General features: G+C 45.9%; 5 protein-coding genes across 10 annotated transcripts in view; 2 read left to right on the top strand and 3 right to left on the bottom strand.

Annotated features, from left to right (window-relative positions):
• Positions 1 to 51829: 51829 nt before the first annotated feature.
• On the bottom strand, positions 51830 to 80470 carry MMP15 (matrix metallopeptidase 15). Its single transcript, XM_074285887.1, has 10 exons — positions 79469 to 80470; positions 64034 to 64182; positions 63052 to 63174; positions 61975 to 62282; positions 61399 to 61560; positions 60529 to 60782; positions 59304 to 59442; positions 56997 to 57147; positions 56299 to 56414; positions 51830 to 56158 (listed from the first exon to the last, which is right to left on the bottom strand). The coding sequence occupies exons 1-10, from the start codon at positions 79622 to 79624 to the stop codon at positions 55677 to 55679; spliced, it is 2040 nt and encodes a 679-aa protein (XP_074141988.1). The 5' UTR covers positions 79625 to 80470; the 3' UTR covers positions 51830 to 55676.
• A 3385-nt stretch (positions 80471 to 83855) lies between these two features.
• USB1 (U6 snRNA biogenesis phosphodiesterase 1) lies at positions 83856 to 91714 on the bottom strand. The gene is made up of 7 exons (XM_074285886.1): positions 91552 to 91714; positions 90877 to 91037; positions 90470 to 90653; positions 88758 to 88805; positions 88035 to 88146; positions 86873 to 86956; positions 83856 to 86678 (listed from the first exon to the last, which is right to left on the bottom strand). The coding sequence occupies exons 1-7, from the start codon at positions 91656 to 91658 to the stop codon at positions 86574 to 86576; spliced, it is 801 nt and encodes a 266-aa protein (XP_074141987.1). The 5' UTR covers positions 91659 to 91714; the 3' UTR covers positions 83856 to 86573.
• An 8347-nt stretch (positions 91715 to 100061) lies between these two features.
• On the top strand, positions 100062 to 116990 carry ZNF319 (zinc finger protein 319). Its single transcript, XM_074285885.1, has 2 exons — positions 100062 to 100456; positions 103116 to 116990. Exon 2 carries the CDS (start codon positions 103412 to 103414, stop codon positions 105113 to 105115), a length of 1704 nt encoding a protein of 567 aa, XP_074141986.1. The 5' UTR covers positions 100062 to 100456; positions 103116 to 103411; the 3' UTR covers positions 105116 to 116990.
• A 304-nt stretch (positions 116991 to 117294) lies between these two features.
• On the bottom strand, positions 117295 to 126984 carry SPMIP8 (sperm microtubule inner protein 8). Of its 6 annotated transcripts, none has more exons than XM_074285880.1 (8): positions 126688 to 126984; positions 123504 to 123737; positions 122804 to 122865; positions 121836 to 122010; positions 119956 to 120017; positions 118780 to 118844; positions 118663 to 118695; positions 117295 to 117489 (listed from the first exon to the last, which is right to left on the bottom strand). In XM_074285880.1, the coding sequence occupies exons 2-8, from the start codon at positions 123724 to 123726 to the stop codon at positions 117459 to 117461; spliced, it is 651 nt and encodes a 216-aa protein (XP_074141981.1). In that variant the 5' UTR covers positions 123727 to 123737; positions 126688 to 126984; the 3' UTR covers positions 117295 to 117458. The 6 variants fall into 6 exon arrangements, with proteins under 6 accessions (XP_074141981.1, XP_074141982.1, XP_074141980.1 ...); XM_074285881.1 differs by having other exon boundaries at positions 126697 to 126935; XM_074285879.1 differs by lacking the exon at positions 126688 to 126984 and adding an exon at positions 125054 to 125275.
• A 7586-nt stretch (positions 126985 to 134570) lies between these two features.
• CNGB1 (cyclic nucleotide gated channel subunit beta 1) overlaps positions 134571 to 141967 on the top strand; it is a 105420-nt gene continuing 98023 nt past the window's right edge. The window contains exons 1-8 of the mRNA XM_074285878.1: positions 134571 to 134683; positions 137590 to 137750; positions 138289 to 138346; positions 138582 to 138645; positions 140016 to 140133; positions 140258 to 140300; positions 141203 to 141242; positions 141795 to 141876. Coding sequence (XP_074141979.1) covers positions 137598 to 137750; positions 138289 to 138346; positions 138582 to 138645; positions 140016 to 140133; positions 140258 to 140300; positions 141203 to 141242; positions 141795 to 141876 — 558 coding nt within the window. The 5' untranslated portion in view covers positions 134571 to 134683; positions 137590 to 137597. The remainder of the gene's footprint in view (positions 134684 to 137589; positions 137751 to 138288; positions 138347 to 138581; positions 138646 to 140015; positions 140134 to 140257; positions 140301 to 141202; positions 141243 to 141794; positions 141877 to 141967) is intronic.

Here is a 141967-nt window from a genome sequence, read left to right as displayed (position 1 = left end):
TTAACAAAGAGTTACCCCTATGAGAAAAATAAAAATAAGGGAGGGAAAAAGAACAGTTTAGTAAGCAATACAACTACCACATCTGGCTGTATATGTGACACTCCATAGCCACGTCCCCCACCTCTGCAAAGAAGGATGTTAAACATTTATTTATTAAGTGTGTTTTTTTTTTTTGGTGTGCCAGGGATTGTGCTAGAAGTTGGGGATACAAATACAAAACATGAAAAAATCGCTGCATTTATTAAGTGTTTTCTGTGCTGAGAACTGGAGGAAGTACACAGAAAGTAAAAACTATGGTCCCTGCTCTCTAGAAACTCAGAGGATAGTAAGGGAGACAATAGCTGCCAATTTGGGACATATAGGATAAAAACAATATAAGTGAGAGATATCAGTAGAGGTAATCCTTACTTGCCCAGACCAGTGCAGTCCCTATAACTCACAAGACTATTGAAGGTCAAGGACGTTTCACTCCTTGCCAGCATCTCTCTGTTGCTCTCAGTTGCAGTTCTTGCTTAATTCATCACTTCTTTACTAAGGTTTATGGCCCTCTAGGCTTAGTCTAAAAATTCTCAGATAATCCTTACCTTCCATTATCCCTGGGATGATACTGGTTCTTAAGAGGGACCATTTGGCTCCGGGAAGCCCATGCTGAACAGATCTCTCTGTGTGTCCATAGAGATGCTTTTCTCCCTTTTCATCTCCTTGTCTCTTCTATCCCTTTTAAAAGCCAAGTTCAAGGGTGTTTGTCCAGGTGTGTCATGAATCAATTAACCATCTCAATGAACACATCTACTGGGGCAATGCAGGGCAAGACAAATAATTCACATCTTTGCAACGAAGCATTACCAAGGGCTGAACAAGGGCAATCATTGCAGGACTTCCTACTTTGTATTCACAACAGTCACCATTCTTAGAACCAAGTCTTTACACTACCAGCAAAGAAAAAGCTGAGAAGTTTACAGGGATCATAAAAAGAACTCACATATCTAAGGGAGTGACAATCATAGTACTTAATAAATATTTGTTTCTTAAAGTATTTTTAAATCTCTCTTTTTTTTAGGTTAAACACATACAATGCTTTTAAACATATTTCTACATTCATCAGGCTGCATGAGAAAAATCAGATCAAAAAGAAAAAAATGAGAGGGGGAAAAAAGCAAGCAAGCAAACAACAACAAAATGAAAATATTGTGTTGTCCTTATACCAAAATAACATTTAAATGGGTTCATGATATAGACATAAAAAGTAATATGATAAGCAAATTAGGAGATGACGGATAGTCTCACTCTCAGATCTGTGGAGAAGAAAGGAATTTATGGCCAAAGAAGAATTAAAGAACATTATGAAATATAAAATGGATATTTTTGATTATATTGAATTAAAAAGTTTTTGTACAAACAAAACCAATGCAGCCAAGATTAGAAGTTTAGGAAGAAAACTTTTATATCCAAGGGTTCTGATAAAAGCCTCAATTCTAAGATATAGAATTGACTCAAAATTATAAGAATATAAGCCATTCTTCAATTAATAAATGGTCAGAGGATATGAACAATTTTCAGATGAAAAAATTAAAACCTAGTCATATAAAAAGTAATAAATCATTATTGATTAGAGTAATACAAACTAAAATACCTCTCAGATTGGCTAAGAGGACAGGAAAAGATAATGACGAATGTTGGAGGGAATATGGGAAAGCTGGGACACTAATACATTGTTGGTGGAGTTGTGAACTGATCCAATTATTCTGGAGAGCAATTTGGAACTATGTCCAAAGGGCTATCAAAATGTGCATACTCTTTGATCCAGTAGTGTTTCTACTGGTTATATCCCAAAGAGATCATAAAAAAGGGGGAAGGACCCACATGTGTAAAAATGTTTGTGCAGCTCTTTGTGTAGTGGCAAGAAACTGGAAACTGAGTGGATGCTCTTCACTTGTAGAATGGCTGAATAAGTAATGGTCTATGAATGTTATAGAATATTATTGTTCTGTAAGAAACGGCCAACAGGATGATTTCAGAGAGGTCTGGAGAGACTGACAGGAACTGATGCTGAGTGAGATGAGTAGAACTAGGAGAACATTGTCCACAGCAACAACATTGACCAACTCTGATGGAATTGGCTCTCTTCAACAATGAGACAATTCTGGCCATTTCATTAGAGTTGTGATGGGGAGAGCCGTCTGCATCCAGAGAGAGGATTGTAGGGGACTGAATGAAGATTACAACACCGTATTTTCATCTTTTTGTTATTGTTTACTTGCTTTTTTTCTCCATTTTTCCCCCTTTTTGATCTTATTTTTCTTCTGCAGAATGATAAATGTCGATAGAAGAATTGCACAAATTTAACATATATTGGATTACTTGTTGTCTAGGGAAAAAGGAGGGGAGGGAGAAAAACTTGGAACACAAGGTTTTGCAAGGGTGAATGTTGAAAACTATCTTTGCATGTAATTTGGAAAGTAAAAAGCTATTATTAAAAAAAGAAATAGTCCTCTCTCTGGATGTAGATGGCTCTCTCCATCACAAGTACATTGGAACTGGCCTGAATTACCTCATTATTGAAAAGAGCCCCGAACATCACAGAAAATCTCTCTCTCTTTCTCTGTCTGTCTCTCTCATCACAAATTCAACTATCATCAAAACCACAAATATTTTAAGACCTGAAAAATAGGGAAGGAGACTGAACAATAATAACAGTAACAATAATAGCTAGCATTTATTTAGTGACTTAAGGTGCAAAATGCTTTAAATATGCTGCCTCATTTGATCCTCATAACTCTGAGGAAGGTAAAGATTATTATCCTCCTTTTACAGATGAGGAAACTGAGGCACAGAGTGCTTAGATGACTTGACCAAGGTCACCCAGCTAGTAAAGGTTTAAAGTAGGATTTGAATTCAGATCTTCCTGATGCCGGATCTCATATAGCCATTGCTACACCCAGCTGCCTCTGCAAGATTTTTTACCAAGTGCAGCATTTTATTTTTGAAGTAAACATTTGTTCAACAGATTTATAGATGTAAATATGATTTAAGAAGTACAGGTGTGGGCTTTTTTGTTGTTGTTATTGTTTGTTTTTCTCATTTTTTTCTCTTTTGTTCAGTTTTTTCTTATGCAGCATGGTGAATATGGAAATATATTTAGAAGAATTACAAATGTTTAACTCAGATTGCTTGGGGAGGGAGGGAGGAAAAGCAGGAGAAAAATTTGGAATACAAAATTTTGCAAAAGTGAATGTTGAAAACTATTTGCAAGTATTTGGAAAAATAAAATACTCTTTTTAAAAATAAGTACAGGTGAGAAGGATGAAGAAGGGAGGCAGCTAGGTGATTCTATGGATAAAACACTGACTCTGGACACACCTGAGTTTAAATTCAGCCTCAAATACCCTGGACACTAACTGTGTGTTCTTAGACAAGTCATTTAACCTGGACTGCCTTGCCAAAAAAAAATTTCTGTGGGAATCAAAGTAGCAGCATATTGGAGCTTGAAGAGACCTTTTCTCTTAGACCACTCTGTTTTAAAACTTTCCGTATACTTTGTAATATTGCCTATTATAGGTATCTATTTTTGTGCCTTACCCTCTTCCACCATAGTAAGTGGGTCAAGAAGCATTTATTTAGGAGCTGCTATAAATTTGGCACTGTGCTAGGGATCTGAGGAAATGCAAAAGGCAGTTCCTGCCTTCAGGGAGTTTATAGTCTGACCTATGTTTCCTCTCAGGCAATTTATTAACTAATATTAGTATTAATATTAAATTTTATAATTATATAAATTTATGCACTTTACAATTGTGTAATTGTATATGCTTTGTAATTATATAAATCAAATAAAATAAGTAATTAACTAATGATGTTATTGTTGATGATAAATATTTTTAAGGCTGGCAAACATATCTCCTAGTAGCCCAGTCCATTTTACAAAAGAGCAAACAATCCCCCCCCCCCTCTTTCCCAGAGTGGAAGAGGCTGACTCAAGGCTACACAGTCAATTTTTGGCAGAGCAGGAGCAGATTTATAGAACTGAGGCTGAAAGGCTTTGGGTGGCAGCCATCTGGTCCATCCCCCTCACTTTATAAATAACTTGCATAAGTTTTGAGAAGCCCTAACCCAACTCTTGCTGTCATAGAAGAATCAGGGCCCCAGAGCCTGGCTACATCTGATTGTGGACAAACAATATTGGGCTGGAGTCCTGTTGGAGAGTCTGTTGTTAAATTTTGTATGTGATCATTTATACCTTGGAAATCGGCAAATTCTACAGATCAGGGCTTGATTTGTAGTTTTGTTGATTTGTGAAATTAATGTAAAACATTTAAATAATGAAAAATAAACTTTAAAAGTGTATCCTATACCCATCCCCCTTTAAAAAAAAAAAAAAAGCTGATTGTTAAACATTTACCAGCATTCTCCTGGAAACTTGGTTCAGAGAGTATAAGTGACTTCTATACAGCAAAAGTAAGGAGCCGAGTTGGTTTTGAACCCAGGACTTTTAGCTATTATTAGTTATAATTTTCTATCCTCCCTACTCTTAGTTATTATTAAATTTATTATTATTAAATATTTACCATATTTAACATATATTCCAAATCAAGCAATCGCTCCCCTGAACCAAGAGTCTTTTGCCCAGATTGGGATGATTTTCCTTCTGGGAAAATACACCTGGAACAGGTAGGGAGCAATTGCCCAGGTACCTGACGGCCTGATGGTGTCGCTCTGAACTAAGTCAATCCCGAGGCACCTATGGAGGGGTGGGGGTGGGCGGGGGAAGAGGGAAAGGGCCAACAAACAGCTTGAACCGAAACACAAACAATCCCAAGAGAGGGATCGAAACTCCCAGGTTGCTACAAACTAGTTTATCGGGTTTATTTCCTTTTCCCCTGGGTCGGGAGGGGGAGGGGAGTTGGGGCATTCTTGTTCTGGATTACCTTGGTCTGACCCGGCTGCTGGGTAACTCCAGCCTCTATCAGGTCTCCAGATCAATGAAAGAAAGGCCAGAGCCACTGAGAAAAACAGCTTCCTCTGGCCTGGCTACCGGGGAATGTCTCCACTGCTCAACTAGAGCCCCAAAAGCTTTTTTTGAGGGGGAGAAGAAGGCACATTTCTCCATCTTCTTGGGGAAGAAAGGAACAAGGGGAAATACTCCCCTCAGGGGGTGTCTAGCTCCCCAGGCTTAAAGGCCAGGCCCTGGCTATTTCTTCCCATCACCATTCCCTTCCCTTACCAAGCCTAACTCCAATTTGCTCCAATTGATGGAGTTCTTCCCTACAGAAAGCCTTGCTCCTGATCTGCCTCCCCCCACCATGAATTTTTAGCCTGGACTTTGTAAAACTTGGATTTTTTACATATATTTTTGAAAAAATTTCCATTCAGTGGGTTTCCAATTGGGACACTAATGCATTGTTGGTTGAGCTATGAACTGGCCCAACCATTCTGGCAAGCAATTTGGAATTGCCCAAACGGAGTCTGTATCCCAAAGAGATCACAGAAAAAGGGAAAGGAGCTTTTACAAAAATCGCCTTGTGTAAAAATATTTCTAGCAGCTTTTGTGGTGGCAAAGAATTGGAAATTGAGATGATGCTCATCAATTGGAGAATGACTCACAAGTTTGGGGATGTGACTGGGATGGAATACTATTGTGCTATAAGAAATGATGAGCAGAGTGTTTTCAGAAAAACGTGGGAAAACTTACTTGAACGGATGCAAAGTGAAGTGAACAGAAAGAACCAGGAGAATACACGGCAACAGCAATATTGTTCAATGAGCAACTGTGAATGACTTAGCAATCCTCTGTAATACAATGATCTAAGATAATTCCAAAGCCTGTATGATGAAAAATGCCATCCATCTCCAGGGAAAGAACTGATGGCGTTTGAATGCAGATCATTTTACTTGATTTTTCTTGGATATTTTGCTTGTTTGGGTCGTTTGGTCTGTATTTTCTTTTGCAACATGGTTACGTTTTGTGTGACTGCACATGTACAGTCTGTGTCAGATTGCCTTCTCAGGAAAAGAGGAAGGGAGGGAGAAAATTTTGAATTTAATTTTTTTTAAAAAAAGGAATGTTAATGAGATGATTCAGGCCAGTTCCAATAATCTTGTGATGTTGAGAACCATCCACACCTAGAGAGAGGATTGTAGGAACTGAGTGTTGATCACAACATAGCATTTTCACTTCTTTTGTTGTTCTTTGCTTGAATTGTATTTTCTTTCTCATTTTTTTCCTTTTTGATCTGATTTTTTTTGTGCAGCAAGATGATTGTATAAATACACATTCCTATATTGGATTTACATATATTTTTATCATGTTTAACATATATTGAATTACTTGCCATCTAGGAGAGGGGGAATCGAAAGGGTCAAAGGTGAAAAATTATCCTTGCATATGTTTTGAAAATAAAAAGCTTTAATTTAAAAAAAAAGGAATGTTAAATTTGGAACACAAGGTTTTACAAGAGTTAATGTTGGAGATTATGTATGTATTTTGAAAATAAAAAAAACTTTAATTAAAAAAATTAAAAATAAAAGTTAATGGGACACAAAAAAGGAATGTTAAAACTTATTTTACACAATTAGAAATATATCATATATGTATGCATAATATACATATATACATATATAATTTTTTTTAAATTCAATTCATTAAATTTCCTTTGCAGTCCTATGTATTTTATGCATATAAACAGCATGATTTTGAGAAGGGGTTCATGGTAGTCAGCAGCCTACTCAGGGTTCCAGATTAAAAATCCTTGTCTCTAGTTTACAGAGCAAGATTCCAAGGAGGCTTGGATATAAGCGTAAGCTCCATGTGTGTAGAACACATAGATAAGGCAAAGCAGCAATGCTTTGGATGACCAAATAGATCTAGGCAGTCTCAAATGCCTGTTTTAATGTAATGTCTAATAAAACTTGGAGCCAAGAAGACCTGGATCCAAATCATCTCTGACATAGTTACTGACTGGCTGACGTGGTCAAGTCCTTTACTCAGTTTCCTCAACTGTAAGAAGGAAACCAGACACCTATCAGTAAGATAGTGCATTTCTAGTACAATATTGAGTAATGGTGGTGAGAATGGTCAGCCTTGTTTCATCCCTGATCTTACTGGGAAAGCTTCTAAATTATCCCCAAATACATATAATGCTTGCTGATGGTTTTAGATAGATGGTACTTACCATTTTAAGGATAACTCTATTTATCCCTATGCTCTTTATAATTGTTAATAGGAATGGGTGCTGTATTTTGTCAAATGTGAATCAGCCACTTCACAGGGCTACTGTGAATGAAGTGACATCATGAAGAACTCTGCAAGTTTTAGGAAGCAATATAAGCATCAGATATTATTGTTATTTATATTTTTAAATAGAGATCAATGAAAAGCAATATGGGGTCTGAATTATCTTCACTAATACAGGATAGAGAAGGACTGTCTAGACAGCTGCTCACCTGAAGAAGATCTAAGGGTTTCATCTAGCTGTAAATGCAATGTGAGTTAACAAAGGGATGTCGGCTTAAAACATGAATTTGATTTTATGTTTAAAGAAGCTTAATAGAGACAGTTAGGTGGCACAGTGCAGGGAGTGCTTGCCCTGGAATCAAGAGAAGTCATCCATGATGAGTTCAAATCCAGCTTCAGATATTTCCTTGCTGTGTGACCTTAGACAAGACATTTAATCCTCTGTGACTATCCCCTATCATCCTTTTCTCTACCTCCTGGCTCCTCCATTCTGCTTGAAGTTCACCTGAAATCTCGTTTTCTTCCAGAAGTCCTTCCCTACCTGTTTTCATTCTAATGTCTTCCTTCTGTTGACTATTTCCAATTTTTCTTATCTATATCTTCTCCATATTAGTTATTTATTTGATGCCTTCTCCATCATTGGCAGTGAGCTCCTCCAAAGCAAGAGCAAGGATTGTCTTTTGCTCTTCTGTTTGCCCCCAGGACTCATCGCGGCACCTGGGACATAGTGTTATTGACTGACCGGACCAGCTGATTGATGACTCCAATGCAATGTCTTTCCCGGGAACCTTATCTAAAGGACTGTGTTTAGGTTTCTGCATTGCAAAGACAAAAGTAAACTGGGGAGTCACTGGAGAAAGATGTCCAGAATGATAAAGGACAATTAGTACATTTTTTAAGGAATTGAGAACATTTCGTTTGAAGCAGAATTACTGTCTTCAAGAATTTGAAAGACTTTCTAATAAATAAGGATTTGTCCTTCTACTTGGCCTGAGAACAGAACTAAAAGTTATAGATAAAAGTTCAAAAGAGGCATTTTTAGGCTTGATATCTAGGAGAAAACAACTCCCTACAACGAAAGCTATTCCAAAGTGACTGCCTCAAACAGCGGTGGATTCTCTTACATGGTTATTCTTGTCCAGTCATTTTTTTCAGTCATGTCCCAACTCTCCGTGACCCCTCTGGGGCTTTTTTGGCAGAGATACTGCAGTGCTTTGCCATTTCCTTCTCTGGCTCATATGACAGATGAGGAAACTGAGGCAGACTGGGAACTATCTAGTTCTTACATTGGAGGCCTTCAAATCAAACGTTGACAAATAAGAAGCCCATAGTTGGCTCAAGGACTCTTGCCAAACAAACAGAAAATAAGGGCAAGAGTATCAATAAAACAAGGACCGTTTCAAATCCTACTTTTTTTGTTCTTCCAGTACTGAACATTCATGTTGTCTTTTATTAATCTCACACAGTTTTTCATAAATATATATCACATTCATACACTTTTTCATACATAAAAGTCTTGTTTCCCCAAGTAAACTGGAAGCTTCCCCAGAGCTGCTCCCCTCCTCCCTTCTCTCCCCATTGCTTAGCAGAGAGCGCAGAAGGGGGGAAGCACAACATGATTGGATTTGAGGTTAGATGACCTGGATTTTGACTCCTGCTCTGCCATTTACTAGCTATGTGATCCTGGGCCGATCTGAGCCTCAGTTTCTCTATCTGTAAAGTGAAAGATTTAGCCTAGGAGCTTCAACTGCCTTTTCCAGATCTAGCCCTGGGATTAAATACTGGCTGAATCAAAATGCTTTGGCTAGTTCTGATCCTCAGGAGGAGAATCTGCTCGTTTGCTCCCTCTTTCCCATGGAACAAAGCTTCTTCTCTGGGGCTCATTCTTCTGGAGAGATAAAGTCGGAGCTGGGCCTGGTGGGCTGGGAGAAAAGGGCTGGGGAGGGGGGGGAGACACTGAGGTCCTTGTTCATTTTGTCTGGACTATCTCTCCAGTAATTGCTGATGAGTAAGAGGATGTGGGGGGAGCTCTGGAGGGGCTGGGGGAGAGCAGGGCATCCCCCTTTGCAGCTGGGTGTGAGCTTAAGTCTCCCTTCCCAATGGGGTCAGTGCCACCACATGCCCAAGACACTGGCCTCCCTGCCACTTCTAGGGAGGCTCCAGCCACTTTCTCCAGCCCTCTGCTAAGTCAGAGGACAAGAAGCTCAATTTTGGCCCCAATCTGTAGGTCCTCCTCAAGGCTTTGCCCTAGGTCCCCCTCCTCTCTGTCTCAATCTCTGTTTTCTCCTCTCTCCCTTCTTCTTCTCCTACTCTCTCTCCACCCACCCCTCTCTTTCATCTCCATTTCTCTCTATCTCTATCTCTGTCTCTGTTTCTCTGTCCCTCTCTCCCCCTTTCTCTCTCTCTGTCTCTCTCTCTTTCTAATCACTCTCGCCCAGATCTAGTTATCATGCTTTCATCTTGGTCTGTGACTCCCAGATCTATACATCCAGTCCCAGTCTCTCCCCTAACTTTGAATCCTGCCTTATCAGTTGGCTGCCTTGGACATCTCAAACTGGATGTCCCAGAGAGATCTCAAATCCCACCGGCCCCAACTGAACTCGTGCTGCTCCACTGCCCTTCCCTATTCCCAACAAGCCTACCTCTTTCCCAAAGCTTCCTATTTCTGCCCAGACCCTTCCTGGGTTTGGAATCACAGCTCCATTTCTCAGCACATTTTGCCTCCACCACATTTTCTCCTCTAAACTCTTCTCTCTACTTCCAGAGCCGCCCCTCTGAGCCCTAGCGCCATTTTGCTGAGAGGCCTTTTCCATGGGCTCCCTCCATCACCCCAAGGGGATTTTCCTCCAACCTGGGTCTAGGGATGCTTCTCTCTTATTAACAAAAGTCCTTGGTTCACAGTCTTTCCAGCTTTATTGTCCATCACTCATACTCACCTCTGCCTTTTCCAATTTGCACATTTGCATGTCTCTTTCCAGTTCTTCAGGACATTTTTCAGACTGGCCCTGCTGCCTCATTAAAAGTTAAACTTCTGGGCAGCTGGGTGGGGCAGTGGATGGAGCACCATCCCTGAAGTCGGGAAGACCTGAGTTCAAATCTGACCTCAGACACTTAACTTCCTAGCTGTGTGACCCTGGGCAAGTCACTCAACCCCAATTGCCTCAGAACAAACAGAAAAAAGCAAACTTAAACTTCTCTTTGAGAGGAGAATGTTTCATTCTTTATCTTTTGCATCCTAGCATAATGCTGAACCCACAATTGGTGCTTAATAAATGAATATATTAGCTATATATATAAATAATAAAATTTATATAATAATACATATTATTTAGAATAATAAATTACTCTACATAAATTAATAAATTCTCCCTCTGTCAGTATAAACCTTCTTGCTCCTTAGGGACGCTCTATCCTTGCTCACAGAGCAGGCTCACGGACTTGGGGCACAGGAAGAAGGATGTTAGTCTCAGAGGATTTCCTGAAACTTCATTCTGCCAAGGCCAGTGGGATCCTTCCCCCTCTGCTCCCCCCCCTGCCCCCAATCTTCCTGAAGCAACCTTTGACCTCTTTCTTTGAGACAGCAGCAGAGGGGAGGTGACTTGTCCACCCTCACAGTTCATTAAGGAGATGGATGAGGAGTTGGAAATAAAGTTCTGGTCAGAGCCGCCAGCCCCACTGAGTCTTCTGGACACTGTTTCCTAAGCCTCCATCTGGTGAGATAAAGGAAGCCCTCCCCCAAGCCAGAATCCTAGTAGAGAAACAGTGTTGATAAAAAGCTCAGTTTCTCCCCCTTGGGAGCCAAACTTTCTCCTTCCATCAGGGGAACCATGAGCCAAGAGACCATTGATTTTTCCCATCAGAAACTGCCATCTCTCTGCCCTGCTGCAAGTTCTGGGCGGGCGGCACATATTTATTTTAAAACAGACAAATGGAAGCCCATTTAATTAACATCATGGGATAGAGGTGCACTCGATAGGACTTGGAGTCAGGACTCATCTTCCTGAGTTCAAATCCAGCCTCAGAGGCTCCCTAGCTGTGTGACCCTGGGCAAGTCACTTACCCTTGTTTGTCTCAGTTTCCTCATCTGTCAAGTGAGCCGGAGAAGGAAATGGCCAACCCTTCCAGGAGGTCCACCAAGGAAACCCCAGATAGGGTCATGAGAGTCGGAAGGACTGAACAATAACAACAATAAATAGAGCAGAGGAAACAACACTGGGACTGGGCGGCAGAGGACCCAGATTCAAGGTCACTTACTCTCTTTTTCTTAAGAAAACAACTTAATCTCTTGATGTCAGTTTTCAGACTACTAGGTGACTTCAGTCTACAATAATAATAATAAGATCAATGATAGCTCCCATTTCTACAGCGGTTTATAGAATTATTCCCTTTCAAGGCAGTAATCCAGGATGGTTCTTTCCATGGGGGTGATTCCCAGGGCCCAGCTGGAAACTTTAAAGCCAGCCTCCTCTCTGTGCAGGGTTCTAGGTGCTGCTCTACGGGAAAAGTCCAAAGCCAGACCCTGCTCTCAGGGAGCTTCTAGTTTAGTAGAGAACATACTGTTAAACAACCAGCTCAGAGCACAGGGGCAAGACAGCTCTGAATTAAGGGCTAAGTGAGATGTTAAACGCCACCAGGGCTACAGGAATCCAAAGAAGGGGGAAATGAGTGTGGGCAGGAGCTTCCTGAAAAGAGTGGGCCTTGAAGGACAGTTGGTTTTATTTTGATTTTTTTCCCAGGATATAATTATAGAGTTGGGTAGCAGAAAGTGGGATGCATTTAAAGTCAGAGAACCCGGATTCAAATCTCTACTGAACTTACAGACAAATTATGTGGGTAGATCATACAAGCTTTCTGTATAAGGAGGAGATTGGATGAGCAGTTCTCTGCCTTGGATTCTTGTGGGAGTGCTTGAGATCAAAATTTAGATTTAATTCCTAGTGTGGTCGTTATTGATAGTGATGACCATATAACAAAAGTCCTTTAGGATTTTCTGTAAGACCAGAAAGTTTGACATCTCTGGATGAAATGATCCGAAATGTAGTGTTGTGGATTAGTTAGTAATGGAGCTGGAGTCAGGATCCATCTGAGTTCCGATCCTACCTTAGGAACTTACCAGCTCTGTAAGGCAAGTCATTTAAGCTCTACTTGCCTCAGCAAAATGGGGATCAGAATAGCACCTACTTCCCATGAATCAAACGAAATAATATTAGTAAAATGCTGGCACATTTTTTGTACCTTCTCTCTGTCTGTTCTGGATTTATATTTTTGGAGGGGAGGGGAGAGGAGGTAAAATTATTTTAAAAAGTTTTGCTGCTGCTTTTGTTTTTAGATCATTGTCATTTCTAAATCCTCCTTTTCTCCAGATTTCCTTGTAATAAAGTAGAACAATTAAGCCCAGACTCTGGAGGCTGTGAACTGAAACGTATATAGATGACTGACTCAGCCAGGGTCACCCAGCTGGTCAAAGCCAGAAGGGGAATTTGAACCCAAATTTTCCGGAGTCCAAATCCAGCTTTGAATCTTCCATGTCACATAGTCTACTGGATGACAAAAGCCTACCATGAATTCAGGAGTGCCTTGGCTGGAATTTGCATCTTATTTATCCCAACAGCATTTGTTCCATTAACCCCATTCCCTCCCATCCCCATCTGCAGCCCTCAAGTTAGAAGCAATTACACCGGGAGAGAGCAGGCTATGTGGAGGGACCTGCCTCTGCCACTCACTAGCATTGGAGATATGGGCAAGATCTTGGAGGTCTCCCAGCCTTAGCTTCCATAGCTGCAAAATGGGAGTGATAATAATACTTGAAATGATTATTTCACAGAAGTAGGCTTTCTAAGGTGCCTTAGGCCCTTAGAAGCACAATCAATAAACCTCTTTCACTCTATAGCAATAGTATTAATAACTTATTTATAGAAATAATATATAATATTATGATAAACATATTTAGACATTATGTAATAATATAATTTATATAAGTATAATAACAAATATGTAATACTATAAATAATTTTATTTAAAGCACTTTCCATAAATATTCTAATTTTCGCCTCACAACAGTAAGGAAGAGGCTACATTTTTCATTATTATTGTCATCCACCTTATGATTGAGGAAATAACTTCTGAGAAGCTGAGATCTGCCTAGATTCATACAGCAAGTAATAAATAAAGCTGGGATTTGAACTCAAGTCCTTGATCATGGATCCATAACTCTCTCCCTTTATATATCACTTTATGGCCTATTAAATGCTTTGTGAGGATTATTTTACTTAATCCTCATGTAGGCCCCAAGAGGACTGTAGTTATTGTAAGAGTACCCTGGTGTTGTAACTTTTGAACACATCCTCAAAATATGTCAAGTTGTTGTGAAAATAAACAAAAAAAAATTAAAATCTGAAAAAAAAAGCCCCATTAAAATCACACACCTCCTCCTCCTCGTTTCAGTCACTTCTCCTGGAATAATTTTGCTTCTACCCTTTGCTTTTCAAAATCCTATTCATCCTTTAAGGAAGCATATCTCCTTCCCTATGGTCAGGAGTCAGGAAACTGTTAGGATGATGTTCTGTAGGAAATACTGGGGAAATCAATAAATAGTGACTGATTGATTGACTTTAAAACCATGAATATCAATCAATTAAAAAACATATTTACATCAGATTTTAAATACTTTGCAAGGCAGCTCACATAAGTTATGTGATTGGAGCTTCACAGTAACTCTGTAGGAAATGCTGCAGATATAATACCCATTCTACAGATGGGGAATGGAACAACTTGCTCCCAATACACAAAGTTAGCAAGTGCAAGAGCAGAACTCTGGATACAGCACTCTTAATCATCATACCACACTATTTTCTTAAATTGAGGGTGGCTCAGGATCAAATCCCTCTCTTGGGGAGGGGGATTCAGTCAGTCATTCAGTTAATAAGCCAGGCAGTGTGCTAAATTCTGGGTGGTTGGAGAGAGTACAAATGTCATTTTGGGGGTTTCTTGGCCCAGCATTAGGGCTAATGGGGATCACACTTAATCGGGACAATTGCCATAAGTTCCTAAGCCTGTGTATAATGAAAAGCTTCCCACTTTGGGGGCAATGGCTCATAATACTAGATACTCACAGGAGCGAAAAGGTTGGGAGAATTCCTTGAAATTCGCTTCCACGAGGTCTGTCCTATTCCAGAAATGATGGCCCATGGCTGACTTTCTGTGAGCTGAAGACAAGCATCTTGCATTAACCCCATGCCCTCTCCCATCCCCCCTTGTGTTTCCATGAGTAAGAAAGCGTGCTTCCAATAGACATACATATATACATACCTATATATATGTGTATGTGTGTGTGTGTATGTGTATTATCGTTTTTCTTCGATGACTGGAAGGGACCCTAATAACTCCTAAGTGTTTTGGGTGTTATAGCTTCTGGCTCCAGGACAACCAAGGGAAGGGGGAGAGAGAGCCCAGAAGATGATAGACAGTCAAGGTCTCTGAGAGCGAGCCAGGGAGCGCCATTAAGAGTCGAGCTTTGCTGATCTAAGCACTTTCCTCCTTCGAGCTTTCCAGACACTATTTCATCCAGGCCCCCAGGGAGCTAGAGGCTAATAGATCAATTTTCTCTTTTAATGTGAGAGAACCTGAGGTACACAAGAAGGGGTGAGGGGATGGCCAAAGATAGGTACACCTGAAGTCCGGCCTGGTGAGATATGGCCCCTATCTCCAAGAAGAAAATTGGAATTTCAGATGTTCTGGACTCCTTCCCAATCAATCCCTTGGAGGAAGGGGAGGGGGAGATGACAGGGAACTCATTACTCTCTAACCCTTCTCCCCCTCAGTCCAGCTCAGTATCTCAGTCTGAGCTGGAGAGAGAGAATCACTCAGAGGATGCTGACCTTTGGAAAGTACCTCTCAAAGAAGGGACAGATTTCAGGGCAAAGCAGGAGCTGTTAAGGAAATGATTTCTTTACATTTTCTAATGGTCCCCAGGGGAGAGGAGATTAAGCAACATAGGAGAGGCTAGAGGAGGACCAGCCATGAAAATTATATCTGTTCTCTGAGCACAGTGGGGGCCTTGAGACGGACTGGGGAGCCTTCTGTCAAACCGAGCTTGCCAGCACTGGAGGGCACTTTTGTGATTTTCTGGGGCCCCTTTTTATATTAGGGACCCCTGGCAGTCTGATGAGATATAGACCTCCCCTTCCCAGAAACATGATTTTAAATTCATAAGATGAAAGGCATCCAAGGGTAAGTGAAAATAAAAACGTAATTATTTTTTCTCTGTCCGATTTATCTTCAAACCCCTGTTTAGGGGATCCTTGTCTAATCCAGCCTGTGTATTTTACAAAGAAGGAAACTCAAGTCCCGAAAGGGGAAATCAGGACAGAAAAAGAGCTTGAGAGGCTAGAAAAAAATGAATTTAACAAAAATGAAGGAAAAAATTATATTATAAATATAACATATAAAATATATAAACAAATAAATAATATATAAAATATATTCTTTCAGTTGGATATTAAAAATCAACTTCACAAATTTAAGATGGAGAAGACATGGCTAAATAACAGCTCATTTGAAGAAAATCTGGACATTTTAATGGTTCGCAAGCTTTACATGAATCAAGATTTAGTGACAGAGAAAAAAATCTGAAGACTCGAGGCTGGTAGGCTTGGCTTCAATTACTGGAAAAAAATTAGAATGGATTGTTTAAAGGAATTATAAGTGAACATAGTTCTAAACCTGCGGTCCTGACTTTGGTTTTTCAATATTTTGATAATTATGTTTTACTTGAATTGTTTTGTTTTATAGTCCTCTGTATTTTATTTTACACATTTAAAAATATAATTCTGATTTTTATCAGCCTGCCAAAGGGGCCCTTGAAACAAATAAACAAACAAAAAGTGGTTGAGAACTCATTTAGAAATCCCAATAGACTTTGGACAGAAAATGCCATCTGCAACCAGAGAAAGAACTAAGGAAATTGAATGTAAATCTGTTAACACATGCTATGTTCACTTCTTTTTTTCAATTATTTTTTTCTCTCTCCCATGGTTTTTCCCATTTGTCCTGATTTTTCTCTCCCAAGATAATTCATAAAACAATGTGTATTAAAAATAAGTAAACTTTTTAAAAAAAAGATAGAAAAAAAGAGCTCATTTGGATAGGAAATTTTCATCATGCTAGGCTAACCTTATTTCCCTTTTGGACAGGGTTACTAGACTGGTTGATCATGACAACACTGTAATTTACTTAGATTTAATTAACCAGCTTTTCTTTCTCCTGCAGAGCCTAATAATGGAATGAATTGACTTCAGTATGGGTCAAACAGACAAATCCAAGTAGGAGTCACTAATGATTTAATGCTATCTTAGAAGGGGGAATGGAGGGTGCTAGGGATCTGTGCTTTATCCTGTATTATTTACCATAAAGCCAAATCTGCCAAAGTCACAAAGCTGAGAGGAATGGATACATATCACTTTTTTTTTAATTAAAGCTTTTTATTTTCAAAATATGTGCATGGATAATTTTTCAACATTAACCCTTGCAAAATGTTGCTCCAATTTTCCCTCCCTTTCTCCACCCCCTCCCCAGATGGTAAATAGTTCAATATATGTTAAGCATTGTAGAAATACATGTTAAATCTAATGTATGCAAACATATTTATACAGTTACCTTACTGCACAAGAAAAATCAAATCAAACAGGAAAAAAAATGAGAAAGAAAATAAAACACAAGCAAACAACAACAAAAAGAACGAAAATGCTATGTTGTGATCCACACTCAGTTCCCACAGTCCTCTCTCTGGGGTGGCTCTCATCATCACAAGATCATTGGAACTGGTCTGAAGAGCCACGTCCATCACATCACACTTGATCATCTTTAATTTTGCTGATCGTTTCAATGAGTAAGAACGCAATGTTGTGTTCCACAGTCAGTTCCCACTATGCTCTCTCTGGGTGTAGATGGCTGTCTTCATTATTGAACAATTGGAACTGGTTTTAATTGTCTCATTGTTGAAGAGAACCTCATCCATCAGAATTGATCATCATGTAGTCTTTTTGTTGCCATGTACAATGATCTCCTGGTTCTGCTCATTTCACTCAGCATCAGTTCCCGTAAGTCTCTCCAGGCCTCTCTGAAATCATCCTGTTGTTCATTTCTTATAGAAAGATAATATTCCATAATGTTCATATGCCACAATTTATTCAGCCATTCCCCAATTGATAGGCATTTATTCAGTTTCCAGTTTCTTGCCACTACAAAAAGGGCTGCCACAAACATTTTTGCACATGTGGGTCCCTTGGATACCACTTTTGATGATTGAATTAAGATACAAAAAGGTCTTGACAGGCTAGAAAGCTGGAAAACCTAGAAAAATTTTAACAAAGATGAAGGTAAAGTCTTTTAGTTATATATTAAAAATTAACTTCACAAGTACAAGATGGAGGAGGCAAGGGCAGATATCAGCTCATTTGAAAAAGAGCTGGATGTTTTAGTGGTCCTCACACTCTATGTGAATCTACAAGAGTCTGTGGTAACCCAAAATTTCAATCTATATTAAGAGGCATAGCGAAGCAACCACAAGATTATATGATGATCAATTCTGATAGATGTAGCCTTTTTTCAGCATCGAGGTGATTAAGATCAGTTCTAATGATCTTGTGATGAAGAGAGCCATCTGCACCCAGGGAGAGCACTGTGGGGACTGAGTGTGGATCACAGCATAATATTTTCACTTTTTTATCGCTGTATGCTTGCATTTTGTTTTCTTTCTCATTTTTTCTTTTAATCTATTTTTTCTTATTCAATGTGAGAATTGTGGAAATGTGTACAGAGGAATTGCACATGTTTAACATATATTAGATTACTTGCTGTCTAAGGGAGGGGGTGGGGGAAAAGGAGGGAAAAAATTGGAACACGAGGTTTTGCAAGGGTAAATGGTGAAAATTATGCATATGTTTTGAAAATAAAAAGCTTTCAAAAAATAAAAAAACAAAATAAAAAAGAGTCATAGTGACAGGACTAAGAGGAGGAAAGCTCTTCTTTACTCAGCTTTAATTAGATTAATACATCTGGAGTCTTGTTTACTTCTCAAGACCACATTTTAGAGAGCAAGAGAAACTCCAAAGGAGGGCCATGAAAGTAAGGATCCATTGAAAGAGCTGGAGATGTTTAGCCTGGAGCAAAGAAGAAGTGGGGATGTGAGAACCTGTCTTCAAAAATCTGAAAGGCTGACAAGTTGGTCATGGGGAAGATGAATTAGGTTTGCCCCAAAGGGAAAAACCAGGAACAATGAGGGGCAGTTGACAAGAGACAAATCTAGTCTTGATGTTGGTGAAAACTTTCTATTAGAACCATCCAAAAGTAGAATGGACTGCTGTAGAAAGAAAAAGGATTTCCCTTTACTGGAGGGCTAAAAGGACTCATTTTGATGGACTCATTGTAGAAGGGAAACAAGCATTTATCATGCCCCTACTCTATGCCAAGCACTTTACAAATGTTACCTACATCCTTTGCTCTTTATAACAACCCAAGGATAAGTGCTATTATTATACTTATTTTTCAGATGAAAAAATAGAGGCAGGCAGCTGTAGTGTCTAGGGTTGGATTATAAGATTCCCGAGAGAGAGAGAGAGAGAGAGAGAGAGAGAGAGAGAGAGAGAGAGAGAGAGAGAGAGAGAGAGAGAGTTGGGAACAGGGGAGCCATGGGAATTTTGAAGAGATTTGGAAGAGCCATTGTGGAGAATGGGACAGTGAGTTGATAAGGGAGGCACAGCAGGATTGCCGAGCAGCTGTGAGGGGCTCATTTGAGGTTGTATAACCTAAATTTTTAATGGGCCCAGTCAGAATGGACTCATAATTTTCTCTACCTTCAGTAGACATGTTAGAACTCAACCCAGGTCTCATTACCTTTACCCCTAAACCCTCCCTTTCTCCTTGTCTTCCCTATTACTGTAGAAAACAACAGCATCCTCCCAGTCTCCCAGGTCCACGAGGTAGGAGTCATCCTGTCACTATCTCATCACCGTCCAAATCCAAGTTGTGGCAGGTTCTGTGATGTCTCTCAAATAGCTCCTTTTCTCTGCTCTGACACTGGTCCAATCCCCTATCACCTCATTCTTGGACTATTGCAATAGCTGCTGATAGGTAACCTGCCTCCAATCTGCCCCCAATCTATTCCATTCCTCCATTTGGCCATTAAAGTTATTTTCCTAGAGCACAGTTCCTTCCCCTTTTCAATAAACTTCAGTGGCTCCCTATTGCCTCCAAGAACAACTATTGTTCAAAGCCCTTCATCACCCAGCCCCCTCCTACCTTTCCATTCTTCATATATCTTACTCCACTACATATGCCCTTCACTCCAATGATTTTGGACTCCAGGCTGTTCCACAAATCAGATCCTCCATGTCTTGGCTCTGGGCACTTTTTCTGCCTGTCTTCCTACCTGGAATCTCTCTCCTCCACTCCAACTATTGACCTCTCTGACTTCAAGTCCCACTAAAATCCCGCCTTATACAGGAAGCCTTCCCTAACGCCTCTTATTTGTAATGCTTTCCTTATTTTAATTATTTCCTACTTGTTTTACATACACTTTTGTTTATTATCTCTCCCTTTAGATTGTAAACCCCTAAAGGACAGAGATAGTTTTTTGCTTCTTTTTGTATTCCTATGTGCCTCGTATATGGTAGGTACTTAATAGATGCTCATTGACCATTAGACCTTAGATCATTGTCTAAGGAACTGGGCTAAAAGGTCTCTGAAATTCCCTTCTAGTACTAAAATTCTGTGACTGCTGCTGGCAGAGAGTACAGCCTCCTGATTCCAGGCCTATCCAACACACCATTCTGCTTCTTTCTCAATCCATTAGCAAACATCTTTTGGTAAAGACTTACCAATTCATTGAAGTCACATTTCTCCCCATCCCCTTTGAACACAATTGGGAGAACCCATGGGGAGGAGCACTGAATGTCAGTTCTAGGAGGGCCCTTAAATATAGAAAGACATAGATTTAGAAATAGAAATATATAGATATATAATATCTATATTATATATAGATATAGAAAAATGCTAGAAAGGTCGTCAGAACTGTTCTGGGTCACCTCTTCTCTTTACAACAAGGAATTGGAGACCTTGTTTGGAAGCTGCTGACTTCATGGAAAGGAGAAGAAAGAGGAAGAAATAGAGCAGAAAAAGTGACTTTGTCCCAAATTGGAGGGCAAATCATGAAGACCCATGCATGGCCCTTCACTTTATCCTGGAGGCCATGGGCAGTCTTTGGAGTTCCTTTGAGCAAAGGCAGAGTAGGAGGAAATGGTGCTTTAAGCAGATCCTTTTGGCAGGGTTGTAAATTGGCTCAGAGGACAGAAGCGGAGGCCGTTGAGGATGACAACATTAGAGACAGAGAGGAAGGAGAAGAGGCTGGAAGCTTCCTGAAGGAAGGATTGACAGGGCAGGATCAAGGGGAACACTTCAAAGAAGCCATCAAAATTTGCGTTCTGGGTGAGGAAGATTGTTGGTAGTATGACAAAAATAGTTAAGTAGGGAATGGAGCATGGAGGCCAATATGTTCAGGGTAAGAGGAGATCTGTTTTAATGTTTGGGTTTGAGCTGATAGCAGTGAAATGAGAAAGGTCAGACTCAAGACATAGATTGGAGAATTCTCACCACAGAGATGCTCCTCAAAGGCATGAGACAAGACCGGTTCACCAAGGGGAAGATTATGAACATCCTTAGGAAAGATTGAATCATCAATTTATCTGCCATGTAAAAAAAAAAAAATGAATTCTCCCTTCTTCGTCATGGCGCCATGAGTCAGCCTTGATGCTTCCTCTTAGTCTACACCACGGTCTTGTTGGGTGTTGGAATTGGATTCCTGGGCTCTTCTGGGATAAGTCCCTCATTCAGGAATCTCAGGCTTGGGACACTATTGTTTCTGGTTAGCCTACATCTGAAGGATGGGGCGTGTGTGTATGTGGGTGGGAAGGGATGGACTCTTCTCCTTGGTGAGCTTAAGAGCCAGAAGATGGGTTGTTCCAACAGGATACAGAAACGCCGCAAACCTTCTGCCCACGTGTTATCTACCAGACTTTGGGGATGGGAAGTGCCTTGAATGTTTTTTCCATGTGTCAACTGGTAGAAAGTAGCTTCCAGCTTTCTGAGTTGGTTTTAGCTCACATATCTAGCACACCACATTAAGAATTCTCAATTACACGGCGCTTTAAAGTTTGAAGAGTGCTTTCATAACTGTCACTTAATAAATATGTGCCTGGAACTCAGTGCTCATTCAATTGATTAATTGAGGGAGAGACCCCATTTTTGCCTTTCCTTGTATTCCCTAGGGCTAAGCACAGCATCTCACACACAGTAAGGCTTAGTGAAGGCTTAATGAAGGAAAATGCTGAGTTAGGGAAGGCAAGGAGATAATTAACCCCCTTTTTCTCCCGGTTCCACAAAAATCCAACCAGAGAAGTCTTGGTCTTTTACAGATAGGATTTAATGGCAAGCACAAGGCAGGGAAATTATTTGTCCAAGGGAGTGGGAAACAGGGAGGGGAATCTGTGTCTTGGTCCCTTCATCCACTAATACATTAACCCAGCTCATGAATCAACAAGCCTGTTCCTGCATCTGTCTTCATGCTGAGATCCAGATCTGTCACCTCTAAAGGGATATGCAACAGGGATTACAATAGCACTTATCTCCCAGTGAGATCAAATGAGAATCAAATGAGGTTTTTGTAAAGTGCTTAGCACAGTGTCTGGCACACAGTAGGTGCTTAATAAATGCTTATTCTCCCTACATCCCCAAGGAGATAGAGGCAGGCAAGGGAGGAGGAAAAGAAAGTACAGCTCTACAAGTGAGACTGAGTGGTACTGCCTGGTAGTCAATAAGTATCTTTTTTTTCCTGAGGCTGGGGTTAAGTGACTTGCCCAGCATCACACAGCTAGGAAGTGTTAAGTGTCTGAGACCAGATTTGAACTCGGGGCCTCCTGAATTCAGGGCTGGTGCCCTATCCACTGTGCTACCTAGTTGCCCCTCAATAAGTATTTTTAAAGTACTTACCATGTGTCAGATTCCATGTTGAGAACTAGGGATAAAAAGAGAGAAATAAGGGAGAGGAGGGAGTAGGTAGAATGTTCCAGGTGTGGTAGAGAGATAATTCATGCTTAGAGGCTCAAAATAAATTTCTATCCATTCTTTCTTCAAGTTATAAGTCAAACAGGTTTCATTTTATAGAATCCTAGATGGAGATCCAGAAGGAATACTAAAGCTTATTTAATTCAGCTGTACAGATAAGAAAACTGAGGCCTGAGAAGGAAAGTGATTTCATGTAAAGTAGCCTCCCACCTCGACATTCTAGGGATAAAGTTCAGATGGAGGAAGCTGGAGAGGTAGATTGATATAGGTTCCCATCCCCCTAGGCAGAGGGAGTTTTTGCCACAGGCTCTGGGCAGCCTGAGCTCTGCCCTTCCTAGATGTCAGCATCACTTAAGGGGTCTGGTTTCCTGTTGCCCTGGCGCTTTCTTAGAAGACAACCAGTGTCTGTGATGCTTCTGTCTGTTTGAACCCAGAGTACAGTAGTATGATAATCATCTTCTCTTTGGATGGCAGCCATATGGGGCCTGGGGGAGGCCCAGAGCTCAGGAAAGGCCTTGAGAGGCAAAGCTGAGGGCGGGAGAGCATATGAAGGCCAAGGACAGAGCCCACTATTATGCCTGGGGAAGGATTCCTGGTATTAGCCCAAGTGGGCAGAAGACAGAAGATCCTTTTTGTTATGACTTGTTGGGGGAAGCTGGGATTGGGGGAGGAGGGAGGCAGGGAGCTGGTGATTTAACAGGCTTCTAGGGAGAAAGAGTTGGCTCTTTGAGAGACCATCTGCTAATTATCTTTGTCAGCATGTTTGGGGAGAGAGGTAATGGGAAGAGTCTCCCTACATATGTCTAACTTGGTGGATTATCGCCAAATCTGTCTCATTCACAATGACATCTCTAGTGACAAATCTGGGTCTATCAGTCCCTTGATGAGGGCTCCCAAGTTACTATCTTGAGGTAGGTCATGTAGTCCAATCCTTTCTTTTCATTCACTCATTTGTCTATTTCTTCATTTCTTTCTCTATTTCTCCATTTATTTATTTTTTCAGAAAAGGATACTGCGTTCCAGAGGTAATTGGAGGCCAAGATCTCACTCATAATTGTGACAGACCCAGGATTGGAACCCAAATCCTCAGATACCAGATTGAGTGCCACTGAAAGCCATACTGGACTTGTAGTCGATCAGTGTAGCCAGTATACCTGAGCAATTTGTTTTATTTCTCTGAGGTTCACTTTCCTATCTGTAAAGCACTACAAAATTAGGGTTGTTTGTTGTGAGAAAGTACTCTGTCAGTCCTAAAGTGATACACAAATGTAGCAGAAATGGATTACTAGTATTATTACGTCACATCTCTAATTAATTTAGCATGTTGTTAAGGAGACAAAGATTTGATCTAACACACAAAGATCACAAAGAGAGAAACAAAGATCCCCCAGCAACTACGACTCGCTAGTGAGACTAGAATTCAGGAGAGAGATGAGGCTATCTGTCTTAGGATGGTAATTGAACCCCTGCACAAATGCTGATGAGGTCCCTTGAGAAGATGTAGAGAGAGACAAGAGAAAGAGCCTTGTATATCCATGCAAAAAAAAATGGGTGATGATTCAGCAAAGGTGAATGAAGAGTGACCAGATAGGCTGAGGGAGAATCAAGAGAAAGCAGAATCATGAAAGAGAATGGTGAGGGGGAGATGCTGCAGAGAAGTCAGGAAAGATGAGATCTGAGAAGAAACTATCGCATCCGATAACTAAGGGATCATTGGTCATTTTGTAGACAGCAATTTCAGGTGAATGGTCAGGTAGGAAGCCAGATCACAAGAGGGTGAATAGTAAGAGAGAAGCAGATAACTTATAGAAATACAATTTATTCTTGGAGTTGGCTGTGAAAGGGAAAAATGATATGAAGCCACAGTATGAGGGGATGGCGGGGTCAAATCAAGGTGTTATCGTATAAGACGTCAATCTAAACCTATTTTCCCAAGGCTGTATCCCAGTTTTCTCAACATTTCGGAAAGAATAGAAAATGCCTTCTTTTAAAGTTTATAGTTTGGGATTTATCAAGTGTAGGATTCCCTGTATGCATTTGTCACTTAGTATGCTTATCTAGTCTATTCCCTGATGTAATTTTATTTTTGATACAGTAGCAGATAACTACAGTTTGAAATTGGGTTGCACCAACTCCTTCTACTTTTTGAAACTGTATCCCTTGATATTTTTCCTCCAAACTAATTTTGTTTTTATTTTTCCTAGCTCTATAAAATATCCTTTGGGAAATTTGATCCGTAAAGCAAGCGCCAGATCTGGGGAATAATTTCAGCTGTTTTGGCATTTTTATTATATCAGTATGGTCTAATCATACACATTGAATAGCTTTCCAAGTATTCCAATGACCTTTTTTATTTTTGCAAATTTTTTTGTATTTATCTTTCTTACAAGATTAACATTCAGATATATTTTACTATTTCTTTTTTTTATTTTACAATTATAAATTTTTTGACAGTATATATGCATGAGTAACTTTTTTATAATATTATCCCTTGTAATCATTTTTCCAAATTATCCCCTCCCTCTCTCTACTCCCTCCTCTAGATGACAGGCAATCCCATACATTTTACATGTGTTACAGTATAACTTAGATACAATATGTATCTATAAATCCAATTTTCTTGTTGCACATTAAGTATTGGATTCCGAAGGTATAAGTAACCTGGGTAGATAGACAGTAGTGCTAACAATTTACATTCGCTTCCCAGCGTTCCTTCTCTGGGTGTAGTTATTTCTGCCCATCATTGATCAACTGGAAGTGAGTTGGATCTTCTTTATGTTGAAGATATCCACTTCCATCAGAATATATCCTCATACAGTATCATTGTTGAAGTGTATAATGATCTTCTGGTTCTGCTCATTTCACTCAGCATCAGTTGATGTAAGTCTCTCCAAGCCTCTCTGTATTCCTCCTGCTGGTCATTTCTTACAGAGCAATAATATTCCATAACATTCATATACCATAATTTACCCAACCATTCTCCAATTGATGGACATCCATATATCTTCCAGTTTCTAACCACTACACAAAGAGCTGCCACAAACATTTTGGCACATACAGGTCCCTTTCCCCTCCTCAGTATTTCTTTGGGATATAAGCCCAATAGCAGCACTACTGAGTCAAAGGGTATGCACAGTTTGATAACTTTTTGGGCATAGTTCCAAATTGCTCTCCAGAATGGCTGGATTCTTTCACAACTCCACCAACAATGTATCAGTGTCCCAGTTTTCCCACATCCCCTCCAACATTCATCATTATTTGGTCCTGTCATCTTAGCCAATCTGACAGGTGTGTAGTGGTATCTCAGAGTTGTCTTAATTTGCATTTCTCTGACAGTAGTGATTTGGAACATTCTTTCATATGAGTGGAAATAGTTTCAATTTCATCATCTGAGAATTGTCTGTTCATATCCTTTGACCGTTTATCAATTGGAGAATGGTTTGATTTCTTATAAATTAGGATCAATTCTCTGTATATTTTGGAAATGAGACCTTTATCAGAACCTTTAACTGTAAAAATATTTTCCCAGTTTGTTACTTCCCTTCTAATCTTGTTTGCATTAGTATTGTTTGTACAGAAACTTTTTAGTTTGATGTAATCAAAATCTTCTATTTTGTGATCAATAATGATCTCTAGTTCTCCTCTGGTCATAAATTCCTTCCTCCTCCACAGGACTGAGAGGTAGACTATCCTCTGTTCCTCTAATCTATTTATGGTCTCATTCTTTATGCCTAAATCATGGACCCATTTTGATCTTATCTTGGTATATGGTGTTAAGTGTGGATCCATATCTAATTTCTGCTATTTTACTATTTCTTAAGGAGAATTGATCTTTCTATTTCTTCCTCTTGGATTTTGCTAATAATATACAGAAAGATTTTTATGTACTAATTTTGCATTTTGCTACTTTTATGAAGTATCACAATTTGTGGTTCATTTTAAAGTAATTTTTTTCTCTAAATAAATCATTATATTGGCTACAAAGAGAGATAATCTTGCTTCCTTTTTGCCCATGCTTAATCTCTTGATTTCTTTTTCTTCTCTTCTAGGTATGGCTAGCATTTCTAGAACTATTTAAAATAATAATGGTGATAGTGAGCATATTTGTTTAACTGTCCTAATATTATTGGGAATTCTCTAATATTATTGAAAAATTAGATATTCTAATATTGCTGGGGAAATTTTTTAGCGTACTCATTCAATGCTAGTGCTCCATTCACGGCACTAACTAGCTGCCCTCAGTGTAATCATTTATAATGAAGCTAGCTCCTGATTTTAGATAGATCATCTTCATTTTATATTTTAATCCCAATGATTTCTTGTGCTTCAGTATAAATGAGTGCTGCATTTTGTCTAAGTTTTTTTTTCCATGTGCTTTTGGATTTAATTTGGAATTGATCTTGACCTTTGCTCTCATGGTGTTCTGACTGCTTACGGAAAGCTAATTCTGCAATTACTCTGGTAACAAATTACAGTGGTATCTGTCCCTTAAGATAGATTCTGTTTCACTTTTTGTGGTGTTACCCATCATTTGCTATGTCTAAAGCTTTCTCTGACTCTTCTTTTGGAACAAATTCAACATATACAAATGTAAGTTCTCTGGGTATTCTAAACTCCCCTGCCTTCTTTCACTACTTAGTCCTGAGCATTGTTTTTCAGCACATGTTGGAGGATCCTGTCCTATGCTTTGGAGAGAGCAGTTTCAGTTACATGCTGAGATGGGAAGCCAGACTAGAAGAGATTGAGAAACGACTGGAAGAAAATTAGAAACAACAAGCTTAGACAATTTTTGCTAAACATTTTTCAGGGTACAAAAAGATAGCCTGGGGGATAGTGGAATTGTCCATGTGGAATATATTTTGGCTTAAAGTATAAAATACTAATCTAAAAGCATTTTCTCAAGTCTTTTTTCTTGTTTTCTCTTCAATCCTTGTTGAAGAGAAAGGCTCTTCCCTTGAGGTTGGTGTTCACCTTTTCAGTGAAGTTACCACGAGCAACAAGTAATGTCGACTTAGTTTGGCACCTATTGCCATAGAATGGCTTCAGATATGGTTTACACATCTTCATTTTTGTAGCAGATTTTTTTGCATAGACTGCAATTATCTTTATGGTGATCTCTTTGCTTCTGTTCTTTATGAGTAGTGCAAGGTGAAATAGCCAAGCATTGCATGAAGTATTGTTCCTACTTATGTTTAAATGGGTGATGAGACCAAATTCTCTGGCTGCTTTTATTTCCTTTCCATGGAAAATCAGGAAGCCATCCTTCAACTCAGCTGCAAGTTCATTATTGATTAGTTTCATTACTAGAATGTGTACTGTTCCTCCCTGGGGAAGATCGATTGCTGGACAAAGGTCGCACGTTAATGCTAACAATAGTTAAATTTCCTCCAACCTTGATCTTTGCCTTCTTTTTTTTTGTCCATGTCTTCTCTTCGGGTACTTCCCTAATGTTGGTGTAAATTGCATCATATTTATAGGATGTTTCTTTCCTTTCTTTGAGAAAAACATGTCTTTACTTATCATTAGCAATGGTGTAGCAGGAAGAGAACTAAGGGGGAGTTGGAAACCTGGATTTAAATCCCAATCTGAATACTTTGAGCCTCAGTTTGTGAAGGGGGTATGATATACTAGTCCCAAAAAATAGTCGTGGGGACCAAATGGATAATGTGTGGAGTAACATGTAATCCTTAAAGTACTGCATAATGAAATCTAATAAATATTCCTTAAGGACCATTTGTATGTAAATGTAAGCTATTACTATCACTGCTATCAATTCATATTTAGAGTGGAAGGAGTAAGTAGTTGTTAACTGCCAATGTGTTAAACATTTTACAGATATTCTCTTATTTGAGCTTCACAACAATCCTAAGAAGTAGGTGGTATATAGTTTAAGAAACTGAGGCTGACAGAAACTTGTTTAGAGTCACATAGTTAATAAGTGACTGAATCTAGATTTGAACTCAGCTTCCTTATTCCAAGCCCAGCACTTGATCCTATTTTCCTCTCTATAGATCAACCATGTTATGCCCTGGAAGATGTTACCTTAGTCTATTATGCTCTGGTCCAATCCAAAATGAGGTTGTCTTTCAAAACCTTCTTCTTTAAAAAAATATTTTCCCCAAAATTACATGTAAAAACTATTTTTAACAATGTTTTTAATCTTTTAAGTTTTGCGTTTCAAATTCGATTTCTCCTTCCCCCCTGCCCCTTTCTCTGAGATGGTAAGCAATCTGATATGTTATACACGTGTAGTCATGTAAAGCACTTCCATATTAATTATTTTATTGTTAGAAGACTCAAAAGCAAGAAAGAAAAGAAGGAAGGAAAGAAGGAAGGAAGGAAGGAAGGGAGGGAGAGAAGGAAGGAAGAAAGGAAGGAAGAAGAAAAAAAGGTATGATTTAGTTTTAGAACCTTCTTGCAAGTCACTGCATTTAGTAGACGTTGACAATTTGTTTTTGTGTATGTATATGTAGGTGTACTTGGATGTGTATTAGAGTGAAGCAGACGTTTATTTACCTATAATGGATTTCCAGGAAAAAGTGGCCTATGGTTATAAATTTCTCTCAGTACTGGGAATCATTCTGAAACTCTTTCATTAGGTGTTCCAATCTTTTTTCTGTTCTTCATCTTAATGGGAATGGCAGAAGGGCTAAGTAAAAAGAGAAACAGAGTAATTAGTTCCCTGGAGTAATTAGAAGGAGATGGCAGAGGAGCAGTAGAACTGTGTGTTTTAGCCACATGGCAACGATGTAAGAGAAAGGTACTTAATCTTTGGTGAAGAGGAAAGAACATTGGATTTAGGAGACACTTTGGGTACAAATCCTGTGGTGATTTGTGAATTAACTGAAACAAAGTAAAATAAGTATGTGCATTGACATATAATAAACCTTACATTTTTGAAACCTAAAAATCCACTTTTACTATGCAACGTGTTCTTTAGTTTCAATGAGTTTTACCCAATTTAAAACTCTATATTGGCATATTCTATAATTCTTCATCATGATTGACTATTAAGTGTACGCTTACCAGTTTATTTTTCTATTTTAAAAATTTCTTATATATTCCCACTATATATATATACATATATTTCCAAGATATATTGTATATCATATTGTAGCCCATATTTTCCTTTTTGTCTTTTAAAAGCTTTTTATGAACAAAAATCCATTTTTTCTCACCTCCTTAAATAAAAAATAAATAAAACTAAAACCCTGTTGTAAAATATGGATAGACAAGCAAAATAAATTCCTTCATTTAACCCATAGTGTTTCAAAAGGTTGAAAATCAGATAAGTTCCCAGGTCACTGAATCATATTTATTTCCATCTCTTAGGTAAATTTCTTAATATTTCATGATGTCATGGCATGGTACAAGATTATATTGCAGTATTCTATCTCTATTTGGGTTTAGCAAAGAACAGCCAGTACTGAGAATACTGGGGCTAGAGACAATTACCATTCCCTTTTCCAGGATCTAATCATTGTTGTTCCTAGATCTAACCTGCCCTCTAATGATAAGGATTAAGTTCCTCATTATCACTTTGATTAACTTGCAAACAAATCCCCATACTGGCATCCTGCAGACAATTTATTTTTGGCCCAAATCGATGGTCTCGACAAAAAGGAAGGGGGGGCAATAGGAAAAGAAATACTTAATGTTCAGCATGAACATTAAGATACGAGACAAGTCATTTATTCATATAAAGAAAGAAATGCTAAACATAAAAGAATCTCGATGTCTCTAACAGAATGATTAGAACAGAATTCTGTAACAATCTACTTGTAATGAGGGACTAGCCCATGGGGACTATGCCTCAGGAGCCACTTGCATAGGACCCATCTATATATTTGGTGAGCCTACTGTCAGAAAGCTCATTACCTTCATGATAATATAAAATAAAGGGGTCCAACTCTCCATTTCAGAGCATGCATAAGTATTCTCTGATTATTCCTGTCTATTTATGAGGGATCAAGAAAAGGCAACAGTATCTGAACTGAGAACCAAAGACTAAAGACTGAGACACAGTGAAAAAAGGGAAATTTAAGGGATTAGAAGGAGCCTGGCATAAAACTACAACATTTTCAATAGTACTTTTTATTTTCCAAATACATGTAAAGATAATTTTCAACATTAGTATTTTAAGATTTTGTGTTCCAAATTTTCTCCTTCTTTCCCTTCCCTTCCCTCTCCCCAAGACAGAAAGTAATCTGATATATGTTAAATATATGCAATTCTTTTAGATATATTTTCATGTTTATAATGTTGTGCAAGAAAAATCAGACCAAAAGGGGAAAAAACCATGAGAAAGAAAAAAAGCAAACAAAAAGTGAAAATACTATGCTTCTATCCATGTTCAGTCTCTATAAACTACAATATTCTTTTTTTTATTCATTTTTCCAAATTATCCCCTCCCTCCCTCCAATCCCTCCCCCCGATGGCAGGTAATCCCATACATTTTACATGTGTTACAATATAACCTAGATACAATATATGTGTGTAAATCCCATTTTCTTGTTGCACGTTAAGTACTAGATTCCGAAGGTATAAGTAACCTGGGTAGATAGACAGTAGTGCTAACAATTTACATTCGCTTCCCAGTGTTCCTTCTCTGGATATAGTTATTTCTGTCCATCATTGATCAACTGGAAGTGAGTTGGATCTTCTTTATGTTGAAGATATCCACTTCCATCAGAATACATCCTCATACAGTATTGTTGTTGAAGTATACAGTGATCTTCTAGTTCTGCTCATTTCACTCAGCATCAGTTGATGTAAGTCTCTCCATGCCTCTCTGTATTCCTCCTGCTGGTCGTTTCTTACAGAGCAATAATATTCCATAACCTTCATATACCACAATTTACCCAACCATTCTCCAACTGATGGACATCCATTCAACTTCCAGTTTCTAGCTACAACAAAAAGAGCTTCCACAAACATTTTGGCACCTACAGGTCCCTTTCCACTCTTTAGTATTTCTTTGGGATATAAGCCCAATAACAGCACTGCTGGGTCAAAGGGTATGCACAGTTTGACAACTTTTTGGGCATAGTTCCAAATTGCTCTCCAGAATGTCTGGATTCTTTCACAACTCCACCAACAATGTATCAGTGTCCCAGTTTTCCCACATCCCCTCCAACTACAATATTCTTAACAGGAATTTCATAAGTATCCCCCAAAGAGGAGAAAAAGAACTTCTAGTAACTAAGAACCAGGAATTATCCCTTTGCCCTGTGTTCTCCAAGTGTGAGCCTACCTTCTCCTATACTCAAGTAGAAATCAGTGAGAGATTTTGTCACATATTTTGGGGGGATGTTTTAGATTAATTGCTCTTATTGTGCTCCCTTGATAAATGCCCCTTTCTATAAAGTCACTTATCTGGATGACTAATTGATGTCAGCTGATAATCATGGTAGGAAGCATACTTCTATGTAGGGGCTTATAAATTAACATCAGAAAGACAGTCCTTAGGACTAAATAAGTTATGGCTTATGACTGTAATGAAATATTATTGTTCTATAAGAAATGATGGGCAGGCTGATTTCAGAAAAGCCTGGAAAGACTTACATGAACTGATGCTGAGTGAAGGGAGAAGAACCAGGAGAACATCATATATGGTAACAACAAGATTATGTTATGATCGACTGTGATGGACTTGGCTCTTCTCAATCATGTGGTGGTTCAAGGCAATTCCAATTAGAATGGAAAATGTCCTCTGCATCCAGAGAGAACTATGGGGACTAAATGTGGATTGAAGTATAGTATCTTCACTTTTTGTTTGTTTTCTTTCTCAGGTTTTTTCCCCCTTTTGGTCTGATTTTTCTCGCATAATTTATAAATATGGAAATATGCTTAAAAGAATTGCACATATTTGATTTATATCAGATTATTTGCTGTCTTGGGGAGGGGGAGATAAGAGAAGATAAGAAAAAATTTTGGATCACAAAATCCTGCAAAAATGAATGTTGAAAACTATATAAGTATTTGGAAAGTGAAATGCTAAAGAAAAAAACTTTAAAAATTAAATTAAAGGGAAAAAACCCAGTCCCTAACTCTTCAGGTCTTGCTCCTAGAATCCTAAAAGAACCTGGACATCTATTAAAGAGTTAGCCTTCCAGTGTGAGAGGGGATTTGGAAGAGAAGCTCCAGATGATCTATTAATTTGCCTGGGGAGAGCTCACCCCCCCAAAAAAAAAAAAACAACACAGTTGAACCTAATCTTCACAGGGAAAAAAAAACCTATGTATTTTTTTTCCCAAAGGGAGAGGAAATCTTGTTGTATTAGATAAAGTACTGAATCTAGAGTTAATCTTGACACAGGAGCAGAAACTGCCTTGTGCACCTCCCCCACCTAAGAGATTGAAGGCAAACAACTTAATCTCTTTGAACCTGAGTTTCATTATCTACAACAGGAGCTGGCAAACTATATCTGTAAAGGGCCAGATAGTAAAAATTATAGGCTTTGTGGGCCAAGGGACAAATTCAAGGATATTATGTGGGTACTTATATAATGAGAAGAAGCAAACTTCCATAATAATTTTATTTATGAAATTCAAAATATAATGATAATGATTAGGTACTTTTTTTTTTTGTAATACAGATCTACTAATTTAAAAAGTGGAATTTGTTTGGGGGTAGGTCACATTCTGTTTAATAGAGGTTCAAAATTATCATCAAATTTAATTGCAAATGTACTTTGTTAATGCTAATCTGTAATCAGATTTTACACAGTTCATCTTTGAAAATGTCTTTTCACACAGAGAGGTACAGCCAATACTGATTTCAGGTTATAAGTAAGTGATTTTAATTGAGCAGATTCATTGTTTGAAAGGCCTTCATAGAGTTCTATTAGAATCTTCTCTTGAAATTTGCCTTTTAATATGCTATCCCACCAATCAATCACTTCCAATTGAAAGTTAAGTGGAAGCTCCTCGATTGAATAGTCAAGTGGATTTTGACATAGGGAATTTCTTTTTCATTTGAATTAAGGTTGGTAAGTTAGTGGGGTGTGTACCCCAAGCATTTGAGGACTTCCCCCTGACAGAATGGGAGGATGACTTAGTTTGTTCTAATGGCCATGAGGGCAGCTGAAGCAGGCCATGTGGAACTCTTTAGAATTTGGTCAGACATAGAAGATATCAAGATCAAATTCTGATGGACGTGGCTCTCTTCAACAAGGAGAGGATCCAAATCAGTTCCAATTGATCAGTAACGAATAGAACCAGCTACACCCATCGAGAGAACACTGGGAAATGAGTGTGGACCACAACATAGCATTTACACTATTTCTGTTATTGCTTACATTTTGGTTTTTCTCCTCAGGTTATTTTTATCTTCTTTTTAAATCTGATTTTTCTTGTGCAGCAAGATAACTGTGTGTATATATAATATATATATTGTATATAACATATACTTTAACATATTTAACATGTATGGGACTACCTGACATCTAGGGGAGGGGGTGGAGGGAAGGAGGGGAAAAGTTGGAACAGAAGGTTTTGAAAGGGCCAGTGCTGAAAAATTACCCATACAAATGTTTTGTCAAGAAAAATCTATAACAAACAAAGAAATGTAAATGAAAATAGCAAGAAAAATATTTTTTAAAAAAAGAAGAAGATATGGCTTGCCAGGCCATGTACAATTTCTCTGGACTTTTGTATTGCTACTGGATTTTGATGACTCTGGACTTGATATTGAGGCTGGAAACTTTGTGCAGCTATTGTTTACTTAAATCCAATTCACACACAATTCAAGACATCATTCCTTGATGTTATTGGTACTCTTCAAAAATAAAGGACCACCCCCTCCAACAAACACCAAGGTATGAAAAATGCTGCTATAACTGTAGCATTTACAAAATCTACTGCAAATTTGTGTGGGAATGCTCAGTTAGCTTCTTCTTTTAACTTTTTATTGGATGGCAAATGTATAAAATTGCTTGATATCCCTTGTGATTCAAACAACATTCGCTGTCATTGAATTGACTTGATCATGGAATTAAGTTTCATGTATTAGAGTTGTTTTGCCTTGTAATTTTAGATTGAATTCATTAAGTTTGCAGTACCTACGACTTTCACAAAACCTTTCAGTCTTCAGTAGTAATGGGTGGTAGTGGCTCAGAAAAATTTCCATCTCATTTCTGACCTCAAAAGATCATCATAAAACCTTTTTCTTTGCTTATTTTGACATGATCAGTATTCGTTGGTAATAAAAATTAAATGTCACAGTAGGTAGTATGAGTGGCACTTGAAATGGTGCAGTTGTAATTGAGTCACTGCAATTTGTAGGGGACTGAGCAGCAGAGAGGCAGAATGAGAATATCATATACAGTCAGGGTCACAACCAGTCAAATCTGCTATTACAGCTCAAAACAAACCATCAACATCACAACGAAAAAGGATTAATGAGACCATACGTCAAGAAAACTTTATTTATGGACAGGGAAATTTGAATTTCACATAATTTCCATGTGTCATGAAATTTCATTTTTCTTTTGATCTTTTTTAAGCCATTTAAACATGTAAAAACCATTCTTGGCTTTGTGGACCCTACAAAAACAGGTGACAGGCCTGATTTGGCCTGAAGGTCATAGTTTGTTGACCTCTAACCTACAAAATTGGTGTAGAATCTTTCTTAGAGTTCTTACTGAGGCAAATTATTCCTCTTGAGCTCATAGTCAGTAAGCTTCTGTTCATACGAATCATTAGGACCCAAGATATCACAATGAGTTACACATGTCCAAAAGGTCAAAACATATATCCTGCAGAAAGGGGACAGAGAAATGGGAAATGTCCCAAGGGTATGCTGGTAAAAGTTTAATAATGGGCTTTCTAAGGAAAAAATGCACCACATGCTTTTAAGTTCAATCTGATTTATTAATATTTTCACCTTCTTTTTCTACTAGATTTTTTTAAGTCTAGACAGTCAACAAGACAGTACATTAAGCCCTGATTTGTACCATTTACCAATTTCCAAAGTATAAATGCTGGTGCTGAAAATTGAATAATTAGCCCTTAATAGCTAATATCAATCGACTCTGTCACACTCTTGGAAATACTGTTCTACAAACCATTATTATTATCACAGGAAATCATAGATTCTCTTTATAAAGTGTGGGTGGATTTTTATTTCTCCAGAATCATTAGTTATTTTACACATTCTTTAAGAAAAAATTTTGAATTCCAAATTTTTTTTCTCCTTCTAGCTTTTCCATCACCCATTGAGAAGGCAAATATTTATCAAATGTACATGTGAAATCATGCAAAACATTTTCATGTTAGCCATGTCATCAAAAAGCGAGAAAGATTAAAAAAGTGAAAAAATTATATATCAATTGCACAGAATCTCTTAGCTTCTTTTCCAAGTAGTATTTTTCATCACACTTTGGAATTCTGTTGGATCACAGTATGTAGCTAGTGGATTGTTGTTCAAATATTGCTGTATACTGATTGTTTCGTTCTTCTTATGTTTTTACATTTAATTTTAATCTTTCTCGATTACATGTAAACAAAAGTTTTTAGCTTTCTTTTATTTTTAAATTTTGAGTTTCTTATTCCTTCCTTTTCTCCCTCCCTCCTTAAAAAGGCAAGCAATTTGATACATATTATTTATGTGCAATCATGCAAAACATTTTCATATTAGCCACATTGCAAAAGAAAATGAGAACAAAAAATTGCTTCTATCAAGAAAAATTTTTTTAAAATTTAAAGTATGCTTCAATCTGCATTCAGACGCCATTTGTTCTTTTTTTGGAGGTAGACAGCATTTTTTCATTAGAAGTCATTCAGAATCATCTTGGATCATCGTATTGTTGAGAATAGCTAAGTTATTCAGAATAAATCATCATACAGTATTGCTGTTGACAGTGTACAATGTTATCCTGCTTCTTCTCATTTCAATCTATATCAGTTCAAATAAGTCTTTTAAGTCAAATAAGTCAGGATTTTCTGAAGCTATCCCGTTCATCATCTCTAATAAAACAATAGCCTCCATCATGATCACATATTTACAATTTGTTCAGCCAATTCCTAATCAATGATCATCCCTTCAGATTTGACTTCTTTGCCATCACAAACATCTGCAATAAGTCTTTTTGATCATATATGTACAAAGAAGTTTGATCTCTTTGAGAGATAGACCTAGCAGAGGTATTGATAGGTTAAAGGGTACACGCAGTTTTATTCCCCTTGGGTATAATTTCAAATAGGTCTCCAGAATGGTTAGACCAGTTTACAACTCCACCAATAGTGTATTGGTATCCCTATTTTTCCCAAATCCCCTCCAGCATTTGTCATTTTCCTTTCCTGTCATGATAGCCAATCTGATAGGTGTGAGGTGGTATCTCAGGATTGTTTTAATTTGCATTTCTCTATCCAGCAGTGATTTAGAGCATTTTTTTCATGTGACTATTGATAGCTTTGATTACTTTGCCTGAAAATTTCCTGTTCATCTGTTTTAGCCATTTGTCAGTTGGGGAATGACTTTTATTTTTATAAAGTTAGTTCAATGTTCCATATATTTGATAAAGAAACTTTATCAGAGAAACTTGTCATAATTTTTAAATATTCCTTCATTGTTTATTGCACCTTTTAGCAAAATGGAGCTTCCTTAAGGGATCCACAAGTACAAAAATGTTTGTGGTAGCCCTTTTTGTATGGCAAGAAACTGGAAACTGAGTGGATGTCCATCTGTTGGAGATTGGCTGAATAAATTATGGTATATGAATATTATGGAATATTATTGTTCTGTGAGAAACAATCAGCAGGATGATTTCAGAAAGGCCTGGAGAGACTTACATGAACTGATGCTGAGTGAAATGATGAGCAGAACTGAGATATCATTGTACACAGCAACCACAAGATCATATGATGATCAATTCTGATGGATATAGCTCTTCTCAACAATGAGATGACAGATAATAGTTCCAATGATCTTGTGATAGAGAGCCATCTACACCCAGAGAGAGGCCTGTGGGAACTGAGTGTGGATCCCAACATAGTATTTTCACTCTTGTTGTTGTTTTTGTTTTATTGTTATTTTTATTTTATTGTTATTTGCCTGCATTGTGTTTTCTCTCTCATTTTTTCCCTTTTTGATCTTATTTTTTTCTTGTGCAGCACAATCACTGTAGAAATATGTATAAAATTACCGATGCATATGTACTGTCAAAGAAAATGTTATAATTATAAAAATTAATAAAAAACAAAATTAAAAAAAAGAAATATGTATAAAAGAACTGCACGTGTTTAACATATATTGGATCACTTTCTGTTTAGGGAAAGAGATGGGGAAAGGGAGGAAAAAATTAGAACACCAGATTTTGTAAGGGTGAATATTAAAAATTATCCATGTACATAATTTGAAAATATAAAGCTTTAATTAAAAAAAAACACTAGAGAACATTAAAAATGTAGTTTCCTTGCTCCTTTTAATGAGCTCTGCTTTTGTTTTTTGCTTTGTCTGAGATTATGATTGCCACTCCTGCTTTTTGTTTGTTTGCTTGTTTAACCTCAGCTAAATCATAATAGATTCTGTTCCACACAGAGCTGGAGTTTAGATAATTTTCTAGCCCTCTATGTCCTGGCACCTCAGACTCCCTGTTTCCTACGCCTCCCTGCTCAAAGCTGCAAACTGGAGGTAGAGAGAAAGATCTGTCATCTTTCACGTAGAAATAATTTGTCAGCCCTTGGCTTCATTTTTCATTTTTGATCTCCTTTCCTTTGCTTTGCTCTTAATCATGACTAATCCTGTTTAATTATGGGCTTCAGTGATCCCTGAAATGCTTGACTTCCCCACACCAACCACCACTGAAATGCGTCCAGCAGTCACTGAAATAAGCTCTCCAAGAGCTATAATGTTTGCATATTTCTTTGGAGTAATTTTGTGGTTGTTCAGTCATGTCTGACTCTTAATGACCCCATTTGTGATTTTCTTGGCAAAGATACCAGAGTGGTTTGCTATACTCTTCTCCAACTCATTGGATAGATAAAGAAACAGGGTTTAAATGACCTGTCCAGAGTCACACAACTCTTTGTGTCTGAAGACAGATGTGAACTTAAAGATAAGTCTTCCTGATTCCAAGTTCTCTTCTCTACCTATTGCACCACCTTTGGCATAATATGCATTCTTTAAAAAAAACATAGAATTAAAAACACAACAGATGAGCTCGGCAAAGCATGTATAGGGCACAAAATCCAGCAATGAATTAATTAAAGGAAGGGAAATCAGCTCAATCCAGTTTTCTCAGATCAGAGTCAGATGTTCTGCCACAAAATAAAACCGTATCAAAATCACTGTCTGTGTCAATTAATTCGCACACTTAACCTTCCTGAGCTCAGTTTCCTTATCTACAAAATGAGAATGTTCCTCTCAATCTACATTAAAGAATTCTTGTGGGATCTCAATAAGATAATATATGCAGAATGTTTTCAGCTATTAATTGATTATTATTTAATTCTTATCATCCATGTTGCTTGTTCGTGTGTGTTTTGATTAGAATTGTAATTTCATAGGTAGAGGAAATTCACAGTGAGGAAATTCTATCTACCAGCATAGCTGGACACCTGCTTGGTGATATTCCTGGGTTCACTGAGTGGTTGTTTGCGTGTGTGTGTGTGTGTGTGTGTGTATATATATATATATATATATATATATATATATATATATATATATATATATACATATATATATATATGCTGGAACTCTATCTTTCCAGAAATCAGCAAGAGTCAGGATCACTAAACGTCTTTATTCTAGATCTTTACCGTCGCCTCCAACGCCAGGTCACGAGTGCAAGTGAGCGTGAGTTCCACCACCCAAGTTTCTCTTGCTCCTCCCACACAAGTCACTTCCCTCTCTTTGTCTCACCAATCAAGTCAGCACAGAACAGCTGGGGAGGGTCAACCTTAAACAAGTTAATAGGGAACCGTCCAATTGGCAATTAGTCTCACGTGCTTCATCATCCAAGTGCATTGCTCAGTTCTAGCCCTTTACATATATATATATATATATATATATATACATATACACATACATTTTATATATATACATTGACTACACAACACTGCCTGATTTGATCCTTCCAGAGTTATTACCAAGCCAGTTCCCCTGCAGAGAATCATCTTACTGTCCTGGGGCCGGATTCGGATCTGTTGAGATGAATCCCATGTTATCATATCACCCATTCTTGTCTGCATCATCTGTCTCTTTCCACAATCTCATTGTTATAGCTCTGGCTCCTCACCATCCCAGCACCAAAAACTTGGACTCTTGCTGAGGTTTTGGTCTGATCGTGCTGGGGCTCAGACCTCAACGTTATTTCCCCAGCTTTCTCTCCTTGCCCTCATAAAGGTCCTTCTTGCTTCCCTCTCCCTATAATATTCCTTTGTGTGATGTCTCCTCCTGTAAATGTAATCTCCTTTCTTGTGCTTTTCTTGTATTGCAACACTTGGCACATCCTTAATAAGTGCTATCTAAGGATCTCAATAAAGAGGAAGATAATTCTTCTCAATTTTTGTCGCCACAGAACAATGTTTTGGTCGCTGGCTCAAGAGAGAATCTTTCCATAATCAATACTCTCTAAGGGTAAAGAGCTGAGACCTGAGGTCATCACCATAATGGTCCAGGGGGAGGTAAAAAACAGAGAAGGGGAGGGAGGCTGGGCTAGACCAGGCTGGAGAGCCATGGAAGGAGATCTGCCAAGAATCAGAGCTTGGGACTCCAGGCCATCTTTCTTATCTCTCCAACCATTCCCTAGAGACCTTTTTCTCCCAACTTCAATTTTCTCTCCCGGTGCCTTTTGGAAGATGGAAAAAGCTGTTCCCAGGACAAAAGTCTCCATTGTACCAGGGAAACAATCCAGTCAGATGAAGTCAGCCTCTTAATACATTATGTGTGAAGGGCCAGCAGCTGGCTGGCCCTTGGAAAGCCGGAGACTGGAGCCCACGGATCTATGGCTTTCTATGGAAACCAAACTTCTTCCCCAATAGCAGAGAACAGGGAGGAGCCTGTTTGGCACCCACACCCTTTGGCCCAGGGAAAGGCTGAATGCAGCATGTAGGCTAGCAGGAAGAACTCTTTGACAAGGCTGAAAAATTGTGATGAACAATAATGGCCCTGGAGAAGAGACAATAAAACATCTCTCTCCCATCCATGGAAAGTAGGTGAATAATGGAATTCTAGGAGCAGGGTGTTACATGTTGATTAGATCTGATCACCAGGAAGCTTCTGATGAACTATTCTTTTACTGTGCAAAGGAGGTTAATTCTGGGGAAGGGGGAAAATAGATCTGGAAATAACAATGATATGAAAACAAAAAAAAAATCAATAAAATTTTTTAAAATTATTTCTACTCCTAAGAGTCTATGATTCTGCTTATAAGTAGGGGTTCTTTACCTGAGGACCTGTGAATTTGGTTTTTAATCTATCTATCTATACATACATAAATTCATATTGAATTAATACATTAATGTATAAAAGTATATTTATACTTTTATGCTTCTATTTTGATAGAATTGATTTCCTTTGTAATCCTTTTTATTTTATTTTATCTATTTAAAACCATAATTCTGAGAAGGGACCCACAGGCTTCCTTTCTCAGACTTCCAAAAATACAAAAAAGGTTGAAATCCTCAGTTCTAAAGTAAAAATTAATATCCCAAACAATAATTCTAACGTGTCTTCTGGAACATCAAACATAAAGTTATATTCATTAGAATTTAGTGGCATTAAGGCTATTTCTTATTTGTCAACTGGAAATCTATTTATATATAACCTGTACTCCACCTAGGTTCATATTGTAAGGTTCTTAATAATAAATCATGTCTCTGACTTGTTTTTTCCTCTATCCAAATTAACAGGGAATTTCTTCCTATTTGAACTCAGGTCCTTCTGACTTCAGGGCTTAATAGGGAATTTCTAAAGTTAAATTGTGTCTAAAGGATTCAGTTTCTAAGTGCAACCTGCAAACCCAGGCTAGGAGTAGCTTTAAAAGAAGAGAACATCTCTTCAGGCTAGAATCAGCAGTAGAATGCTAGAAAGTTGTCCGAGCCACATTCAGGTGAGCACAACCCCATTCACCTTTCTCCCAGAATAACTTGAGTTTTCTATGACTTCAAATACTCAAACTCAGAGGGAGACCCAGGGGAACGTTTTTTCAAACTTTGTGCTCAGTCCTCAGGGTTGGATCTTCAGGACTTTAGAGAAGTTCAGAGACTTTTCCAGGTGAGAAGCCTCCACCTGGGTAGGATAAAATGGCATCCATAAAGTTAGCCAAATAGAAGGGAAGGGTGGATGGCATCCCTTAAGCTTTGGTGGATTATTACTGTGTGATCAAAAATGGGCAACACAATGTCTAATCTGTTGTCAAGTCTTCTTAATATTTCTCTTATGTCTGTCTCCCTTTATTTCTTCAAATACTCCCACTGCACTGGGGCAGGGCAGGTTCCCTCACTCACTATCTAGATGATAGCTTTTCTGACTCACATATCTCCTCATTCCAATCCAGATCTTGCTCCCTGGAAATTCTTCTTTTCCCCAGTTCCACTTACAGACATGTTACACACAGGACTGTCTTATCTACTCTGTCTCACCAAGAGAGGAGTGAATTCAGCCCTCTTCAACTGATTGTTGGGGATTTTTCCATCCTCGCCCTCTTGAAGAAAGCTATTCCCAGTCTAGCCCCTCTGAGGAGCCACCAAAGACATCTGTGTTGAACAGAATATTGAATTAACCAGAGAATTTCAGAAGCCATCAATGGCCTGAGAACAAATCCTCTCTATGTCATCTCTGATAAGTGGCCATCTGGCTTCCACTTGACCTTCAAAGGGTCAGAGAATTAGTGTAAGGAGTTTTTGCAAAGAATACCTAGGGACAGGGAGGTTTGGGGGAGATGCATTCACAGATAATGGTTTTTCATCCCTCCTCGTAAAAATAAAAACTGTTGCAGTTTTTATGAGCTCTGGTGGGCTGGGGACACTGAATAGGGGTGGTGATATAGGGCATCCTCAGTGGCCACACTGGAACTGGGACAGGCTACATGGAAGAGTTTTAACCTCTTAGTTACCTTACTATAGATTATCCTGACCTGTGAAAATGTCATCACCTAGACTGTAGTGCTCTTGTTCCTGGTTATTCCACTGTGAGTTGCAAAGATTTTGGGATATTTACCACTTGCACCAAATCATTAATATTCTAGATGTGGTCCTTCTGAGGCATGCAGGTAAAACCTCAGGTTTATTTATTTATTTATTTGCCCTTCCAAGGAACCATTACTGTATTTGCTGCTGTCATTATTGTTTTGCTATCCTTTTGCTAATTTAGTTTTTCTTTTCCTTTTCTAATGTTGTCTATGCCAGATTTCTTAAATCTTTAAGATCTGAGTTGCCCAGTAATAGCCTTAAAGCTATTTAAATAGTAGAAGGTCCTTTAAGAACAGAGGTGTCAAACATATGACCCCTTGGACTGCATATAGCCCATAATGTCCTGAGTACTCCTGAACCAGAATAATAACTGGAAAACATTTCATAAAATAAGTAAAAATACAATAAAACATAGCTATTATTAATTTAATATATGATTTTCTAAATTGATACAAGTCACAGTAATACTTATGAATGATCTAGTCATCCTGTTCCCATTTGAGTTTGATACTATTGCTTTAGAAGCCCTGATGCGCAGAATCCTGTACCATATAATCTAGACCAGTTTTTCCTTAAAAAATTATAAAAATCATTCTTGACATTTAATTCTCTCAGGGGTCTAAGGCTCATGCCAATGGAACTAGTTTCTTAATGACAAGTAGAAAAGAGCTAGGGTGTTAGAAGTCACCTTCTTCTCCCTTAGGTTTCTGACTGATGGTCTACCATAGTCAACAAAAAGTCAGGGAAATTAGACTTAATGGAGTCCGTGCGATATCTAGAATCCTTTTCCGGCGATGGCTAAGTAAGCCTCCTCTTGCTAACTGCAGATAGATCACAAGTGTCCTGTTTTGTTTCAATAACAAATATGAAGTACTTGACCAGCCTATGTCAGGCATGTCTTACTGCCCCCAGAGTGTCCATTTATGGGATTCATTTCTATCCTTTGGGGAATTTTAAATAGACACTACAGTAATAGCAGGGGAGGTTGGTTTTAGGGGCAGTAGAGGCAACAGCGAGTATTCTGAGTGGATGAGGAGAGGGAACGACAGCTGGAATGGAAGAACAAAGATGGGGAGGTAATTGAAGAGATATAGTGGAGTCAATCACAGCCGGAACCTTGGGGACTTTGGGTGGAAGGAGCCAGTCCAGCTGGTCATCCCCAAAAGGCTTTGGTGAGTCACACATGAGGTTATCAGGAAGTAGGAAGAGATTATCTCAGTATGTTTAGGACATTCCACAAGAAGACTGTTGATCTAGAACTGGAAGTGATCACAAGAGATTATTTAGCCCAACCTTATCATTTGACAGATGAGGAAAAGGAGACAGTTAATGACTTGCCCAGCTAATGATTATCAGATTCTGGATTTGTACCTGGGTCTCCCGGACTCCAACATTCTATCCATTACACTACCTCTCTGTCTAACAAATACATATAAATAATAAATATAATACTCTCTTCTCCATGAGAGATTTCCAATATTCAGAGATATTTATCACATACCGCTCTCCCGACCCCTAACACCAACAGTCTTTTATCTAGGCTAAATATTCTTAATTCCATTAACTGATCCCTGCATAATGTAGTCCCTCACCATGCTGGTCACATGTTTTAGCTTGCCCTTTTAAAAACATGGCATCTAGAACCAAACAGAATATTCCAAATGTCCATCCAGAACAAAATTGTTGGAGAGAGTGCTACGGCTAAAGTCAGGAATACTGGAGCTCCCATTAGAAAGGATTCTATAAATATCAGTCCTTGCTGTTCTGCTCACTCTAGCTATCTCACTAGATAATAGAGTAATATACTACATTTATTTTTGTGGATCATTCATCAGAGGAGTTAGAGAGACCAGAAGGAGAAATAAATATATTTCTTCATCTCCTACCTCCTGGGGATCCATCTTTCCACTTAGAGCCAAGTTTAAGTTTGCAATAAATTTTGAGTTAGAAATGAATTCATTTTCTTAGGAACTATCACTCCCAGCCCAGGAGGAGGGCTTGGAAATGGAGTAGGCACCAAGTGGGAGTTTGGGGCTGCTGAAAAATTGGTAGGAAGGTGGGTGGCGGGGAATTTAGAGGCACTGATTCCTGCTTGGGGCCTGCGGAAAGCCCCTTTGAGCCAAGGGAGGACATTAGGGATGGAAAGAGAGCTTCTTATCTGTAATAACTCAGTGCTCAGACAGGGTCTTCACAGCTGTGAGGGGAACACATGAAGAGGAATGAGTTACAAGACCACCCCCATCATCCTCCCCCTACATGCATGATGTCTAGATTGAGGCTAGACATTTTTCTCTATACTAGAAAAACCTGGAAAAGAGTTTGCCCTCGAGTTCATTCATCCATTCACTCATTCCTTCTTTCATCCTCTAGGTTCTACATGACCATTTTTTTCCACCCCCCTGTGAGACCCTGAGCTTCCTGCCCCTGCCCTGTTCCCCTCCACTGATCACAAGGGATGCCTGATTATCAGCACAATTAAACCCAGGGCCCCAGGGGAGCCCAGACCTGTCAGCTGTCAGAGGGAATAGGAAATGAGTGATGTCATTGCTCAGTGGATGAGGGCTGGGGGAGGGAGCCACATAGTTTCCTCAGCCACGTCCATGGCAGCTGGCCAGGACTGGGAATGGCCAGAATGGCCGGGCTGGACTATTCAAGGAGATCTGGGAGGGAAAGGGAGAGGCCTCGGGTGGGACAGGGAGGGGCTCCTCAGCCTCCAGTTCTTCCGCTGGGCCCTTCCTCCCCTCCCCTCCCCCAGATCATCCCTTAGATTCTCAGGCTGAAAGGCCCTCCAGAGGCAGCAGGCCTGGGAAGGTCAACCTGCCCCTCGCTTGGGCCTGCTTGGCTTTCCAGTTCCGATACAGCTGCCTTGTCCTGGTGTGAAAACCAAGGTGTGGGGCAGTCGTCTCCGAGGCTTCTGGGGCTTCAAACTTTAGAGATCATTTGGCTCATCTTCTAATTTTACAGATGAGGAAACTGAGGGAAACAGGGTTAAATGGCTTGCCCAGGGTCAAGTATCTGAAGTCACATTTGAATTCAGGTCTTCCTAAGTCCAAGCCCTACACCACTTAGCTATCTGTTCTTTAAAAAAAAAAAAAAATATATATATATATATATACATATATATATATATATTATAATTCATGCTTATAAATATTACAATTTATATATTTAAAATATATACATGTAACATATATTGGATTACTTGCCATCTAGGGCAGGGGGTGAGGGGAAGGAGAACACAAGGCTATGCAAGGGTGAATATTGAAAAATTATCCATGCATATGTTTTGAAAACAAAAAGCTGTAATAATTAAAAAAAAAACCCAAAATATATACATGGATAATTTTCAACAAAGTCCCGTGTTTTAAATTTTTTCCTTCCCTTCCCCTACCCCCCACCATGACAAGTAATCCAATATATGTTAAACATGGTAATTCCTCTATACATATTTCCACAAATACCACCTAGCTACCTGTTCTTGCAGCTACCCCAGGCTCTTCCAGACTCAGTAGAGATTTCCCTGGATTTCATTTTCATTACCAGGGCAATGCCCATCTTGCCCACTCCCATAGTCAGTTGTTAGATGGTAAGCTTCCTGAGGGCAGGGGCTAGCTTTTCCTTCTTTTTGTATCCCAGCACTTGGCCCAGCACCCTGGCACAAAGTAGGTGCTTAATAAAGGTATATCGAGTGATTGTTCGTGACCTATTTTAGAAGTGAGGTATAGGAAGGAGGAGCTGAGATTTAGCTCTACTAGCTAATTCCTGGAGAGGTGCCCCATTTTTTGGAGAGGGGAGAGTGGACATGGCAATCAGAAGCCAAGGGGAAGACGGAGGGGTGACCAGGACCCAGCAACAGAAGGGCAGGGACGCCCCGAGAATAGGAAGTCTGTGTCTTGGGGACCCACACAGGGAAGAGAGCGGCCCCGTCGGTGGGGACAGGAAGAGCGAGATTCCTTCCCGTGAGCAGTAGAATAGCCGCTGTGTGACTTCCCAACAAAAAGGCTTTTCTGACAAAAGCAGTGGGGAGGATGGAAATAAGGCGGTGCCCCCCTGCCCCCACCCTCTGCCCTTCATGAAAGGAGGTTCTGTTGGCGGCCCTTGCCTTGGGCTTCTGGCACCAACCGTTGCGCACTCTGGCACAAAGCGGGGGCCTCCCAGGCCCCCCTGGCCGCCCCTACGGGAAGAGGGGACGGGCAGGAGGGAGGAGAGGGCATTGGATGCTGGGCACAAGCATCAGAGACACTCCCTTTGGAGCCGGCCACAAGGTCTGTTCTCCTGAATTTCCCTAGGGAACTTTCTGTGGTGGAGAGAGAACCTTGAGCCTCATAAATTACTGAAGAAACTTAAAATAAATCTTTTTTTTGGATGGGGTTGACAATCAAGGTAAAGTGACTTGCCTAGGGTCACCCGGGTAGTAAGTCTCTGAGGCTGGATTTGAACTCAGACCCTCTTGACTCCAGAGTGGTGTTCTAGCACCAGCTGTCTGAAGTGATAGGGGAGCATTTTGTGTGATAAATAATGGAGCTGGACTAAAATGTCACTGATCCCCTCACTCAGCGGTCTGCACAGAGCCCTAACTTTTGTGTTTTGTGCTTGGCAATCTCGCATGGGCTTTGTAGCCCCCCTGCAGCGCCTGTTTTAGGACTGTTGGGTAGAATGTAAGACTCCCAGAGACAGGTGCGGCCTTTGCCTTTTCTTCGTTTTTCCAGCCCTAGAAGACTGACTCGAGCATAAGAAAGTATCTAATAAATTCTTGCTAATTGAATGAGATGAGCAACACACACGCTTTTCCTCCCATTTCAGAAACGAGGAATTTAAGCCCCAGCTCTGAGGTGGCACTTGCCCGTGGCAGGCTGCGTGGCGGCAGGGAACAGCGGCAAACTCGGGTCTCTGGACTCCAAGGGTAGACGTTAGGACCCAAGGCCTCTTTAGCCACTTCCTGAACATTTGTTCATTATTTTCTGGGTGTGGGCAGAATAAAGGGAAAACTTCCAGAAGTGCAGGTTGGAGGGGATCTCAAAGACCATCTAGTACAGCTCCACTTTCAAACAACAGACTTTTGATACAAGGAGGAATTGCCACGTTGATGAGGGCCTGCCCTGGGACTGTGGTGGTCGTGGGAACAGAAAGAAGAGACACACAGGACAGACTCACGAAGACGGACGTGGCAAGACCTGGCAGGTGGCTGGATGTGGGAGCAGCCGAGGACATCCAGGTTGCTAGCCTGTGTGACTGGAGTCTGGGGATGTCCTTAGCAACGACAGGGGAGCTCAGAGGAAGGGAGGATTGGGAAGAGAAAGAGCGAGTTCTGGTTTGGCCATTTTGAGTTTGAGATGTCCACTGGACGTGCGTTTCAAGATGTCCAGTGTAGTTGCAGATGGGAGCCAAGTTCAGATAGGAAAGAGGTTAGGATTGAATAAAAACATCTGCTTAATAAATGTCAATTGATTTAATTCAAAATATCTAAGGGACCATGGTGTGGAAGAAAGACGAGATTTCTTATTCTACTGTATAGGGTAAAGATCTGATTGTCTCTCAGACATTGCCCCCCATTTGGCACTTAAGGGCAGACCCTGTGATCTCACTGGTCCAGGGAACCCCCAGGTGGGGGAATCCCTCCTGCACCATTTCTTCAATGAGTTGCAGAGTGCTCATAAATGACTTGCCTAGGGTGATAACACTCAGTGTGTGTCTGAGGTGGGGATTTGAACCTATGACTTTGCTCTTTAGCTTAACCTCCAAGCTGACTTTCTGCTGCCATGAATTAAAAATGGTCCCTCGTAGCTGCTGTCACAGGGCTTTAGCTATTCTTGAGCCACTTCTGGGGCTGCTGATTCCACTTCCCAAGACAGGCCAGCCCAGAGGGCAGCTCCTTTGGGAAGGGCCCATGACTCTAGGAATTTCAGCTCAAGAAGGGTCACTCGGGGCAGAGAATGCCCTATAAATGGCGGGATCAGGTCTTATATTTAGCAGGGTTCCACCAAGGCAGAGGGTGGGGAGGGCCGGAGGGCTGATCCCGCCTGGCTCAGACCCTCGGCCAGGAGTCTACCCTCAAATGTGGCTTCAACATCCAGGTCAAGTCCAGTAGTCCCCTCCCCTCTCCCAAGTCAGAGCTGTCCAGACGTGGGAGAAACTTTTATTTTGGCAACAAGCCTCAAAGTAATCAGCCTCCCTTCCTTTGAAAGATGAGGAGGGCCGATAAAGCTGCTGGGGTCCTGTGGCTGTCATGCTAAGTCCAGGGCTGGGCACCCAGGGCTGGGGGCTGGCAGAGCTGCAGGTGCTTGGCTGCTGGCCACAGGAGGAGAGAAGACCCCGGCCTGAAGGGCCAGGGCCCCGTCCTCTGCCTCTGCTTGTAACACATGCGTGACTTTTAGGCAAGAGTCTGGATATCTCCATTTCTCAGAAAAATGAGGGGTTGGGACTAGATTAGGGGTTCTTAACTGGAGGTTTGTGAACTTAAAAAAAGGATCACATTTCAATGTAATTGGATTTCTTTGCGATTTTATGGATTTTTATGTGCTTAAAAATAGTCTTCCAATGGGTCCATAGTCCTTCTCAAACTGCCAAAGGGGTCTGTGACACATAAAAAGAGATGAATCTCCAAACTCCAAACTGGATGATCTCTTAGGTTCTTTTCAAATAGATAACATGGTCTTTTTTTTTTCCCTCAAGGAGCTAACTTTGGGGCAAATCCCAGAAGCTTTGGAAGAGTTTGTGTGGCTAAATACTAGAGCTTGCATCCTAATCCCCTAGGAGACCTCAGTTGCCTTTCAGGACCTTAGGACCCTAACTGGGCCAGGGTGATCAGATTTTCACACTCCATCACCCACCTCCAGTGAAGCTGGTGCTATCATTCATTACTCAACTGCCTTCTCACCTCGGGAGAGCCATCCCTCCAGCATGTTGGTCCATCCTCCCATGGACAAGTTTCCTCCAAGACTCTCATTTTGGGGATGGGCCCCAGATGATTGGGGTTCATTCCCTCTTGGACTTTTCTACCTTCCCACCATCTGCTGCCCTTGTCAAGCTCCCATTTATCTGAGTCTTCTCCCATTCAAAGGTAAGCTCCTTGAAGCGAAAACTGCCTTTTACTTGTATTTTGTCTCAGCGGGCTTAGTGCAGTGTCTGGCGCGCTGCTGTTCAGCCGTGTCCGATTCCTTGGGACCCCACAGACTGCAGCAAGCCCGGTTTACAAGGGTTTTCTTGGCAAAGCTACCGCAGTGCTTGCCCAGTTGCTTCTGCAGCAAATGGGGGCCAAGTGACTTGTCCATGCTAACAAAGCCACATTGAACTCAGGTTTCCTGGCTCCAGCCCCGGAGCCCATCCACCAAGCCTTGTAGCTCAGACTCTAGAAAGAATTAATAAATGCTTCTTGTCCTACTTGCTTAGGACAGCAATAGGAAGAAGTGGGCTGAAGGAACTGGACAAAGGAACCCTGAGGGGAGGCTGGGCCAGTGGCTGCTCCTAGTCTAAGTCTCCCCCTCCCCAGCAGCTCCCTCTGGGAGCCCCCACTCAGCTCTTCTCCCCCTGCTCACTCCTGCAGTTGGGGGGGGGGGGCAAGCCCTCCACCCTCCCCACCCCCCGCCCCCTCGGCAGACAAAGGCTTTGCTTGGGACTGAAAGTGGGAGAAATGGGCCGGCCCTCACGTGGGACCTCCCCTCCACCTCTCGGTTTCTTTGTGGCTGGGGAAGCTCCTTACATGATTTCCTGAGAAGCCACAGCTCCTGCCAAGTCTCTCCCAAAGGCGGATCTGAGGAAGAGTCATGGGCAAGAAGGCCGGCTTTCAAATGACCGGCCCCCCCACCTGCTCCTGGGAGCCTAGCTCCCACTCAGCCCCTCCCCCCAAGCTCCGGGCTGGAAGGAGGTGGGTGGGGGAGACTGGCTTTTACCATTTAAGTAGAGAGAAGCTTCCCAACAGGATGAAGTAATGTATGTAAAGTGCTTTGTAAATCTCAGAGTGCTATATAAATGTCAACTGGTATTAAAACGGGATCCTCTGATGGCTTGAAGAAGCGGTTGGGAGCTAGAACGGGGTCGGAATCTTAATCTGTGATCTGGGGTTTCTCTGGGCCTGCTCCCCCCCCAGATTTGACTAGACTGTGGGGTCTCCCAATCACAGACGGTCTTTTTTCCCCAAGAGGGTCTCCATCCCCAGCTCTACTATTCATCGTTTTCTTAATAATGTACATTTAAAAGTCAACTAACAGGATTCTTATTCATCATGGTGGGTCCTGGACTCCTTCGACAATTGGGTGAATGATGTCGATGTTTCTTCTCTGTGTGTGTGTGTGTGTGTGTGTGTGTGTGTGTGTTGGGGGGGAGTGACTTGCTCAGAGTCTCGCACTATTGTCAAGTATCTGAGACTGGATTTGAATTCAGGTTTCCCTGGGTCAGTGCTCTAACTACTGCACCACCTGATTGCTCCTTTAATGAATTATAATGTATATTATATTACATATTATATGATATTACATTTAAATTAGAATATCACATATATTTACAACATATCATATTATATATAATATATAAACATTACATTATAATCATAAAATATCCATAATTTTAATTAAGAGAATTATATATTATATAACAGATTATAATTACAACAAAATACATGGGATTACAGAGAAAGTCAATCCTTCTGAAATGAAGATAGCACCCTTACCCTCCCATGTAAAATCTATGGGCTCTGTAATCCTTGTTCTAGAGTTTCTCTGGCTTGATCATCACACACATTTATCTTTAAGATGGGGAAGTGTCTCTATCCTGAGTCCCCAGCTTGGTCCCAAAGCAAAGCCTGTTGCCATGGCCACCATACTGCCTGGAGACTACGAGGGAACTCCCCCGGCAGGGGAGGCGACACTGAGCGGGGCTCATGTCAGGTTTGCCTGTGGATACCAGGCAAGCTCATTGGTTCATAGTCCAAGGTCCCAGCCGGGACTCCAAAGTCCCCAGTCCCAGAGTCTGAGGTCCCCAGTCCTGGAGTCCGAGGTCCCCAGCCCTGGATCCTGAGGTCCTAGCCCGGACTCTGAGGTCCCCAGTCCTGGAGTCCGAGGTCCCCAGTCCCAGAGTCTGAGGTCCCCAGTCCCAGAGTCTGAGGTCCCAGCCCAGACTCTGAGGTCCCCAGCCCCGGATCCTGAGGTCCCCAGCCTGGACTCTAAGGTCCCCAGTCCCAGAGTCCAAGGTCCCAGACGGACTCCAAGATCCCCAGCCCCGGATCCAGAGATCCCAGCCCGGACTCCAACATCCCCCAGTCCTGGGCCCTGAGGTCCCCAGCCCCAGACTCCACTCTTGCGTCTTCGGCGCGCTGCCCTGAGCGGCAGATGTCACTCACACAGGAGCCCCGGACCACAGCTGTTCATAAGTTTATTGTGGAGCCTTGAATCATGACCAGCATGGACTGTAGAAAATGACCAACAGACACAGGAGGAACGGACACCCAGTCCAGGTGGGGATGAACTGGGGGAGGGAGGCCGGGGGAACAACAGACATGCTTCTGGAGCCTCAGGGACCTGATAAATGCATCGTCATTATTATTTTTGCATCGTTTTTCTTCCCTAAGTGAGCCCTTTATCCAGCAGAGAGGGGAAACGACAGAGAAATGGAGACTGGGGGGAGAAAAATAAACGGTGACTTTTCCGACCAAATGTCATCATTCTGGTTTCACAGTAAAAAGGGATGTAGATCCAAGGAGAGGCCGACAGAAGTGGGGCTGGGGGAGCACTGAGGTTCCTTCCGGGAAAGCCAATTAAAGGGTTGGGGCGGAGGGAGGAGGGAGGCCCCTGGCCCCCAGCCAGCCCTCGTTTCTCCCACCATAGGCCCGCACCTGCAGGATCCCAAGGGAGGCAGTTTTTCCATCTCTCCTGCCCCTCTCTCCCCCCTTTCTTGCACATGCCGGGTTCCCAGACTGCCTGGGAAGGCGCTAAGCTGGGCTGGGGGCTGGCCTGGAGAAGTGAGGAGGGGGCCAGGGACAGCTCTGGCCTTGTTTCCACAGCCAGGCTTCCTCCCACTCCTCGGCTCAGGCCGGGGAATGGAGCCAGAGGCTGCCCTTTCCCATGGGGAAGGGGAAAGGAACCGAGAATCACACATTCTTTCCCCCTCCTCCTCCTCACCCCAGGGTCAGAGAGCAGTCTTGGGGGCTCCGAGCTCTCAAGACAAGGTTTGCTCCCCGTCCTGCTGGACCTGAAGTCTGGCCTGTCAGTCACACTTTTTGAATCACGTCCCTCCTGGCCAAATGCCCCCTCGTCCGGCACCTCCCTTCTTCTGACAAGATTCATCAGCCAGGAGCTGGGGAAAATCCAAATAAACCTAGGAGGTGTTAAAGTGGGGGTGGGGGGGAGAAGATTGGCTTTGGGGTCAGAAATCTTGGGGTTCAAACCCCCTGACACCTGCGATATTGGCAAATCACTTTCATTCTGAGTCTCAAGTTTTACCCATCTGTAAAATGGGCAAAAACAACACTCACAAAACACCTTTACCGAAGAGCTGTCAGGAGGAAAACACTCTGTAAACTTGAGAGCCGAGTGTGGGAACAATTCAAGCTATTATTGTTTCCTTGAAGCTCCCCTCCCAATATGGAATGGGTGGGAAGGGGGGGAAAGGGAAGGGCCCTGGACCAGCGGACCGCTAAGGGGGGCCCTAACTGGAGCTTAATGCGAAGCTTCCCCCTTCACAAAGCGAGCCACACCTGTTGGAAGCTGTATGTACAATTTAATAAGCTGCGTATTATTTACAGAAATGTACATGGGGCCACTGACTCCCTGCCACGAAGGACCCCCCCCCCCCCCCCCCCCCCCCCCCCCCCCGCCAGCCGGGGATGCAGTCAGGGCTCTCCAGAGGGAAACTCTTGGGAGGGCTGAGGAGGGAAGGGAAGGGGAAGCCGGGTTCTGGTTCTGACAAGCACTGGCCCAAACGGAAGGGGCGAGAGACCAGCAGAGGGAGGAGGGGGCGAGACTGCCAGGAGGGTTGTTAGTAACTGCTCCGGAGCAGCCCAGGAGTTGGGGGCTCAGGCCCATAAGGAGGGAGGATGGGGAGGGGGAAGGGTCCATGGAGGATCGGCTCAGCTTCCCAGTACCGTTTCCCACAGAGGCCGGAGACTCTTGTTTGCTTTGGAAGGGGGATGTAGGGAGGGGAAGGAGAGGAGATGGAAATCGGGTCAAGACATGGGGGGAGGACCCCCTGGGACTTGGCCCCAATTATTGTGGCCCCTCCCCGTGTGGCCCAGGCTGCTCCGAGGGAGGCGGACACAGCGCCTGGGGATTTCCACTTGGCTCCTGCCTTCCCTGGCTGCTGGGAGAACATTTCTCAAGACTGCTCGGGTTTCCTTTCCCTTTCCTTCCCCAGTGACCCATTTCCCAGATCCAAATCCAGAAACAGAAGCAGCCCACTGACCCGGGCAGTCGGCGTTGGATGTGGTGACACCGGCACGGGGGCCAGAATCTCAGACCCCCTCTAGCGCCACAGCCCAGAGTCCCTTTAAAGAATCCCATCAGCTCCCGTCCATTCCTGAGGTAGCACCGCGGGACCAACAGCGAGGGCAGGAGACCCCAACCCCTCTCCTCCGCCCCTGATCACCGCGCCCTCCTGGGGGCCCGGACACCCATAAAGAGAGCCGCCCCGGGACGGCCTGGAAGTCGTTGCATGGAGGGGCCGGCCCTTCCAACCGGGCTTCGGCTCCTCGCAAGTTCCCGCTCCAGGCCGGGTTCCAGAGCACCCTTTCTGCCGAATAACGGAGGCGGAGGCGGGTGCGGGCCGCTGGAGCAGCCCGGACCCCGCCCTGAACGCACTCCCATCTGCCCGGGGCAGAGCGAGACCCTCAACCTTCCAGGCCCCGCTCGCTTCGGGTAAAGCCAGAGGGCCGACCCCTCGTGGGAATACCGTGTTACAGGGGTATGACAAAGGGAAGGAAAAGTCAGTGGAAAGGACGCTGTCATGTTCTCCCCCACTGGAGTTCAGGGGAGCCCCACGCCCCGTGGAGAGCGGCGCCAATTCTGGGGCTGGAGCCCGAGGCTCTGGGCTTGTAGTCTAGCTCTAACTGGAGTCCCCTCCCCCACCCTGCTGCCAGGTGAAGGTGCTGGAGCGGACTGTTTGCCGGGTCCTTTCTGGCACCGAGTTCTGCCCAGATCCGGGATTCTTACCCATGAGGGGCGGGAAACGGCTGCTGGGGGGATGGGGGTGCAAAGGGAGGTCCTTAGAACTCAGTAAATTATATGTTCTGCTGACTATTCGATAGACTCGGTTTCCTTTGTAATCCTATATGCAATGACTGTATGACTTCAGAACCATGGACCCTGGGGGGGCGCTCTACGCCGCCCCCCCCCTGAGGGGTGAGGGGCGGCTCACTCGGGAAGATGGGGTCGCTCCTCTACTACTATCCCTGGGCCTCCGCGCCGGTGCTCGAGGCCCTGACTCAGGGAGCCCGCCAGGGGGGGTGGGGGAAGGGCAGAGATCAGCCTTAGGGGGGAGCCCGGTCAATCGGCGGCCGCTCTGGATTAGGCCTCCGTCCCTCGGGCGGCTGGAGGAACACAAGGCCCGAACTCGTCCCTCGCTTTGCTCTGGCGCCCTCAGCCCCGAAGCGGGACAAATTCTGGGTGATTTCCCAGGCTTCGGGAGCTTCTGGGCCCAAAGGGCTTCCTCCCTCCCGCGGACTCCAAGGCGGGTCTCCCAAGCAAGCACGCCCCGGGCCGCCTGGGAAGGAGGCCCTGCGCCGAAGGCGGCCTGTGGCAGCCCGGCCCAGGCCTTGTGGCCTGCCCGGCCCCGGCTCCTGCCCGGCCCTAACTCTCCCGCGGGCGCGGAGCGGGGTTTCGCCTCAGAACGCCTGATTCCACCGGGGCCTGCACTGCCTCCACGGGCCGCGGGGTGCTCTCTGTCACGGGGGCGGGCGGTCACCGTGGGCCGCTCCCGCTCTGAGCACGAGGAAGGACCACACGGAGGGCGAGGAGAGACGGGAGGGTCACCGGCTACCCCAGGGAGGGGGCGGAACTGGGGGGAGACGGTCCCCCTACCTCCACTCGCTAAGGGAGGGGGGGAGGAAGGAAGGAGGGAGGAAAAGGGATCTCGGCATAAATAGACCAGGGCAGGGGGGGGGGTCTCCGGGCGCCGCCTTCACTTCCGGCCGCTAGGAGCCCGGGCGGCCGCCGGGGCACGGCCAGCACAGTATGTACATACAATGGCTCTGGTAGCACCGAGGGGGGCGCTCACACCCACTCCTGCAGCGAGCGCTTGCAGTAGAGCAGCATCCGCGGGGCGCCCTTGCGCTGCATCTGGATGATGACGTAGATGAGGCCCAGGATGCAGAGCAGCAGCACCAGCGGCACCAGCACCATGACCACGTTCATGGTCCGCGTGTACTCGTCGATCTGCACCACCACACGGTTGCCGCCGCCGCCGCCGTCCTCCCCGTAGTCTCCCTCCTCCTCCGCCGCCTCATCGTCCGGGTCGTGCTCCCCCGGCCTGGGCCGGGCCCCGGCCTCCCCCCCCTCGTCCTCCCGGCCTCCGCCGTCGGGGTCGAAGGGCGGCCGGTGCACGTCGGGCCAGCGGCGCCCGGCGTCGGGGTCGGCCGCCTCCTCCTGGCAGCCCATGAAGTCCCGGAGGATGGACTTGGGGTATCCGGGCTCCATCCGCAGCCGCTCGTTGTCAAACTTCCAGTACTTGGTGCCCTTGTAGAAGTAGGTGTAGGCTGGGGGAGGAGCGAGAGGCCCGCAGTGGGTGAAGCGGCCCGTGCCCCACCGCGCCCCCTCCCGGACCGCGCCCCTTCCCGGACCGCGCCCCCAGACTGCGGCCAGGCCCCGCGGCCAGAAGAACGAAGACCCCTCCTACCTGTGTCGTGGCTCAGGAAGGCCCCCTTGGGGGAAGGCGGGACGCCCTTCCACACGCTGATGGGCTTGGGGTAGCCGGGGTCCCCGCGCTGCGTGTCCTCGTTGAAGCGCCAGTACCTGCGGCCGGCAGGACGGAGACAGTGGGTCCCAGGCCCCGGGAGGCCCAGCGCCCTGGCGGAGCTCGGCCACAAGCCCGCCCGGGGCCTCCCACCATTGCCAGCGGGAGGGGGGGGCACAGAGCTTCCTCCCTCCCCCCGGCCGCGTTCCAGCCCCTCCCCCACCCCCAATGTTCTCTTCGCTTCCAGGCTCCCTGCCCGGCTGGACAGGGAGCACAAGGTCGGGCCAGGGAGCCTGGTGGCTGCCATGTTGGTCATCAGTTGCTCCCAGAAATCTCAATCCTTTGGGAATAATGGAGGATACGGGGAACCGGCTCTTGTAGTGGAAGCCCTGACCCCTTCCTGAGCAGACACCCCGCCATAAGGGAACACTCCTGCTTCCTCTCTCCCCGCCCCCCACCCTCCACCTCCATTAGGGGCCTTAAGATCCCGTGGGGGTGGGGAGAAAGGGGGCAGGGCACCCTCAGAGGCTCCTGGAGGGGGAGGAGCAGAAGTGGGAGGGCTCAGAGGTTCGTCCCCCTCCGGTTCTGACCTCGGATGGAGCCTCCCCCCCACAGCCCGGCCTCTGGGGGCGCCCCCTCACCTGTCCTCCTGGAAGAAGAAGGTGTGTCCCGTGGGCTCCCACCAGATGGCCGTGTCGATGCGGTCGTAGGGGATGTCCAGCCCGTAGCTCGTGAGAGGCTGGGGGTATCCAGACTCCAGGTTGGCTTCCCGGAAGAGCCAGTAGCGGTCCCCTGGGAGGGAGGCACAGGAGCGTGAGGCGGCAGCGCGGAGATGGGGGCAGAGGCCGCGGAGTCCCCTAGGGGACTCTGAAAGCTCCGGGGGTGGGGGTGGGGGGGTTCCCTGCGTGAGAGCTAAGCAAAAGCCTGGAGGCTGGAGACGGGAAGCTGACTTCCCATAAGGGCAGAGGAGCTGCTTTGGCTGGAACCCAGAGTGTGTGTAAGAGGGTAACATGAAGTAAGGGGGAGAAGGCCCCGGAGGCCCCCATAGAGAAGCCCGAACTTTTGTCCTTGATGAGGATAATAGTAGCAGTAACGTAGTAATAAGCAAGCCGAAGATTCTAGAGAGAGCGGGCAGGCCAGTCCTACAGGAAGGCGGGTTTGGCAGAGGAGGGAAACCCCGAAGTCCGAAATCCCGATGCAGGCTGGTCCGAACGGAGGGGGTGTAGGAGCTAGGAGTGCTCCAGAGGGATGGGAACCGGCTCTAAAAACCCGGCTCTCACCGCCTGCATGACGGCAGCCAAGTCTCTGGGACTCGGTTTCCCCATCTGTAACGTGCGGGCTCTGAGATGCCTTCCCGCTCTAGACCTATCACCTTTTATTTCCTCTGAGGGAAACAGTGCCCTTGTCGCCAGGCGGGATATGAGGGGCGAGGGAGCGGGAAGTCAGGGAAGGTCTTTCCTAACCTAAAATTCAAGGGGACGCCGCAAGGAGGGCTGTTGGTACGGCTTTCACGTGTGTGTATTTAAAAGAAAGATTGCCATTTTGGTCCAAAGGAAGAACACAGTGGCCGGTAGAAGCAGGACAGACGCTCACTTGGCGATCTCCTTAGTTCCCTCGGGTTCAATAATCATCTTTATGACCAATCTGCTCCAACCCTGGCCTCTTTCTGGAGCTCCGTTCCCATAATCCCAATTATTTCTTGGCCGTTTCAAACTGACTTTCTTCTGGGAATCTCAGATTCAACAACACGTCCAGGAGAGCTGATATTTTCTCTTGAGCCCACTCACTGTCCGGGCTTCCCTATTCCCATTAAGGGTCACACATCCCCGCCAGTATCCTGGGTCTGCAACCAGAGTGGCCCCTGATTCCCCTCTGGCCCACCACACGGCCCCAGCACGTCCGAATCCTGTTCTTATCCCTCCACATCGACCGACGCCTCGCCCGTTCTCTACGTCCCATGACCGCCACACTGTCACCAATCGCCTGGACTATTTCAACAGCCCCCTCCACTCTCTCCAGCCCACCCTCCTCAGCTGCCCAAATTAATTTCCTGAGGCTTAGGTCTGCAAATGTCACAGCCCAAGAGACCCGGGAGCCAACAGAAACCTCTTCCCAACTTGGAGCCACCCCCCAGCTTCCCAGTCACCGAACACGAGACTTTCCCCCACGAGCTCATCAAACAGCACCTTCGCCTTGGATGTCCGCCATATTGGAATCCTCCCCACCTTCCCTTTGGAGAATCTGGGCTCCCTTAGGACTTGGGCACCGCTTCTTCTGGGGACTTTTCAGACCTCCCTCCTCAGCACTTTCCTCACAGAGATTTCCTTCAATCTACTATGTATACATCTCAGCCGTGCTCATTATCAGAACGTAAGCTCCTTACAGGCAGACTCTCCATTTTTGGGGTATCCCTTATGTTTCACACAGTGTCTGGCTCAATGAAAGTGCTTAATAAATAGTTGTTGATTGACTGACAGGTCAGAGGGACAATCAGGGAAAAGGTGGAGGGGCTGGTAGTCTGCTTTGGCCGGCCTTGGGTTCGGGTCTTCCCCAGGTAGGGGGGGCCACACTATATCCCACCTAGCCTGGTAGGCAGAGAGGCTGGAATTCCTTCTGGGTATCTCCATAGCCCACCCAGGGTGGGGCAGGGAAGAACAGAAGCGATCCAGGCTTTCTCCTGCCCAGTCCCCCTCAGTGCCCCAGGTCAGAAGCCTTCCCTTCCTCCCCCTTCCAAGTCTGGCTTCTCTCTTTGTCTCCCTTTACATTTACAGATGGAGATGACCTCATCTAGCCCATAATGGGGAAAACATGAGGAGGGACTCTCAGGAGCCAGGCTGACTCTCAGCCACCAGCAGGGCCCCCTCCCCTCCCCTTCCTGCCCAAGGACAGACACAGAGACCTTAGCCTGGGGAAAAGGCCCGGCCACCAACCTCGGCCACCCCGCTCACCTTTGAAGAACACAAAACGCCCATCCTGACGTTCGTAGGCAGCGCTGATGTCGCTGGGCAGCCCCCGCCAGAAGTGCCCGATGGGCATGGGGTAGTTGTCCAGCACCCGGTTGTGCCGGACCCTCCAGAACCAGCGGCCCTAGTGGGGAGAGCGGACCATGACCCCCGCAGCCCAGCCCCTGGACTTCCAGGGGCTCAAGGAGGGGGAGGAGGGCAGGGGGCTGTGAAAGTGGCAGGAAAATCTCTGTGGGTCTGGGCCTTGCCTCGGGGTCCCCTTAGACCGGCTTCCCAGAGGAAGCAGAGAAAGTGGGAATGTGAGACTGGGAAAAGGCTTTTGGGACAAACTGGATCCACTGGGCGTATGAGTCACATGGAAGGAAAGACTTTCTGTCTGGAGGGGAGAAGGGATGGGAAAGTGAGAACAGAGAAAAGTGAAAAGGAAGAATGGGGAGGAGACAGCAGGAGAAATAGTGAGAAGGAAGAAGAGAGGGGAGGGGAGAGCAGAGAGAAGTAAGAGGAAGAAAGGGGAGGGGAGAGCGGAGGGGGGGATGTCAGGCTTAAGAGAGATGAGAGGGAGTCTTGACAAGAAGGATGACTAGAATAAAAAAAAAAAAAACATTTTAAACACCTCACTGTGTGCAAATAGTTTTCCTCAGATACAATCTGACCTGGCTCTCTTTAACCCTTCAGAGACTGGACAGATTTCCTTCCCCTCTTGGTTCCTTCTACAAATGAGAGGGCTGTACTAGAGGGCCACATATGTATTTCATGGTCCTGTAACTGACCCTGGGGTCGGGGAATTAAGTCTGCTTGGCTGGCAGCCGATAAACCCCAAGGCTGGGATGTAGTTTATACCCTAAGGCAGCTCCCGGCCTACAGAGGAAGTGGGATGTACCCAGACCCAGAAAAATGACTGAATTTTCTAACAGAAATGAACAGTGATTTCTAAGGTCATGGATAAGGGCATCACTATCACCATCCCGCTCTATGTCTTGCATCTTCCTTCCTTTCCCCATCCCGTGGTCTCAGAAGACTGGGCTCTTCTCCCTTGCTGAGGGTCAGGCCCGGCCCTCAGAGACAGCGCCTTGCTCAGGCCCCCCTAACAAAGGGCTTCTGTTGGACACTCCCGCGTTAGCGGGACACCAGTGATCATTTTTAGGCCCATATATCCAGGTGAGCGAAGGAAAGGACAGAGGAGGGGGAGCTTGAAGAAGGGGCCCTTCACCTTGAACACGAACATCTCCCCTCGCAGCATGGCCACAGTATCAAAGTTGCCGTCACAGATGTTGGGGCCGTATTGGTCCGGCCTCTCTGTGGCTCTTGGCTGGCTAGGAGGCCCTGGTTTGGGGGGTCGGTCTGGTTTCCCCCCCGGAGGTGGCGGCGGCGGCGGTCTGGGTGGCCGGTGGTCAGGCCGGCCTGGCCGTCGGGGTGGGACAGTAGGAAGGGGCCGGGTAGGCTGAGGCTGGCCGTCTGGAGTACCTAAAAATGAGGGGAGGAATCAAAGGAAGGATGTGAAAGAAATACTGGCCGCCATTATAGGGGGGTAAAACAGGAATGGTTTTTGGGATGGACTGGACTCAGAAGACCTGGTTCTACTATTTACCAGACACCTGAACCTGGCAGGTCATTTAACCTCCATGAATCCATTTTCTCAAGAGAACCATGAGGAGGATTCTCAATGAGCCTTGATATGGGGGTGTCTGAGAAGCTTGGCCGTGGATGGTCTAGTACATACACCCCCCATACACTGACTCTGGGGCCCCAGAGCAGAGACCCGGTGCACTGGGAATCAGAGGGCCAACCTCTTCCTCCCTCTGGGCCTCGTGATCTCATCTATAAAATGAGCTGGACACCACTTCAGATGGCCTAAAGTCTCCATGGTCAGGGAATTAGCTTGGGACTGAAGACAGAAGCCCCGGGGAGAGGTGAAGGAAGACAGACACGGTGTCTGTTTTAGGTAGCTCATAATCTAATGGAAAAGCAGGATGTGCTCGGGCCTGGGAGAAACAAATTCACTTTATAATAGAAATAAACCGTGAAACACAAATTAAGGGGTTAGAAAGGAAGGGCTACCCACGCCACCCTCCAAGCTTACCATAGAGCTTCTGGATGCCCCGCAGGTCATCTTCGGGCAGCTGGAAGTTGTCCGTGTCCATCCACTGGTAGAAGGGCGCCATGATGGCGCTGGGGTTGTTGGAGTGCTCCAGCCCCAGGGCATGGCCCAGCTCATGCACAGCCACCAGGAAGAGGTTGTTTCCTGGGTAAAGGGAGGGAGAGCCTTGCTCGTAATCACAGGCCTTAGAGGAAGGTCCAGGGTTCCTGAGTCTACTTCCTTTGGGAAGCTATTTCACCAAAAGGGCCTCGGTTTCCCTTCTGTTAAAAGGGAAGATGGATCCTTGTCTCCTGTCCCTTTTGGGGACTGGTGGGAGGATAAAATGAGATTACAGACTTACAAGTGACTTGTCTGGAAGGTCAGCCAAGGAACCGTACCAACCAGCTTCTCGTTGTAGTTCTGGATGCTAAGGATGATGGGAATGGTGGGGAGGAGGGACCCGCCATATTGGGATCTTCCTTCCCATACCCTGATGGGCATCCACTGCTACGCTAAGGAAGGGGAGGGGTGGAGGGAAGAGCTCCTTAAGGGCCGGTTGGGGTCAGCCGCGGGTCTCACCATGTAGGTCAGTGTTGGAGAAGGTCCAGGGCTCATCAGCATCAAAGTGAGTGTCTCCGCCCATGCCGGGGCCGGGGAAATAAGCGTGGGCCAGAAAGCCCCCCACGCCATCGAAGGGGGAGCTGTCACCATGGAAACCAGAGGCAAAGAGCACCATGATGTCGGCCTCCTTCTGCCGCCGGGTCCGGATGTCCTCGTAGGGGATCTCCTGGAAGACCAGGGGCGTGGCCTGCTCCCACACTCGGAAGGCCAGCCGCACGGCCTCCAAGGAGTTGTACCAGCCCAGCTTCTCGGTGTAGTTCTGGATGCTAGGGATGATGGAGACGGTGGGGAGGAGGGGCCCGCCGTGTCGGGATCCCCCTTCCCATAGCCCGATGGGCAACCACTGCGAGAAGGGGAGGCTTGGAGGGAAGAGGTTCTTGTGCTGGCTTCCCTCGGGCAGACTCAATCCTAGTTTTCTGGAACCTTGTTTCTTTCGGGGGACTAGAATCCCAGGGCGGAGGGGAACACTAAATCCGAGGAATAACAGGGGCCTAATCCTCTCGTTTAAAAGATGAGCAAACTGAGGGGAAAGGAGGTTAATAAATGCTCCAAGTCACACAGAGCTGGGATTTGAACTCGGGTTCTATCTCAGGGCCCTGCCCCGCTGGGGAGGGAGCAATGAGTCGGGGTCTGGTCTAGCTATTCTCCATTCCACCTTCTATTTCCAGGGTTTCATCTTCATGCTCTAGGCCCTGGGGCTTAGGGAAAGGCCCCCAATCATTTTAATCCATGAATCCCAGTGTCAAGTCTGGCCGAAACTTCGGGGAGAGTAGGGATGAACAGCCGGGAGGGTGAGGGTGGGGCTTTTGGCTCCTTTGGGAGGGCCCAGGCCTGAGACTGCCGCAGGCTGGGAGCCACAGACTGGGCCCCTTCCCATCAGCGAGGGATGCAGGTCTGGGGCCAGGGCAAGTGTGGGAAAGGAAGGCCCCCGCACAGGAGAAGCTAGGGACCGGACTCAGGCCGATTGGGAGAAGGGACACTCAGACGTGAGGGCCATCTGCCCTCACAAGCCACAGGACAGGGCCTGGAAGCTACCTGAAGGTCAGGTGATGGCTGTTCCATTTCCTCCCGGTGAGAGCGTAACGCTTCCGCCGCATGTTGGCTTTCACCCGTACCCCAAACTGGTCTGGCACCCCACAGCGAGGCCGCTTCATCCACCTGCAGAGAACCCAGCAAGCTGGAGGGAGGAATGGGGAGCCGAGGCCGCCCCCCACACCCCGCCTCCTCCCTCTATTCCGGTCAGGTTCATTTTCTTGTCATCTCTTGCTAGTATTTCTTATTAGCCATTATATGAATATCCTTATCATCCCCCACACTGTAGGGTCTCTGCCTCTTCCCACGTGCCCTGAAAGCCTAGGACGTCTGGCTTCTGCTTTACCAACATGCAGCCTGCTCTTCATTTGTGGGTTCCATGTGCCAAGAGTCATCTGCATCTTCCCCCCCGTCTCATCCCCTCCGTGGTTATTATTTGGGGGTCTCTGTTGAGCATGAGGTTCCCTCACTCACCCACTCCTACGTCCCCAATCAGACTGTAAGGCCCCTGAGGGCAGGGCTTGGATCCCTCCTTTATACTGTGCTTCAGATATTTCATACTGGGCCATGCGTTTGCCAGCAGCTTATTCAGATTTAAGTGTTTTTGTCAATTATAACATTTTAAATTCCCAGACTGTAAGTTCCTTGAGGGAGGACTTTGCCCATAGATTTCACACTGGGCCAAGCATTTGCCAGCAGCCTGTTCAGATTTGTTCAATGCTCGCCTGACAGAGGCTAGGGGCAAACAGTGCAGATGGGCCAGGTATCAACAATGGGGGTCTCAGAGGGACCTGGAGAATCCTCCCACCTCAGGGAGGCGTTGGCCACTGCTGCGTTTATTACGGGTCTGTCCGGGAAGGGCAGGCGGGAGCGGACGGGGTGGGGCGGAAGGCTGTCCCACTTTGGGGTGAGGAGCCCGGACTTCCCGCCCATCCCGAGGAGGAGGGAGGGACGGGTGGACGGTGTCCGGCAGGGAGGGACTTACGTTTTGGTCTCCTCATCCAGCACGCCCGTGACGGTGATCCCATAGAAGCGCTGCATCTCGGAGATGGCCGACGCCAGGATCTGAGCGGACCTCATGGTGGACATCTGGCGGCTGGGTTGGGGCAGGTAGCCATAGAAGCGCAGCCAGTTCTGTGGGAAAAGCCAAGGGCCAGGTCAATCAGAACCCAGAAGGACAACACCCCGGTGACCAGAGTACGCCCCTCGCCCCAACCTCAACCTGGCATGGAAGCACAGGCAGTGGGGGACCTCGCTGCCCACCCAGCCCTCATCACTCCTGTGCCTCCAAGGGACTCTTGTGGGTAGGCACAGGACATTGTAGGAATCCCTGATGTAAAGCGGGAGGAGCCAAAACAAAGGCTCTGCCGAGCTGGGCCCGGGCTGGGGAGGAGGGAAGGCCTGGGCAGTGCCGAGGGGGAGTCGGCCGGGCAGAAGCCTAGCCGGGCAACAAGACACAGCAACGTGACCCGCAGCCACCGGCGATGCTGGAAGGGCAGCTATGCAAAACATGTCACTTCCCATTCAGTTTGCCCTTGCCCACCATCCTGGGAGGAAGGTGCTACATTGTCCCCGTTTTACAGGTGAGGAAACGGAGGAAGACCCGGAGGTTAGCAGCGTCTGAGCCAGAATCAGAATCAGGTTATTCTTATTCAAGCCCAGTGTCCCTATACTGCACGCTGCTTCTTGGGGGCTGGGGCTAACGACAAGAGTGGGGGAAGGCGCTAAACTGCGGGGACACCGGGGGCCACCTGAGGGCCAAGCATCACGCGGCCCTAACAGAAGGAGGCGGCCTGCTGGTGTCCCTGGGCCCTGGCCCAGCCAGAGGAAGATCTGGACTTCTAGGCTCATAGTGGCCCCCAAGGACTCTCACTCTCCCCCCAGCTCTACCGAAAAAACAAATAACACAATTAAAGCAGCCGATCTTTACCCTGCAACTTGAGGCTATTTGAAAAGTTCTTAACAAATCTTATTTCATTTGAGCCTTATAATGCCTATGAAGTAGGCAACGGTGGTGATAAGCATGATAGTAATAATAAGGATAAAACTTACAGAATGCATTAAATACCCAGAATGCACCCTGTGCTCTTCATCACAACCTTGGGAGGTAAGTGGTATTATTCTCCCATTTCTCAGATGAGGAAACTGAATTTAGAATCATTTAACCATGTTCTCTCTCTACACACACCCTCCTAATGTCTGAGGTGAGATTTGAATCCACAGAGAGCCAGCCTTTTTAATCCAATTTAGCCCCAGAAAAATCACTGGAAGCCATTCACAAAAGGAGGCATCAGAAGGAGCAGGGGGGAGGGACGTCAGGGGGAGATGCAGTGATTGGCAAGCCCGGAGCAGCTCCCCAGGAGGCTCCCTGGCAGAGGGCACGGCTCATCTGCATTGGTTATTTCATTACTGGAAGGCTGCCGCTGATTGGGAAGGTTTTCAGAAGTGGGGGGGAGTGGGGATGATTAAACCAGTTAAGCCGGGTTCCCAGCAAGGAGCCTGAGAGTATTAGGGGCTGCGGCACCTGAGGGTGGGTTTGAATCTCTGCCACAGCAGAGCCAAAGAGCACTGTACACGGCAGCGGTGGTGCTCCACCGTGATGGACGTGGCTCTCGTCCACAGTGAGGTGATCCAAGGCGTGTCCTTGGGATGGAGAGAGCCGTCTGCAGTCAGAGAGGGGCCTTTTTTTTTCACTTTTTTGGAAGGTGGCTGTTTGCTTCTTTTTTTTAGTGGTTTTATTTTCTCTTTTTGATCTGAATTTTCTCATGCAGCCGACGAACGCGGAAATAGGTTTAGAAGAATTGCACGAATTTAGCCGATGGTGGATGGCTCGCTATCTAAAGGAAGGGGTCAGGGCGAGAGGGGGAAAAACTGGACCACAAGATTTTGCAAAGGGGAAGGTTGAAAACTATCTTTGCATGTATTTGGAAAAAATGAAGAGCAACTTTAAAAAAAACAACTCTGGATGGAGCACTGGCCCTGGAGCTGAGTTCAAATCTGGTTTCAGACTTAATACTTCCAAGCTATGTGACCCAGACAAGTCATCTAACCCCAATTACCTCAGGAAAAAAAAAAAAAAAACAACAAAAACTTGGGTCTGGACAGGATCTTCTGGGTGTTAGCACCGAGTAGGACAGTTTTCAGAGAGTCCAGAAAGGGGGGGGAAGTAAGGGGGAAATGTCCCGGAGCTGGACGGCCCTTCTGTTCCTCATAGGGTGAAAGGGCAGGCCCAAGATTATAGAGCTGGACTCCAGAGCTCTCCAGTCCCTCCCTCTGTGACGGGGTGAATCGCTGCCTCCCAGCCAGGGAATCGATGGGGTTAATGGCCTCAGAAAGGCAAGGGGGAGGAACGGGGTCAAGAAAGAGGTCAAACGATAAAACATCCCCTCCTGAGTTAGAGGAAATGGGGTCATCTCCCCCTCCCCAGCAATTACCCCAGAGGAGACCACAGCATTAAAGTAGCAGGAGAGTGGGAATAGAAGGGGACCGTGAACTAGCCAGGGAGGGGAGGTAGAAATAAGGAGGGAGGAATCTGTTTATGACCTGAAGAGGCCGGAGACAACGGGAAAAAGCTGATCCACGGTGCTTGGCGCGGCCTTTCGCAGCCGCGCTCCGGGGGGCCGGATGCCAGGTGCTTGTAAATCAGCTCCGGAGCCTCTCTGGGAGGCTTCTTCTCCCTCCCTCGGAGAGCCTCCTCAGGAGGCTCCATAATGAACCTTCCTGAGATCATGCAAATGGGCTTTGGTGGCAATCAGAGGGAGCCGTCCTTAAGCAGGGAGCGGAGGGGCCCGCCATCCAGGCCACCCCCCTCAGGAGGGCTGGCAGGCTCGGCTTAAAATAGACTCATCTCATTGATAGAGCCTGGCTGCTTGCTGATGATCTGCCCACCACATGAGCAGGAGGGAGGAAAGGGCCGAGCCCTTCCTCCACCCCACCATCCCCCCACGGCCCAGGAAAGCGAAGGAAAAACCAAGATGGCGGCTTCCAACCTCCTGGGAATGCTCCGGAGTCAGTCCCAGGGGAGACTGGGGGAGAATCCCCCCTCCAGGGAAGGGCAGGGGTGCAGATCCTCCTTTTGAATCAATTATGGCAACATCAGGGAGCTGTTTCATTCTTGGCTCTAAGTTAAATAATAGACACAGGCTTGGGCATATAGCAGGGGCTTAATAAGTGCTTGCTGTTCCCTGATGTCAGCATCCTTCCACTGGAGGTTGATGGTCCGCTCAACAAGTATGCGCCGGGCCCTCATGGACCGGGTAGCTCTGGAAGGAGCGCCGTCTGGGACCACCTGGGAGCCTCCCCTCACCCCACTCTCAGTTTCCTCCTATGGGAGGTGGGGATGTGCTGCTTTAGGGACAGACTTCAGAGTCCCTGGGCCAACTTCCTCCCAGGACAGGGGAGATGAGGGAAGCCTTTGCGGTCACCGTGTTTTATTCTACCCCAAATGCTACATTACAGCCCAGGGCCTAGCTCGAAGCCACATGGGTGCAAGGGAGAGAAACGGGGTTCCCCACCCTTGTACCCCTAACGGGCTGCTGTAAAGGAAGGTGGGCTTTTTGGTCAATGTTAGAGCCCTTTGAGGTGCCACAGGAAAGGCAGGTTCCCCTCTCCTGCCCTCGAGAAGCCTACAATCTGGTCAAAACAAATGTAATCTAGAGTCATTCAGTACCGGGCCCCTGCGCCTATGGGCTGGAGGCCTGAGCCGGGCCCACAACTCTGAGGAAGAAGCCCCAGCTCTTCCCCTTCCCATTCCTCTCTCCGGCCTCCACCGGCCCCGAGGGTGGCGAGCGGCGGCCCTGGGAGGGCCAGGTGCTGGTGGGCCACTCTGTGGCAGGGCCCAGGAGACGGAGCCCGGCCTGGCAGCTTGCTGGGGAGCTGGCCTGATCTGTCTGTGGCTCTGGGAGTCGGGGGAGGAAGGGGGCTGCCTGCCGGGAGGACTAGGGAGGGGATGTCTGGGCAGACAGACACCAGATCGATAATCCACATCCAGGAGGCGGCCTTCCTCCCCCTCCTGAGCTGGCAGAGCTCAGCCAGCTCTCAGCCGGATCCAGAGCCTTCATTGTTCCTGTGAGACAATGAGCTTTCGCTCTGCCCAGGGAGCCACAGCCCACCCAGCTGATAAGGACGCCTGAGCTAGCTCCCCGTGCTGGAGGCTGAGGTGGGGGTGGTCTGGCTGGCCGGGCTTATCAGCCTTTCTGTCCCTTTCCTGAGTCAGGAAGACCCTTTCTGGGAGTGGGAACGGGGGATGGGAGAAGGCTGCCCCTCCACATTTCCCCACATGGTCTCTGTCCCTCTTGTCCCACTGTGCCAGCAGAGGCCCCAAGAGTCACAGCAAAGGAGATCCCAGGCCAGCTGAGGTCTGAGTGGGAGGGAGAAGAAAAAGAGTGGGGGGCGGGATGAGAAGGGACTTGGGTCTGGGGGAGATGGGGAAACAACCTAAGACTGTCCCTCTGATGACTGTACACTGCCCACCCCAGAGCCAAGGCCCAGCAGGCCACCCCCCAGCAGCAGGGCCCTGGGACTGGAGGAGAAAGCTCTCAAGTCCTTCTCCAGGACAGGCCTGCGGGCCAGGGCCCGGGTGGGGCCCCGAGCCATCTGTCTGCCCAGTTCCTGTGCTGGCCACCAGCCAGGGATCATGAGGGCTCTCTGGCCTGCCACAGGTTGCCATCTGCGGCAGCCCCGCCTCTCCTCAAACACCCTGCCCGTGTTTACTTTTTATCCCCCCACCTGGGAGAAGCTGCTGATAGGAAGGCCTTTGCCTGTCTAAGACTCCAGGTGTAGACTGACAAGTCAGTCCAGGGGTCACAAGGGCCCGGAAGGTCCCCCTTCCCCAGCTGACTGAGGACCACAGGGATGAAATGGCAATGCGGGGTCTGAGAGAGCCGGGACTGAGGCCCCAGCTCAGAAGGAACTCCAGCTGCCCAGGGCATCAGTGTCTGAGCTGAGCCCAGCCGAGCTTCCGCAAATGCCGCCCGGACCTCCAGCAGAGTTCTTGGCCACCACATCCCACGCTGACTCATTCAGAGCCCGTGACGCTCACTCCGACGCTGTCGGGCACGTGGGCCCCTCTCCTATCGATCGCCCTGGCTCTGGCCCAGCTCCTGTCCCCCTTCCTCTGGCTGTTAGCACTTCCTACCACCGAGATATCTTTTATGGTCATTTGACTCATCAATTAAACTAAAGCTTTTAAGGGCGTATTATGGGCAAGGCGCTGCTTGGGACTGGGTATGAAAAGATAAAAATGAAATAGTTCCCACTTTCAGGGGTTTACATTCTCCCGGAGGCGCCACCTGAGCTGGGGAAGATTCTGAGAAGTACGGAGGAAGAGAGTGCACTTTGGGCCAAGAGAAGGCTTGGGTGAATGTGGAGAAGCAGGAGGGAGAGAGCTGAGCTTTGGAACAGGAAGGGGAGTTACACGAGATAAGCAGAAATGGGAACTAGCTTGGAGAAGGGTTCACTCTGGCCAAGAGGTCACGGGGAGCGGCTACGTGGCACCGTATTGCACGAGTGCCGGGTCTCGAGTCTGGGAAGCTCATCTTCCTGAGTCCAAATCCGGCCTCTGACACTGCCTAGCTGTGTGATCCTGGGCAAGTCACTTAATCCTGTCTGCCTCAGTTTCCTTATCTGTAAAATGAGCTGGAAAAGGAAATGACAAACCACTTTAGGGTCTCTGTCAAGAAAACCTTAAGTAGGATCATGAAAAGTCAGACAGGACTGAATGACTGAAAAGGGAAGAAGATGGGAGGAATATTGGAGGTGTGAGAACAAAGAGACAGATCTACTGAGGGCATCCAATTAAGGAACAGAACTTGAAAGAGTCACAAACATTCAAAAATGGCATCAAATCTCAACTGGGCTCTCACTGCTTCAAGGCAATTTATTTTATTTCTCCTTAATTCATCCTTTTTCTCTCATATCTTTCCCCCCTTCCTCCAACTTTCCTGATGAGAACTTTAGATTGTTTACTGAAAAAACGCAGACCATTCATTATGAGCTCCCTTTTTATTCCAAACTACACCATCCCCCACTATCTGTGAAGCACTCAGCACAGTGTCTAGCACATAGTAAGTGCTTAATAAGCTTGCTTCCTTCCCTCCTCCCTCTCGCTCTTTCCTTCTTTTTTTCTGATGAGGTCATTTACTTTTAGTTCCAACCCCTCCAATCTTTTCAGCAGAATATTCTTCATTCCCTTCCTTCAATATCTCTCAAAATGATTGCTTTCTTACTGACTTGAAACCTATCTCTGCCCCTTCCTAAAAACAAATACCCCCCCCAAAGCCTCTCACTAGACCCTGCCATTTTCTTCAAGCTCTCCTACTACCCCTCTTCTCCTTCTGTCAAATATCGAGAAAAAGCTGTTCATCATCCTTCCTCCACTTCCTCCCCTCTCACTCTTTTCAATCTAGTTTTCAACCTCACCCCTCCCTTGAAACGGCTTCTGCAAGGGGACAAACGGCCTTTTCTCGGCCTTCATTCGACACTGGACAATCTTCCCCCGCCGTAAAGGCTCTTTCTCTCTTGGTCATTCTGTCTAACTGTTCTCTCTCAGTCTCTTTGGCTTGGAAGCTCTAATCCCAAGGCTAGTCACTGCCCATTGTCTTAGCCTTCACACCTAGCCCTTGTCTACTAAAGTCCAGTTCTCCTTCACTAATTATCAAGTGGACATTCCAAACGCAAGATCCCAGAGAAAACCAACATGTCCAAAACAACTCAGGACACGTTTGCCCCGGGGGTTCTCCCCTCTCCCAAACACTAGTGTTTCTGTCAAGGCACAAGTCTTGTAGTACCCCAGCTCTGTAATCTCAGCATCATCCCCGGTTGCTCATTTACTTCCATACCATGTACCCAATCAGCTGCCAAATCTTGCTGTTTCTCCCTCCATAATAATCTCTCTCACTTATTCCTCCCCCTTTTCATTCTCTCAACTTCCATCTTGATTCCTGCTCTCATTACCTCTCTCCTAGAGGATTGCAATGGCCTCCTAACTGGCCTTCTTGCCTCAATTCCCTTACCACCCCAAGCCATCCTCCCCACAGCAGCCAAAATGTCTGTCACTGCCCTCCTCTTTCTGTTAATCCCTATTATCTCTAGGATAACATAGAAGCTCTTTTGTTTGATCTCTAAAACTTCATAACCTGGTCCCAACTAATGTTTCTAGCCAGGTTCATATCATTCCCCTTCCTAGATTCTGGGATGGTCAATGGAGGCTTTCTCCCTCCATTCCTTACACTCACCACTCCATCTTCTACCTCCATACTTTTGCCCAGGCAATCTCTCAAGGTTGGAATGCACTTCTTCACTTACTTGTATCTCACAGAATCCCTCACTTGCTTCAAAATGTCCCTTCTCCATGAAGATTCCCTTCCTTCCTTCCTCCCTTCCCTTCCTTTTGTCCTCCCTCTTTCCATTCCATTCCTTCCTCCCTTCCCTTCCTTTTGTCCTCCCTCTTTCCATTCCATTCCCTTCCTTCCTTCCTTCCTTTCAAAAAAAAATTGAACAGTATTTCATTTTTCCAAATACATTCAAAAATAGTTTTCAACATTAGCTTCTGCAAAATCTTGTTTTTCAAATTTTTCTTCCTCTCCTCTTTTCTCTCTCCTCCCCAAGACAGCAAGCAACCTGATATAGGTTAAACATGGGCAATTCTCATGAAACCCTACTTATCCCCCTGACTATGTTTGCCCTCTTTTTCAAACTATTTTGTATTTATTCTATGTAGTTATACATACACAGTGTATATATGTGCATGTGTATATATATATATATATATATATATATATATATATATATATATATATATATATATATATATATATATATATATATATATATATATATATGCACACATAAATAAAATCTCCTCAGATAGAATGTAAGCGCTATGAAAAAAGGATGGGGCTTCATTCTTTGCATTTGTATTCCTGGCACTCAGCCCAGGGACTCGCACATAGTGGATACTTAGAATGCTTGCTGATTGAATAAAAGTTCTAATAAGCCAACCACAAGTCCCTGCCTGAGCCATCTGGAAGGGGCAAATGCACAAAGAACTAGTAGATATCTCTCAGATATCCCCCTGGGATTCCTTATCTTGCCCATTAAGCCTGCACCCTCCCTACACTTTTTATTTCCTGGTCACTCACATTTCGTGACCTTGGTTCTTGACTTTTCTCTCACCCATGGCGTTCATTGTTGGCCAAGTTTGCTCAGTTCTCCACAGAAGTTCTTACTGGTCCCCTTCTGTCCACTCATATAGAAAACACTGCTTTAGATGGCCTCTTGCTTAATCTATGGTCTATTCATTTCTATTGATTCATATTCTATTGATCTATTCATCTCCTAATTGATTTCTGTTTTTAGCTCTTCCTTCTTCCACTCAAACTCCATAGATTTCTCAAAGAAATATTCTGAAGACGTTGGTCTGACCCAGAAGCTGTCAGTCTTTTGCTCAGAAGCCTTCCGTGATCTCCCATTGTCTCATATCTCCTTGACCTGGCATTTACTCTGGCTCCTGCCTACCCTCCCAGTCTCCATTTGTTTGACTCATCCTTTAGATTAGGTGTTCCTTGTTCCCACTCTGATCCCCGTCTGCTGAATGAAATCCTTCCTTGCACTTGATGCCCTTCCAAGAAAAGACAAGTAAACTCATTGATGGTCTTAAGGGAAGCCTTAATTCCTTTCTCTATTTCCAAATAGACCAGTTGGTACATCCTGAGCCCAGCTTTAGATTGGAACAATGTCTAAAGCAGAAGTACGAGTTCCAGAGTGGCTCTCTGTAGGAGAATTTTTAAATATATCTACTTAGGGCTAAGATGAAATACCCATGGGTATTATACATTGAGTTCTAAATAAGCTTGGAGGCTGAACTTTGCTCTTCTGCTCTTTGGTCCGAAAGACTTCAAATTTCTATGTGGATATTAATAAGCATTATATTGCTACTATATTCCAGATACCATTTGAAACCATACCATTTGGTATGACAAATAAAAAGTGATGCAGCTCCTGCCCTGAGAGACTTATGTTCTACTCACACATTTATTGATAAGGTTTATCGATAAGAAAATAGTGGATTTTCTCTTGGCCGTTGCCCATGGGCCAAGGGGAGGAAGATATATTCCAGACCTCCCTTTGGAATATTAGATGGAAATCTGAATAGAAAGGCAGACGGAGCAATCGCCAGGTCTCGATCAGACTATGATTTTAATCCACTTCTGCTCTTGTATAGACAGCTTCCCCTGTCTGGAGCAGGATGATGATGCTGAATGGCCCCCAAAAGTGGAGCCGACATGCCAGACTGATGCAGGACCATCTGTTAGTGGTTTGTACCCCAGAGTTCCTTGCAACAGCAGCCACTGACCGAGGGGCCCAACTAACAGCGCGTGACATGGCTCAGCTGTGCACGAGACGCAGATGGATGATGGGCAGCGAGGTACCCGAGGAATAAGGTCACAGAATTCTCAGAGAAGGCTCCTGGGAGATGATCTGATCTAATCTCATTTTACAGAGGAAGAAACCAAGGATTAGGGAGCTGCAAGAAGGGACTAAGCCCACAACTCCAAATGCGGGGGACCTCCCTCACCCCACTATTCCATGCTGCTGTGCAGTGGCCAGGGAGGAACATTGAGGATCCTGGGCTCCACGACAAGATAAACATTCATTCTGAGCCCAGTAAGTGCCCGGTACCATGCTGTGGGGTGAGATGGATTCTGTCGGAACGACAGCATCTCCCATTGGTGTTCAGGTATGAGTCCTGCCCACTCCCAAACTTTCAAGTCAGCAACACTGCTCACATACAGATTTCAGAAAAAACAAAATTCAGGTGCGGACTTTCCTTCCTAAGCTCACCTTCCTAGAGCATCCTCGTGGCAGGGCGGGCAGGGAGATCTCTGGCTAGTGGCCCTTATCCGACCTTGGATGGAGGGGAATGAGAAGCAAGAAGGGCCCAAGGGCCTTACAGAGGTGGGCCAGATGAGATAAGCCCAAGTACCGGTCCACTGGGGCTTGCTGTGGGGCGTCCAGCTCTGGCGGCCTGTTTCTCACCTATCCCAAGTCATTTTTGTCTTTTTAAAAAGTCAGCCCTGGGCTTGGAGGCCCGGCTGCAATTTGCAGCCAAAACCAGAAGTAAAGCAAACAGAAACTGCCCGTTGCTTAGCGGGGTTATCCAGTTTCAAAGGTCGCTCACTCTCCCAAGACTATTGGGGTGAGTAAACTGAAGGTGGGTGAGAGTGTTCATGTTTCTGCTATCTTGGCTCTCCACCCAGAGATGCATCGAAGGGCAGCCCAAGCCGGCGGCACTGGCTGAGGCTGCTGGTCTGAGGCTGGCTGTGGGTTGGGGGGTGGTGGGGAGGAGTGGGCCTTTCTCTCCCTCTGGGGGCCGGAGGAAATATTTGGTTTGGCAGAAAAAACCACAAGAGGCTTAAGTCACCCCAGGATGCCTTTGCCAAAAAGCAAAGTGAGCCGCCTGGACTGAAGCCCTTAATGAGGAGGGCCAGAGCGAGAGAGCAGCTGTCTCTTCTCCCGGCCTTCATATGAGCTCAGCCTCTGAGCCTTCAGCTAGCCTGCTGAGGGATCCCCGGGTCTGGGAGCACCGCCCCGGAGGGAGCGTTCCACGGCCTGCGGCTCGGGCCGGATTTGTCCCGTCCACTCAGCCGCCTAGCTGAAGAAAAGGTCCCTTCTTAGCTCTCCATGAAAGTCCTGTGATTCAGTTTGCTCTTCTTCTTGTTCAGTCAAGCATGTGTTTATTATTTCCTCCCGGGAGGGCAAGGAGGTATAGCAGCATTAGCTCAACAGAGGAGTATCAAATCTTCAGGGGTCCTTTGGGGTGACTTCCGCCTTCCCACCCAGCCTCCCCCTTGAAACAGTTGGAGAATAGCCAGGAAAGATTGTGTTCTAGGGAGTAAGAGGAAGGATTAAACATCTATAGAGCAGGTAAGGGAGGAAGGAAGGGAGCCCTTGTTCTTTAAAGCTCTCTGGCTCTGGGAATGGAAATCTCCATCTTGGATCATGGAAATCCCATGGTTTAAGCTTTCCTACTGGCTGGCTGGGAGCATTCTCTATAACTGGGTGCCCATAGTCAGTGTCCGGGCACATTGGAACTACTTAATGCATGTTTGTTGATCGACTCCAGGAGCAGGATGGTTGCTATGGAGCTATGTCCACGCCATCACGTTAGGGTATCCTAGGGAGTGCTCAATCAATAACTGTTGACTAAGCTCAGAAATCCAGCTGCTGCTCCAGCTCCTCAGGCAGAGCTCTCTCCACCCAGAAGTGGAGGACCCAGTCAGCTGCCCGTTCTTCTCCCAATGACACAGGAGACAGGGAGGAGGGAAAGGCAGGGCCCACCAGACCCTGCCACTTAGAGATCGGATCAGGGAAAGACCAGCCAGTGACACGGCTTCTCTCAGAGAAGTACGCAGGTGAACGGCTGTAAAATACAACGCCGATGCCATGAGTCAGAAAGCAAGTACTGATGAAGGGCACACTATGTGTCGGGCATCGGGCCAAGAGCCAGGCACAAAGAAGGGCAAAACCTCAAGCTGGCGGAAGCCAAGCTGGCCAGTGGATAGTGAACACTACATCTGAAGGCAGGAAGACCCAAATTCCAAATCAGCCTCATGTTTCCTCTTTGTGTAATCCCGAGCAAGTCATTTAAACTTTGTTTTCCTCAGTTTCCTCAACTGTAAATGGGGATTCATCTGCTTCCCAGGTTTGTTATAGAAGGTCAAATGAAATAATATTTTTGTAAAATCTAGCACACAATATTTATGTAAAACCTAATAAATAGCTTAATAAATGCTTTTTTCTTTCCTTCCCTACCCTCAAAGTAGAAGGGAAACTTAACTGGATGTTGGAGTAAATGGAAAGGACTCTCAGAAGGGAAGGAAAGCAATAGTGACTGGGAGTGAGATTAGAGGGTTGAGAGAAAGAAAAAGGACAATAGGGAGGGGGAGAGAGAAAGGCATCCAATGGTCAAAAGGAGCCTTTGATAATGATAATAATTACAATAAGAATATGCTTACTATTGGCAGGAATGCTAAGCACTTTAAAACTGTCATCTCATTTTGTCCTCATAACAGTTAGAGGAGGTAAGTGCTATTCTTATTCCCATTCTACAGATGGGGAAACTGTGCCTTCCTGGTGTCATGTGGTTAGTGTCTGAAGCCAGCTTTGACTTGGGGTCTTCCCTGTCTCCAGGCCCGGCTCCCCTGAGCTGCCCATATGTGACATCCCGACACCGTCTGCCATCCCTGCTAAGTGCTGCGTTTCCTGACTTGGGCACCAAGTCCGGGTGAGCTGATGCTCCTTCTTCAATGTCCCAAAGGAGACTAAGGCCATACCAGCTGAGTGAAGACAGAATCCAAAGGACTTATTCTTTCCGATTAGGACAATGAGACCCAGTGAGCTCGAGGCCACGGAGGCAGCAAGAGGTGGAGACGAAATCCAACCCGACTCCTGACCCCCCATCCCGCACTTTTTTCCATCAGGCCGTGTCACGGGAGAGTGAGATGATGCTTCCTCAGAGCCATTATCCTCCCCAGCACTTAGATAATAGGATATGGGTAAAGCATGTAATGAATCCTCGCAGTATCCAGTGCTTTGGAGGGCTTAGCACGAGCTGGGCCTCCTTCTGGGGCTTTATCCAGAGCTTGGCCCTCATTGCTACTACCAGAGCACGGCACACACACACACTGGGGGGCTGTCTCCTCCCCCCACCCCCCATGAGCCTCAGCTGGCTCTTGAGTGTAACTGGAGCTTAGGAGGAATTCCCTGCCCTTCCCCAGAGGAGTTTATTAAAATAGGTCAGGAACCAGCTGGCTTCGATCGGAAAAATCTCTGGGGCGGCAGAGAAGCGGGCGAAGGGGAACTACGGGAAGTTAGGCAGGGTAGGGAATGAAGGGAGCGCCCTGCGTGAGGCTGAAAATAGAAACAGTTCCCAGGCCTGAGATCCAAACCTCCAAACTGGGCTGTTCTCCAGAGACCTAGCGGGAGGCTATCAATAGGCAAGGGGAAGAGCACAGGAAGGGCCTTTCCCCACCTGACCCCTGGCCTGGGGTGGTGAGACCCAGACACACGGCCCCAGGGGGGACCCACCCTGCCCTCCCTATTCTGCCCTCTTTGGTTCAGATTCAGTTTCTCCATCGGGAAGGAAGACCCGGAGCCTTTCTAAAAAGCAGCATCTGGACAGTCGGTCACTGAACACCGTCCAGATTCCTCCCTTTTTTGTCTCTCGTTCTTTCTAAAGGCTTCTCCCATGCCCGCCCCAGGCTTGCCAAAGTGGACAGGGGGTGGTGGCAATCTGAACAGGAGTTTTCCACTGGGAAGTGTGTCCTTATTTCAGGCGCAATAAGAGACGGAGCTCCGGAGGGCAGGAGAGAGGGTTACATAAACGGTCAGGGATCGGGCCCCAAGTCAGAGGAGGATTTCGGGCAGGTCCGTGGGGAGCAGCAGGCGTTGGCTCAGGCCTCCCTGCTCTTAATTGGAGCCCTACATGGAGTTCTGCCCGGGCCTCCCACGGCCGGGGCCAAATGGAGGTGAAGGCCTATTTCTGCCTGAAAGCCCCTTGTGTCCAGCCCCAGCCCATCCCAGCTCTCCCGGGCACGCGCACGTCTGCTGCCAAAACGGTCTGAAGAGCAGGTAGGGCCTTCTCTGCTTTATTAAATACCCTGCTTTGCCTACTTGGTTAAAAAACCTGACATTCAAGGGCCTCCACTTTAATCCAAACATTTATGTTCTTATTACAGGGAAGGGAGTACTTTAGGAACAGGGGATACAACAAAATAAAAGTTAGTCCCCGTCTTTGAAGAGTTTACACTTGAGGGGCAGGGGAACCATGGAAACAAGTCGCTAATTCTGCTGCTTGAGGAAAAAGAGAGAATAAATAACGAGGGGCAAATCAGGGTGGGTTGGGACCAGCACCTGGCCTAAGCAGTAGTGAAGGTAGCTGGGGAGGATGGTTTAAAAAAAGGGGGGGAGTGAATTCCAAATACAAGGGAAAGTATGCAAAGATGTAGCAGTGGGGAATGAATGACAGCAGGCCAGTGTGGCTACAATGTAGCATGATGGGAAGGGAGCAAGATAAGAAAGAGCATGGGTAGCTCTCCATTTCTGGACGAACTAGGTCACTTGGTCTCCCCCTCCCGAAACTTTCAAGCTTTTGGTCACACTGCATCCTGAACGCCTCCCCTCCATGTCTTTGCGTGCTGAACCTTTCTCTTCCTTCGAGGTCCAGCTCAGGCGCCTTGGTTAGCAGGGAGGGACCTACTTACTGGGGCCCTTCCCGGCTTCTTAGTGACTTAAGTACTTCTCCTTCAAGCCTGTCTGGCCATTACCCACCCCCCTCATCCCCGTCAGACTTTCAGCTCCTTGAAGGCAGGAAGAGCATGAGTTACTCTCATTAGGCACAAGCTACAGCAGGCGCTCAATGTCTGACTGCACAACGGCTCACATTTTAAAAAGCGCCTCGCCTTTGGAGCCCAGTCTTGCCTACATTTCATTTGATCCACGAATGAGTCTGTTCTCCAGCTGAGGGATGAGTCCTCCGAAAGGAGGAGGTGCGCCTGCTTTGGGCAGCGCTCACACTGGCAGATGCCATCTGCAGGGCTCTGCCCCTGAGCCCTGGGCCCTAAGGCGGGGTTGTGAGAGCTTCCGCATGTCACTCCAGCCCCCCCAATCCTGCAGGAAAGCCTTGGGAGCTCCCCAGCATTCAGGGGCCCTGGGATTCTCGGCCCCGGCTTCTTTTAGCCTCCCCTTGGGATGCCTCCTATCCCTTGTCCCCCACCACTAGTCCCCTTGCTTACGGCTTGGCCATCCCTTTGGTTCTTCCCTGAACACTACAGGTGCCCAGCCCCGGGCTGAGGGGGAGGGCCTTTGTGGAGGCGCTACACCAGACCCGGAGGGAGACACCCCCGCTCAGCTTGGCCCAGCCCCAGCCCCAGTGCCCAGCACAGCCGGCTCCTCAGCCCCGGGCTGAGCCTGGCCTTCTCCTCGGCCAGGAGAGCACTTGGCCTTCTCGGCAGGCGAGGCAGCCCGGACTGGCTGCCGGCTACCAGGACAGGGGCACAGAGAGGCGGCTGCCCAGCTCCGAAGGTTAATCCCATAATGGACAGGGCGGGATGAGTGGATGTCCCTCAGCCGGTTCCCTCGAGGAGACCCTGCAGGCGGGCCGGGCCGGGCTGAGCGGGCACAGCCGCAGGGGGCCGGCCACCACCCAGGGAGCTGCCACCTCCAGACGGGGAGGGGGTCCTCTCTCCTCCGCCACGGCCGGGGGAATCAGCCCAAGGCAAACATTTATTAAGCACGGGAAGAGCGGTGGGGGGTGAGCAGGATGCAAAGTTTAGCTAAGAAGACAATCAAAGCGAAGGAAGGAGGAAGCGGATGGGGAGGCTGGAGGGGCGAGCCCCCCAAGGGGCGCGTGCTTACTGACCTCGGCGTTGACTTCGTTGTCCCCGGCCACCCCGGTGCAGCTCAGGGGGCCCAGCCACACGAACAGCAGCAGCAGCAGCTCCCTGGTGCCCAGGAGGGTCCCGGGGCGGCCCGGCCTCCGGGGCTCGCCCCGCCCGGCCCCGCTCCCGCCGCTCATGCTCGCGGGGCCGGCTGCCGGGCTGCGGAAGATGCCCCGGCTGGAGATTTCCTCGGGGGGGGGGGGGGGGGGCCGAAAACTTGGCGCGAGAGCGCGGGGGCCGGGAGCACCCCTCCGCTCCTCGCCTTCCTCTTCCCCCGGGAGCCCGCCCCCGGGCGAGTTCCCAGGCTCGGCGCGGAGAGCCCGGCGGAGGGCACGGCGAGGGGCCGAGCCCGACGGCCAGCCGGGTGCGGGAGGCTCTCCCGGCTCCTTCCCCGCCGGACGCCGCCTTTGTCTCGGGTTCAGCCTCGGGGATGCCCGGAGCCGCTGCGCTCCCCTGGGCTCAGCACAGCGCGCCTGCGGCTGCTGTCCATGCCCGGGGCCGGCGAGGCGGAGGCGTGCGCTCCCGGGGCCCCGCGGAGGAGGCGGCGCGCACGCCCCCTCCCCGTGCCCGGGGCACCTCGCCCCCCGCGGCGGGGTCTGCGGGAGGGGGATGGGGCGAGGGGGCCCCCCACGGCGTCCGGCGGGGCGGGGGAGGGCAGGGGGAGCCCGAGCCCGAGCGAGCGCCGCGCGTCCTTGGGGCCGGATCGGCGCAGCTCTGAGCCAGCTCCTGCGCTCGGGGCCCGCTCCCCCACCCCCTCCCTCTCCTCCGCGGCTCTTAAAGGGGCCGTGCGCTCACCCGGCCGGCCGGCCAGGCTGCGGGGAGGGGGCTGCCGGCCCGGCCTGGGAGGCGGCGCTCGGAGCTGCTTCGGCCCCGCGTCCGGGGCTTCCCCAAAGGCAGGTGGACGGGCGGGAGCCCGCGCACCTCAGCCCCTTTCGGCTCTAAAACTCCTCCAAGTTTCCCCCGAGACCTGGGGGAAGAGTGTGCTGAGATATAGTTTGACCCGGATCCCCAGGGAGCCCAGCGAGAGGGGCGGGGCCTCAACTAGAAACTCACGAAACGCCCCCTCCCCCATCCTCCTGCAGCCCTCCGGTACTTTTCTGTGTGGTTCTGGGGGGAGAGAAACGTCGGGGATGATTTAAAAAATAAAACCCTCGACCTTTGCTGCCCTTCAAACCGAGCAGTGACTACGGTGGCTAGTCCCAACGTAAATGAGGAAACGGAGGCAGGCGGGGGTGACGCGACCCCAAGGATGGAATTAGAATCGGGGGCTGCGAATTCAAGTGCAGCGCAGTCACCGCCGAGCATTGGAAAAGGAGAGGGGGAAAGACGGGGAGGGGGGGAAGAGAGAGGGAGACATACAAAAAAGGGCTAGCCAGGAATCTGCCCATCCAAATATCCCAAATCGGGGGCTGGCTGCCCGCCCCCTCCCTGTAGCGCCCACAGGGGTGGCCAGGGGCCTCTAACAGTAGTAGCAAATTACAGAACTTGGCCAGATAAAGCGCTCTCTCCCCCCCCGCCCCACCCCCCACCCGGCTCCCCTTTTCTCCTGGACGCTTTGACAATATGCAGAGACTTTTACCGTCTTCCTCTACCTTCTGGGCTCCTCGCTTTTGGCATGAAAGTGTGACCTTTTAATCAGGTGTCAGTTTCCACAAGCTCCTCGTTGCTGCCCTGAGCTGCATTCCCCTTTTATGTGGCAGTCCCCAGCAGCGGCCACTTCCCTAAATCCGGAGCTGGTCTGGGAGAGTTTGGGAAATCATGTTTTTTCTTCCCCTCCAGAGTATGTTTAAAACTAACCTGTCAAAAGAAGAAAAAGACCACAGAGCCCTGAAGCTCTGCTGCATGCTTGTTAGCTAGGGCTCCTCCCAAGATAACAAAAATAGACTAATTTTACTCCCCCAGGGCCTTCTAATGAAGAGGAATAAGAGATGATGGAGACAGTTGTCCTTGATTTCTTTGGAATCAGCTCTTTGGTAAAATAAGCTTTCCAAATCCGGTCCCTTCCTTTGCAATTCGCACAGAAACCATCTTGAAACAGACCCCTCCTGCTCCCAGGTTCCACAGAAATAGGTTTTAATCTTTAACAATAACATTTATTCCAAATTAACCACATCGAGAAAAATATTTGGATCCATGGAAGCTAGCTGTTCATTTGTACTGCTGACGAGGGGCCTTGAATATCATAAACAGTGTACTTCAGGGCTTTGGGTCAAAAAAGTTTGCAAAGTCCTTCTTTATGATGAAATTCTTGCTCCCAGTTAACTCTCTTCTGGATGACTTTTATATTTCTGGGACAGAACTTCTCTCGACAGACTCGACATTCTGGCCAATCTATAGAGGGATTGGAAACGTGTAGGTAAATTTTTGGAGGTCAGTTTCAAATTAAATATTTCCCAAATGTTTGACAAGGAGCAGGAAAATGCTGCGGAGCAGAGTTTCTGTAGTGTTCCACGCCCTGCCTAGGCAGAGGAGGCGACAACATATAAGCAACTCATCTCTGTCTCCAAAAACCAGGAGAACTTCTTGTTTGAAGGGGAACGTGCTTCAAATCCCAACTCTGACACTTATTCACTGTGTGATTTTGGCCAAATTGCTTGATCTCTCTAGGCCTCAGTTTCCCCATCTATAAAAAGATGCTGGCTTCTGAGGTCAGCTCCAAATCTAGGATATTATTTTTCAAGGGAAATGGAACAAAACACTTGTGTGGTACAAACTTTTAGCAATCAGGGTTGGGCAATCAATAACAAAGGGAGCAGGGAAGGCACTGAACGTACCTAGTGTTTCCCAAGAGATGCCCTATTAAGGAATACATGCCTATATGAAGGGCTCGATGGCCCCTCTGGCTTAAAACTCTGTGATCCATGGATGAAAGCGCAAGGAGGGGAAAGCAAGGCATGTTACACGTACTTTCCCTTCCTCTAAATGATCTCTCCCATCTGTGGGATTTTGATCTTGCTTACTGGCTGTTTAGCTCAATGGGGCAGGAGCTGATGAGCAAATTCTTGGGGCAGCACTTGAGATATGAAAATGCATGGATGAGTCGAGAGGGTAAGTGGCTTAGCTGCAGTGTTGGCAGAAAAAGGAGCTACTGGGAAGAATATCTTGGGAGAATCACTGGATTTTCAAGCTGAAAGGGATCTTCAACCCATGTCTGGGGAGCGGGGGAAGCCTTTTACAATTTACCCAAGTGATCACCTAGCCTTTGCCCAAAGATCTCCAGAGAGAGGGGGACCCTCACTGCCTACAGAGGAACTTCAGTCCCCCTTTGGATAGCTTTCTTATTAAAAAGTGGTTCTTCTCACTGGACATCAAGCTTAAATTTGAGTTTTTGGCAAATTCCACCGCTTGGCTCACCCTTCTGATCATTTAGGTTAAAATAGAATCGCTCTTCCATATGAAACTGGAGCATTATTTACCATCCTGCAATCTGGAGGACAAGGTACCCTGTCAGGGTCTTATAGAACCCCATGTTCTATGGATTCTAGGATTTCCTTTCTGAAGTTGTTTGCCACAGTTTTGAGAACTATTACTTAAAAAGTGATCTCTCAGCTTTGGGGCCCAGCCCAATGCACAGATTTGCGCTGCTTACAAAGCACCCCCTGCTGGGCTTTCAGGGCCAGTGCCCCAAGGAGCCTGGTTTCAGCTGCTGGTTCCCACAAGGAATAAACAAGATGTGTTAATTTCTCTCTTGGATACAGGACTGGGGGTGGGGCACAGAGGCTGGGGATGAGAATGGCGTTTTCCAGGTGTATAAGGGCCAATCTCCCCCTCCCACACCCCAAGCTCTCTCGACCATCCAGGATGCTTTTCCTCCCCTGCAGTCTACATCCGAGGAGAGTCATGATTTAAAAAAAAAAATAACCATGACAAAAAGGTTCCAAAAAATGTAAAATGGCTAATTACAAAATTGAATTTTTAATTGTTTTACCTCTGTGATCTTTCTCCATTTTCCAGAGGTGCTCAATGATCCCCGACCGTCAAGTCTTTTTATCATCCTCTAATATAAGCTGCGAAGCCCTGAATCCTCTCTTCCAGAGGACCACTGAGTTGGGCACAAGCCAAGCTCCCCCACCGATGCTCTGTCATTTTTCTGTCCGGCCAGCCTCCCCATCTCCCAGTGAATTTCCTATTTCCTGCCTCTATCAGTTCCTTTCCATTCTCCCATTGAATTTCATCTTATTGATTTTGGCCCATTTCTCAAAGTCATGCTGCACTCTAATTCCCTATTCAGCACAGCTGGGCTTCCAGTTTCACATCCTTCCCAAATTTGATTAGCAAAATCCATCCTTGGGGTTGTTAATGGAAATGCTTAATAACATCAGGCAGGCCTCTCCAAAGGAACTAGTTTCCTAGAACTCTTTTTAAAAATTTTAAAATTTTAATAGTTTTTATTTACCAGATATATGCATGGGTAATTTTTCAACATTGACAATTGCCAAACCTTTGTTCTAATTTTTCCCCTCCCCCCCAAGTTGGCAGGTTGACCAATACATGTTAAATATGTTAAAGTATAAGTTAAATACAGTATATGTGTACATGACCAAACAGTTGTTTTGCTGTACAAAAAGAATCGGACTTTGAAATAGTGTAACTGTGAAGGAAAAATAGTGAACCTGTGAAGGAAATCCAAAATGAAGGCAGACAAAAATAGAGGGATTGGGAATTCTATGTAATGGTTCACACTCATCTCCCAGAGTTCTTTCGCTGGATGTAGCTGGTTCAGTTCATTGCTGCTCTATTGGAACTGATTTGGTTCATCTCATTGTTGAAAATGGCCTTCAGAATTGAAGTATATAATGATCTCCTGATCCTGCTCATTTCAGCATCAGTTCCTGGAAGTCTCTCCAGGCCTTTTTGAAATCATCCTGTTGGTCATTTCTTACAGAACAATAATATTCCATAATATTCATATACCACAATTTATTCAGCCAATCTCCAATTGATGGGCATCCACTCAGTCTCCAGTTTCTGGCCACTACAAAGAGGCTGTCACAACATTCTTACACATAGAGGTCCCTTTCCCTTCTTTAAGATCTCTTTGGGATATAAGCTCAGTAGTAACACTGCTGGGTCAAAGGGTATGCACAGTTTGATAACTTTCCTTAAACACTCTTGAGAGGATTTGTTTTGTCTTCTGCAGACTCTGTGTTCCCAGTCACTGCCCACAAGTGATTGTGGAAAAGCACCAGCATCAATGACTTGTCAGACACTGTTTTCATCCAGATGGTAAAGGAGCAACGGGGAGACCAGAACAGGTCTGGAGAAACAAAACTGGGAAATGGGACCAGGCTGTCCGCCTTAGTTTGGGCTTTCTACAGGTACCAGTTGCTGTGGAAATTAAGCAGGCTCGGATCCCCAAAAAGTCAATGGAAAAAAGACTGGCTTCATTCTCTTTGACATAAGCCCAAGGAGTAGGGCTGCTAACCAGGTAACCTGGAACTGTCATCAGCATAGGGAACAGTGCTAGATTCCCAAATGATGGTGGGAAAAGTCCTGATGAAGGACAGTGATTCATGAAATAAAACCTTTCACTCCTGCATGTACTGGGGAGCAAGCCCCCCCCCCATTCCTTGAGATAGTATTTAAAAAAGAAAATTATCTGGCCAGGACTTGGAGGCAAGATGGTAGATAAATGAACTTGATATTAAGAGGTGATGAATATCAAATCATTTACCCTAAATTTCCCATCTGTAAAATGGAGACTAATAATGATTTTTACCCTAGTCACCTTACTAGCTTTGTGGGAGAATTGGTGGCCTTGGAGGTCATAGGGTCCAATCACCTCATTCTATAGATGAGGAAACTGAGGTAGTCAGTCATTCAAACTTGCCTAAGTTTGTCACAAAGACAGTGAAAGAGCAGTCAGATTTCAAAGGAAGGCCACTTAGCTCTAAGGTTCAGCCTCATACAAATGCAAGGTGCTATCCAGAATGCTTGTGGCAGGATAGTTAAATAGATCCTAAAAAAGCCAAGCCCTGCATTAGTCTGGAAGGTGGACAACGAGAAGGACGTGAGGAAACTGGACGGCCAGACTTCTACAGCTGGGAGCAGTGGGGTGATGACAGTGAGAGAAAAAGGGAAAAAAAAATCTCTCCTTTCACTTTGATGATAAATACTATCCCAGAAACCCAAGAAGCAGAAACAGAAACATTTCAGTTCACATCATTTAAATATCCAGATATAGTCCCATCATCCAGTAGTACCAGACACCCAGGTGGCAGCTGGATTTGTTCAGGACAACCCAGGTTCTTTTAGTAGCAGTGAGGGCCCCAATTGGCCCTGAAAGGTTCCCTGTAAAATGTCTCTTGCTGCTCATCAGGCAGAAAGAGACAAATGGATACAGATCCTGGGATAGTTTTGGAGCACCAGGAGTAGGACCTCCATGGGAAAGATTTGTTTCCTATTTTTTGGGAAAATTAACATGGGAAGCCAGAGGCCGAAGCATTGGGAGATCCAGAGAGCTCTTCCCAGACAGCCCAGCCCACAAGAAGCATCTGTTCAAGTTTTCCCCCAGGCACCTGGTGGGGCTCCTGGGAGGGGGTGAGGGGGATGTGCTGGAGAATCCTGGTACAGAGCCGCCCGCTTGACTCAGGGGTGGCCTGGGTGGGACTGGAGCAGGGACCAGGAGTTTCTGGGAAGAGGGCAGGGACGGGACCTCTCCAAGACACCTGGCCACCAGGGCAGGACGGGGCGAGGTGTGGAAACAATAATTCTTCAGATTTTGTTCCGAAGCCAACGGCACAAAAATGCAAACAGCTGAAAGATTCACCGAGTGACCCCAAAAAATTCCCCACCAGGCTGGAAGGCTCAGGACAGGAATCATGGGCTGCCCTGCCCTCTGCTGGGCATCGGGGGAAACTGACCCCTTACTTGGGAAGAAGGGGGTGGGGAGGCCCCCCGATCTGGGCAGAGGTCCCCTTTGTGGTCCTAAGTGGGGCTCCCAGGCCAGAGCTCACCATTAGAATGGGCTGAGAACCACAAAGCCGGGCTCATGCTGTTTCTCCTCCATCCTTCATCCTTCAGCAGAGAAAGGCTCCTTCCCCAGCCCGCCACGGGCAAGAGGGTCATTCGCTGACTGGCCGGCTCTCATTTTAACGGGAATGAGAAGAACTTATTCCCGGACTTGCAGCGGACCTGCTCGGCCCGCACGCGCAGCAATGGGGCAGAGTCGTCAAAGCTGTTCACGGTTTCCTGGCAAACATGAAGCGCCCCTGGGTGAAGCTTGCCCCAAGTCAGGCTGACCCCTCAGGTAGAGCTGGGAAGGAGGCTCCCTGGGGCGCCCTCACCCTCCTCAGCTCCCCCCCCAACCCTTTGGGCCCACATGCTTCCCAGACACCTCTATTTAGGGAGGGGCAAAGCCTACCTCCCTCCCCCCAGGTCCCCACCTGCAGCTCCTGGACGACACCCTCCTCCAGCTGGGACCGCGCGTCTCCCACACACCAGGCCAGGCTGATGTGGAAGGAAGGCTCCTAGGAGAGAGGGGCATGGAGACTCTGAGGCCGAGGCAGAGCGGCCAGTCACGGCCCACTGCTGCATCCTGCCTATGCTGGGAAGGAGGCCGGGCCACAGGAAGGATGCACTGGGTTTAATGACCCAGCCCCCAAAAGGTTCTTGGTTTATCAAGAGTAGGGGGAGGCCAGTGGGCAGTGAGTGCCCAACATGTGGGTGACAGTGGGCACACAACCAGGAACTTTTAAATGTTTTTAATGTACTTTTTTTCTGAATAGAAAATTCTGTAAGTATTGTGAGCAAGCAAGTCACATTCCTGATTCCAGAGTCCGTGACAGACTTCTACAGTGACAACAATAGCTAAGGTTTACCCAGCACTGCAGTCTGCAAAGTGCTTCACACTTCTATCTGATTTCTCTTTACAACAACCCTATGAGGTAGGTGCTATTTTTACTACTCCCATTTTACAGTTGTGGAAACTGAGTCTGAGAGTCTGTGAGAGACTTGGAGAATTTGAATTCAAGTCCTGGGACAAAGCCTCTTCGAAATGGGTAAAGTGTTCCTTGCCCCACGAGTGGAAAAGATCCTGCCAAGCTCAAAAGGCTTCTAAGCGTGGCCTATCAAAGAATGAGGGGCTCAGTTCCCAGGGCTGACTGTGTGGCCTCTGCTACTCCCTCAGCCATCAACCAAGGCCAGCCTCCTGTGAGTGGGAAGAGAGCTGGGCTGGGAGAGCGGTGACAACTGGGGGAAATCTGAGCTCGGTCACTCATGGATCCCTTCCCGACCCCTGTGCTCGTGCATGCTGTGAGGAGACCACAACAGAAGCACGGCTGGCCTTTTGTTTTAAACAATGAAGAGTCAGGGGCTCTGGGGAGCAGTCCCTCTGGGCTTGTCCCTACTCTGGCTGAAGCCCATGTCCCACAAACCTCGCTCCCCAGGTGGCTCAGTGGCTACATCCAGCCCTGCCATTGCAGAGGGTCTGTTTTGTGCCTTTTTCACAGAACATGTGGGTTTAAAGACTAGCCGGACTTTCATTTCCCTAGGTGACTGGGCCTACTTTTAGACGTTATGTTAAAAGGGGAACAAGCAGTGTCTCACCTTGTAGAAAGTTGCCAGGTCAAATTCCTCCATGACTCTGTCTACTTCTGAGACCAAGTCCAGGAACTGGGAATGCCCCGCAGTGACCTCTAACCCGATGAAGGTCCTAGTCAGAGAAAAGGGGTACAGCGTGTGAAGTCCACATAGCGCTGGGCCCAAAGCGAGCCTGACACTCTACCGAGGAGGGAAGGCCTGGCCTGGACTAATGATGCAGGCAGTCAGCCAACGTTTGCAAATGCTGGCTGCTAGCAGGCGACATGCTCAGAGCTGGGGAGAAAGGAAAGGGGACCCCCACCCCCAAATCCAGTCCTTGCTTCTACAAAACTGACGTCTCTGCTTGTTGGGGGGGTGGGGCTCATGTCGAGCCTGGGAGATACTAATCTATCACATCTTTTTAGCATCTTCAACTTTTCCCAAGTCTCCAAAACCTGAGCTCCAGAGGCAGGCTGGGGTGAGGCTCTCTGGCCTGACATCACCAAGAGGCTGCCGAACTTGCCCAAGGATGCTCAGTTACTTGGGCCCGTCCTTCTAGCTTCGGGGCATCCCACTGTCCTGAGCTGTCTGAAGCACTCGCCCCTAAGCAGGATCGATAAATGATCCAAACATACAGAGGGGCCTGACCCAGCATGCCCGTCCTCCCTCTCCTCCAGAGTGTGTGTCACACACACACACACACACACACACACACACACACACACACACACACACACACACACCTCGTCTTTCTCTTGATTTGTGTAAACCTTCACCTGGTTGGCTGTGAACAAGAACCTGAAATTAACAAGAAAAAACGAAAACATCAGTTTCTCAGAGTAGGAAAAAGCAAGCAGAAAAATGAATCTAGTATTAAATAGTAACTCAGAGGCTTCCGGAGTCCCTCGGAAGGCAGTCACCTGACTCGGTGGCTCAGCTCAGTGGCGTCCTGCTCTGCACATGCTCAAAGGAGGCCCAGAAAGACAATCATTGGGCAAATTTATCAGCATGCAGGAAGGACTCAATTCTGCTGCTGTCATTTACATCTGTTCTGACCCCTAGAAATAGGATTGTGTGAGAACAACTTCCTAATTCTGTAAACAGTGAAAGGTTGGATTTTGTGTGAATCAATGGGAGGAGACATCTCATCTACCGTTAGTGGGTAATAATGTTGACAAAAGAAAAATTTGTTCCTTTGAAGCTAACAGAAATAGATAATGAAGATTTAGTTTGGATGAAGGGGTATCAGAGAGAGCGGGAGACAAATTAATTTTAACAATTAAGTTTAACAAGTTCAAAAAGTTATATGAAATTATGTGTTTGTCTTTACCCACAAGCACACATGTGTAGGTACACATTCCACACCAAGAAAAGGCAGAGCCAGTAAAGGAACGTAGGTCAGGGAGAGTCAGAGATCAGAAAACAGGGGATTATTCCACAGGGATTCCTGGCACCTCCATTATTAGTCACACAGAAAGAGGAAGGAATCAAAGAAAACAGGGCATTCCACGTCATGGCTTTGTCCAACTTGTCCAAAGAAACAAACCTAAGAGAGACAGGCTAGGGTCCTGCCCTTTGTGAATAACCAAGCTTGGAATCTTGGGCGGCCCCTCCGCCAGAGGTAATGCTATTGGCCGGGGTAGAGGACTGGAAGCCCACTGGGAGAAGGGGGCGGGGATCCTTGATACAGTCTCCCTGTTTCTAAAACCCAACCAATGTCATTCATTGAATCCAGTCGAATCTTGGGATCCTCATCCAGACCTCCAACCACACCAGCTACTATGCTATGGGGGACCGGGGTGAGGGGACAGGAGATAACGGAGGACTCTTTTCTAGACCTCTTTATCCTCTACTTTTGCTAATATACAGGGCTCTTCTGAGAAGATGGAAGCCTAAGAGAAATAATTTTGGGTGTGTCCAGAACACTCTTCCACACTCCCCCCCTCTACTGACCTCAACTTGCACAGACCCTCCAGGTCTCAGCCTTGTTTCTGCATAAGGCACAAATGAAGCAGTCCGCACTACCTTTGGAATAATCCCTTCTATTCTGCTCCTTGACCGCTCCCTCAAATCCGCTGGGAGGTGTATTCTTTAGTGTTCTGCAGACTTGGGTGCCTTTGGGTCTCAATGAGGACATAAACGCTGCCATTCCCGCCAGCCCACGTGCAGGCTGAGTGTGCATGTGGGTGAGGGGTGGGGGTAGCAGCCGAGGTACCACAGGCAATTTCAGCCCCTCTTTTTTGTGACCTGCCAACACGGCTCCACCTCGCTCCGCGGGGGTCGTACAACGTGAAATTCTGTCTACATCCTTTGGCTCTGGGAAATAAAAGGACTGAGAAGCATCCCAAAGGCTGGAGTCCTCGAGCTTTTTGCGGATTCCTAGGGACCTCCCAGGACTGCAGACCCATCTAAGACAGCTAAGGAGGTCAGAGAGGGGAGATGGAGGGGGGGGAGGAGCGCACCTATGGAAGGGGGCCATGTGGCCCTTCAGGGACTGCATGAAGGGAGTGATCCAGTGGTAGCGCAGGACCACGCTCTGCGACAGGCTGATGTGGAACTCCTCCATCTTTACTAGCCTGGGCAGGACCTTTTGGGCCTGGCTCATGAGGATGTCAAGCAGGTCAAAGAAATCTTCCTTTGCTTCATCTGGAGGGGAAGGAAGCAGAGCCTTAGCGGGACCCTCGCTGAACAAAGGAGCACTTTCCCTCTCCCTTTTCTGAAGGAAGTCACTGGGGGGGGGGGGGTCGAGTTTATTTAGCTCTCTGGAGAGAAGGCCACAAGGAGGGCCGGGGACTCGGGGAGCCCTCCGGGCGGACGTGGGCAACCCGGAGGCCTGAAAAAGCCAGGGGGGGGCTCTGCTGTCACTTACAGGGCACCCAGACGTGGGTGGCCCAAATGCCCCTCTCGTGGGGGAAGGTGCGGATTCTCCCGCCGTGTTTCTCAGCATCCTCCAGCGGCTCGTCCTCGGAGTCCGGAAACATGTTCAGGACGCTGTCGGGGAGGGGCAGCCGCGGGGGAGGGGGAGGGCGCCTGCAGGAAGGAGAACACGTGCTGTACACGTCGTGCGTCCCTAGGGCTCTCCCCACCGGAACAACGCTTCCGGGACACTTAGAGAGGCCCCGAGGCCCGGGCCGGAGACGCCAAGCCTGCACCGGCCGAGGCCCCGCTCTCGGGGCCCTTCTCCGCCTGCGGAAGCAGGTTAAAAAGCGGGGCGCTCTAAAGCAGAAATTAAACGGCCCACAGAGGGGCGGGGCACGTGCAAGCCCCTAGGAATCCCGAGCGGGCATCCCGGAAGCGCGGCAAAAACCGGCAGGGAACGAAGCTCCCTCGGCCTCCCCGCCCCCAAAGCGGACCAGGATTCTGCCTCCCCGCCCCCGTCTGGGGGGCTCGGAAGCGCCAAAGTCGGGGCGGGGGCGGGCCGTTCCGAAGCTCCTCCCCTCGACAGAAAGCCGCTTCCGGTTCCGACGGAGGGACGCTCGTTCGTTTCTCCCTTCCCGGCCCGAAAAACGGCTTCATTTCAGCGCCTGCTCAGGCGGCTCCTCACCCGCAGCCGCCGCTCTCCTTGGGCTCTGCACCCGGCCCGGGCCCGGCCCCATCCTCTCCTTCTGAGCTGCTGCTGCTGCTGTAGGCCACCAGAAGTGCGGCGCTCATGGGCCCTCCCTGCTCCCGGTATGACGGGTGCCTCGTTCATTCCCTTCCCTTAGGAAACCTAGGCCCGCCCCCGGAAGTTCCGCCTCCAAGAGCCCGCGCCACCGCCCCGCCCCTTTGCTCCTTCAACATCATCTAGCGGAAGAAACCGCTAGATGAGCCCCAAGCTTGGAAGCTCTTCCTCTGGTCCCCTTCCTTCTCTCTCCCCCTTTTATTTTTCCTCTCATTTCCTTCCCCTTCCTTCTCCCCTTTTTCTTCTTTTCACTCCTCCTCCCCCTTCCTTCTCTCCTCCCCTTTTCCTTTTCTCCATTCCTTTTCTCTTCTCCTTTTCTTTCTTTCTACTCCTTCATTTCCTCTACCTTCCTCCCTTTTCCTTCCTCCCCTTCCTTCTCTATTCTTCCTTCTCTCCTTCATCTTCTTTCTCCCTTCCTTCCTGCCTCCCTTCTCTCTTCTCCCCAACGTTGCTTTCTGCCCCGCCTCATCCCCCTCCTATCTCCGGTTTCTCTTTTCCTGACTTTTTACTCCTCTCTCTCCTTCTCCCTCTTTTTCTCTTCACTTTAATGGGGGGGTTGTGGGATATCCGGAGGTGCAACAGGTGGCCGTTGAATCAGGAATTTTTGAGTTCAAGTCTGCATTGCACATATACTAGTTCTGTGACCACGATGAATTCACAAACCTTTCAGTACCTTAGACAAATATGGGATCAATTAATTTGGAAGCCTGTTACATTGTAAGTGCTAGAGACAACCAGGTGGTCCAATGGTGAGAAAGCACTAGGCCAGTCAGGAAGACCTGAGTGCAAATCCTGCCTCAAATATTACTAGTTATAAACTGGTGCAAGTCTTTTTTTTTTTTTTTTTTTTTTTTTTTTCTGAGGCAATTGGGGTTAAGTGAGTTGCCCAGGGTCACACAGATGGGAAGTGTTAAGTGTGTGAGACCAGATTTGAACTCAGGTCCTCCTGAATTCAGGGCTGATATTAATTTCCCTCCCCATTAGGCAGTGAAATACAAATACAAAGAATGAATCAATAATAATGAAAGTAAAAAAAAACTATTGAATTAATAAATAAAACCAAGAGTTGGTTTTATGAAAAAGCCAATAAAATAGATAAACCTTTGGTAAATCTGATCAGAAAAAAGAAAGAGGAAAATCCAATTGTTAGTCTTACAAATGAAAAGGGGGATCTTTCCACCAATGAAGAGGAAATTAGAGAAATAATAAGGAGTTACTTTGCCCAACTTTATGCCAATAAATTTGATAAGTGAAATGGATGACTTCCTCCAAAAATATAGGCTTCCTAGATTAAGAGAGGAGGAGATAAATTGCTTAAATAGTCCCATTTCAGAAAAAGAAATAGAACAAGCTATTAATCAACTCCCCAGGAAAAAATCCCCAGGACCAGATGGATTCACATGTGAATTCTACCAAACATTTAAAGAACAATTAGCCCCAATATTATATAAAGTATTTTTAAAAATAGTGGATGAAGGAGTCCTACCAAACTCCTTTTATGACACAGACATGGTACTGATACCTAAACCTGGTCAATCGAAAACTGAGAAAGAAAATTACAGACCAATTTCCTTAATAAATATTGATGCTAAAATCTTAAATAAGATATTAGCAAAAAGACTTCAGAAAATCATGCCCAGGATAATACACTATGATCAAGTAGGATTTATTCCAGGAATGCAGGGCTGGTTTAATATTAGGAAAACTATTAGTTTAATTGACCATATTAATAATCAAATTAATAAAAACCATACGATCATCTCAATAGATGCAGAAAAAGCATTTGACAAAATTCAACATCCATTCCTACTAAAAACTCTTGAGAGTATAGGAATAAATGGATTATTCCTTAGAATAATCAGGAGCATATATTTAAGACCGTCAGTAAGCATAATATGCAATAGAAATAAACTGCAACCTTTCCCAGTAAGATCAGGAGTGAAACAAGGTTGCCCACTATCACCATTACTATTCAATATAGTACTACAAACGCTAGCCTCGGCAATAAGAGCCGAGAAAGAGATTCAAGGAATTAGAGTAGGAAATGAGGAAATCAAACTATCACTCTTTGCAGATGACATGATGGTATACTTAGAGAACCCCAAAGACTCTGCTAAAAAGCTATTAGAAATAATTCAGAATTTTAGCAAAGTTGCAGGATACAAAATAAAACCACATAAATCCTCAGCATTTTTATATATCACCAACAAAATGCAACAGCAAGAGATACAAAGAGAAATTCCATTCCAAACAAATGTTGAGAGTATAAAGTATTTGGGATTCCATCTACCAAAGAAAAGTCAGGAATTATATGAGAAAAATTACAAAACACTTGCCACAAAAATAAAGTTAGATTTAAATAATTGGAAAGACATTCAATGCTCTTGGATAGGCCGAGCGAATATAATAAAGATGACAATACTCCCCAAACTAATCTATTTATTTAGTGCTATACCAATCAGACTCCCAAGAAACTATTTCAATGACCTAGAAAAAATAACAACAAAATTCATATGGAAGAATAAAAGGTCGAGAATTGCAAGGGAACTAATGAAAAAAAAGTCAGAGGAAGGTGGTCTAGGTGTATCTGATCTAAAGCTATATTATATAGCAGCAGTCACCAAAACCATTTGGTATTGGCTAAGAAATAGACCGGTAGATCAGTGGAACAGATTAGATACAAAGATCAAAAAAGGGTACATCTATAGCAATCTAATCTTTGACAAACCCAAAGATACCAACATTAGGGACAAAAATTCATTATTTGGAAAAAACTGTTGGGAAAACTGGAAATTAGTATGGCAGAAATTAGATATGGATCCACACTTAACACCATATACCAAGATAAGATCAAAATGGGTCCATGATTTATGCATAAAGAATGAGATAATAAATAGATTAGAGGAACAGAGGATAATCTACCTCTCAGACTTGTGGAGGAGGAAGGAATTTATGACCAGAGGAGAACTAGAGATCATTATTGATCACAGAATAGAAGATTTTGATTACATCAAACTAAAAAGTTTCTGTACAAACAATACTAATGCAAACAAGATTAGAAGGGAAGTAACAAATTGGGAAAATATTTTTAAAGTTAAAGGTTCTGACAAAGGTCTCATTTCCAAAATATATAGAGAACTGACCCTAATTTATAAGAAATCAAACCATTCTCCAATTGATAAATGGTCAAAGGATATGAACAGACAATTGATGATGAAATTAAAACTATTTCCACTCATATGAAAGAGTGTTCCAAATCACTACTGATCAGAGAAATGCAAATTAAGACAACTCTGAGATACCACTACACACCTGTCAGATTGGCTAAGATGACAGGAACAAATAATGATGAATGTTGGAGGGGATGTGGGAAAACTGGGACACTGATACATTGTTGGTGGAGTTGTGAAAGAATCCGGCCATTCTGGAGAGCAATTTGGAACTATGCCCCAAAAGTTATCAAACTGTGCATACCCTTTGACCCAGCAGTATTACTACTGGGCTTATATCCCAAAGAAATACTAAAGAGCGGTAAGAGACCTGTATGTGCCAAAATGTTTGTGGCAGCTTTTTTTGTTGTAGCTAGAAACTGGAAGATGAATGGATGTCCATCCATTGGAGAATGGTTGGGTAAATTGTGGTATATGAAGGTTATGGAATATTATTGCTCTGTAAGAAATGACCAGCAGGAGGAATACAGAGAGGCTTGGAGAGACTTACATCAACTGATGCTGAGTGAAATGAGCAGAACCAGAAGATCACTGTACACTTCAACAACAATACTGTATGAGGATGTATTCTGATGGAAGTGGAAATCTTCAACATAAAGAAGATCCAACTCACTTCCAGCTGATCAATGATGGACAGAGGTAGCTACACCCAGAGAAGAAACACTGGGAAGTGGATGTAAATTGTTAGCACTAATATCTGTCTGCCCAGGTTACTTATACCTTCGGAATCGAATACTTAATGTGCAACAAGAAAATGGTATTTACACACATATATTGTATCTAGGTTATATTGTAACACATGTAAAATATATGAGATTGCCTGTCATCGGGGGGAGGGAGTGGAAGGAGGGGGGGATAATTTGGAAAAATGAATACAAGGGATAATATAAAAAAATTACTCATGCATATATACTGTGGAAAAAAAATTCTAAAAAAAACCCAAAAAGAACAAATACAAATACAAATAATGAAACAATCCCCAATCTCAAGAAGTCAGAGGGGTGGGGGAGAAGACAAACAGATATAGAAATCTATACAGCAGACCATCACTTGGGAGGACTCAGAGAGTCCAAATGAATTTATAATTTTTATTAGTTGCAGAGCAGGTAACAACCTCTATTGGCAGAGGAAGTTCCATATACTCTGGTTTAAAAAAAATGTATTTTACATCAACTTATATGTGTGCTCCTATTCCAATAGAATATAAGTTCCTGTTGTTTTGGGCTGGGAGGGCCAGTTTTTGTTTCAATTTTCTTCTTTGTATTTCCAAACTTGGCCATGATAATTTTATACTATGCAGTTTCTATTGTTTTGTTGCTGTTTCCATTTATAGTGTGCAGTTGTGTAAGTTATTAGCTTTGTTCTTACTTTATTTTGTATCAGTCCATATGAATCCTCTTATGCTTCCTTGTATTCATATGCTTGGCACATAATTGGTACCCGTTAAATGCTTGTTGATTGGTTTGAACTGGCCCCTCTTTTTGACTTCACTATCTGTCAATATCATCTAGTTTTAGTTTTATCTTTCTTTCTTCCCTCACATTTACCTTCAATATATATCAGAATTTTAGATTTGTATGTAAGAAACCTGGGCTTTCTTGGCTGAATCATTGACCACTTATGTGACCACAGACAAATTGCTTCATTTTTTTTGAATTTCAGTTTTCTCATCTGTGAAAATGTTCTTTGAGGTCAAGATCACAGAATTTTTAAAAACCTCAGAGCATATATTCCTATCCATGCCTCAAAAGAAAAATTCCTATAACGGACAAGAGTTCATCCAGTTTCTTTGTCCAAAACAAATTGAAATTGTGGGATGAAAATTTGTATGTCAAAGTAAAATTAAAATAATTTTGCATCAGTTGGCCTGCCTGATCCTTTCAGAGCTAAAAAAAAAAAAAGGCGGGGGGGAAGAGGGGAAGAAAGGGGGAATAGTTCATGAAACTAATGGATATGTCAAAAAAGTCTTTTGTTATATGTAACATTCCACATCCTCAATGTGCCATTTCTACAAAAAAAATAGGAAAGTATCTTCTAATGTCTCTTCAGAGGATCAAACTTGGCCATGATAATTTTATACTATGCAGTTTCTATTGTTTTGTTGCTGTTTCCATTTATATTGTGCAGTTGTGTAAGTTATTAGCCTTGTTCTTATTTTATTTTGTATCAGTCCATTTGAATCCTCCTATGCTTCCTTGCATTCATCATATTTATTGTTTAAATATTAATTTTTATAGAAAAGCAATGTTCTATCACGTTTTTGTACCACAATTATTCAGCTGTTCCCTAGTTTCTAGTTCTTTGTTAACACTGCTGCTATGAATATTTTTGAGTGCTTATAGGGTCTTTATTTTTGTTACTTCCATTGGAATTTTTATTCATGTGGGTCCTTTCCCGTTTTTTATGATCTCTTTGTGATACAGACCCAATAGTGGTATTGTCTTGTTACATTATGTATTCTAAAGCCATTGTACTGATTATTCATAGCTTCACCAACCACTCATTAATACTTCCAGCTTTCCACTAATGTTCCAATATTGACTATAGCTATATTTGACTAATTTACTGAAAATGAGGTGAAACTTCAGGGTTTTGAGTTTCATTTTTTTATTAGTGATTTGGAGCATTCTTTCATTTAGTTATATATAGTATACATTCCCCTTTTTTTGTGAACTACGTATATAACATTTGACCACCTATCTAGTCAGGAATTACTTTTGGTCTTCTGTATTGTTAGTTTTATATAAATCTTGATAACAGATCATTTTCAGAGACTTAGGGAAAGAGAAGGCTGTCAGAGAAATACTAAGATTATAGAGTAGAAATTTAGAATTTAGGTTTTGAACCTAAATTTTAGGTTTTTTCCCCTTTTTTGTCTTTGATTTTTCCTGAATCTTACATTATGTTTATGCTCCCAGTGCAAGTGTCATGAGAGGAATTTTCTTTGGCCTAAAGAAAAACTAAGGGAATTTTGGTCACAGTCTTTTTGCTGGTGGTGAGGTTGTTAGAATCCCTAAAATTTGGAATTACAAAGGTCAAAACTGGTAACCTAGCTAGTGGGACTGATCCCTTGTTGCCTTGTTAGTGTGCAGTTCCTAAGTGGGGAAGTCACTGACAAATATAGTAAAATGTGGGAAAAGTCAACATTTGCATAGGGAAACAAGTATGATAACTTAGTTTCCTGAACTATGAAATTACGGGGTTGGAGTAGCTCTCCACTTTCAATCTCATAATTCTTTCCTGGGATGACTGGAAACTCAGTCCTTTTGGAAAGCAATCCAGTGATCTCTCTACTGAGTATGCTCCAAAGACTCAATAAAGGGCACCCAAATAGAACCAAAACACTATAATAAAAAGCTAGAAATAAATCATATCCTCAACATTTGGAATATGGCAATAACGTCAGAATAAATGGAATATTATTGTTCTTTAAAGCATGATGAATATGAGGACTACAAAGTCATGAGAATAATAATATTTGTAAAATGCTTTAAAGTTTGGAAAGGACTTTACAAATATCTCATATCTAGAGCAAGAACTATGGAATCTGAATGTAGATAAGATGCATTTACTTTTCACTTTTTGTTTTTTCTTTCTTGTGTTTTTTCCCTTTTATTCTGATTCTTCTTTCACAACATGATTAATATGGAAATATGTATCACCTATATTAAATTTTTTGCTGTCTTGGGAAGGACAGAGGAAGAAAAATTTGGGGAAAAGTATTTTTACATTTACATTTTACTAAGTGTAGAGGGCTGGAACTCTGAAAAGGTGTGCTTGAATCTAGGTCAGCAGGGTACTTATAGTTAAGCACATACTTATTGTAATGTAATGATGTAATGGCTATAGTTGGCCCCCATGCTCTGTGTGCTGTAGTGACATAATGGCACCGAAGTATTTAAGGGCTGGAAGGACTCGGAACCAGCCTCCCAGCCACAGCTCTCAGCCACAGACAGAGAGAAGACATCAAGCTCCAGACTTCAGATGCCAGACTCCATCTTTGACCAGCCACGTGACTCTCCTACCTCCTTCACTCCTCCACTAAGCCCAAGGACTAGGCTGAGGTCCTCCAGAGAATTTGTCCGGACATTACAACTAAATATTTTACATGTAATTGGGAAAACCCCAAAATACTACTAAAAGAAAAAACTAAACGAAACCAAGTACTATCTTCACAAGAAGCTTGGGACAAAGAAGCTATAATTATCATTCTAGTTTTATAGGAGGAGAAACGAAGGCAGTCTAAGTTGAGATTGATTATATAATATGTCACCTAACCATCAGTGCAATCTACATAACTACCACAATGCTAATAAATGTCTATAGGGGAGGCAACAAAGTATCAGCGGATGATGCTGGACCTGGAGCCACGGAGCAGAGTTCCAGGTGCCCGGCGCTGCCATTTCTCAGCCAAGTCCAGTTTCCTTGCTTGTGAACGAGGAGGGGGCTGACCGGATAGTCTCTCTGGGACAGCTCTAGGCTGAAGTCAGGATCCCAAGGTCCTCGGCACTGAAGTCCACCCTGGAACTCAGCTTCCGCTTCTCTAACCGAGGGAGGCCTTGGAAGATGCTTCCTGCCCTAAATCTTGATCCTAAAAATATGAGGGACGCTGCTGGCTCCCTATGACTGGAGGTCAAGCCCAAGACCTTTCTGTTCAGTGAGTACGACAAGCAGAAAGGTCCCCACAGGGGAAAGTTCCCCGGAATCAGGGACGTCCACAAGGAGACTTCGGTGCTTTCTCGGAGCCTTTTATGGGAAAGCACCTCGGGGTGTGGTGGGATCACTAACTGACCGGTTTAGAGCAAATGCGGCCAGGAAAATGGGCTTTCCTAGGGTGAGTGGTGGCTGGGAAGCTCCTCCCTAGATCGACCCCGGCAGGGACCACGTGCGGGAGGAGGGGGCGGGATGACATCCTCCCTCCCTCCGTAGGAGTCGGCTCGGCGAAGGAGGCGGGGCCTGGACGAGGCCCTTCCCCTCTTCTTCCTCCCTCCGTCCACAGGAGTCGGTTCTGCGGAGAGGGCGGAGCCGAAGGAGGTTTCCACTGTAGCCCCGCCCTTTCCCCGAGGCCTGTGCCGCCGCCGGGTTCCCGGCAGGGGGCGGCCTCGCCTCCTGGGCCCTCCCGCGCGACTCGTAGCCCGCTCCTCCCCCTTCTCCCCCTCCCGCGGCCCCGCCTCCCGGCCCCGGCCGGCCCCGCGCCCGTCACTCACCCTGGCTTGCACACTCACTCACACTCACGCTCGCCTCGCACGCTCGCCCTCGCCCTCGGCCCCCGCCCCCGCTCCAGCCGACGCCGCCCCCCCCCCCGGCCCGGAGCCCGCCGGACCCGCAGGCCCCGCCCGGGACCCGCCGCCGCCGCCGCCGCCGCCACCGCAGCTACGCGAGGCCGGGGATCGGGAGGGACCCGCAGGCCGCGCCCCCGACCCTGGCCTGGCCCGGCCCAGCCCCGGCTCTGGCCCGGCCGCGGAGGAGGAGGACGAACAGGGGGAGGAGTCGGAGTAAAGGGCGGCTAGCAAGGAAGCCAAAGGGGAAGGCGACCCCCGGACCCTCGGCAGGCCCAGGTGAGACCGAGGGGGACCCGGGCTCAGCGCCCCTTTCCCCCTGTGCTGCGCCGCGACCTCCCCGCAGAGCGAACCCCCGCCCGGGGAGGCCCCAGCCCCGAGGGAAACCTGGACCCTCCTGTTTCTCAGGACAGAGAGGCCCTCCTCTCTCCCCCCCCCCCCCCCCGACCTCGGGAGAGAGAGACCCCAGGCACTCTCACCCCCTGAGAGAGCGCGACCCCCTCCCCCACGGAAGAGATGTCCCAGCCCCCTAGAGTGAGAGACCCCTGCCTCCCGAGGGAGACACCCCCAAGAGACACTGCGGCTTCCCTAGAGACACCCGGTCCCCAGACATCACAACCCTCCTCCCCAGAAAGACACTCCAGCCCCCTAGAGAGAGACCCTAGCCCAGTGGTGACGTGCCTGGGAGACACCCTACCCCCGCCCCCCGGACTTTCTTGGCCTTTAGTGAGACCCCAGACTCCAGAGAGACTCTGGCCCCAGAGAAATCCTGATCAGTCCTCTGTCTCCCCATCTCTTGCCCCAGAGCTTCCCAGCCTGTTCTGTATCTCCCCCACTCCCCCCAGACTCCTCACTGTCCCCTTCTCTTCTCCCTACCTTCCTCTGTTGCCCTCCTCTTCCTCATTCGCCCTGCTCCCCCCAGTCTTCCTCCTTCTGTCCCACTCTTTACTCTTCCAGCCTTTCTCTCTGTCCCCCTCTTCCTCACTCCTCCCACTTTTCTGTCCCTCTCCTCTTCCTCACTTTCCACAACCTTCTCTCTATCCCCCTCTTCTTCACTCCCCCAGCCTTTCTCCCAGTCTCTCTCCTCTTCTTCATTCCCCCTACTCCCCCAGCCTTTCTCTCTGCCCCCCTCCTCTTCCTCATTTCTCCAACCTTCCTCTCTGTCTCCCTATTCTCCCTCCCCAGCCTTCCTCCCTCTGTCCCCCTCCTCTTCCTTACTCCCCCAGCCTTTTTCCCTCTGTCCCCCTCCTCTTCCTCACTCCCCCAGTCTTCCTCTCCCTGTCCCCCTCCTCCTCCCTAAGCCTTCCTCATTTCCCTTATTCCCCCAGCCCTCCTTTTCTTCACTGTCTCTTACCTCACCTCTCTTGTAATCCTTTCTATCTCTAGATCCCTTCTTCAAACATCCCCTTTCCTTAATCCCTTGCTTCCCACTCCTCATTTTTTCGAGGCTCCCGGGATTTGAGCCCACAATCCCCTGCCCAGAGCTTGCCCAGCCCAGGTGCTGCCTCTTGGCACTTCCTGCTGCCCAGAGCCAGAGAGGAAACTGTTTTTGGTGGAAGCCGGGAACCGGAGCCGGCACGCTCGGGCTGGGACTGGTGCTCACAGGCCACTGTCCTGGGAGGACATAGCTGGGAGAAGCCAGGCTGTGGGGAGGCAGCCTTGCCGGCTTTCTGGGAGAGCGGCTGTCTGTGTTTATTGAATTCCTCCCGGCCCCTGTTTTCAATTCTGTCCCAATGGCAGCTCAGCTGGGCAGGGCAGGGGTGGGGGCTGGGGAGCTGGATCAGCTTTCACTGGGATTCAGAGGGAGAGAAAAGGCTTCTGGAGGGCTGCGTGTGGGGGGCTGGCTTCTCCCTTTTCTGGAGGCTGCCACCCGGAGTCTCCAGGCGCTTTGTAGGGAAAAAGGTCTGTGGAACCTCCGGATTAGGGCAGACGAAGCCAAGATGTTGAGGGGAGATATTTGTGTGGAACTACTCAGGACCAGAGCAGATTGCTTAGAACTCCGGCTTTCCTGTGCTAGGGACTTCCTTCGATTCTCCCCTTTCCGACTTGCTGCTGCCTTCTTGCACCAAAGCGAGCCGATTCAGTCACCGATTTCTCCCTCCAATCCTCCGTAACCCCCCCCCCCCCCATATTAGTGCATGGCAGTGAAGTCTGGTTGTTCCTTCAGAACCCAGTGGGAGCCAAAGTGGCTTTGAAGGAAACACCTCAGGATGATAAAATGGGTAACATGTAACATTGAAGCCAGAGAAACCTGAAATTGGTGAATGTTTACATGTTGTGGTGGGATATTCTTCCTGTTGGACATTGTTGCCTTAGATGGCCACAAAGTTACTGTGGAGAGGTAAGTGTGTGAAGCTAAGTTCCAGGCTCTCCTCTGACAGGACCGATGTCTGTGGGCCTGCCGACTTTGAAGGAGCTTCTTTATCCTTAATGATCATTGGGAGATGGAACTGAGAAGCTGCTCCTCAAAGCCTAAAAGGCTCACAGAGTATACCTCAGTAGAGAAGGAGGAAGAGGAAGGACAGATGAGCCCTTGTGAATCGTAGCCAGATCAGCCCAGACTGTCCTTTGTGAGACAGCCGACTGCCAGGGCACAAGGGAAGCCTAAAGGGAATATGTGTGTTGCAAAGGAAGCTGCTGGGAGACCAGTGTCCTCTGGCTTGAGGATGGGGAAATGAGGGCATATGTCAAGGCAGCTGCTTATGGTGGACTCAGTGGTGGCCAATCAGGAGAGTGGATCTCGCTTAGTCATAAGCTGCTCTCTGCTCCCTGACGGGAGTTCTGTTCTAGTACTGGCTACAGGTTGTGATTTTTTGCTAGACTTTCTTTCCTTTTAGACAATGGAAGGAGGCAGAGTGCTAGGCCATGACTGCCCTGTGATACTGTGATTTTTTCCCCAGTCCGTGTCATTTGACTGTGTTTTCTGTCTTCCCTACAGAAGTATTCATCGTGGACGCCAAGCCCTCCCTGCTCACCCGCTGGCATTGGTTAAGGAATTGTTGCCGATCAACTACAGGGCACTGTCTGGTGCTTGTGTGTCCTTTTGGTCAGTGACTTGAGAGTTAGTTTAATAAAGAACTTTTTTTTTTGCTGTGCCTCCGATGTCAAGAGAGATTTAGCTCCTGACTGAGGCTGCTGCCTCTGCCTCCACGTGGGCGATTCTTTCTGTGTGTTGTCACCTCAAGCGGGAAACTGAAGCCGTTACTGTCCAAACCCTGTTTCCTTTTCCCAAGCATGTCAGAGAGCTGGCAGCAGCAGCCTCCCCCGCCGGCCCCTCCGCAGCAGCCGCCGCCTCCCCCGCAGCAGCAGCAGCAGCATCATGCCGAGCCTCCGCCCGCCCTGGCGGAGCACTCGATCCCCGCAAGCGCTGCCGAGAACCCGCTGGGCTGCGCCGTCTACGGCATCCTCCTGCAGCCCGATCCCAATTTGCAGCACCACCAGCACCCACCGTTGCAGGCCCCCGCGGAGCCGTCCCCCAAGTGTGGCGTGTGCGGACATGACTTGACCCACCTCTCCAGCCCCCATGAGCACCAGTGCCTGCCCGGCCACGACCGCTCCTTTCAGTGCACTCAGTGCCTGAAGATCTTCCACCAGGCCACGGACCTCCTGGAGCACCAGTGCATCCAGGTGGAGCAGAAGCCCTTCGTCTGCGGGGTGTGCAAGATGGGCTTCTCCCTGCTCACCTCCTTGGCCCAGCACCACAATGTGCACAGCGGGAGCGTGATGAAATGCTCCATCTGCGAGAAGACCTACAAGCCACCGGAGCCCGCGCAGCCAGCACCCGCGCCCGAGCCCGTGGAGAAGCCCTACAGCTGCTCCATCTGCCAGAAGCCTTTCAAGCACCTGTCGGAACTGTCACGGCACGAGCGCATCCACACAGGCGAGAAACCCTACAAGTGCACGCTGTGTGACAAGAGCTTCAGCCAGTCATCCCACCTGGTGCATCACAAGCGTACGCACAGCTCGGAGAGGCCCTACAAGTGCACCGTGTGCGAGAAGACCTTCAAACACCGTTCGCACCTGGTGCGCCACATGTATGCGCACTCGGGGGAGCACCTCTTCAAGTGCCCGGCCTGTGAGCTGCACTTCCGTGAGTCCTCGGAGCTGCTGCAGCATGCGTGCACGCCCAGTGGCGAGCGGCCCTTCCGCTGTGGCGAGTGCCAGAAGGCGTTCCGTCGGCCCTCCGACCTGCGGCAGCATGAGCGCACGCACAGTGAGGAGCGGCCCTTCCAGTGCGACCTGTGCCAGATGAGCTTTAAGCAGCAGTACGCGCTGCTGCGTCACCGGCGCACGCATAAGACCCCCAGCACCCCCACAGAGCCCTTCAAATGTGCCCTGTGCGAGAAGGGCTTCTCCCAGCCTGGCCATCTGGTCTATCACCAGCACGTGCACAGCCTCGAGAGCATCTTCAAGTGCGGCGTCTGCCAGAAGGGCTTTGACCAGTCCTCGGAGCTGCTGCGCCACAAGTGCGCCCAGAGCGCCGAGCGCCCCTTCAAGTGCACCGTCTGCGCCAAGGCCTACAAGCGTGCCTCAGCACTGCAGAAGCACCAGCTGGCCCACTGTGCTGAGAAGCCCCTGCGCTGCACGCTCTGCGAGCGTCGCTTCTTCTCTTCCTCGGAGTTCGTGCAGCACCGCTGTGACCCTGCGCGCGAGAAGCCCCTCAAGTGCCCCGACTGTGACAAACGCTTCAAGTATGCCTCGGACCTGCAGCGGCACCGGCGGGTACACACGGGGGAGAAGCCCTACAAGTGCCCCTCTTGCGACAAGGCTTTTAAGCAGCGCGAGCACCTCAACAAGCACCACAGCGTGCACGCCCGTGAGCAGCAGTACAAATGCATGTGGTGTGGGGAGCGCTTTCTGGACCTGGGGCTGCTGCAGGAGCACAGCACCCAGCACACAAACGAGGGGGCCTACCAGGTGGCTGCCTGTCTGCCCTGAGGGCCTTGTTTCTGGGCTCCAGGGCCAGCCTGCCCTCCAGGCCTTCCTTGTGACCATAGCCATCTGCAGTGCAGTGTCTTCACTGAGGTGTCCATTAAACCACTGTGCTATGCCAGGAGCATCACACCTTCACTCCCTCGCAGTCTGTGGCTCAGAGCCTGAGCTGACCTGGGCAGGGGGCCTCAGCAAGCTTCCCCCCTTCCTTAGAAACAGGTTTGCAGCCTTTTAGTGGCACTGGCCCTGTGAGGGTCCATTTGCCCCCTCTCTGTGAGAGAAGTTCAGAGCCACACCAGATTAGAAACCGATTTTTCCCTCTTTTCCGGGTCCCAAAAGTGGAAGATCAACTCGCCAGGCCCTTCCGAACTTTTTTCAGCCAAAATAGAAATGAAACAGAGCCATGAGGAACAGCTATGTGAGACGTGAGAAAACCGCCACGGCCCTTGCTCACCCTTGGGCGGTGGGTTTAGGGTGTGTCCCAGAGCTGCCCCATCCATGGCCGAGTCTGCCTTTTACTCTCTTCAGCTCTAGAAGGAGGAAGCAATCGGGGCTGTGGAGATCAGTACAATCGAATGACCTTCTTTTGGAGTTGTCACAAGGATGCTTTTTCTGACCATTTATTCAAATAGGAAACAACAAAAGCCTCCTTAGCATTGGGAGAAAAGGACTGAGAGTGTTTCCTGGTGAAGGAGGAAGCCTATCTTCTACTGAGGGTTCAAAGATCAATTTCCCTATTTTAAGGGCAGCTTCATCTCCTGCCATTTTGGGATTGCTTAGCACTTCACAACATGCCATCTTAAAGTGGCAGACCTTTTCAGGGCAGGACCACTGGGTGTGATGACCCGAATATGTGGACATTATAGGTGGTGAGGAAAAGTCCAAGGGCAGAATGTCACCAATGACTTTGTATTTGTTTTTGTTTTTCTTTTTTAGCAGGGGCATCAGTTCTCCTGCCCCTTTCTTATTTAAATAACAATGTGAGGAGGCTTCTAGTCAGATTGAATGGTGGGAGCTAAGCTTCCCCAAACCTGTCCTCATGGTCGAGACCAGGTTTCGTCTTGTAGGTTTGGAGTTATAGGGAAGAGCAAACTTTCGAAGGAGGGTCTGGTAGAGGGATCAGGAGTAAGTGTTGTCCTTGGGTAGTCCTTCTGTCACTTGACCCCTTCTTTCCTCTCCATGTGAATGATTCTATTGAGTTATGACAAGAGAGGAGCATTCCATAGCCAGCAGCCTGGGTGGCCCGATTTGTCACAAGACCAAGGATGCTTCATTCGGGTCCGGACACCTGGGTCAGAGAGGTGATTCCTGGAGTTTACTCTGGCTGCTTGTGGGGCATTTTGAATCTTGGGGGAGGGGGGGAAGGGAGGGAAGGGGTAGAGGAGGGGCAGGAGTAGAAGAAGGGGAAATGAATATTTAAATGAAGCAAAGACAAATAACCAACCTGATAACCACCGGGCCAGAGCTGGTCCCATGCATGCTTCCTGCCATATTTAATGGTAAGGTAGACCTCTCAGCTTCTCTTCAAAAACCATTTGTCCAGACTGACTGGTTAGAAATCAAGCTGGGCCTATTTGTGCCCCCAGCAAAATACTAGGAAATTTGGTGCAAACCGGGAGAGAGACTAAATGTTTATTTTAAAATCAGCATCCCACTGTCCTCACTCCCACTCTACCTGTCTGTGGTCCTGGCACTTGAAAGGGGACTGCAAGCAATTTTGATCAAGGTGTCCAGTGGAGCTATTCTCACGCTCAGCTTTAAGGAGTATAAAAGGAAACAGTTCTCCTCTTCCTCTCCATGAATCCCACTTTCAGGCCAGCCCTTGGAGGGGGCTTCTCCTTTCCACATGACTGTTAAGCTCTTTGTACTTTACGCTGCCTCAAGAGATGTAGAACCTGATCTTACAAAAGTTGCTGTCTGCTATTTTTCATTTTGCTTTCTAAAAGCAGTTTGTTAATATTCACAAAGTTGTATAGTTTAATTTCATGTCATTTTGGATCTTCTATAAAAAAGATATACAAAAAAGAATTCCTTGGTTTTAGGTAGCCATTTTGGATGTTATTATCATTTAGTTTAAGGTATGCTTGTAGAAGTAAAACCACAGCCATCTCAAAAGAAAGCCAAGTTATTGAAGTCATTCTTACAAGGGGAGAAAAGCAAACTGGCACTAATGAGGAGGTCCAGTGCTCCCCGTCAGAAGATCATTTCCTTGTGCCTGGCAGCACTGTGCCTGGCACAGAAAGATTAGCAAATGATTTTAAATCCAATCATTCCTCCCCACAGGCCCCAACTGGGGGAAATTGCAGATGGAAATAAGTGTCCCAATACTTCTTAATTCAACAAATATTAGGGACCTTCTCTAGACATGTCGAGGATACAGGGGAGAACAGAGTCTGAACTAGGAAAGGTTCTGACTTATTGGAGGTGCGATAAGTCCAATAGTGAAATATGTGGAAGTGCCAGTAGGATCCTAAAACTAGAATTAGAATGGAAGGGACCTTAGAGATGGTCTAGATGAAGTCTACACAACTATGTCTGTTAAGTAGTAGAGCCCGTATTAGAGTGCAGGTAGTCCAACTTTAGAAGACCCAGGAACCTAAAAATACTTTTATCTTTTAGACAAAGAATGGGTACATTTTGGGAGGAAGTGAGTAGTTGAGGTTTTGCATTAGGAAGGTTACTATGACAGCTGAACCTGAATTGGGGAAAGTGTGTTTAAAGCAGAGCTTCTTAAACTTTTCCCACTCATGACCCCTTTTTTGACCCAAGAAATTTTTATGTGGCCCCAGGTATATAGGTATACAAGTCACACGTTTACTGATAATAAAGCATAATTTCATGAAGCCCACATTCAATTATGAGACGCTCAGATGCGAGTGCTAGCTTTCATCGAATTCCTTGGCTGGCTGGTTGAAAGAGCTTCGGATTGGGGTCAGAACTAAGCACGATTTTGAAGCCATTCAATTGGTCTTTGGTGCCCATTATTCTTCTTTTCCTTGTGTTTCTTACCTGGTATTGTCCCACAGCCCACGTTCCCAGGCCTGCCTCATTTGCACAGAGCTGCAGCCTGAGCAAGGTTATTGTAACTAAAACCAGCAAAAGTCATTTCCTGTTCCCGGGCAGTGTGTATCTTATTAATAAGCCTTCTGGGCTCACAAACTCTTAGTCTTTGAAAGCGAATGAATGTCTCGAGGTGGACTGACAGTATTTATAGGCAGCATACACAGTTCTCGGGCTGGAGAGCTGACTTGTTTTTGTGGTGGTTTTGAGTTGTAATTTCTCTGGCAAAGGCATTTGCTCAGATGCGTGGCAAGAATACCTGTTGCAAAGGCCCCACCTGGGGCATGCCCCAACATCCGAGATGGAGCACTGCCCTGTCTGCCCTGGGCTGGGGTGCCCTGTGGTCCGATGCCCAGGGAGGGCTGGCTCTGACAGGCAGCCTGATCCAGCAGTCTTCTGGATGTCTCCCCCTCGTCCCTGCTTGCTTGGCTTGATGGTGCTGCGCTCTCGGGCTGGGGTAACAGAGCACTTCTCAACTGGGAGTGCTCCCGAGCCCCCTTGCCCAAGGCAGTCTCCCTTACTTAGAATCCACAGGGGATTCTTTCCTTGGACTGAGCTCAGAGGAAGAGATGAGGGCTGGCCCAGGGCAACGCCTCGTTATTAGCGTGTCTCAGTTTTACTTCCCAGCCTTTTACGGGGATGCGTTGTCTACGGGTGACCGAGACAGGTTTGAAGGCAGGGTGTCCCGGGAGCAATTAGTGTGTTGACAGTCTTGTGTCTCACAGTTGTTCCGATCCTTGTTACTAGTCTGTAGCAGGTTTAGTTGGGGAGTATAGAACAGACTGGGGCAGAGGAAGGGTTGGCTGATCCTGGGGCCACCGCATCTGGCACAGGGTTCAGGTTCACTGTTAGTGGAGGTGGGAAAGCCGCCCTGTGGCTCGGTGTGTGATTGGGACCTGGGCCGGGTCAGGTGGAAGGGCTCCTGAGCTGGAAGCCGGCAAGTGGAATGGTAATCCCAGCTCTGCTGCCAGCCGTGTGACCAAGGGCTGGAGGGGAGACACTTGGCCCGGGTCCGCTGGCAGAAGGAAGAGTCTGCACCGACCGGCCTGGGGGTAAACAAGCACCAGCTCCGCCAGCCTTCTGCTAGGCGGGAGACAGTCCAGGACCCGAGGTCTGGGGCCATCTGGGCCAGCCCTGTTTTACAGTTGAGGAGAAGATGGTTGCTGTGAAGTGTCCAAGGAAGGACTCGAACTCAGCCCCTTTGGCTTTAGGGCTCTTTCCATTGGCTCCCTTGTGAAATGATCAGGTGCTAAATTATGTGGACACAGAGCAGGCAATGTGTGGTCAGGTAAGACTGCCTGGGCTGCTTTAGGCCCAGAAGAAGGAGGCAGGTTTGGTATTGTTTGGCTTCTTTAGAAGCAGCTGTGACCAGATCCTAGAGGATCTGTCATCTGTCTGTCCATTGTTCTCCAGCCGAGAGCCAGAGGGGATGGGTGGAGGGGGATGGGCCAAGTTGGGCATGGACCCCTGTTCTGCCAGGCCAAAGCCTTCATGGGGGAGGGGTCTAGATCTGGAGGAGGCCTTAGCACAAAACCCAGCAGCCTCCAAGAAGGCGTTCCCTGTTGGACCCCATTCAAAGTGAACATTGTGCTTTAGAACACTTCAGCACTTAAGGGATCAGTTTAGGAGTCATTAATTTCCACTTGGATATAGGCCTGCCCTGCCTAGTGCCATTAATTTCTTGTTTGGAAAATTGGGTAAAATACTGGACAAATCGTTTTATAGGGACAGTGTTATAGATATATCATTTGGTTCTCAGTAACCCTGGAAGACAGGTGCTATTCTCATTTTATAGATGGCAAAACTGAAGCAAACAAAGCTTAAGTGATTCACCTGGGTCATTAATAAATGTGCCCTCCCTCTAGGAAGGATCGACCCAGACTGGGTTGGACAAGGGATGCATTGGAGAGTGGACTTTCAGGCTCCTTTGGTCCCCAGACTTATATCTTCTCCTCCTGGTTAATACTCTCATATTGTAGTGGTTCCTTGGAACTAGCTATGAGGCCTAGAGCTTGGGAACCACTGGGGCTTTTAAAATACTCGACTTGAACAAACCCGGTGTGGAGGACGACTTGATGCTGAGCAGCCTGCTGGCCACGGGTTGGTCCGTCCGGCCAAACTTGAGATAAAGCCAGCGAATGTTTGTGTACCAGCCCCAGGGTTCCTCATGTCCTGTTCCTCCAAGCTGCGCCCCTTCCTTTCCCCCAACACTCCCTAGGGAGTGGTTGCTAGAGGCTGCAGCTGGCTGGGGGCCTTCTGCCCATCCATGCTCTTGTATTCTGGTTAGGATGCTCCCAGACTCTCCAGCGTTAGTGATTGCTTATAAGAAAGGGAAGTTGGAAACAATAGCAGAGCAGAAGTCAAACAATAGTGCCTCAGTCTGGCTGGGACTATTGGGAATTGTTGGGAGGCTTTGGAAAGCCATTAGTCTGAGGAGGAGGAAGAGTGAGCTCCACCTTCACCTTCCTCTTAGGGGCAAAAAGGCAAGCCTAGGTAGAGCCAGGGCTGAGCCAGGAGCCCGGGGAGGAGCTGTTCAATTTTGGAAGCAGAGACCTATCATCTGTGTCTCAGTTTCCCTGCCTGTCTCCCGGTGCAGCTGGAATAGAATTGGGAAAAGATGGTCCCTAGAACAAAGGTCCTTGAGAAGGGAACCAGACTGCCTCTGCACCCTCGTTTTTAGCTTTCTCACACGGTCTTGTATGTCTATATGTGTGTAACATGAACACATCTAAGGCCTTGTAGCTAGCATCCAGAATTTGAAAAGCACTTGACACGTATTATGTGGTTTGGTGTCCACAACAACACTGAGATGGGTGCTCTTAGCATTTTACATAGAAGGAGACTTTTCTATGAAATCCAGTGACTTGCCCAGGATCACTCGGCTAATACCTTCTACTCTGAGTGTGAATACATGATATACACAATAAGTAAATGCAAAGTAGTTTGAGAAGAGAACCTAGAAGAGGCAAGGTAAAGGAGAAGCTCCATTAGTTGAGACAGGTTGTGGAAGGCTTTTGATAATCTAGAGAGCAGAAAACTTGGGATGGTTTTTGAGCAGCGTAGTGACAGACACCTGAGGAAGATTATTTAGCATCTATGTGGAGTCTGAGTTGAGGAAAAAGACTGAAGTAAGGAGATTGAAGAGAGAGCGTTTATGAAGACCAGTCAAGGGCTGATGAGTTCCCAACTGAGATAGTGACTGAGTGGGGACAGGAGCATAGATGGAGCAGACCCAGTGGGATTTGACACTTCCCTAAAATTGAGGGCTTAGAGATAGAAGATTCAAGGATGCCTCCAAATTTTGAACCTAGATGACCAAAAGGATGGTTGGTTGTGCCAGTTGACTGGCTGTTGTTTTGAATGCTGATGGGATATCCAGGTGGAGATAACCAGCTGGTGGTTGGCAAAATCAGAAAGAGGACTGGGTGTATAGATTTTGAGTCATCTGTGTTACACACAAATCCAGAGGAGATGATGAAGTCAATAAGAGTATAGAGAGAAAGTGGAGCCCACAATGAGATTTTGGAACATCCATGTTTGGGTCATTCTAAACATTAAATGCCTTCTATGTGCCAAGTATTGTGCCAAATACTTGGGATGTAAAGAAAGGCAAAAGCCAGTCTTCAAGGAACTCAGTCCAATAGAAGAGACAAGACATAAAAAAGCAGGGAGGAGTGGGAGGGAGAGAACCCTTCATGGAGTGTGGTGGAATTGTGCAACCAGGTGAGACTGCTGAAGCATCTGAACTCCCACCATAGAGATTTTGGAAGGAGTGCTCTGACCTCCACCTTGGGAGGGAGTGGTAGGGGCTACTGAGGAATTGTGAATTATAGAACTGATTTGATCTTGCTTGAAAGGTGAATTTCTAGAGACAGTAGTCAAGTCCAGGTGAGCTTCCACTCTGGAAGTGATGCTTTGGGCCCTTTTCTTAAATAGAGCTCTCTGGTGTCTCCAGTCAGACAGGTGAAGACCATAGGGGAAGGGAGTGCTGAGAAAGGTGATATATATACTGATCCATTGGAGGAAACAAAAAATATTCTGATAGGAGAAGCCAAGGAAGCATTCAAGCAGAGGGAGTGGTTGAGAGTGTTAAAAAGCTTTGGAAAAAGTAGGATGAAGGCTGAGGAAAGGCCATTAGATTTAGTAGTTAAGGTAACCTTGGAAAAAGTGATTTTACTCGGGTTGGAATCTAAATTGGAGAAGCAGAGAAGTGAATGAGATAGTCAAGGAAATGAAGGTAGACAATTTTATTAGGAGGCTGTCAGTGAGAATTAGGGAATGTCAGGGTCAAGGGAAGGATGTATTTTTTATAAATATGAGGGAAACTACATAATTGGAGGCAATGAGGAAGGGACAATAGAAGACATGTCAGGGAGGGAAGAGGGAAGAGAGCGTGGAATTAAGGGCACAATTTATAAGGATTGTTCATGGCAAAGTGCCCCTTCTTTCCCCTTATACCATAGCAGTCCTGGATTAAAGCCGACCTAATTTTTCTAATTTCTCTAGTACCCCTGCTGTTCTGAGAGAACCTAGATTTAGAATCAGAGGGACCTCAGAAGTCATCATGTCTAATGGCTCATGTTACAGATGAGGCGAAAAGCGACCTGCCTATGATTTCCCAGTGTGAAGATTCACACCCAGGTCTTTTGACTTCAAATCCAATGTTTTCAACACTACAGTGAGAACACATTCCCTTCTTTCCTACCTTGACTAAATTAAATTTCTGTTTTCACCATGGGCCAGCTTCCCAGTTAGTTCTTGAAGATCAACCCTGCAATGCTGACCTAGACCTATTCTGATCAGATTGTTGTTCTTGTTTGTTTGTTTTGTTTTTGGTCTAATCTATGAAGAAACGAGGGCCTGAAATGAGCTTCTTTTCAGCTTTTGAACAACAGCCACCTACTTAATAGAAAGGCCAGAAACAGCTTTTGAAAAGTAGGCTCTTTTCCCTGTCTATTGTGGATGGGTTTGGAATCAGCATCCAGTTCTGTGTCAATTCTTTATTTGCATTCATCCATCCAACAAAATTTATTAAGCACTATGTCCTGGGCCAGACACTAGGAAGGTTACGGAAATATGAGATTTGTTCCCTGCCCTTAAAGATAATCTATTTGGAAACCTCAAGTTTTCTAAATGGAAGGTTTTAGGGGAGAGAAGGAGATGCTCTGTACCCCCATTCTGGTCCTATCTCAGCATGGGAATATGCTCTTTTGACTTTGGAACTCCTAATCTGTAGAATTTGTGGGAAATTAGCTTGGCTGATATCTTCCAGGCACATAATAAGTTTGTTGACTGAATGACTATTACTGGGTCTCTTTTCCTTTGACTAGAATCTGGCTTTCTCTTGTGGACATTTAATCGTCAAGAAATCAAGGATTTTTTCCATGGGAAGATTTGAAAGTTGACTTTAAAAAAAGGATTAAAAAAATTTTTTTTGGTCCTTCCCTGCCTCCACTGAAACAATTGAGCCTTTTTTGTAGCTTCCACTCATTGGTTCAAGCTCAAGTAGAAATGGCTTCCCACTGGCCAGGGACAAAATAACATCACTTGTGATATATTGTCTTTCCATTTCGTTAAATATTCCCAATTACACTTTAATCTGGTTTTGGCCACATTCAGGAGTTTTGTGGGAAGTCTTGCATTGGACACTCTGCACTAACACTATTTAATAAGCCTAGGTTTGCCATTTCCCAGCTATTCATCTTGCTTGATGATATAGTGAAGCAAAACCCAGTGGAAAATTGGGGAACACAATTCCACTGGCATAAGATCACTCCCTGAGGCATGAAAAAGCTGCCATCCAGTTGGCATTCTGAAGAAAGGGGAACATCCTAGTGCCTCAGTAGCTGCCTCTGGGATGGGGAGATGGGGGATGGGGAGCTGGAACCCAGGGCAGGTAGAGGCTTGTAGGAGCTAGGGTGACCTTAGGCTGCATTAAGAGGTACAGCTTCCAGTTTGAAGCAGTTCTAGCCTGTTAGGATTACTAGGTGAGAACTCAGGTTGTCTGGATAGTGACAAGGTTAGAATTCTTCCCTTCCTGCAGAGAGCCCCGTCAAGCCTGATGCAATGCAGAGTCTTCTACTATCTCTGGGTGTCCTCTCTTTTATTCTCCCAGAGAATGGGCGTGGGATAATGCAAGGGCTTCTGGGAAGAACCACTTCAGCCAATGAGCTTGCTCCTTCTATCAAGTCAACCTGAGTTCTCACCTTGTAATTGTCCAACCTGAATTCTCACCTTGTCACTATCCAGACAACCTGAGTTCTCACCTAGTAATCCTAACACTAGCCCCGCTGTACATTGCCCTGGTCATCCTGCCTCTAATGATAAATATAACCTTTACATAGCCACTTTATATTGCAAAGAGCTTTATGGATATTTGATCTGTACAACTCCAAGAGTTAGGTGCTATTATTACTATTTTACAGATAAGAAAATTGAAGCAACTAGAGATTAAGTAACATGCCTGAGATTAAGATGCCTGAGATCACACACCTATTAAGAGTCTGATATGATTTGCACTCAGGTCCTGACTCATCTGGAGCATGATCAGTTCTAGTTTAGGAAAGGGAAATTGTAGAATCTTCAATGTTGGGTAATGCTGGGGGAGAGAAACCTCAAGCTTGAGCCTTGGGAGCACTGGGGATGGAGAAGACAATGTGGTCACCATTTTCCAAGATGTGAAGAGCAACCTCCAAGAATAGGGACAGTTTTGTCCTATTTGGCTCCAGAGGGCAGGAGGAGAAGCCGTGGGTGGACAGTTCAGGGAATCCACATTGGGCTTGATGTCAGCAAAGGCTCTGCAAGCAATTGGAGCCATTCAGAAATGGAATGGGCCCCTGGATGTAGCGAGGATGCCCCGCATTAGATGTCTTCAATAAAGACTGAAGGATCATTTATCAGGTAGGGTGTAGGAGGGATTCATTTCCCAGCTGGGTTTGTCTAAGGGCTAGAGGTCCCTTCCAGCTCAGATTTTGTTTTCCTAAAGCTCCATGCCCTTAGTCCAGCAGGACAGTGTTTCAAGCAAGCACTTATTCAGCAAACTTCCTTTCTCACTCATCCCTCCCGTTAATAGGTAGTTTTGTCATTCCTAGGAAGTCCCGGGACTCTATAAACATGGGTTTTCAGAAGTGGAGGAGTCCACAGTGGACTTGGACCTCTAGTCCTGTGGGTCAAGGGAGGGAAGCAATCATGTTATCCCTCGTGCTTTCCAGGTGTTCTTCACATGGGCAGCTCAGTTGGCACAGTCTCTCCCTCTTCAGACTGAGGATTCCAAGGGCCCTGACACCTTCCTCACCCACTTTGGGTGGCATTTGAGGTAGCCTTTTTTACTATGAAACAACCCTCCACGCTCACCTCATCCCTGTGACTTTGATGGGAAACCAAGCCCAGAGATAAGACCCCATGAGTCCAAGGAAGGCTTCACGCCCTCGCAGTAAGAGAGATTATGTCAGGAAGGTGCCCTGAGCTACCTGAGGCCTCTGTGCCTTTAATGTATTGAAATGGAAGGATAGCTTCCCTCTGCATCTGTTGGGCACATGGTCTTTAGAAAGCTGTTGAATTAAAAGGGAGCCAGCTCTCTTTTAAACCGAGGCCATATCTAGAGGAAGAGCACTGAGCACCTTCAGGTGTCTCAATGGAGAATTTAGATTCCAGATCTAGGGACCTTGGGACAGGGGGAGATGCCTCAGACTGGTCCTCCTGATTTTATCTGACAGACTCTCCCCATCCTGGTCCTTCTGACCACCCACACACACGCTCTTCTTGTCCCCCTCACTTGGCCTCTAGAGGTAGGTGTGGGCTAGGGAACAGTCATCCCAGCCCTGATACAATAGAGGGAGCCCCAGAGAGGCTGAGCCTCCGGAGTCAGGAACACAGGTGTATGGATAGGGAAATTGGGAGGTGAGTGCTCAGGAGCTGGAGAGCTTAGAGCTTTCAGCTCCCCACAGAGAAGGCCCTTCCCTTCAGAACATTTTCTTGAAAATTTTTGTACATTTTCTATTTATTTTGTGGTGAGCTGAGAAATAGTCCTTCTCCCCATCCCCATCCAGCCTGGGGCTGCCTTATCCATCTTGTTCTGTACCATAGCAGACATGGAAGTTATTAGTGGGTGAATGGGGAGGACTGGACAAGGGGAATGATAGGGAAGCAGCTCTGAGCTCAGGGGAAATGATCTGGCAGACAGCCCTCCTCTCTGAAACAGTATCACATTCCCTGCCCAGAACTAAGCACATCAGACCCATAGGGCTAGACCATGGGACAATGGGTCCCTATTCTGTTTTCTGCCCTAGGTTTTCCTAGAACATTCTTATGGGTCTCCCCATTACCCTCAACATCTCTTACCTTATATTTATTGACCTCCAGATTAACCCTGCCTCCCCTCCCTATTCTAGTTGAACTTGATTTTGAGAATCTTGTTCTCTCCATCTTTGCCTTCTCAGCACCTAGCCCAGACCCTTGAGAAGGAGTGAGTGCCCATTGATTTGAAAGGTTTGATAAGACCAGGTCTCTGAATTATCACACCTCTGGAGCTGGAAGGGGCCTGGGAGAGCATATCACCTGACAGAATTTTGTAGAAGACAAGCAGGAAGCCAGAGTTCTCACTGGTATTGAGGGGAAGGGGATAAACATTGACATAGCACCTACTAACCATTTCCTCTTGCTAAGCCCTTTTACAAATATTCTCTCATTTGATCCTCATAACCCCCCCCCCATAAGGGAAGTGCTTATTATCCCCATTATACAAGTTGGGGAAACTGAGGCAAACAGGTTCAGTGATTTATCTATTGTCACACAGCTAGGGAGTGAACCTAGGCCTTTCTGACTCCAGACACTGCGATATTACACCACCTAGCTGTCTCCATTAAGTAGCAGAGTCAGGATTTGTCTCTTTGCCCTTTTGACTCCAGAATGTCTGTTCTTCATGCCTTGGCACCTAGAGAACACCTTCCCCAATTACAGAGACTCTTCTATTGCCCAATCCTATGGAGGGGAAGGCAAGCTGTATTCTTTCCCCACCTAAAGCAAAGGTACATTTGTTCCCAGGGCTAAGAGGAGTTGACATCCTTTGTTATGAACCCCTTAGCCCACCATCAATACATTTCCCTGATTTTGAGGTTCAAGCCTTCTTGGGTGGGTTGATTATTTATTATCAGTATTGCCATGGATTCCATATTCCTCAAGGAATTGAAGAGTTCCACTTGAGCCATCTCTACCTTTGGGAATCTGGAAACCTAAGATGGCCTGGTCTTGCTGGCTGAAATCTCCAAACCCGCTTCCTCCTTTTGGGGGGCTAATGCCAAGGTGTCAGCTGGTTGGCTTGTCTGAGGGAAAAAGCAGGTGCTCATCTTGTCACAATACTGTTGCAGAATCGCTAGTAACTTCCTCTTCTATAGACTTAAAGGTTATTCAAGCTGGGAATTAAGACACCATCCAAGGCAACCCCACTTAATTTTTAAGAGGAGAAAATGGAGTCTAGCTACTCCAAATGGGGTGATTTAAAGGGTTTTGGAAACCACAAGTCCCTATCATCCTCCTCTTTCTCATTAGTATTGTCTAAGTTCTTCTGTTTGGCATTCTGCCCTGATTTTAATATTTCTCATTGCTCTCCAAATTTCCCCTTTTACTCTGCCCTCCTTGTGTCCTAAAAATACCATAACTCATTTCCACTCATGCTGCTTTCCTGCCTGAAATGCCAACCGTTACCTTCTCTCCAAATTTATTCTTTCTCTACCTCTCTGCAAAGCCTTTCCCAAGTGTTCTCACCATTATCTGATCCCTTCCTTCTATGACATGTATAGATCTTGCTATACAACTTGAATTTTATTTCCTGCTTATAGTCCCATTTCCCCACTTAGTTATAAACTTCCTGAGGGCATAGATCTTATAATTCTCACATATTTCCTATGGCGTTCAGCTCAGAGGTAAGCACAGAATGGCTGCTTGATCAAGGGCTCCTTCTCCAGCTACCTTGCCACTTAAGTCCCACCCTCTGTCCAAGCTGGCAGTTAAATATCTTTGTTTTCCCCCCAATTCCACCAACATCTGTATCCATTTTCATGACCTTCTGACTAGATGATGTCTGAGATCCCTCCCAGTTGTGACAGCCTAACATCCACCCTTTCTATAAATGAGGACACCGAGGCCCTAAGAGGTGAAATTATTTGTCCAAAGGCATACTTGGGTCTTTTCATGTCAAGTTCAAGCCTTTCTGCCACTTTTCTATATGAGGACTCTCATTTCCCTCCCCCTTTTAAGATAAATCTAACCTTATCTCCTAAGGAACTTATGGGGCTGGACAGCTCCCATGGGCCTTCACGGTTTTCTGAGTGACTATGTTATAACTGACTGACCTACTAACTTCACACAAGCTATCACGGAACTGGCCCTCCCAAATCCTGACCAATGGGAATTAAGCCCAATCCTGGATGGGGAACATTTGGCTTAGACATGGCAGAAGAGGGGTGGGATGCTTGGCAGAGGTCCCATCCTGTTACCTGTAGGGAGATCTAAAGCTTCGATAGCTGTTCCTATGAGGAAAAAAGCAATATTTAGGTGAGGTGGAGAGTCTCTCCCCTGATCCCCATGGACAATCCCTAAGATAGATCACTTACGTGGTATCATTAGGCATGGGTTGCTGTCCAGACTCATAAAAACTGGGGTTTTGGTTAAAACAGTACTAAGAAAAGATGAGAGGAGATAGAAGTCAGTAAATAGTGGCTTTTTTGGCCCAGATCCTCATGGAAGCTCGGAGATCCTTAGGGAGAGTGTTCACAGGGCCAAGGATCTATACTATCTCCTGGCCTCAGGGATGAAGGCTGCAGTCAATGGATTTGGAAGTAGAACTTTAGCATTCATCTTATTCCAATTCCTTTACAGATGAAGACAAGGAATAAGTTACTCAAGACTCTAGCTCCCCAGAGACCTTGGAAGGGTTTTGGGGGTGGCTGGAAGTGGAGTAACCCATTAATTCTGCCTGTGTTTCAGTTATGAACACTCCAACCAGTGTTGTGGCAAAGAACAATCCCTGGCTGGCCTGGGAGAGGAATGATGATTTTAGGAAAAAGGGCCGTTTCTTTGTCCCAGTTGATCATAATCCCACCTTGCACACACATGGTGCTTTATGATTTGACATATTGGTTATGCAAGATTGTTGCAGAGGATGCGTGTAATGTCATCTTTAATTTAGAGAAACTGAGGCTTAAATAAGGGAATGGCATGGATAGTGCACGGAAGACCCAGAATTGTAAGAACATAGACCAAGACCCTGAGGTTGTGGAGTTTAACAACATCCTTCCCCCTTTCTCACCACTATCCCGATCTCATTCTATAATTAAGAAACTTGAGACTCATCAAGCTAAGATAATTTGCCCATGGAACTGAGGGAGCAGAGATGTAAATGGTGGGCGGTGGCAATTAGGCAGTTATACCAGGACTCCATTGCCTTAAAGGTGGGGAGAGCCTGCTTCCTTCTCAGACCCATCTTGTCACACAAGTCACATGAGGACTCTTCTGTTTCCCCAATTCCCCTACCTTCCTTCACCAAAGTCCCCACCATTTCTTTAATCGATAAAGAGAAAATCTTTTTTCTATGTTCTGTTGTGGCTAGGGGCAGGTGAGAAACATCCCATCATCCTCTTCCTTCATTCCCTCCTTTTCTCCCAATTCCACCCTCTCTGGGGTATCTGGGCTAATGGGAACCCTGTCCCAGTGAGATGTGTTTGCACCCTCCCTTGACCAGGACCCAGGATCACCAGGCAGTGGGGAGCAAGGGACTTGAGCAATCCTACCCGCCAACACTGAGTGATATCCGGCTTCAGGTACCTCACGGCGTAGCTATCAAAATCCTCAGCTGGGGAAAGAGGAAGGGGATTTTGCATGGTCCAGGCCCAGGCCTCTTCCACAAAACAGTCTGAGCCCATTGTACCAAGAGGCCTGCCTGCTAACATCTAGTACACTTTCATGTCCCACTTGCTCTCATATCCACTCCAAACTTTAAATTCTTGCTTTTAGGACCATTTTTGGGGTCCAGATACTGCTTCCAAAAGGTCCCCCTTACCCCATTCTAGCCTAAAATGCTTCTGTTAAGGAGAAGGCCTTATTTTATAGATCATTTGATCTAATTGGCTCACAATCAGCCAGCAGTGAGGAGGCCTTTAGAAACTGGGGCACAGAATAGGTAGGTTTTGAACATGAGAAGCAGAGGAGACATCCCAGGGAGGATACAAAGGCCCCAGAATCCTGGTGGAGGGTCAGGGTGTGGGGGAGGCACTGAGAAGAATGGAAGGAGGGAGGAGGAAGACAACTTCATTGGCTTCATACTTAACCCAAGCCTTCTCTGGCATAGCCCAGGCTTCTACTGTGCAGAGAAGAGGTTCCCTGACTCCACCCCCAGCTCTCAAGGCCTTCTATCCTTCATATTTCAGAGTCTGACTGGGGCTGGGATGGACAGGAAAGGGCCAGCTGGAGGGAGGAAGACTCTATTTCCGGATTCAGCAGGACCCGGAGGTGGGACAATATCTCTGTTGGACATCGGGAGGCAACTGCACACAGACTTCCTGTCCCCTCCTATGGGCTATGCTAAAGATAATATTAATTACTGTTTCTGTGGCACTTTCAGGTCACAAAACCCTTGGCTCCCAATATTTTTCTGAGACATGTCATGCAAATGTTTTTCTTATTTCTATTTTATGGCTGAAGAAGCTGGCTCAGACTTGACTTGCCCAGGGTAACAGATAACCAAGTGTTGTAGCTGGGATTCAGGTCACTAAGTTGGAAATTTAAAAAAGCAAATAATCCAAACCAGCTGTGGGGTGATATGTAGGTAAAAAGTGACTGACTTCTATGGTGAGAAGGCTGCCATGCCCTTAAAAATGTCTGCTGGGCAGCCTTGCCAGGCCTTGAACTCAGGCCAATGTACTCCAAAGCATCGGTCACTTCAGTTCTTAGGAGTGAAGAGATACAAAAAAGGGAAATCTTAAAACATTTCCCACAGCCCTTTCACATTCATTCTCTTGTTTCATTCTGTGAAGCAGGAAGCAGTTGGTATCCCCACTTTACAGAGGAAGAAACAAGGGGAGGAGGGTGTTTGGGTCAACTATGGTCTGCATGGAGTTAGGGGAAACATGGAGGAGCTTTGCACACTTGGGCCTCAGTGTGTTTTATGGCTTTGGCTTTTATATCCTGTAGCCATAGTGCTTAATAAAGTCCTTCCTTCCCTCCCTCCTTTCCTTTCTTCTTTCCTTTCTTCCTTCCTTCCTTCCTTCCTTCCTTCCTTCCTTCCTTCCTTCCTTCCTTCCTTCCTTCCTTCCTTCCTTCCTTCCTTCCTTCTTTCCTTCCTTCCTTCCTTCCTTCCTTCCTTCCTTCCTTCCTTCCTTCCCTCCCTCCTTCCCTCCCTCCATTCTTTCCTTCCTCCATTCTTTCCTCCCTCCCTCCCTCTTTCCCTTCTTCCCTCCCTCCATCCTTCCCCTCTTTTCCTCCCTCTCTCCTTCTTTCCCTTCTTTTTCCTCCTTTCCTCCTTTCTTTCCTTCCTTCTTCCCTTCCTTTCTCTCTCCTTCCCTCCCTCCTTTTTTTTCTTCCCAGATCCTCTCTCTTCCTCCTACTCTTGTCCCAGCCATGTTCCCCCCTCCCCACAAGGAGCTTTCCGGGATGGCTCCTGTTCCCTACAGACCCTTTTTATCCACAAAAGGAAGCTTGAACTCTCCTGAGTTAGAGACAAAGTGGGTCCAGTCTTCAATGGCCCGGCTGTGGCAGGGCCAGTCGATTTGGTTGATGCAGGGTGCTAGTGGGGTCATCTTCCCCCTTTGGAATCTCTTTTTAAGCATCTGTCCTGTCCCAGTGAATTCCTGTACGGGGAGACCCCAGGCCCAGAGTGAGAGAGGAAAGACAGTTTGTTGTCCTGAGACACGATGGTCATGGAGGAGGGGATGGAGAGGAGATAGTCCCCAAAGGCATGGGCCTGGGTGGAAGAGATATGACTTTCTCCAATGGGTCCATCTTAGAGCCAGGGCAACACTGGACCTCTGACTGAAACTGGGATCCAGGAATGGATCCAGCCTTCCTCTGGCCCACTGTTCTTCTGTTTCCCCATCACCTCCCCCTTCCTCAGCCCTTCCCCATCAATCAATCAACAACCATTTTTTATGTCACTACCATATGCCAGACACAATTCTAGGTGTTGGAGATTCAATGAGAAAAAATAATGCCCTCTCCCCATTTGGCCATATGCACACACTGGCATTTGTGGCCTGGAGCTGAGCCTAGGGACCTTCCTCCTTCCTACTCATGGCCCTCCCTGACCAGGTAATAGGGGAGATTGTTCCGTCTCTCCCTTACTTAATGGGAGACAGAGAGAAGATATTCATTGAGAATCACCTCAGTCATATTCATTGCTCAGGTTTTTGTGACTGAGGGACTAATCACATCAATAGCTGGAAAACTCTACAGTGCTATTGAAACCAGATAAGAGATTTCTAGGTGGGACTTGATCCTTTGGAAAGTAGGCCAGTGGGGAGAGGGAGAGACTGATCCCTTTTGGGGGGAGGATGTCCATACATACCCAGGACCCTTCTTCTCCCTCTGCTACCCACCCTGCCACCTTCCCTCCCCTTCAAAGCTGGATCTAGCAGAGCCACTCACCAATCCATTCAGGTTTTTGTTGGGGACACCCAGCAAGCTGAAGTGTGCGTTGTTAAAGTCATCTACAGGTGAGAGAAGCAAATGGTAGAGGGGGTGCGGGTACAGGTACTTGTGTGTGTGTTTGTGATGTGTCCCATATCTGTGCTGATTGTGTCTGGATCCTGTGAGCGACTTGTCATGAGCAAAGTCCTTTGACAATCACGTAAGCAGTTGTATAATTGAGCTTTTACTCTTGTGCTGTGGCCATACGTCTGGATCTGAGAGTCGGCTTTTGTGTGTGTCTTTCTGGGTAACAAAGTTACTCTGGCTAGGTTACAAAAGAGTGAGATCTTAGATTGCAAACATAGCTTTTCCCTAAATGGCTCCTGCTCTTCCTGGCTTTTTCTGTGATGGTGTGAGTGTGAGATAAGCAGGGATTAAACACTGTTCTCCCCATTTTCCAGATGGGGAGAGACAGAGGAGATGGTCAAGGAAGGGAATATCTTAAGAGCATAGATTTAGGACTGGAAGGGACCTCAGAGGCCATTCATTCTAACTTTACAGCGAAGGAATCCAAAGACCAGCTCAATTGTTTGCTGAAGGTCACCTAGTCTCCACTAGTTCTTTTTATATACCTGGACTTGACCTTGGTCCTATAAAGGTCCTCGGTTGGGGGGACCTTGCCGCCATCAGACCGGCCGGCCCACATAGGCATTATTACCTTTGGTACAGAAGGTGGATGTCTGGCAGTGCTCCTCGGGGAGTTTCCCCAAGACTGTGTCCATATCCATTTGCCGCAGGGTGGGCAGGTAGGGGTGGTAGAGCTGCTGTTTCACCCCCGAGAGCATGTTCCTCTTTGGAGGTTTGGGGAAGATGATGGCTGGGGATATGCAACCTGCTACGGAGTTATCTCTCCAAGGAACCTTGTCAGTGATCCGTGCCATGGCTGGGAAATCTGTAGTGAGATAAAAGCAGATGGCAGCTATTTGGTAAGAAGGCTGAGCTGTGAGATCACCAGGGGTCTTGGACTCTCTCGAGCTCTTCTCCCCCACCAAGAATTGAGAAACAGGAGAAAAAAATAGAAAAAAAGAATTGAGAGCATTCCTTGGAGAGGGAATAACTGGTCCAAGAGCCCTAGAATTTCAAAACCACCAGTGATCTAGACCCGGTAGATTGCCAATTTTATTACTTCTCATCTCCTTGCCTGATTGGGTTTGATGAGCGCTGAGGAGGAAGGGATTTTCTGGGACTCTTCCCATTTCTACCTCATGGTAATCTGAGCTCCTTGGGTTTAGAGGTATTATTTGCAGTCAGATCCAGACAATAGAACTGGGAATCTGGTTTTGAGACCCTGACACCTAGTCCTAGTGGAGTCCAGACTCTTCTGTATAACCAGGAGATTGGAATAGAGGTCTGGAAAGCTCGGTGATATGCCAACTAAGCAGCCAGGCCTGAGGCGAGGGATTGCCTCTGTCTAATTGATCTGCGTCCCTCTCACTTGAGCTAAGGAGGGCAGGATACTCACATCCCAACCCCCATGACCAGCCATAGCTAGACCTCCTTCATCTTCATCCCAAGCCCCACTTTCAGTGTTTTCTAGGTCAGGGGCAAAAGGCTTCAATTCCCACAACCCACCCTGGCAGTTGAGAGGGGGGATCGAAGCCTTGAACTCCAGAGAGGGAAAGAAGGACTTAGATCCTTACCCCCACCCAGCCTGATCTTATCCCTATTCATCTTCCCCATCCCCTTCTAAAATCTCCCCCTCTCTTTCCAAGATAGAGGAAACTACTTGCCTCTCTTTCACAATTAACCAGAAATAAGAGAGTGTATAGTATTTGCCACATATATACTGATAGAAGGCATACAAAGCTCTTTACATAGATTGTATCATTTGATCTCTACTTTTCTACTTTCCCAATTTTTCTAGTCAGAGATGGAATAAAACTTCCCACTGGGTAGGGGAACTCCAGTGCATATTGAAGACATCACTCTGACTCCCATCCATGGACAGGAAAATGAGCAGTAAATTAAAAAAGAAAAAAATCAGGCTCAAATAAGAGCTACTGCAACATAAAATACAGAAGGGAGAAAATTCCTTCAGAACTCCAACTTGAAGTATTTGTGGATTGTTATGGGCTAGAACTCTGTACTTGAAACAAGGATTATTACAAGGTGCTAATTCAGTGGAATCGATGAGACAATGGTTATCCGGTTTAGCACAGTGCTTAATACATATACTTAGAACTTAATATAGTTTTACAAAATTCACACCTTTGAAAATGTAATTATAATAGAGCATATAAGCCTGGGCAAACTCAGCCAGACAGATTCACTCCATCTCCCACCACCATGGTGGCCGGCCAGTCCTCCTGCATTTCCTCCATGGAGACCAAGCTAGCCTGGGGCCCCAGGCAAGGAGACAAAGAATTTGGACTTTATCCCTGGCTATTCTTGTGGTGATTACTCTGCTGAAAAGAAGGCTGGTCCAGAGACCTTCAGAAAACCAACCAGAACATTACAGTGGATGAATTGGAAGAAGCCATCAGAGGGAAAATTAAATTGGGTTACAAATATATAAACATAAATAAATAAATTGGATAATAAGCATATCAAATGTATTCCAGAAGGATTCTAATTTAGTTCTTAAAAAACACACATACAAGTCACCAGGTAGGAAAACTATGAAAGGATACCTCCAATTTGAAAATCTTAGTGCCAGAGTCATATGTGAGAACCAATTAAAGAGAATCAAGGTCATTAGATGGAAAATCAAAATGGAAGAGGAAAGAAAGGCATCATGGATTGCAACAAAAATGGTGGAGGAATGCCTATGACAAAATAATTTGGAATAATAATAAAAAATTTGGAAAGCAAAAAAAGTACAAATATCAGATTAAGGTTGCAGAAGACATTGAAAAAATAAAAAAAAAAGGGGGAGATGCAGTATTTGAGGAACTCATTAGAAAAAAATCTCCATGGTGGTCTAGAATCTACATCATAAAATATCAAATGAGGGAAAATACTGGATAAGGGTTAAGAAGAAATTCTTAACTTCATCAACATATGTAATATGTAATAAATAAATCAATGAACATTTATTAAATGCTTACTGTGTGCCAATCTCATGCTTTTGTGTTTATTGACTAAGTACTATGGATGCAAAGAAAGGCACCCCCCAAAAAAACCCATCTCAACCATCCCTACCATCAAGGAGCTCCCAGTCTAATGGGGAAGACAATGTGGAAACAACTATATATATACAAGACACATACAAAACTAGAGACAATCAAGGGAAGGAAGGCACTAGAATTATAGATAAAAGGGTAGACCAGACTACCGTTAGAACTAGAAGCCATATTCTTGGCTCCCAGTCCAACATGCTTTTCCCTGGTTTAGCATGAGGGAGAGATCTCCTGTCCTAACTCCCATGCCTTTGTCTCAGGCTCCCTCCTGAAGCTGATAGCTACCTGAAGATGTGAGAATTTTATAGATGAGGAAAAAGGGAGCATGAGGTTCTAGAAGGGAGGCAAATGTGCAAAGTAGTCTTGAGGAAGAGTGCCATATTGGAAGATTTTTGGAAGCTAGTGGGGGTTATGGAGTGATCGAAGTGTCAAGGGATGGCAGAAGGAAGGGAATCAATAAAATGTCACAGGATGTTGGGATTTAGAACTGGATTTTGGGGACCATCAAGCTCAACTCTTTCATTTTAAAGCTGGGGAAAATAAGGTCTAACGAGTTAATAAATGACCTAAGCTGGCAGAAGTAGTTAAGTGCCCTGCCAATATTTGTTAGTAGGTCTTCAAACTCCAATGCCAGTGCTCTTTCCAAAAATCTGATGCTACCTCTAAGGGTTCAGAAAGGAAGGAGGGGAGGACTCAGAAAGGGAGGAGTTGCTAGTAACAAACCTTGCCTACTTTGAAATCCTCAGAAAGCCTGGTTTCTTTTGACTCTAAAGAGGGAGATATCATCCAGGGGATAAGGAACTCTGATGCCCTTGTGGCGTAGGTCTCCTATTTTATCCAAGTCACCAAATATCCAAGGAAGCAACAAAGAAGTAAGAAGTGAAGAAAGATCAGTGCGCTAGCAGAAGGGATTCAAATATGCAAACATTCTGAGGAGACAACATCTATCCTCTCTAAGTTCCTCCTATTATGAGGTCTCCATTCCTGGTCCTTCTGTTTACTGTTCCCTTTATTCACCCAGGGCAACGGACAGCTCCCATCCAAAGTCTTTCCTGGGCAGGGAAAGGAAGGTTGCTAAGTTACTGGAGCTGTGTCACCAAAGTTACCTGGAAACTGGTGAACCCTATTCAGCCCAGTTGAAAGGAAATTCTCCCCATTGGGGAGGGCTCTGGCCAGCTACTACAAAGGAGAGGAGAAGCTGTTCTTTAGGGGAATAAAAGTTAGAGAATTGGGGAGGGGGCGTGCTACTGTATTGTGGAGCACTTGGGAGAATTCCAGAGGCAAAAAGGTTCAGAGTTAACCCAGGGGAACCCTGTTTATCCCACTCCCAGCCCTAAGCACTGCCAAGCAGAGCAGAATTCACCTCGAGGAGACAGGCTCAGGGAGGAGAATTTCCTCCGTTCGGGATGGTTGGGTGCCCTTGTAAAGATTTCCTTGGCTTCAGCCCTTTGTCTCTTAGAGTCAGGTCTTGACCACATCCTAGCAATAACTGTTCTCTGAGCTAGGAGCATGGCTCAGGGCACGGTTTCAAAAGAGGAACTTGGGAGAAGGGTTCAAGCTAGACTTAGAAAGCCAGGAGTTTCCACTGGGGTCCTCAGACTTTTGGAAAAAAAAAATGACTTCTCATTTCCCTAATTCTTAAAAATAGCTAAAATGTGTGATAAAGTTGGCAAAAACAATCCACATACAGGATTTAATTTGGACCTCATAACAGCTGTGCGGATTGGGGGAAAGGGAGAGGGGCTGAGGATCAGATCCCATTTTACCTGCTTGTCCTGAGCCATGTCATGTGATGAACGTTCACCCAACTGAAGTTCCCAGAATCCTTGCTTGGATACCAACAGAGCAGGATAGCTGTCCAGTAGAAGACCTTTCCTTTTCTCTAGATGAGACTTCTGGGTAATTTCTTTATTTGCAATTTGCAGAAGCCCTCTCAGGCCCACTGTACATTTTTCCATTGCTTTTTGGGAGAGCTTCAGCTTTAAATTCTTCATAGAAGTTAGTATTCCATGATACACAGACACACACACATAAACATATATGTATGTACACACATATAGGTATGTATGTATAAATACCAGATGAATACTGGTGTTCAACAGGCAATCTTTTGTTCAAAAGGAACTGTGAAGGGCAACTAGGTGGTGAAGTGGATAGAGAACCAGCCCTGAAGTCAGGAGGACCTGAGTTCAAATCTGATCTCAGACACTTAACACTTCCTGGCTGTGTGACCTTGGGCAAGTCACTTAACCCCAATTGCCTCAAAAAAAATGAATTGTGTGTTTTATTTTCAAATTTAATTTTATTCAATGAACAGAAATCTATTTTCTCTCTCCCTATTGAAAAAGAAAAAAAATTTGGAATAAATATGCATGGTTAAGTAAAACTAATTTCTGCATTGTATGCATGTCCAAAAATACAGTTCATTCTCTTCCCCTGGGGAAGGGAAAGGAATAAGTTTTTTTTTAAATTTATATAGAACCTATGTGTGAACCCCAAAATACTGGGGTTGATGAAGATCCCCAAAATGTTCCAGAATTTGAAGAATTTACAGGCTCAGAGCCATCTCCAAGTCAAGGGACAAAGTTTATTATAATTGCAACCCCCATTAAATTCCAGATGAGGAAGATAACAAAGAACTAGGAGCAAACAGGTAAATGTATAGGGAAGTGAAAGAAATCAGGTGCTACATGTCACTGACATGTTAATTTTATGGCTTAGAGACAGAGTTGAGGAGAAGTCAGACTGTTACTTTGTGCACCTGGGAAGACCTTGAGTGTAGGTGTGAGGCAGGGAGGGTGTTTTTAGGCCTGAAACATCACTAGGTCAAGGGGAGGACATCCAATTTTGTACTGAGCTTCCATTAATTTTAGGCCTTTCATTACTGATGCTCATTAGCTCCAAGTATTGTTATCACTGTCTGGAAGGCTATTATCTGACACTCAGCAATCTTCTAGACTCAGTTTTCTGGCCAAGGTAAACTAAGGCAAGACAGCCTAAGGAAAGAAACATATCATTCTTAAGTCAAGATAGCTTAGGGTCTGTACTACATCATTTCCAAGACCATGTAGCCTGGAAGTTATTACCACATCATTCCTCATCATTCCTAAGACCTATACCATACCACCTATTAAGTGCTAAACCCTTTGATGAAGATTTTACAAATACTATTTCATTTTATCCTCAACGATCTTGCAGGAGAGGTGCTATTATTATTCTCATTTTAGAGGAAACTGAGATAAATGGAGGGAGGTTAAGTGACTTGTCCAGAGTCTCACAGCTAGGTAAGTATCTGAGATTGGATTTGAATTCCGTTCTTCCCAACTCCAAGCCCAGTACTGTAATCCATTGTATCAATGATCTGCTTTTTGTTTTTTAGCTCTCTGTCAGGAGGTAGATGGTACGGTTCATGCTGAGTCTTTGAGACATGATTGGTTGTGGTCAGAAGTGCAATTTTCCATATTCCAAACTCAATCTGCTCCTTTCTTCCAGTTTAATTCTGGATTCAGCTCATTTTCTATTTTCAGTGTCCATTCCAGATATATAGGACATTCCCAAAGTCTCCTTCCAGTTTTAAGCTATGAAATCTTGATCGTTTAAGTAGATACCGCAAAGATTTGATGTATTTTATAGAAGAGGGAGTGGACACTATGAAAGATTAAATGACCTGTCCAGTTAGTGAATATCTCTGGTGGAAATTGAATCCCAACTCTGACTAAAGGTCCAACAGGCAATATCCACCACAGCACACCCATCGCTATTACCTTGGGAAGGTGAGCAGGGATGCAGAAAGTGACATTTCAGATCTGAAGAATGGCTATTATTGTTCTGTATAATCCTCTTTCCTAGGGAATCCTAATAGAGATCCAGGTATGGCGTAGAATCAGACTTAAGGCCTACTTAGATAAGCCTCTGACACTAGTGACACAATTTCTGCCTCAGTTTCCTCATCTAGAAAGTGAAGATAATTATAGCACTAGCTTCCCAGGGTCATTGTGACAAGCAGATGAGATAATATATGTAAAGTGTTTTCCAAACCTTCAAATGCTATATAAGTGGTAGCTATTATAATTCCTAAGGACCTCTCAGCTCCTAAAGAGCTGTTGCAAAATTCAAGAAGGAAGATAAAATGAGGTGATTGTTGCTTTTGTTTTATTTTTTTTTCCTTCTGTGGAAAAGTAATGGGAGGATTGTTCTGAAAACTCAGTAGAAGGGGGGAGGAGGGGGAAGAAGAGAGCTCTGGCTGGCTTCTTTCTTCACTGGTATGTAAACATAGTTCCTGGTGGAGATTAGAGACTGCCCTGGAAATCCGAGGTCAGTGGTAAAAGGATCAGGAAGATTGTCAGTCTCAGCAGATCCTGGATTAGCTCAATGACACTCATTCTACCTTAGGTCTTCTGGAAATTGCCCCTCTTCCAGTTTTGTGACCTGAACAGGAAAGCAAGAGGATGATAGGAAGAGGAGAGGGTCTGGAGGGACAGACAGCCTTCCCCCGGGCTGCTTGCCCCGTGGGACTTAGTCTACCATCTTACCATTTAGGATGCAGAGCAACAAAGGGCTTTAGTGCTCATATGGCATTTAGTGATCACTTTTTTTTTTTACAGCTAAGGAAACTGAGAGCAAGAGAGCAAATTGCCTTCCTCCTTCCCCTCCTCCAACCCCTACTAGTTTCTCCAAGGGCAGCAGGAATGTGGTTTGTCTCCATGGCTCAGTGATGCTGTCTCTTCACAGGCAGTTAAGAATGCTTTGGTTCTTTCCCAAGAGCTTTTATTTCTTGACAAATGACTGCTCCCTTGTCTTATCTTTTCAGCCCCCCTCTAGGGCTGTTCTCCCATTCCAGTGTCAGCTGCACATCCCTGACACTCCATCCTGAGCACTTAACCTCCCACCCCCCACACCTTCACAATCTGACCCTCTCCTTACCTTTCAAGGCATTATCTCCTAGCGGGGAGTTCAACTTAGAGCTCATGGGCTTCCTGGGTAGATTTCAGGGGGTTCATGAACTTGGATGGAGGTGGGGGAAGTCTCTACTTCAGTATCATTGGTTTCCTTCATAATCTTGTATATTTTTTGCATTTAAAAGCATTCTGGGGATCACAACATAGCATTTTTGCTCTTTTTGTTGTCGTTTGCTTGCTTTTTGTTTTCTTTCTCTTTTTTTGCTTTTTGATCTGAGTTTTCTTGTGCAGCATGATATTTGTATAAATATGTATACATGTATTGGATTTAACATAGTTTTTAACATGTTTAGCATATGTTGGATTGCTTGCCATTGAAGGGAGGAGGTGGAGGAAAGTGGGAGAAAATTTGGAACACGATTTTGTAGGGGTCAGTGTTGAAAAATTATCCATACATGTGTTTTGAAAATAAAAAAAGCTTTAATAAAAAGAAAAAACAAAAGCATTATTCTGAAATGGGATTCATAAGTCCCATCAGAGTGCCAAGATATTGTAGAACCTCAGTCTTAGAATATCCCCTCAATGCATGTTGCACGCCACCCATCCCCTGGGCATGCCCTCCTCCTCCTCCTTTGCTCTTTCTATCTGCCCTGAGTACCCAAGAGTGAAGAATTAGGCTCAAACTGTTTCCTCTGAGAAATTCTATCGGATCTTGTCAAATCATGAATGGTTTCTCTGTATGTCTCTGTTTCTGTGTCTCACTGTCTGTCTCTTTCCCTCTGTCCTTTGAATCTCTCTGAACTCAGATAGCGCCCAAGAGAGATACAACAAAAGTGCCCTTTTTAGCCCTTCTAGAGTTCAGGAACCTTAGAGGCTGCCAGATCCAACCCAGACCCAACGGGGAAGACTCTGAACAGCACCTTGGACAAGCTCATCCAGCTTCCATCTGTAGCTTTCTTACCTGGCCTTAATCACTGATTGGATCTTGCCTCAGTCAAACTGAGACCTATTAAAGACCTTAGCTTAAGAAGGCCTCGGTCTCCCACTGCATCCAGGGCCATCTCCAGTCCTTCTGACTATGTCTGGCCACTGGACCGGGATGGCTCCAGAGGGGAAAGTGAGGCAGGTGACCTTGCCCAGCCCTCCCTCCTTCCAATCAAATTCACTTGTATGTCATGTTCCTCTTTGATAAATACCAGCAACCTCTGTGAAGATCCCTGTGACAGGAAGCTCCTTAAATCAGTCTATTCCTTTCTGTGAGATAGGAAGCCATCTTTACCATTCCTGAGTCTGCCTTCTCAGACAAGAGAGGTCAAGGTTTTCCCCTCCTGGAAGAGGCAGTCCTCTGAGCATTTGAAGACACTCTATCTCGCCATCCCTCACCTCCACAACAATCTTCTGTTTTCCAGGCTCAACATCTACTCCAATTAACCTTCCACACAAAAGAAATGCTTAACACAAAAGACTGGCAAATAAGCAATGAGAAAGACTGAAACTAGCAGCAGCAACCTAAATCTATTAACACTTTATGAAGATTGATATTTAAAACATAAAAACACAAAAGCCCAAAAAGGCATTTCATCTTCAGCTCAGCACTATTCATATTTTCTGGCAAGTCAGAACAGGAGCTGTGCTCTTCTTGTTGACATTGGTCAACTCTGACGCTGAGACTCACAAGTTACTGAACTTCCCAAGGCCTCAGTTTCCTTATCTGTAAAATGAGTTAGATTAGAAAGTCTGAAAGTTGCTTCCAACCATTGCTGGGGTGGGGGGAAGAATGGACTTCCATAGTACAGTAAGTAGAACACTTTCATTTTTATAAAAAAGTAAACTGAGGCCAGAGGAAGGAAATCATTGGCTCAAAATTACAGAGACAGGAGCAGAGACTGATTTCTCCAGATTGCCACTTTGGTGTGCATAAAATGTCCTCATCACAAGTTTCAAATATTCCTTGGACTCTGATGTAAAGTTCAGTGCTAATACACAATCTTTTTTAATTTTTATTTTATTTTATTTTTGCTAAGGCAATTGGGGTTAAGTGGCTTATCCAGGATCACACAGCTAGGAAGTGTTAAATGTCTGAGGCCAGATTTGAATTCAGGTCCTCCTGACTTTAGGGCTGGTGTTCTATTCATTAGCCTATCCTAACACACAACTTTTAAGAACCTACGACAAGGGAAGGGCCTATAATAGAAAATGACAACTAAACTTGTACTTTTATAAAGTTTTGTGTAGATACCTTATCAACCTGATTAGATTGTAAACTTGTAAGAAAATATAAAATCCTGCAAAATCAGCATTACATCTTATTCAATTTTTAATTTTCCATCATAATGAAATCTAACCCGAACTTAACTCTAACTCAAAATCCTAACCCATAACCTAAATTCTAAACATTAACCCTAACATTAATGCTATGACCCTAAGCCTAAATTTAACACTAACTCTGACCTTAACCCTAACTTAACTCTCTCCCCATAACGCTAATCCCAACTCTAATCCTAACCCTCACCCTTACCATAAAGCTACTGCTAACTCTAACCCTAATCCTAACCCTAACTCTAAACTTTAAATTGAATCCAAAACCTAACCCTAACTCTAACTTTAAATCTTAACTCTAAACCAAAATCTAACCCTAATCCAAATCCCAACTCTAAACCTAACTCTAAACTTTAACCCTAACCCAAAACTTAACTCTAACCCTAACTCTAAGCCCTAACCTTACTGGGCTTGAATATTGAATATTATATAATGCTCTTATAAAATTTTGTTGTTGTTGTGCAGTCATTTTTGATTCTTTGTGAACCCATTTAGAGTTTTCTCGGCAGAGATACTGGAGTGGTTTGCCATTTCCTTATCCAACTCATTTTACAGATGAGGAAACTGAGGCAAATATAGTTAAGTGACTTGCCCAGGGTCACATAGCTAGTAAATTGCTGAGGCTGGACTTGAACTCAGAAAATTAGAAAATCCCTTCCTCCCTCCTCATTCCTAGGGCTGATTCACTTGGAGGATGGGGATTTTTTTATTTTTATTATCATTATTTATTTATTTGCTTATTTATTTTATTAATTTTATAATTACAATTTTTTGACAGTACATATGCATGAGTAATTTTTTATGATGGGGATTTTTTTAGACTTCTTCCTTTGAATCACTGAAAGCATTGAACTCAGTCTCCCCTACTCTCACATAAAGCCTATGGCTTTGTCCACACGGTCTGTGCCCTTGGAACTGCCCTCAGGTGAGGGCACCAGAAGCCTTCTTTGGAATGGTGCCTTTGTGACCATAGCTTACGTTCCTCCTCTTCTCTGGGAATTTTCACATTGAAACGTCTGTAAGATCTGGAAATATCAGGCATACATCCCTCTTCCTCCTCAGTATTGGAACACTTCCTCTAGTCGCTGCCTTCTCGAGACTTTTTCTTTCACACACACTCAGATTTTTCTTGTCTTCACATCCAAGCTTGGCTGGGGATCCCAGGATTCTAGATGTGAGAGTGATGTCCCTGTAATTTTAAATGCCCTGTGACCTGCTGGATCTTTTCTCTGCTGAGGTCTGGCAGAGCCCTGAGTCAGTGGGTACTGCTGGGGAGGGGCTAAGGGAGAAGATTCCCTTTCTCTGATGTAAGGTGACCTCAGCCCCCCATGGTGACAGCTACTTTTGTCTGGTCTCTCAGCATTATCACTGGATATCACTGGATCTCCATTAATCCCCTCTGTGGAAATGCTTTTTCTAATCCCACTAGAGCTCCTGCAAGCCTTGTAGAGGGAGCTGGCAGCAACGTGGGTCAGTGGCTGTGCACTGTCACACCAGATAAGGTAACTGCTTGGGCACTGGGACTTCCTATGGGACCGAGGGAAGGGGGGGAGACTCCTACATTCTCCTGGAAACTTTCAGGATCACTGGAGAGACTCTCATCTCCCAGAAGACAAGACATCAAGGTATGGGGTGGCCAATGGGCATTGCTGAGTTACTGCAAGCCCAAACTTAGCTCTTTCTGTTTCATTCTCTTAGGTTTTAGAAAAAGCAAAAACTTGCCTTCCCTGCTGGATGGGCAATGTCTCCTAGAGTCAAAATGGACTTTATTGTCAGTCCCGAGAGGCGCTCAGTTACTTTTTTCTTTTTGTACTGTGGCTCATCTGTTGGGAAGGAGACGGGAGAGAATGTGGACATGGAGAAATCTTATGGGGGGAGAATGAGGAGAAGTAGGTGGGAGGAAAGCCTTTACCTGACCAGCCAGCTCCATTTTTTCAGTCCAAGTAGAGGGGAAATGAGGATTGGATCAAGAAAAATTTCACGGAAAGTAGAAGCATAGAATTTCAGAGCTGAAAGTAAACCCCCAAAGTTACCGAATATAACTTTGAGCAGAATGGGGAACTTCCTTTTAGGGATGTTGTAGACACTTTTAAAAAGGGGCTATCCAGTTTCCATGTGGAGACCTCTCGGGTTAGGGGCTTACCACTTTCTCTGAAAACCTACAACTGTCCACGATCTCTCTCAAATTTTTTCTAGAACCACTGATTATCATCCAGCATCAGTCCCGTGTCTGGTCCATATACTCATTCAGTGCAACAAATGTTCAAAAACTACTAATTCTAAAGTATCTGCTAGATATCAAGAGTCCAAGGCCCCCAAAGAAAATAAAAACCAATCAGTCTTTGCCCTCAAAGGTTTATATTCTCCGGGGGAGATATGACTCATAGAAAAGAAAGTAAATACATCTATCTAGTGGCTTCTAGAGGTAGAGAGTGATAATATCTGAGGAATTAGGAGAGGTCTGGCCATGTACAGTGTATCCGGATTGTGCTTTGAAAGGAGGGAGGGATTCTAAGAGGCAGAGATGAAATCAAAATACCTTCCAGGAATGGGGACATGGCTTGTGCAAAGGGGTGGAGGTGGGGTCCAGGAGGTGGGCTAGTTTGATTGGGTTGGGGGTAGGATGTGAAGGCAGATTAAAGTGATGCTGAAAAGGTTCAGTATTTGAGGGTTTCAATGTCTACTGAGGGGCTTGTATTTTCTTCACTAGGGGACAAGTGGGAGCCATTGAAGATTTTTGAGTTGGAGGGAGAGGATGAGGCAACATGATCAGATCTGGATTTTGGAAATAGCAGCTTGGTGGTTACATGGAGGATGGGGAGAGAAGGGAGAGGCTGGAAGTAGGGAAATTAATTAGAAGAAAGAGCTGAATTGAATTTGTAGCATTGACAGTAATAGAGTACTATCCAAATAGGAGGTGCCCAATAGGCAAGTCACTTAATTCTATTTGCCTCAATTTCCTCATCTGTAAAATGGGCTGGAAAAGGAAATGGCAAATCATTTCCAGTGTCTTTGGGGTCACAAAGAGTCAGACATAACAGTAATAGATATTTAATAAATGAACAAATGAATGAGTAAATAGTTCCCTGAAGATTAGGAGGGAGACAACCCAAAGAGAAGAGATGAGATTGTGAGTTCAGTTAAATTTATTCTTTGGATTCACTACCCAAGCGCAACTGAATGCTCTCTACCTTAATGCTCTATTGTCCTCAGTATCTTCGTCTTGTCTCTATCTTTACCATTGAGGAACATGTCTGATAAACTATTTTGCATTCCCGTGAATAACTTTTAAAATATACGGTTTTTTAAAATTTACATGATAACTTTATTATATATTGTAAAGGACTAGCAAGCTGTACATAACAGTTTTATGTACAACCATCTATTTTTCTCATTTTAAAATTTTATTTTATTTTTCTAAATGCAAATAAAGATCATTTTCAACATTCATTTTTGTAAGGTTTTGTGTTTCAGATTTCTCTCTCTCTCCCCTTAGCTCCCCTTACCCTAAGACAGCAAGGTTATACATATACGATACTTAAAAACATATTTCCATATTTGCCCTGTTGTGCAAGAAAAATCAAAAGGGAAGAAACCATGAGAAAGAAAAAAGCAAACAAACAAAAAAGGTGAAAATACTATACTTCCATCCACATTCAGTTTCCATAGTTCTTTCTCTGGATGCGGATGGCATAAAATATACAGTTTAAAGGAAGATAGTGGGAAAAGACTCGCTTCCATCTAAAGAACTTCATAATGCTAGAATTGTAGGTACCAGAGGGAAAAATGTTTTGGGGTAAGGTAGTTTTTCCATAATCTGAAACAGAGCTTCGATTGTGTCAGTACTGCAACAAGGGTGGGACAATCTGGCCTTTGGCCCAGGGCTCCAAATATGTCCTGGAGACAGATGGAGCTAGCTCAAGGGACATTGTTCCCCACTGTTCTGCAGAGCAAGTCTAGTAGTGGATGTGGGTTCTGGGTTCTAGAATTAGTCTAATTGCCTCATTATATAGATGAGGAAGACAAAAACCTAGAAAAGTTGGGTATGGTGACTTGCCCCAAATCACTTGGTTGGAAGTCTTTTCCTGGACTCCACGTTCAGTATTCTTTCCACTTTTCCTTTATTCACTGAGTCACAATCAGAGAAATGGTCATAAGTGGAGTTTGGGGAGGAAGGGAGTCAAAAGGAGAGAGGGAATAGGAGATCTAGTAGAGAACGTGGAGACTGCTTCGGCTCTGTCTCCCCTGATCGGGATAAAAGCAATCCTTTGATCTCTCCCAGAATGGGAGTGTGACCCACTGTGGCTCCCACTGGTCCCCAGAGGTTGGAGGCTGCCATTTGTGGCAGATAGGGTGGGCAACAGATGGCCAGGGGAAGGCCTGAAGAACAAAGTCTTCTTCCTTCGAGGTGAAAGGATGCTCAGCTGGATTGAGAGGGTGTTGCCTCAGCCCCCGGGAAGCCCTCAGAAGATTGGGGCAGAAGAGGAGGCAAAGTTGGAGCTGGAGCCAGATCTGACAGAAAATGAAAGGGAAGAAGTACAGCCGGCGAGGAAAGAGGAGCCAGAGCAGGTAAAACTGGTCCTCGGAGCTGCCCTCTGCCTACAGGCGCTCTGTTGTCGCTGCAAGGACCGTCATTGTAGAGTTGGTAAAACAAGGGCAAAGAGATTAAATGTCTGAGTGTCTGAGGTAGGGTTCCAATCCTTCCTGTGCTAGCCACTGGGCTTACCCAGGGGCCTCTGAAGAAGCTTGGGGGGAGGAAGCTGCTAGAGCACAGAAGGCCAGCTTCTCCTGCTCTTCCACACTGATAAGTCATTTCTATATTGTCTTAATGTTTGCTCATTGTACTCCCATGATGTCAGCAGAGTTAGGGTCTTCATTCCCATTTTATAGATGAGAGAAGTGAGCCGGATGGTCAGTGTCAGGGCTGGGACCCCTTGCCATGACCGAGCATCCCTTCTACCACCAGTCATAACCTCCTGAGGTCTATCTGGCCTCTCTTTCCCTCACTTGGCCCCTCCCATCCAGCTACATGGGGCCCGTTCCCATTTACCACGGAGCTTTGGGGAGGGTGGCTGAGGATTCTTACCCCTTCCTGTTGGAATCCTAGGCTCCAAGAGAACCACCAAGATGTGCAGAAGTGCCTCCCCAGTGCAGGACCTCCGAGGGTGAGTCCAGGAAAGCCCCCCAGGGGCCTCTGAGTCATTGCCTCCAGAGACCAGCTGGGGAAGGGTAGAAGAAGCTAAATGTTAACAGCCCCTCCCAGCATCCTTCACTAGCTGGGTTGCCCCATTCTCATGGTTTTCCCCCAGTCTCTTCTCTTTTGGTCCAGCCCCTGCCCAAGAGAGCAGTTCCATGCTTTGGGGAGCCTGGACTTCAATGTCACGCCTTTATTTTTTCTAGTCCCCCCGGAGACTGTGGAGTCACTGCCCGCATCTCATTCAGCCCAAACTGTTGCTGTGAACAGGTACTTTCCCTCTCCGGGATTCCTATCCTGTCAAAAGGACATGAATGCTTTCCGTGGGGGCTGGAGGGAACTTGAGTGGAAACAAGGCATATGGCCATTTCTGGGCAAAGACCTCACAGATTTTTTCTAATGGCTGCTAGTCCCCAGTAGGTAGGGTGGTCACGTTTCTTGGGGCCGTGCATCAAAATTAGACTGGTTCCACAAAATAAGTAACCACTGTGATCTAGCCAGATTGAAACTAATAAGGAATAGTTCTACCTAGGCCAATCTCCTCCTCTAGAATCTTCAGTGTCTCCTGATTACATCTAAATAATAAACAAAAAAAAATAAATAATATAAAATATTATCAATATTTTAATTAATGACAATTAGCAATTTAATTATAATAATTTTAATTCTTTAATAATATTAATTTAATAATTGCTTATTTAATTAGATTAATAATCTAATTAATTAATAATCTGTCATATATTATGTAGGCCAATATTATATATTATATGGGCCATCTCCTATGCTCAGATGCTCCTTCCTTATTTCCATGGAGAATTCCTGCTTCTTTAGACAGAGGGTGTGATTCCTCAAGTTTTTTCCAGCCGTCAATTCCAGGGGCTATCGCTCCCTCACTAGCTGGGTTGCCTCACAAAAGTGTGAGGTTTTCATGGGCTGGATCTAAAAATGGAAGGGTACTTAGAGGTCATTACATCTCACTATCTTATTTTACGGTCTCAAAGTGGTTGAGCCAAATAGGAAGAGTAGGAATATGAACTGGGATCCTACGTCTTCATCTTCCTCCAGCAGTTAGGGAGGACTTTCTGGGGTAGATAGTACTTGATCTGAACCTTAAAAGACAGACCCAGAGCGAGGGTAGGGGGACTTCATTGACTCAGAGGCAAGAGCTGGAGATAATGAAGAGACTAGTCTGTCTTGAGACAGACTGTATGTGGTAGGGGGCTGTGGGAGATGAGTTTGAAGAGGGAGAGTGGGTCAATGGGCATGGATGGCTGGGAATGGAAGGATGGATTTGCCGGGAGGAGGACCATAGCTTATCAGTGATGGCTGTGGGAAGAAGGGGCAGTGTCTAGAACACTAGTTCTTGATTTTTATTATGACATGTCCTCCTTTTGGAGTCGGGAAGCTTCTGGATTCCTCAGAATAATGTTTTTAAATATATAAAATTCAGTAGAAATTACAAAAGAAATCAGATATATTGAAAGAGAGATGGAAATTTTTTCCCCATCCAACCTCACAGAATCCCTTAATCTATCCCTGATAATGAGTCTGGGGCCTAAAAGATGCAGAAAGATAGGAGGGGGAGTGAGGGAGAGTAGTGACCTCTGGCCTGACTGCTCTCATGGCTCTTGTCCTTCCAGCAATACCAATGGATGGATCCTGACCTTAATTACAAAAGGGCTCCAGAGAGTCGTCCCACAGCCTCCCCAGGCCCTGATAGTCCAGAACTTGGAAAGCAACACCGATGTTCCTGACAAGGTACATGAGGGGACCCCAATGTGGGGTATCTGGTGCTGAGTTACCTGCTTCAGTGTTCTTAGAAATGGGAGGTACCTCTAAGGCAATTAGTCTTGAGTCTTTTTCCATTATCTGTTCTCTGCAGGCTGGAGCACAGACTCTTGGGAATGAACAAATATTGAATGCAGGTGAGGACCTACTGAAACTATTGCCTTCTTCTTTCCTTCTTTCCCTTCCTTTCTTCCTTCTATCTGTGATGGGTGTAATTTGAAATAACTAAGAAGCAATGTTCTGAGCATTCAAGCATATTAATTTATTAAGCAGTGTATGTCAATTATACAATAAATTGGAACCAGATCTCCTCACCTTGGTACTGTGCCCTAAAATGGGGGGAGACAGATGTTTATGAAAAAAAAAACAAACAAACAATCAATGGGATATAAACAAGGATACAAGGTGAGGTAATCTAATTTCTAATTGGAGGAAAAATTAGGGATTTTCCAAGTTGGGAGGAAGGAAAAGTGAAAAGGTGAGATCAGAAAAAGAAGTGTCATCCTCCCACCAAGTGTCTGTATTTAGTCAAAGGAACAAGGAAACCGATTGACCAATATGGGGTCAGTTTTCAGAGAAGACACATGGGTTACTTGAGATGTACAAATGGGAGAACACTCTTTGCATCAGTCTTTGGATTGGATTGGGGTCAACCTAACATAATTTCTAAGCTGTAGGGAAAGGGGGGGTCCGGCTTCCCAGGCTGTAGGGCTAGGTTCAAACAGTGCGAGAGGGTTTTCTCACAATTCCCACACTTGAATACAAGTTTTCCCACAAGACAGAAATTGGACTAGACTCATAATTAAAGAGAAAGGAAACAGGGTAGTTTCAGAATTGAGCTACAAGATGAAGTCATTCCCTCTCTCCCTATGTCTCTCTCTCCCTTTCTACCTTCTTTCTGGTTTCTGTGTGTAAGTGCTCTCTAAGGCACTTCTTAGTTTTGTTTTGTTTTTTGAGAGATGTCCAGCCCATAGTCTCCAGGTCCCCGAAGAGGTGCCGACCCCATCCTTTGATCTCTTTTGGTTTATGATCCTTGCAGGGCTGGAGCCAAATGACAACACCGACAACCAGGACAAGGGGTAAGTTCTAAACCCATGACCCCAGGAAACTGGACCAAAGTTGTGGTGAGTCTGGTACCTTCTATGGGACTCATGGAGGGCAGCCGGAGATGGCTCCATATTTGGATGGGTTAGAATGGTTGGGCGTTTTAAAGGGAGATGGGGGCTCTGGTTAGACCTTGCTCTGACAGTCTACTCCCTGGCTCTTGGTCAGTGTGGTGTCTAATAGAAGTCCTGGACTGGAAGTCAGGAGACAGAGGAGCCAAAGTAATGGCAGAGCTGAAATTTGAACCCAGATAGCATTCCTACAACATGCTGCCTCTGTGCAGGGGGTTATGAGCGTTACTAACTGGTGTAGGGGTATATGGGATGTTAAGGGAGAACTAGCACCACTGGTATGAGAATTGCTCAGCTCTTCTCAGGGATTTTTCAGAAAATCTCTCTCAATTTTTTCAGTGAGGATAATAACAATAGCTGCCTCCAACCAGTTGTTGTTAGGATCAAATAAGAGAATATTTGTAAACCCTGGCACATTATTATTGCTTGTTCCCCTTCCTCCCCTCTTCTTCGCAGGCCTGGAAAAAGTGTCATGAAGTGGCTGGTGCACAGTTTGGAGAAAATGTTGCCGCAGCCTCCACCCCTGAAAATTCCGGAGGTGAGCAGGAGGGAGACTCTTCCCTGAGGCAGCCGGAACAACTGGTGCCCCACTCCTACCTGATAAGGTGGAACTGGGGTGGGGTGATCTG

This window comes from Sminthopsis crassicaudata, chromosome 2, assembly GCF_048593235.1.
Source record: "Sminthopsis crassicaudata isolate SCR6 chromosome 2, ASM4859323v1, whole genome shotgun sequence".
Taxonomy (NCBI): domain Eukaryota; kingdom Metazoa; phylum Chordata; class Mammalia; order Dasyuromorphia; family Dasyuridae; genus Sminthopsis; species Sminthopsis crassicaudata.
This window is presented reverse-complemented; position numbering and strand designations above follow the sequence as displayed.

Bases quoted from the DNA above. Each gene is read 5' to 3' on its own strand.
- MMP15 (XM_074285887.1), bottom strand. From the start codon at position 79,624: ATGAGCGGCGGGAGCGGGGCCGGGCGGGGCGAGCCCCGGAGGCCGGGC. The intron at 60,783-61,398 runs GTAAGCTTGGAG...CCTCATTTTTAG, and splicing joins GGGCATCCAGAAGCTCTATG to GTACTCCAGACGGCCAGCCT. The intron at 56,159-56,298 runs GTAGGAGGGGTC...CTCCTCCCCCAG, and splicing joins CTTCCTGAGCCACGACACAG to CCTACACCTACTTCTACAAG.
- USB1 (XM_074285886.1), bottom strand. From the start codon at position 91,658: ATGAGCGCCGCACTTCTGGTGGCCTACAGCAGCAGCAGCAGCTCAGAA. The intron at 88,806-90,469 runs GTGCGCTCCTCC...TGTTAATTTCAG, and splicing joins CACATGGCCCCCTTCCATAG to GTTCTTGTTCACAGCCAACC. The intron at 88,147-88,757 runs AGACGAGGTGTG...CCCCTTTTCTCT, and splicing joins GTTTACACAAATCAAGAGAA to GACTAGGACCTTCATCGGGT.
- ZNF319 (XM_074285885.1), top strand. From the start codon at position 103,412: ATGTCAGAGAGCTGGCAGCAGCAGCCTCCCCCGCCGGCCCCTCCGCAG.
- SPMIP8 (XM_074285879.1), bottom strand. From the start codon at position 125,081: ATGCTCTATTATAATTACATTTTCAAAG. The intron at 123,738-125,053 runs GTGTGAATTTTG...ATCTCACTACAG, and splicing joins TTATAATTACATTTTCAAAG to ATTTCCCAGCCATGGCACGG. The intron at 120,018-121,835 runs GTCTGTAGGGAA...CTCTTTCCCCAG, and splicing joins TCCTTTTGTGGATAAAAAGG to CTGAGGATTTTGATAGCTAC.